Source organism: Eretmochelys imbricata, chromosome 25, assembly GCF_965152235.1.
Source record: "Eretmochelys imbricata isolate rEreImb1 chromosome 25, rEreImb1.hap1, whole genome shotgun sequence".
NCBI lineage: Eukaryota > Metazoa > Chordata > Testudines > Cheloniidae > Eretmochelys > Eretmochelys imbricata.
The window spans coordinates 3,255,612-3,374,368 of NC_135596.1; the positions used below are offsets into that span (position 1 = coordinate 3,255,612).

At 47.5% G+C, this 118,757-nt stretch overlaps 1 protein-coding gene across 1 annotated transcript; it reads left to right on the forward strand.

Annotated features, from left to right (window-relative positions):
* Positions 1-9,603: 9,603 nt before the first annotated feature.
* On the forward strand, positions 9,604-96,519 carry MARCHF2 (membrane associated ring-CH-type finger 2). The gene is made up of 5 exons (XM_077841933.1): positions 9,604-9,755; positions 40,312-40,541; positions 55,288-55,483; positions 86,491-86,700; positions 95,575-96,519. Exons 2-5 carry the CDS (start codon positions 40,366-40,368, stop codon positions 95,731-95,733), a joined length of 741 nt encoding a protein of 246 aa, XP_077698059.1. The 5' UTR covers positions 9,604-9,755; positions 40,312-40,365; the 3' UTR covers positions 95,734-96,519.
* The last annotated feature ends 22,238 nt before the right edge of the window (positions 96,520-118,757 follow it).

Here is a 118,757-nt window from a genome sequence, read left to right on the forward strand (position 1 = left end):
TCTCTGCTCCTGCCCTCTATCCATCCTAATTCCCTAGTAGTTATGCACCACAAACTCCATATCAATTAGCTTTGTCCTTCCAGCCTTCTCATTTGCCCCAGACCATCATCAAGGGTACCCACCCACCCACTCCCATGTCAACTTTGTGTGCATGTACATCCCTGATATCTGACCTGTTGCTCTCCAGCACACCTGTATGCTTCCAGCAGCTGTGAAAATCCTTCACCCCTCTGGGAGGATGGGGGCACTTTCCAGGTTCTTTGTGTACATCTCCCAGATCTGAGATGGTGGTCAGCTTTAACAGGGTTGTGTCTTCAGCCTCCCAGGCCTGGTCACATGCAATGAGGGAAGGGAGCCGCTAGCTTCCTCTTTCTGAAGGTGGCTTTGGCTGTGCTTTCTCCTCCCCTATACGAAATTTCTGTGGGCCCCTGAGGGGGGTGTGCTCTATTAGGCTCAGGCAGTAGCTGTCATAGGCTGGCTCCCTACTCTCAGAGGAAGAGCAGCCAATCAGAGGTGATTCCCCCTAGGCAAGTCTGAAATTTGCATGAAGGGCTGGCGCTCTTTGAGGCACAAGACAGACTGAAATTTCTTAACCATATGCAGAATGACCACAATTTTTGTTAAGTGAAATCTTGTATTAATGAATGTGTAATATGAAAGCTAAAGGTCTGGGGCAGAAGAGAGATTAGCAGTAGCTATAGTAGGATCTTAGTCAGGGTCACAGGAAAAGGGGGGGGGCAGACCAGGGAGCCATGGTCTCATCACTTTTTACCAGCCGTAAGGGAGAGCAATGGAGAGGAGCCAGTGTGGGGGCAGGGCCTCGGGTGGGGGTGGTGCAGGGGGACAGGGCCATGGTTCAGGCACTGGTTACCTCCACGCTTTTAGGGAGCTTCCACAGCTCCTGATCGGAGTTGCATGGCTAGCTAATGTAGCAACAATCAGCCATAGCATCTGAGCTGCCCTGGACTGTTCTAAATTGTAATGGGTGTAGAGCTAAAGCTATATTCAGTTCCAACTGATTTGAACAAGTCTATAAATCCCTACCTTGCCCCTTGTCCTGTACTATAAATGCCCCCTTATGTATCCATCCTATGCCCTGAATGAAGCAGTGGGGTACAGGCTGCGGGGGAAGGGAAGTATGTGATCATGTAAGTGAAGGACTGTATCACAATGATACACACAGGGGCAAAACATATGTAATTTCCTACTTCTCTCCTCCTCATCCCACCCTTCTTTTGAAGGAGAAAAGTAAAATCATGCAATTGTAACAGTCCCCTCCTTCAAGCATATGTGCCTACGGGTGCTCTACCGTAGGCTGCGTGTGTGCCGCTGTGCTCGCAACTGGAGACTGTAAACAGCAGCATCCGTGCTGCTGTAGAGCAGCGCCTTATGCTCCCCCACAAGAACACAGAAGCAGCATGGAGCCACTGCCCCTCCAGTTCCTTCTCCACCAGCTGTGGCTCAAGATGGAGCAATTGCATTGTCTGCTGCTGTGACCCCCCAAAGCACCCCAACACCAGTTGGCACACAGGTGTCATGCTATTACATGCCACCTTTTGGATATATATCACTGGAAAACTAATAACTCACTGATAACTAATGTTCTCTCATGGTGTAAATATGGTAAACTCAAAGGACATAAATATAAGCTGGAAAATGTTATCAAAATGTATTTGGCAAGCAGCCCCCAGGCCATGCCTGTTCCTGACAAAGGAGCGTCATTCCACCTGCTTGAATGTGTTTCTGATATAAATTAAGAAAGGTGTGCCCAAAGAAAAGCACATTTACATGCAAGAGATAGTCAGCAGGAGAGCAAGTAGGGAAAGATGACCACTTAACGATCTCGCTGTGGGATGGAAACTCCACCCCCAGGAAGCCCTCCTGCCCCTTGAAGCAGAGTCAAAGATTTTGGAAAGATACAAGGAGTGAAAAAAAATAATTTTAGCTTTCACCAGAGGAAACAAAGGCACCAATCATTCTGAGCTCTGTGGAGAGTCAGGGCCAGAGTCTAGTCAGCTGGGCTGGAAAAGAGACTTGGTAAGAAACATCTTTGAGCAAGAGATGAGTTTGTTATATCAGGGTGTATCTTAGTGGTGTATTTTTACTTTTGTTTTCTTGTCACCCTTTCTGTCTTCATTCCTTATACCTGGTATCACTTAAACCTCTCACTTTTTGTTTAATAAACTTGTTTTACATCTAAATTCAGTGCTTTGATTAAAAGGATGTGTGTTAATGCCACTTAAGGTAATAAGATGCTAGGTACTGTCTCTTTAAGGGAACAACAAATGAATAACTTCTGTAAGCATTCAGCAAGAGAGCTGGACACATGATTTGGGGGAAATTTGGGACTGCGAGGTTGCAACGTTCCCCTCTGGTGTTATCGGGACTGGTGATCTGTAGGTCACTCCAATCCTTGACTCTGGGAGCCAGCTTTACCCTGCTCTGCTGTGAGAACCCCCACTCCTGGGCTGTTCACACACAGCCTCTGGCATGTAAGCTGCTCCCAGCTACTTGCAAGCAAATGACACTAGCACATGTCTCCAGTCCCAGACACAGCCCTAGAAACCTCCATCTTGCAGTGTCTAGTTATGCCTGCTGGATGCTGCAAGCTTATATGAGTTCATCAACTTAAAGAAATTGATATGTAGCAGGCTTGTTATCCCAAGGGGAGTCTCTGACACACTTCAAACCAAACACATTGCTTCAGGTAGAAGAAACAAACAAATTTATTAACTACAAAGATAGATTTTAAGTGATTATAAGTCAAAGCACAAAAGTCAGATTTGATCAAATGAAATAAAAGCAAAACACATTCTAAGCCGATCTTAACAGTTTCAATGTCCCTACAAACTTAGATGCTTCTCACCACAGGCTGGCTGGTTGCTCTTCAGCCAGGCTCTCCCCTTTGATCTTCCCTTCAGTCGCTTGGTGTGGGGTCTATAGATGTAGGTGGGAAAGAGGAAGAGCATGGCAAACATCCCTCCCTTTTATTATGTCCTTTCTTCCCTCCTGGGTTTGCCGCCCCCTTCAGAGTCAGGTGAGCATTACCTCATCGCAGTCACAAACTGACCAAAGGAAGGGGGTGACTCACTCAAACAGATCCTTTTGTTGCTGCTTAGGCCAGCGACCTTTGTTCCTGTGAGGCTGGGCTGGGTTTGTCTCATACCTGCCCTGATGAGGTGTGAACTGCCTCTCTGCTCTTGGAGAGTTTTTGCCTGGGCTTATTTTAAGCCATGAGGATTCATTTTCAGCCTCATAACTAGATACAGTAATGTTATAGGTTATAATTTCATGTAACAATTACTATAACATTATACCAACAATGTTCAGTGCATCATAAGCCTTCTGAAGACACCCAACATGACAAACTTTGCATTGGATACCACACAATCATTTTACAAGGATGAACATGGGGGTACTGGGTGTTCCCCCAAGGTACAGAGCATCACAGAGGTGCGTTAGGGTCACCTTGCGTGATGTAATTCGGCAGTGGAAGCCAGGGTACGCCCTGCATGCTTGTATGCTAGTTGTTGGTGTCACGGCTGTGCGCAACACCAGCACAGCATTTAAGGCACTCAGAATTGCAGGGCGGGCAGTGACACAACCCCTTACTGGCCTGGATTGAACACCAAAGTGTTACAGCTGCACTGCCTTTTTGTTATTGTTTGGTTCTGTATATATTTAGTTATTTCTAGGGGTTTTTTCCCCCAGTTTTAAACACAAATTGTGCTTGGGGTGTGTGTCCCCCCCTACAAACTTCCTGCTTGAGTGCTTTGGCACTTCCGTGGGTTATGCCTAAAACTACAAGGTTCAAGCCCTGTCACATGCACTCTAGTTGACTCCATTGTCTGAAACACTCACGTCCCATTGAAGTGTAAAGTCTCTGTGGGGTTTAAAGGCAGGTCTCGTAAAGATAGAGAGGTTAGGTTGAAGCTCCTCTTAGTGGAACGCTCCCTAGTTCAGTGGGGTCCACTCACTTGCACCCCTGAACATTGGCCTCAATCTCTCAGGCTACTCTGCTGACTTCTGGAGCCTCAGAGGTGGTTCCAGAGATGAAGACCTCTAAAAGTAAGAAGACCAGAGACTCTAGAAAGAGGGCTAGGTCACCTCATCAAGCTGACTCTTGGGAGACCTCAGATCCCATAATGTGTCCCACTGAGGCTCCAGCTGATGCCAGTACCGAAGCTTTTGTACCACCTAAGAAGTCCTAACCAGAGAAGCCTTCAGCTAAGCAGCACCAAGAAGCCCCTATCTCAGTAGCATCTCACATCTTTTGGCACCAAGATGCATCTAAAACTGGAGACCACCAAGACTGGCACTTGGTTCCCTCCCCAGTACCATCTTCGGAGCATCAATTCTCCAAGCTCAGAGACTTAGTCTCATCAGCATCTCCAGTACCACATGCAGCATTTGCAGCTCTACACTGATCCCCATTCCAGGTTCCTTTACCAACTCAGGCTAGAACTGTAAGCTACGACAGTCCTCCAGCACCCTTCAGATTCTTTTCCCCTGAGGATAGCCTCATCTTGTAGGAACCAGAGTCCTTTCTTCTAAGGAGCACCACAAGGGCTCCTTTCCCAGTTCCACTCTTGGCATCTGACAAGAGAACCCTCCTATATCACATCACCTTCCCCACCCCCCTTTTCAACTCAGTGATGACATTTTCAGACTCTAAGGTCTCCATACAGGGCTCTGTTTTGGCATCATATAACCATATTCCTCTAGGAATCTACACTTCCCAGAGCCCATCAGATGTCCTCGGTCCCTTGTACACTAGTACTATTGGGGACCCTTCCCCTAACCACCTCCTCAGTGGGTTCACTGGAACCCCTGGGCATGTTACAGAGACCAATTTTATAGAGCATTACCCCAGAGGAAATACAATCAGTCAGGACCACAACACTCAGAGGCACAGCAAGATCACCTGCAGTACCATGTGTCCCCTTGCTATCCAATGAGATGCAAGAGGAACAGGAGCCACCAAATGAAGGCCTCCCCCCTTTGGGCAAATCCTTCTCATTCCCTGAAGAGGCAGTAATACTGCCACCATCCACCCACACTGAAGATTTTGGGGCCTTTCAGGACTTAATGAACCATCTAGTGAAATCTCTCCAGATTCCTTTAGAGGAGACCAGAGCCTCAAGATTCCCTGTGTGACAGGTTCCCCCCAGGGTGCCACCTGGAACTGGGGTACCACTGAGTCCCCTGACCAACGTTCCCTCTAATTTTTTCCATCCATGTGTGGAATAAATTTTGTTATGTGCATCAAGGTATGTGCGGATTTGTACCACCAGTAAAAACAAAAAACCTAGATATATATATATTTTTAAAAGTTACCATAGGGATATTACTCCAGCCAGGACCGTTTAGGCATTTTAGAAGTCACTACTCAAAGAATTAAATTTAAGTGTAAGAGAAATAAAAATTATGAAATGCACAGACCAGTCAAAATACTAAAACAACACACTTTGAAAGAATAAAATTACAGAGAATATATGGTTTCAGAGTAATGTATGTACATATATGTATATATTATATGTAATATATGTACATTGCAGGAAGTACCAAGAAATAACAACAACAATAATACAAGTATGTGTTGGGAGAGGAGTGTGAAAGAGAGAGAGAGAGAGAGAGAGAGAGAGTGTATGCGTCAGACAGAGACTATGTGAGCTGGCTGCTTGGGAAATCTCAGAAACAGTGCACTGTCTCTTTAAGAAAGGCAGTCACTCATCCTTCACCACAGCAGCTCCAAGTCTGTATCCCCGTATTACAACACAGGCTGTATCCCCGTTCCCTTGCTCTGTGGAGATGGGGTACAGGGGCAGGGGGACATCCTGACATCAGCACCCTCCCTCCCCCACTCTGCATAGCCAGCAGAAGGGTCCCGGGAGCAGCTGCAGGATGAAGCAATGTGTGGGGAGGGGCACCTGAACACATGCTGCTGGCCAGCTGGGCGGCATTTGAATCTCCCCTGGGCAGCCACACAAGCATGTAGCTTACAGGGAACACAGCCCCTGACCCACTGGCCTGGGCTCCCTCTCACACTGTACTTAATATACTAAATAGATGGGATATGAAAAGCAGATTATTACCCTAAGAGATGATACAAGCAGGCTGCAGATTCTTAAGGGGCAGGCTGCACTTGCTTTACAGCTTGGAATCCCCAGTCAGATTGGAATCCCCCCATTTTTCACACACTAGAAATCCCATTAGCCTGGGTCCAGCACTTCCCACAGTTCAGTCTTTGCTCGTCAGGTGTTTCCCAGAGTCTTCTTATGGGGGGAGTGAAGAACCACAGATAATGTCACTCTCCCCCTTATATAAATTTTTGCATATGGCGGGACGTTTGGTTCCCAGACCAGTTGGGGAAAAATATTGACATGTGGTCTGATCAAATGTCCTTCTGGAATCATATCAGCCATTACTTACAGGCTATTTGGAGCATTCACAGGAACGCTCCCCAGCTGGGAGATAAGCTTCTCCTAAGGCCTACTGTTTTTTCCAAATGGCCCATTGCCCTGAATAGGCCCTTCCCCACCAACTATCCAGTCTGAAAGCATCTTGTCTAGTGGTTGTTACCCAGGTGTTACCCTCTGCATTTGAAATGCAAAGACATAGTCAATATTCATAACTTCAGATATGTACATGCATATAAATAGGATAATCATATTCAGCAAATGATAACCTTTCCAATGACACCTCATAAGAATTATCTTGCATAAAATACATCGTAATTATATCATAATCATATCATATCACTATGAAGAATATGGGGTGCAGGGTCACACCGTGGTGGACATTTTACACACCACCTCCCAAGATAAGATCATCCTACCCAATAATAAGGCACCATTATCGCCTGCATGCGCTTCATGGTAACTGACTGCCACTATTTCGCCCACTTGTAAGTGGGCAAAAAAAAAATTGTTACATTCCAGCCAAGGGAATGGAGTACTACTTTTCCTATCCCAGCCCCAACTACCTGGTTATGGACACAATCAATGAAAGGAATCATCAAGCATGCTCCAGATCCTCTCCATCCAACAGGGAGTCCAGATGCCTAGATCTCCTGGGTAGGAAGAGCTATGTGTTGTTGGCTCTTCAATTTTGAGTCGTAAATTACCAGGCCTTGATAGCAAAATATGATTTTAACAGCTGTTTATCGTTCACTTATTTTATTGAACATTTGCCAGAAGAGCAAAGGAAATATTTTAAACCCCTCATTTTGGAGGGTCCTTTAATTACCAAAACTACCCTACAGGTCGCTCTCAATGCCACCAACATAGTTTCTTGTCCTTAGCCACAACAGTGGTTATGCTGTGAGCATGCTGGCTCTAGAGTTCTGGCCTCCTGAAGGGCCCAAGTTCTTCAGCAGTGCCATGGACTCCTTGCCCCACTCCCTTAAGGTTTCAAGGGCTCCCATTGTGGTTCCTGGGAATATATGTGCTTGCAACAAAGAGAATTTTCAGCAGGTCTCAAACCTGAAAGAGGTACGGTAGTCTGGAAAGGCTCAGAGCTACTGCTCTAAGAGACGATTTTGACAATCTCATCAAGAGCCTCAAACAACCTCTACTGCACAACTCTGCCATCTTCCCCCCTTTTGGAGACCGCCTGTCCCACCTACCTAGGAGTATATCACCTCAGACAAGTGGATCCTGGAGGTGGTTGCTAGGGGATACTCCATTCATTTCCACTATATTCCCCACTCCCAAACCGTCCCTCATCAGCAACTCCTCTCATGAGGATCTCCTAAAGCAGGAAGTCTAGTCCTTCCTGGATTTTGGGGTGATGGAGCTGGTTCCCCCAAAATTTGTCCAAAGAGGGTTCTATTCCAAATGCTTCCTGATTCACAAAAGAAAGAGCAGCTGAAGACTGATTTTTGATCTCAGAAACGTGAACACCTATGTCCTATTGCAGCACTTCAGGATGGTAACGCTAGCCACCATAGTGTCATCCTTAGATCCAGGGGACTGGTTTGTCTCCTTTGACCTCCAAGACATCGACCTCCATACTGCTAGTTTCCTCTCCCATGAGCAATTTCTATGGTTTGTCACAGGCTCAGAATATTACTGATATCGTGTCCTCCCCTTTGGGCTCTCTGTGGTGAGGGTTTTCATGAAGGTCCTCTCAGGAGTAGTGGCTCACTTGCATCAGCAGGGCACTGCAGTCTTTCCCTATCTGGATGACTCACTCCTATGGGGCTGCACCACCCAAGAGACTCAGTCAGCAACCACCAAGGCCCTAGCCCTATTTTAGTTCCTGGGCTTTCCCATCAATCTAAGGAAGTTTACACTAATCCCAATCCAGTGGATAGACTTCATCAGAGCCACACTAGACTCCCCATCCACCAGGCTTATTTCCCCAAGGAAAGCTTCTTCACTATGACCAGCCTGATCTCTACTCTAAAGCACAGCCCCCAAACAACTGCAAGGGCCTGCCTACAACTCCTGGGCCACATGCTGTCATCCACATTTGTTACACCGCAGGTGAGGCTGCACCTCAGATGTCTTCAGGCTGGGGTAAGAACTATATAGACCCCAAATAGACAGGGTCTTTCCGAACTAATCACAGAGCCTCAGCTGGCACTAGACTCTCTCCGGGGGTGGAAAGACCCACTGACGGTCTGCGTGGCAGCCCATTCTCACATCCTCCACGTTTCCATCAGGCCCAGGAGCGGAGTTCGGGGACTGTCTTCCAGAGCATGGACCAAGCCCGGGCCTCACCCGGACAGACTCTAGGCACCAGGAGCCAGCGAAGACGGTTCCGCTGACGTGCGGCCAGTTCTCCGCTCCGGGAGGGGAGAGGCAGCCGCTCCCCGGAGACGTTCTGCCAAGGCGCTGGCCCCGCTGGGCGCCGACCCACGAGGCCTCTGCTCGCCACACCTGTGCTCAGGCCGAGGCAAGGGGCGGCGAGCGGTAACCGGGCAGCGCCCGGACGGGCGAGACCGGCGCAGCCGCTGGGGGTCCCTCGCCTCCGTGTGGCGGCGCTTCTCAGTCGGCCCGGCCCGGCCCCCTCAAGCAGCCCAGGGCGGCTCCCCGGGGCGCCCGGGCACCGAGTCAAACATGCGGCGCCTTCTCCGGTCCGGCCGGAAGGTTGCCACTGTGGGGAAGCTTTGCGAGCCCGCCGCGCCCACGGGTCTGGGTTTGGGGGCCGCGGAGGAGGCGACAGCTCAGCCGCAGCCGGACCGCCTTGCCTGGGGCTCGAGCCCGGCCCGGCGCAGCCCGAGGGCCCAGGCGCGGGCCGAGCCGGGCCGAGCCGAGCCAGGCCCCAGGCGGGCCCCGCTCCGGCCCCTCGCGCCCTGGCCCCTCGCGCGCGCCCCGCGACGGCCCCCGGAGGCAGCCCCTCCCCCGCGCTGAGGGGCGGGGGGAGAAGGAGGCGTGGAGGCCCCGCCCCTGCTCGAGGCCCCGCCCCTCGGCATCCCGGGCCGGGCTGGATTACGCTCTTCCCCAGACTGCTCGTAGCTCGAGCCATCCAGGTAATGCCATGACGTCTAGAGTCAGGTCTGGCAGACGATTGGGCGAGATGTCTATCCTTCTGTGTAGTCCCGTGCGCTGATTGGCTGTATGGGTGGGGCGGGGTTATCCTCGGCCGCCGTGACAGCAGGAGGGAGGCAGTAGGCGGCGTCCGGCGGCCGCTGGAGCCGGGGTGTGGGGCGGCCCAGGCCCCGCTGAGACTCCGCCCGGGGCACCGGGACCGGCCGGTGGTCGTGCCCGACGGGCGTCGTGCGATAGGCCCTGGGTGCCCCTGGGACGGTGAGGCGGCCCCTACAGGCGGCGGGCGCGTGACTGGGCGGGGGGAGGGAGCTGGGGCGACCCGGGGCGGGGGTCGGGGCGACCCGGGGCGGGGGGAGGGAGCTGGGGCGACCCCGGGGCGGGGGCCGGCGCTGCAGCAGGGCTGGCGTTGGTGGGGAGCGGAGGGGACCCTGCGGGGAGGGCACTCTGCGGGCAGGGGAGGAGTGACAGGGCTCTGCGGGCAGCGAGGGCGGAGTCCTCCCGGGCAGAACGGGGGGATGTGAGGGTTGGGGGTTTAGGGAGATAACAGCCGCCCTCGTGGGGCGGGGGCTTGCCTCGGCTTGCGACCGTCTTCCCTGCGTAGCCGCGGAATGCTGGGGGCAAGGGCTAGCTGGAGGAGGGCTGGTTGGGGGGCTCTGGAGCCCCACACTGGGGCTGGAGAAGCTGCTCCCATTCCCCACATCGCCCGAGGTGCTGCGCTGGCCCAGGGCAGCTGGCAGGGGCAGCGTCAAGTCAGTTCGCGTGGAAGCTAGATACTTCCTGCCCTGGACTCCCCGAGGCTGAGGCAGGTTCTCTGGGGCAAGGGACAAGAGCTGGTTGTGCCAGCATTTCCCTGGGGCTACTAGGCTGTCAGTCTGCCTAGTTGCCCAGTGAAATTTGGGATTCCTATCTGCCTGTTGGAGTGTTTGTTGCTTTCTAGCTGTAGTTGTTCCCCTGTCCATTTCAGGTTCTGGTCTTTCGTCTTTAGTGCTGGCAATGGTACTTGGTCTGAATTTTAACATGCCCACCGTTGCCATGCTGGATAAGCTTTCACACCTCTCCTCTTCCAAGCATCTACAAAGTAAATAGTGTGATGTCTTAAGTATATTTTGTTCTATGATTAAAATATGCAATATAATAATGCTTAGCTCTTACATTTCCTTTTTTCGTTAGATCTCAAAGCATTTCACAGTCCTTAACGTATTGCTCCTCCCAATACTCCTGTGAGGTAGGGAAGTAAAAGCCATAGGTTTCTCCAAGCTTCACATTTAGATTAGGGCTCTGGTATCCAGTATTGTGTTGTCTTTCTGTTGTTGTTGCTTTTTTATTGTAGGACACTTCCGGGGGTAGGACCTTGTTTTCTTAGCACTCTGCAAACTCCAGCATAGTCAGAATTCAATTGAGTGCTCTCTCAAACTTCTCTGGGGTTCTGTCACCAAATACAGCAAGATTCATCTTGAGTTCTCCATAGTGGACTCTGCTCTTCAGCTCTAGCCTGGGGTCAGTGTGAGCAAGCCTCCCTTTGTCCAGGTGTTTGATTTCACATAGGCAGAGTGACACCTGGTGGTGTCCAGTCAATAAAGTTTGCTGAGGAGATACAAGACTGGGTGGTGTTGGTATGTTTTTGGCAATTGAGCCTACGTTATCTTGCAACTTATCCGTGAGTTCTCATATTAAAGGGAAAAGAGGCAGGGGCAGCAGTGATTTCTGCGGATCTGTGCATGTGAATGCTCTTGGGGATGGGGAGCAGCTACGCTCTGGGGCCAGTTCAGGAGAAATTATTGCAGCAATGACAATGCTGCACCATCTGCTCAGGATAGGTCTTGTAAGGTCAGTAGCACCTTGTAATTGACTGCCTTGAACATTGCAAAGAGACTGAATAGTATCAGTGTTGAGGTTTGTTCTCTTTCAGTTCCCATAAAGAGGTTGTTGACTAACTTTTAGGGCTTGTCTCTGTGTCACATAGAATCATAGAATATCATGGTTGAGAAGGGACCTCAGGAGGTCATCTAGTCCAACCCCTTGCTCAAAGCAGGACCAATCCCCAATTTTTGCCCCAGATCCCTAAATGGTCCCCTCAAGGATTGAACTCACAACTCTGGGTTTAGCAGGCCAATGCTCAAACCACTGAGCTGTCCCTCCCCCCAGTCATGGATTGAAACCTGACTGTGGAGAGTCCATGTCAGCATGGCTAAATGGGGAAGGTTGGAGACAGGGCACTAGTAGGAAGTGTGTGTTGGTACCAAGGATTGGCTTTTTAAGACGTGGTAGACTGTTGCATTCTCCAGGGGCCTGGTAGGTTGCCTTCTCTGAAGGAGTTGTAATTTCCATTGTATGGCTCTATTGTTGTTCACTGGCTTTCCCTACTTAGAATAGGCAAGGATCTGTTTCAGAAGTAGTGTCCAGATGTGTTTCAGAGCAATCTAAGGTGTGTATATGTGTGGTGGTACTGTGTTCATTCAGAGTTGTCAGGATGGATATTGCTCTCTATTATGGTCCGATCCTCTTATCTTGTCCTCCAAAAGTTCAGATTTTAAAAATCCAAACCCCTGAACGATGTAGTTAAGACTTTGTCTACACTACCACTTCTGTCAGCAAAACTTTTGTCGGTCAAGGGTGTGAAAAAACACATCCCTGACCGACAAAAACGCTGGTGTGGATAGCAAGTTTCCAGTTTAGAACTAGCCCTTGTGCCACAAGGGGGTGGCATTTAGAAGATACCATCCTACTTTTCCACCCCCAATCAAGAAGGAACTAAATCAAAGGGGCCAGCAAAGCGCATGGGCGTGTTGAAGCCTGACCAAAGAAGAACCCAGTTTAAGGAGTCCAGGGAAGCTCAGAGAGTAGCACAGTCATATTTTAGTATTTGCTCACTTTATACTGAGTGGTTTCTTATTCTGGCATCTCACATGGGCAGAGCTTGGAAGAAGACTGCCACACTTTAACTTATCTTGCTCAGGGGTGTGGAATTCTTACTCCCCTGAGAGACAAAGCTAAGCCATTGTAACTTTTCAGTGTAGCCCACCCCTTTTCTAAAATAAAATCTGAGATTCTGGAGGACAATTTAATATTGGGGGGGCATAACAGTTGTCAAGTATATAAAAGGTTGTTACAAGGAGGAGGGTGAAAAAAATTTCCCCTTAACCTCTGAGGATAGGACAGGAAGCAGTGGTCTTAAATTGCGGCAAGGGTGATTTAAGTTGGATGGTAGGAAAAACTTCTCAACTGTCAGGGTAGTTAAGCCCTGGAACAAATGGTCGAGGGAGGTTGTGGAATCTCCATCATGGGAGGCTTTTAAGATCAGGTTAGACGAACTCCTGTCAGGAATGGTCTAGTTATTACTTAGTTCTGCCTTGAGTGTAGGGGGCTGGATTAGATGATTGGTTGAGGTCCCTTCCAGTCCTACACTTCTATGATTCTATGCTTGTTGTAATGAGCATTTTACTGAAAACAAACATTGGGACCTCTTATGTTGTAGACCATGTGCTAGAAGACTTATCTGCTAGAAAAGACAGTTGAGCCTGCAGTGGTGTGTAGTCTAGCAATCTGAACAGAGAGCTGGAAATCGTGGGGTTCTGTAACTGATTTAGCCCGCTGTGGCTCAGTCTTCTCGTCTGCATAAAAGGGTCATCTTCCTCTTGGGCTGTTCAGAGACTTAATGTTTGTGGTCTTCAGAAAAGTGATACAAGTGCAAAGTATTGTGACTGATGATAATCTACTACTGTTAGTATAACTGTGTAGTCAGGCAATCTCAGAGCTTTAACAATGAATCAAGTGGACTCTTTTTCCACCCCAAATCTTTCATGTAAACATCCTTCAGAAAGGTTTCAGAGTAGCAGCCGTGTTAGTCTGAATCTGCAAAAAGAAAAGGAGGACTTGTGGCACCTTAGAGACTAACAAATTTATTTGAGCATAAACTTTCATGAGCTACAGCTCACTTCATTGGATGCCTACGGCTGCTACTCTGAAACTTTCAGAAAGAGGCACTTATGACCTAATGCTGATAGCCTCTTTTAGGGAAATGGAGATTACGTATTTTTGTTCAAAATGTAGCTTTCCCAGAATTAACATAATTCTAACAATTTCTAGCCCCTCCCAGGAATTTTTATGTTACACTTCTTCAGCAGAGTATGAACTCTTAAAATGTGGGCCATCATACACACCACGTTTAACACCCGGTTAATTAGCTTAATTTTTGAAAACAAGAATCAAACATTTTTTATCCTACACTATATTTTTAAGCAGATCTAGGGCCTAATCCTTAAAAGTGTTGAGAACCTTCAACTCCCATTAAAGTCAATGGGAGTTGAGGGTGCTCATCTCTTTCCAGGAGGCTTTCAGCACATTACACAAGTAGGCTCTTAATGATTTAATGTTGATACTATATGTAACAAAGGTTTTGGAAGATAATATAACATCCTCCTCTTCTCTTTCAGCCTTTTTCAGTCTTGCATCATACTCATTTCTTGAACAAAGAAAGAACTTGGAAACTCATACTTTGTTCTTTAATTTATGCAGACATAAATATTATGTTTGTATTTGAAAGGATTTTTCTTATAATTGGTTTTGTATGCCTGTTGTATCCTCTTGTCTTTGTGGACTCATACTGAATCTCATTTGTCAGACTGTGTTGCTGTTGGCATACAAAGAATTGTCTGGCATAATTGGTCAAGCTTACGAAAGTACAGAAATGCAGGTGCTTGTTTGTAGAACTACCTGTCATGGCTCAGTTTCACCTTCCTCTGCAACATAGGACACAGATCACTTGCAGGTTTAGACTAGTGTAAATGGCAGATTTTCTGTAGCTTGAAATCTTTAAACCATGATTTGAGGACTTTAGTAACTCAGCCAGAGGTTATGGGTCTATTACAGGAGTGGGTGGGTGAGGTTCTGTGCCTTGCAATGTGCAGGAGGTCAGACTAGATGATCATGATGGTCCCTTCTGACCTTAAAGTCTGAGTACAGTTGCACCTATGTTCCCCCTCTTGTGGTCCCTTAAGGGCTCCCAGCTTCTTGGCCATCACCTCTCTTGGGCAGAGACATATCTCTCTTTTCTCTCCTGACTAAAGTATTTCCAGGCTGCACAGTTCCCTGCCTAGACTGTAATTTCCCCAGCAAGCCAGACTGCTTAAACAGCCCAGCATCTGTGCCTTGCTTTCTATCTGAAGGCTATGATCAGCTGTAGCCACCAGCATCACAAGTTACCACACAGCTCTTTCTAAGCAAGCACATTTATTCTTAAGATGAAAGCATTACAGTGAAAACCTACTAAAAACAATAAAAGAACCTACACAGATGTCCATAAATTTACCAGAGATTATCCCCCAACTAGTACCAGGACTGTAAGCTGAGCCTGGCTGGGGCTGACTGTTTGGTTTCCTCTTCATTTTTCTTTTTCCCTATCTGCGACCAGAAGCGGAGAGAAGCAGTGGTAGGAAGTGACTCAGGGAGGGTAACTTAGAGGGTATTCCCAGAGGTTGAATGCTGCCGACCCTCTTAGGGCCCTGGTTTGGAGTCCAGTGGAGTGGGTGGGCCTGGGCTCCCCTACCACTGCCCCACAACTGAGTGGACGCTAACCACTAGGCCTCCCAACCGACTGACAATCCTATTACAAGCTCCTGCAAAGGGCTTTTTCTGTGGTCACAAGTTCATAACAGCCCTAGCTCAGAACCAGCACAATCATGAATAGTTAAGTCTTCCCTTTATACAGCTGATTGTTCATACACTCGGAATCTGTAAATCCATGTTGTAAGATTAGCAGGTACCCCATCCCAAGAGAACTTGTTTAGTATTGCTCTCCATCACCACTGTCCTCTGCTCCCTCTCCTCTTCTGTGTCCCTTGCTCCAATGACAAACTTGTGGCTGGATGGTGGGTTTGTGACATTAGAGGCACTTCTTCCTCACAGGACAGTTGATGATGTCATATGAACATGGTTATTGGGTGGGGAGACTGTGACATAAGAGGGCAACGCTTTTTTGAGGCCTGTATATCTGAACAGCTCTCCAACAACTCTTATTATACACTTACGGGTTATGGACTTTCTAATGACTACTAGAGCAGAAGACCACTTTACCAGGATTTTATTAATTCAGACACACGTGACATGCAGACTCTACAGCAGGGGTCAGCAACCTTTCAGAAGTGGTGTGCCGAGTCTTCATTTATTCACTTTAATTTAAGGTTTTGCATGCCAATGCTACATTTTAACATTTTTTAGAAGGTCTCTCTCTATGTCTATATATTATATAACTAAACTATTGTCATATGTAAACAAGGTTTTCAAAATGTTTAAGAAGCTTCATTTAAAATTAAATTTAAATGCTGATCTTACACCGCCGGCTCGCTCAGCCCACTGCCGGCCTGGGGTTCCGTTCACCTAGGCTGGCAGCAGGCTGAGCGGGGCCTGTGGCCGGGACCCCGGGCCGGCAGCGGGCTGAGCGGGGCCGGCAGCCGGGACCCCGGACCAGCAGGTCGCTGAGTGGCTCAGCCCACTGCTGGGCTGGGGTTCCATCCGCTGGTCCCTGCCAGCCAGGGTCCCAGCTGCCGGCCCCGCTCAGCCCGCTGCCGGTCTGGGGTCTCGGCCCTGTCCACATAGAGTAGGTACCTACTTTCTCCCTGGTTCTGGCCCATTCTCTTCCTCTCTCTGCACTGAGATGAGGGTGGCAGTGCACTGAGAACAGGGCTGGGGGCGAAGGAGCAGGCTGGGGGTTGGGGTGCAGGGTCTGGCCAGGAGCTAGAATGAGGGAGGGGGCTTAGGGTTCTGGCAGGAGGTTTGGGTGTGGAGTGCTTACCTGGGCAGCTCCCATTTGGTGCGAGGGGTGCAGGTGGGAATATGTGTGTGTGTGTGTGTGTGTGTGTGTGTGTGTGTGTGTGTGCACGCGCGCGTGCAGGAGCTCCCGTTTGGTGCGAGGGGTGGGGGTGGGGATGTGGGGGGTGCAGGAGTCAGGGCAGGGGTTGTGGGGGGGTTCAGGGGTCAGGGCGTGGGGCTGGGTGTGTGTGAGGAGGGTTCAGGGGTCAGGGCAGAGGGCTGGGGGTGTGTGAGGGGGTGCAGGGGTCAGGGCAGAGGGTTGGGGGGGTGTGGGCTGGGGGGGTGGGGGTGCTCCCAGCCCCCTGCCCTGAGCGGCTCATGGCAGGGGGCTGGAGGGGATATGCCGATTCCACCCCCTTCCCCAAGGTCCTCGGAGCAGAGAGCGCACTGCGGCTCCGTTTTTCCTTCTCCCCCTCGGTAGCAAGGGCCATCAGCTGATCAGCCGCAGGGAGGGAGAAAAGGAGGGGCAGGAACCCCGCACGCTGGGGGAAGAGGTGGGAGGAGGGGGAAGCTTGCCTGCCCTGCAAGGAGAGAGCGGTGGGCGGAGAAGAGTGGGCCGAGCAGGATTTTTATTTGCACGCTGCTGTCCCCGGCAGACAGCAGAGTGCCATTAAAAATTGGCACGCGTGCCATAGGTTGCCGACCCCTGCTCTACAGTATAGAACCATAGTAGAGATGTGATGGAATCTTCTCCCCTAGACTCTTCTGATATTGGACACAGTGCACTGAACTGGAATAACCCAGGAGAGATGGGGTTGTGGATGTTGAAGGGAGCCACAGCAGGTACGAAAGATGAAAGGAGTCTGTGATTCCTGTAAGTGCAGGAGATGGCTAAGCCATCTTTAGGATACGTACCATGTATGTGTATCCTAATCCAGACTTCACAGCATGCATGCTTGGGTAACTGTCTGTGTGGCTAAGCTTTTTTTAAAAAAGAAGTATACTTGAGGGGCTTTCCTTTTTTGTAAGATATCAGTACGCTTCTTGGCTGAACAAGCTCAGAGAATGAGGTTGGCTGTTACCCAGTTTACGGGAGCACCCTCAGGTTAATTAAATGCAAAACAAACCTTTTAATGAACACTAGTGTTGCACAGTTCAGAACTTATTTCGGGAAGTGCTAATGTTAAGGTTGAACACGAAACTGTAGCTCTCTGTTGCACATGTGCGTGGAAACAATCTTCAGTTGCATGATCTCATGTTCTATCTTTATAGTATCATACATGTGTGTCTAAGTTTGTAGAAAAGATGCCACAGATCAAATCGGGTTCCCCTTGCTGGCAGCCCTCCAGATTGCTGTGAAGGGATCCACCATTGAATACGCATGTGTCTTTAGCATCTGGACTCTGAACAGAGCCCAGGCACTGTCCCTGTCTTGGGTCTCGGGGCACACACTTGGGATGCAGAGCCCCTGTCTAGCCCCCCCCATTCTGAGAGTGTAGACCATGTGGTTCCTCTGCCCAGTCCCTGGAACCAGTGCTGATGCCTTAAACGTCTCCTGTAGCTTAAACACAGTCTCTCCCAGAACACCACCCAAGGTGTGAGCCTTCTGTCTCTCCTCTTCGGGGGCGCTGGTGGTAAGAATAACACTTAACACGCACAGAATTCTGTATAAAAGAGTCTAACACCATTGTTCTTTAGTTAACAAATAAAGCATAAGAGAGTACAGATCATTTAGAAAACTTAAAACATCCTACATGCAGTGCCCCTGGCTAGCTCACCTTTCCCTTGGAGTCCTTGGGGGTTCTCTTTATTCAGAGGAGCAGGCTTCCCCTTTGGGCCCTACATGCAGCTCCTCTCTTCAGCCATTTTCACCAGCTAAAGCTGAAGGAGCAAAGAGGTCTTTCCTTTTTTAACCTTCCAGGCCCTTTGTCAGGTGACCACCTGGTCAGTCCCAATAGGTGATCTCATTGCTAGCTGTGGTGGGGTGTACAAACCCCACACTGGGCAACACAGAGTTAACAAGCTAATGTGAGCTCAGGGCATGGGCAGGAGGAATAATAGGCCAGGGGAGGCTAAGCCTCTCCTAAGCCAAGCCCTGGCCCTGCCCACACTGCGCCCTGTTCCCAAAGCTGGTGCCAGCTCAGCTCCAGCCATATGCCAGCAGGTGGCTGGGGCCAGCGAGCGGCCTGGCACTGGGGCCAGCCAGCGGACCAGGGCTGTTCAGCCGTGACTCCTCCAACTGTGCACTCAGGGCTCTGGCAGGCATTGGAGGGGTGGAATCTGGCTCGGGTGGAAGGGGCGAGGCCTCATGGCTAGCCTCCCCGAAGCAGGGGCTCATGCACCGTCCATGGCTACAGGTGCCCTGCCCTGTCAGTGCACCTGTGAGAAATGTCAGAATTTGAAGGAAGAGCTTAAAAGCCCAGTCCAGTCAGTGGCACACTTCTGAGAAGAGAAGGTCTCCAATATTCAGCTCCTGGAGCAAGGGCTGACTAAAGATTAAAAACTGCTCAGTTGATCACTGCCTGGTGACCCCTCCCCGGAGGGAGGAAGGGCGGACCTGTTGTGGATCCACTTGTGATGCCTTTACACTAGCCAGTGAGCCTAGTTGGGCCCCCAGCTTTACAGAGGAGAACTTTACCACATCTGAGAGGCAATTGGTTTGTGTTTAGTGACAAGCCCTGGAAGGGGTGGACTATCTGGGGCTCAGGCCTCCGCCTGAGCCTCTTGAGACTGGGCAGGTGTACAGGAACAGCCACATACCCGAGAGAAGAATGCTGGTTTACAGCCCTGGGGATGCCCTGGCAAAGGGACCTTGTACTGTAGAATATGGTCCACTGGCTACTGATTTAAAAGTCATTGGCATGTTCTTAAGAGGACAGATGTAAATAAATTGAAAACTAAATTCTTTCCAAAAAAGTTCTGACATAAAATTGTTTTCCTTTGGTTACTATATTAAATAGTAGTTGTATAAAGACAGATGTGTTAATGAAAGATGATTGGTACATGGCTTATGAAAAGTGTTAATACTGTAAGTTAATGGTAATTTCCTGTGTATGCTAACACTTAATATTGTTTGCTGCTTCTTATACAGCAGATGAAGCGTGACTTATGTTTTTCTGTGTACTCATCATTTTAAATTACCTTCAGTCAATCTGGCATACATGGGGAGTACAAGATGCTATACAAGTGTATTTAAAGAAAATATTGAATCTGAGAACTAATATGTGATCATGCAGTTTGTATCGTGATACACGCACAAAATGGAACTGAGGTAAGGTTTGTATGGACAGCCTTAATATTGACTCTTTAAGACATAAATTTGTTACGCACTGTTAAGGTTGCAGGGTTAGAGTGTGTGTGGATGTATAGTTACATTATAAAGATAAGGTTGAACTAAGTTTTTTGCATTTAATATCAGTGATTCAACTTCTTTATGTGTGAAAAATACGTATAACCGTCCCAAGCTCATAACACTTACTCTTGGAGTAATGAGTGAATTTCCATTAAGGAGCTCCACATGGCCCTACTGGCTCCCAAAAAATCTGCCACAAGTTGGCTTCCTGCTACTACCCTGCTCCCAAAGTTTCACACCATGATTCCAAATCCACCTCTCAGCTTTGAATCCCTGTGGACTTTCTGAAGATCACCGGACCTGCTGTAGACATTAGTGCAGCACACACAATCAAATATGGATATTGTAAGATCCAGAGCAGCTCCTGTGGCCCCTTTAAAAATCTGAAGGGAGGGCGATCTGGTGTGGGAGGTAGGAAGTAGGCGGCAGATAATTAGGAAAACTGGCTTTGACTCATAGACATGGGCAGGCATCAAGGTCTGTGTGGCCTTGGAAAGTCATGCAGGAGCTCTGAAAGCACCCCCCGGAAGCAGTGGCAGTCAGGCCACTTGATGCATTGTGCAATTGATTGTACACATATTGGCACATGGTAATGGAGCTCCAAGTTGGGTTCCGTGATTCTGCATCACTTACCTCTCCTCCTCACTTGGATCAAAGCAGTTCTGTTATCTGGGGGAAGATGCCACCACATTTTGTTCTGTGTTTGTACAGAGCTTAGCACTCTGGGCCCTGGTCCAAGACTGGTGCTCCTGGTTCTACTGCAACACAGATAATACATATGCCTCCAGTGGGTGTGATGATTATGCCACTTTCCTCTGGGTGGGGTGAGGTGTGGAATTGGAGATGAAAGTTCTGATATCTGCATGAGAAGATCCTTCTGCTGCATGGGTGAGCCAGGTAGCATGCAGAAGCTTATACCACCATGGATTATAAACTCTCTGGGGCAGGGACAATCTGTCACTGTATGTTTGTACAGCATCTGGCACAATAGGGTCCTGACCTTTGTTGGGACTTTTAAGTGCTACCATATTACAAATAATAAACTGAAACATGATTTTCTTCTACAGACGGGTCTGGGCAGTTTCAGATGCTCTTAAGAAAAGCTGAATGACTGTCACAGCAATGAGTTCTCTGGCAAAAAAACGTGGCCTATATTTTCAAAATTGACTAGCGATTATGGGTGCTTCAGTGTTGGGGGGGGCATCCAAAATCACTACTCACTTCTATCAATATAGGCATCTGACTCTTATGGTTTTGTTATAAAAAGTGCTGACCCTTGTTACCCCATCCAGCTTACTGCTGGGCAAGATGCCTCTATTAGTCTACAGCTTTCACCCAGTATCGTCTGAGGTAGTGCATAGGATTTTTAATAGTTTTTACTCATAAAGATTATGAAAGTGGTTTAAACTACATTTTTTGTAAAATATTAATCATGTTTATTACAGTAGTGCCTACGGACCAACCAAGAATGGCTCCCATTGTGCAAGGCACAGTACCAAGAAAGCAATAGACAGTTTCTACCCCGAAGACGTGACAATCTAAACAGACCAGAGAGAGACAGGGTGGGGACCAGCAGAGGGACCAACATGAGGGCATGAAATGGCATGTTAGTTCCACATTTTACGGGGGATGGATTTAGTTAGGAAGAGATCAGCTAAATGGGAAGGGGAGAGAGATGAGCGGGGTTAGGGGAGGAGAGGGTCAGAGGAGCAGGGGTGGAGTGAAGCTGAGGTGAAGGGACTGTGAGGGAGGGGAAGGCTCGGAGCAAACAGCCTGTCAGCACAGGGCAGTAGAAAGTTCTTTACCGCCGAAATGTCCCTGCTGTGGCAGCTTCTGCTCCTTCCTGATGGAGCCTCTGGCTGGTTGGTTTCTCTCTGCAGTTTTTCCCCCAACTAAGGACCACCTAGGTCCTAGTGCCTCCAGAGTATGACAGGTTTCAGAGTAGCAGCCATGTTAGTCTGTATTCGCAAAAAGAAAAGGAGGACTTGTGGCACCTTAGAGACTAACAAATTTATTTGAGCGTAACCTTTTGTGAGCTACAGCCCACTTCATCGGATGCTTATGCTCAAATAAATTTGTTAGTCTCTAAGGTGCCATAAGTCCTCCTTTTCATTCAGAGTATGACAGTCTCCCCTGTACAGTTGTGGGTCAGAGGAAGAGTGATCCTGTGTAGGCTCCATTTTGCCCTCCTCTCCTCTCTCCACCCCAGTGCAACAGTCCCTGGTTTGGTTGCTTCTGTAGCTGCTCCTATTGACTGGAGTCTCATGAATAAATGACTTTCTTCAAAAAGAAAAGGAGTACTTGTGGCACCTTAGAGACTAACCAATTTATTTGAGCATGAGCTTTCGTGAGCTACAGCTCGAAAGCTCATGCTCAAATAAATTGGTTAGTCTCTAAGGTGCCACAAGTACTCCTTTTCTTTTTGCGAATACAGACTAACACGGCTGTTACTCTGAAACCTGACTTTCTTCAGAATTTTCCACGGACAACAATATAAAATTAAAATACGGTTGAGCCATGCCTTCCCCATTTTTCACTAACACATGACTCTATTTTTCCTGTGACAAAACAGCGACACTTCCAGTTTTTTTTTGTCCTGGGCAAACAAGCAGCTTTGTTCATAATTGGTATTTTAACTTTTGCAACACATGGACCGTTTTCACACATGGAAAGGCCGTGTGTGAGACAAATTTCAGGTGCAAATATGGCTCAGTCATAGTCAAACAATTGTTATGACTTTTGGACAGTAGGAAGAACAACATTTTTTTTAATATAATGTCTCAAAATGACACAGAAATTTCCAAAAACATTTTAATTTGGGGAAGATTCCAAGCATGGAAAAACTTGACCCAAAAGCTGCGAGTTTCAGAAAACTAGAATGATCAGATACAGGTAATGGGGCTATATGGGAAATTGTCTTGCATTTTGACCTCTAACACTTGCTACCTGTGGCTGTTCAGAATTCTGAACTTTTTATTCACTTTTTAAGGGAAACTATTCATTTTTTTAAAAAAGAACAAACTTTTTCAGCAATTTGACAGGTAAATTAAAATTATTTTAGACCCCCCCCTTAACTTGCTGCCCCCAAACTTTTCCCTTATCTCTGTTGTTCCCTCCATGCAAATCAGCAAGGCTTTTATCCCCAGAATACATGGCATTTCCAGTTAATCAAATATATTACAAATAGAACAGGGAGAGAGAGAATGAGATTTCCAATTGTGATTATAATGTTGGAGAGGAGAGGCTTGGCTTCCTGGCCAATAGGGAGGGAACGTGTGTGAGAGAGGGGAAAATAAGTCAAAATGTAGTAGTCTCAAAAGCCCATTTGCCTCTGTGACATAGGACCCTAAATCTCATTGTAAGTAAATGAGGACAGTTAACAATAGAACTGCATGTACGTTTTAGAGCTCTCCAGTTGCTGGGCAAGTGAAGCTAAGCGTGTGTGTTTGGTGGAAAATGGTTTCAAAATACATTCAGTGCAGAAAGACTTGTATATTCAAAATTAATCGTATAGTTATTTTTGTACTTTAATTATGTAAATTGCATTCAGATTAATAATAGTAGGCAGCAGTTTAGGAAAACACATACTAGATGGCAGTGGTTCTCAACCTATTTACCATTGTGGCCACGAGCTGCAGTTTCAGAACCTATATGGCTACTGAGAAATAACCATGCGTCAATTATGTAAATGGCACGCCCACAGCCAATAGGAGTGCAGGAACGTGTATAAATGAGAGCTGTAGTTCTACATTAGCAAGTGTCCAGGACACCTTTGTTGTGGATGAGGATTCCAGTTTAGTTCATTTTATAGTTTGTCTCCAAGTGAACCTTACTATTCATCTCCCAAGTTGGTGTTCTCTAATTGATCACTAAGGGAGCAGGCGGCTGTCTGTCTCTCTTTTCAGTTGCTTTCTTGTAAAGTTTGGCTGAATTTGGTTCCAGTTTACCTGGGAACCCTCTCCTAATGCTGTAGTTCTTCATTCCAGGTGTTGGTGATTACCATATAATATGCTACTATAGTAAAGAAAGAGCAGAGAACTCTCCTCAATTATGATGTTGTAGCAGATGGCCCTTCTGAGACATTATCAGAATTAAACATGCGTCTAACTTTGGCACTTCCATCAGGCATGGTCTAATCTCTTTCAAATATAAGTCATAATGATAACTCACCCATTTAGTCAGATCATCAGTTTACTTTTCAATTAGGTGTTGATCTTCCAGTGTTAGAAGTTTGAAACTCATCTTGTCTAGGGACCGAATGGGTAGGCAGCAGTTCTACAGAAAAAGACCTAGGGGTTACAGTGGACGAGAAGCTGGATATAAGTCAACAGTTTGCCCTTGTTGCCAAGAAGGCCAATGGCATTTTGGGCTGTATAAGTAGGGGCATTGCCAGCAGATCAAGGGATGTGATCGTTCCCCTCTATTTGACATTGGTGAGGCCTCATCTGGAGTACTGTGTCCAATTTTGGACCCCACACTACAAGAAGGATGTGGAAAAATTGGAAAGAGTCCAGCGGAGGGCAACAAAAATGATTAGGGGACTGGAACACATGACTTATGAGGAGAGGCTGAGGAAACTGGGATTGTTTAGTGGAAGCGAAGAATGAGGGGGGATTTGATAGCTGCTTTCAACTACCTGAAAGGGGGTTCCAAAGAGGGTGGATCTAGACTGTTCTCAGTGGAAGCAGATGACAGAACGAGGAGTAAGGTCTCAAGTTGCAGTGGGGGAGGTTTAGGTTGGATATTGGGGAAAACTTTCTCACTAGGAGGGTGGTGAAACACTGGAATGCGTTACCTAGGGAGGTGGTGGAATCTCCTTTGTTAGAGGTTTTTAAGGTCAGGCTTGACAAAGCCCTGGCTGGGATGATTTAGTTGGGGATTGGCCCTGCTTTGAGCAGGGGGTTGGACTAGATGACCTCCTGAGGTCCCTTCCAACCCTGATATTCTATTATTCTATGATTGTCATATACCGAAAAAATCACTTGTTTACTTGGTCTCTGACACGTAGGGAGTCCTTACAGCATAGAAACATTTTTCCTTATTTCCTCATCTTACTGATAGAAACCACCACAGGGATGAATGTTAGGGCAGTGTGAATCCTGCAGGGTTTGGTTCATAAACTCATTCCAGTTTTCATAGGGACTGGAAGCGAACCAGCCCTTAGAAGTTTTCTTGGAAGCTAGAGTTCAGACTTCAAGGAGAAACCCACCAATTTCCTTCTCCCTGGCTCACCCCCCTTCTCTGGCACTTTGCCTTTGGGTCTTCATCTCCAGGCTTGGCCCAGGCCTCCCTGGGCAGGCAGATTCTCTGGTTTCTCAGGTGAACTGACTTCATACCATGTTCAGACATCTCAGACACAAAGCTTATTTTTGAGTTTTGATGCAAATATTTAATCCATTTCTAATGAATATAGAAATATAATTTCTATGGCTTCTGTGAGTGCACAGCAGCAGCAAACTACATATCCCATGGTCCCTAGCAGTCCATTAAGGAGATTGTATGATAGAAAGAGGAAGTTGAGGGGGAGTTAGGCCTGGCCTACACTAGAAATTTCTAATGTCAAAACTTGCAATCTGCTGGCACAGCCTGGATTAATTTTGTGTCCTACTATAAAATCCTCCACCTTCTCAGCATAGTTATGTTGCTAGGTGAAGGGGAATAAGCCCTCTTCTGGTATAGATCTGTTGGCATAGGTACAACTAGAGAAGAACATCCATACTGGGTCAGACCAATGGTCCGTCTAGCCCAATATCTTGTCTTCCACCAGTGGCCAATGCCAGGTGTTTCAGAGGGAATGAACAGAACTGTCAATCAAGTGATCCATCCCCTGTCATCCACTCCCAGTTTCTAGGAAACAGAGGCTGGGACATTCGGAGCCTGGTGTTGCATTCCTGACCATCCTGGCTAATTGCCATTGATGGACCTATCCTCCATGAGCTTATCTAGTTCTTTTTGGAACCCTGTTATAGTTTTGGCCTTCAAAGATCCCCTGGCAATGAGTTTCCACAGGCTGAATGTGCATTGTGTGAAGAAGTACTTCCTTTTGTTTATTTTAAACCTGCTGCCTTTTAATTTCATTGTGTGACCCCTAGTTCTTGTGTTATGTGAAGGAGTAAATAACATTTCCTTATTAACTTTCTCCACACCTGTTGTGATTTTATAGGTCTCTATCATATCCCCTCTTCGGCCTGGTCTACGCTAGGGGGGATCGATATAAGTTACGCAACTTCAGCTACGTGAATAACGTAGCTGAAGTCGACGTACTTAGATCTACTTACCGCAGTGTCTTCACTGCGATAGGTAGATTGCTGATGCTCCCCGGGGACTCCGCCTACGCTTCTCGCTCAGGTGGAGTACCGGAGTCGACGGGAGAGTGCTCAGCCGTCGATTTATTGCATCTTCACTAGATGCGATAAATCGACCCCCGCTGAATTGATCGCTCCGGAGGTAAATGTAGACATGCCCTGAGTCATCTCTTTTCCAAGCTGAACAGTCCCAAACTTTTTAATCTCGCCTCATACAGAAGCTGGTCCATACCCCTAATAATGTTTGTTGCCCTTCTCTGTACCTTTTCCAATTCTAATATATCTTTTTTGAGATGTGGTGACCAGATCTGCACTCAGTATTCAAGATGTGGGCATACCATGGATTTATATGGAGGCGTTATGATATTTTCTGTCTTCTTATCTGTCCCTTTGCTAATGGTTCCTAACATTCTGTATATCTAGCTACGAACAGTAATAGATGAATGTGTGTTGCTATGTTGGGAAAGTATAAACATATTAACTACGTGTGTGAACGTGATTGGACAACTGAACAGTACTCTGCTCATGTTTTATGAAGATGAAGGCCTATCAGCATCTAAATAACAAAGAGAAGACAATAGGTCTGGTTCACTTAAAATACTTAGTTAACTGTAACTGTTTTGAAATTATTATGGAACCATAGTAATGTCTGCATAGTTCTTCTAGCGAGACAGTTTCCATTTGGTGCAGTTTTAATTAGTAAATGTAAGTATTTATCAATTTGGACTGCACCCCAAAACACTGATCCAGGGAGAGGGTTGTGCTATAGCCACCAATATAAATATAAGGTGATTTCAAGAAAATCTCTTCCCTCTATGGAATAAGCGTACACTGTGTGAATACCCAGTAGGCTCCAAACTGAAGAGCAAAAGAGAGTGCTGTGTGTAAATATGCACTACAAGCTCTGTGACAGTGCAGTGGTAAAATACACTGCAACCTGCAGGCAGCTGCTAGTTTCCAGAAACAAAGACAATTGAAATCAAGTAAATGAAATAGACTGAAATAAAGTAATTTGGAAAAAATCTCTAAATGTAGTTTTCAAACTGTTTGGTAACAAAATGTATTGATTATAAATGATCAATATTGCCCATAAAAACTGAAATACAAGGCAAATAAAATCCTGCCAAGCCTTGAGCTTGACAAGTTAGTTTTTCTAATCTTTTTAAGAGTGTACTCTCTTTGGAAGACTGTCTTCATCTGTGTTTGGAAAACAAGCTCATTTGAAGCCTGACCAGAATTTAAATAAACCAAGTCTTCAAACATTCTCTGGAACATATCTCTACAGTGGCCTCTCTAGGAACTACAGGTTGTAGTCATCTGTCCCCACTGCAAGATAGGCAGGCCTAATTTTATTACTATTGAACACTAACAGTGTGGCAGCTCTTAGAAGCCAGCCAGGCCAGATTGCTAGGGGATATACAAACACCTAGAAAGTGACAGTTCCTGCCCTAAAGTGCTTGCTATCTCTTCAGAAGGTCATGAAGCTGATTTTGGAGTAATTTGTTATGACTATTTGAAATTTCACTCCATGAGTGAGGCAAATAGCCCTTGCTGAAAAAATATAGTAGCTTATGGCATTAAGTCTGCCTCTGGAGCCTGCAAGGAGTGCTGGCACAGCCTCTTCCTTCGCTAAGGCTTGATAAAAAGTGTACTGAGTCAGTGGGACATTTGTTCCCTTGGCTTTAGTGAGCTTTGGATCAGCTCTATCCTTCTGTGATTTACTGCTATGAAGCAGTGCCTGAAGAAGTGAGTTAATGATGGGAATCTTAACTCTGTGAAGGTCTTGATTCTTGTGCAATTAGATTCTCAACCTTAATGTTGCATTAAATAAACACAAGCCAGGAAATCCAGAAGTGGCCTGGTGAGTGATTACCCCATGGATGTGCTCTACAGAACTTGAAAAATACTTTGAGATCCTTCAGGCTGAGAGCTTGCTTTACAAATGTAAGTTATTGTCCTGAGCTTTGATGACTTGATTGATGTCATAAAGCACTATAGAACTATTATCTTCATACTGAAAGGGCTCTCCTCAATTGCACGCTCATTCCGGGTCCATACTATTCTTATGACTTACAAGTTTGAGCTAACCAGTGTCTGGAGACCTGAAAATTCCTGGTGTATTTTCCTGCAACTTCCATTTTTGTTTCACTGTAGTAATCTCCTGATGGTGATCCCTCCTTTGTGTGTGTTACTGAGTACATGTTTGTAACAACGTTTAAAAGACGTATTAAAATTATTTATGTATAAATGTGTGTGGAGCCCGGCCAGCTATCTCTTCAAATGCTTTCAGAGTATGACGTGGTGGGCTAAGCCAGATGAGTCATGTTGATGAACAGTTTTTTGAAGCTATGCCCCTGAATCATTAATCACAGCCACAAAACTCTCTGCAGCAGTTTGGGACCAGTGTTTGTAGTTGGGTTAAACCAGTTCTGAAGCTTTGTGACCATAGGACTGTCTGGAAACGCACACATGTGCACATGCTGGAATAAGGGGGAGGAATGAACCAAAACCACCTCCACCCCAGAATGCAAATAGCAACCGGGTGCTATAGGAATCTGCAGAAACATGGTTTTGTGAGAACCTGTCTGGATCTACCCCAGCTCCATCAGTTGCACAGGGTGGGAAGTGGTGATGACCATTTCAAAACAGCCTTCCCCTCTTCAGAAACCCAAAATCACAGGGATCTGTGGAAGACTCTCCAGAATTTGACTTTCGCCAGGGTCTGATTTTATCTTCTGTAGCCTCTGTGTGTATGTATGTAGTACTCTTACTGTTACACTGCAGCAAAGAATGCAGCCCTTTCTAGTGTATTCTTGAATAAAACCATGTTAAGATGGAGTTTAAGGTTGAGAGCAGAGATTTATGAAATTACCAGTATTTTAGGGTAAAAAAAAAAAATCACAGTTTAGTTGTAATTATTCCAAAAAACAAGCATCAGGAAATCCAGTTATGGTTTAACTTAAAAGCAATCCAAGCATATTGAGGTAGGGAAGTGCACAATTAAGGTACTTGACTCTGCTCTATAGTGATACCATGCAGTAACTACATGATTATGATTAAGGCACTCAGTGTCTGCAGTCTCAGGTTAGATTAAACTGATTTTTGGAACCATTTGACACCACCCCACCTCCATCCCTGGTGTCAATTGTAATTTGGATTAAAAAAAGTCAAATTTCAAGTGAAGGTTCCAGTGGCAATGTTAACTTGGACATGCTGCACACAATGTATATTACAGGTTTCAGAGTAGCAGCCGTGTTAGTCTGTATTCGCAAAAAGATAAGGTGCCACTAGTACTCCTTTTCTTAATGTATTTTACGTTGCACACAGAAACGCTGTACTGCACGTATGTAACGTGGGTGAGTTAATGTTACTGGAACGTAAACATTTCCCGACTTTATTGTATTCAGGTGTCAAATCTTGCTCACTTTATTCACACAAATGGGACTGCTCAAGTGAGTAAGGCAAGGGGGATTTGGCCGCTAATCACCACTGTAACATTGCCTGAACGTAAAGTTTGTTTCTAGTATTGATACACTAAGGTAGCAACCCCCTTTTCCACTCCCAAAATACAGAAGAACTTCATCCAGGTAAAATGGGTTGGAACCAATGCAATTTATCCCGCTTTGAAACCGGAGTAAGCTACACCAATATAAGTGCTATACTATATCGCTGCAGTGCATCTGCCATAGTGTAGATGTGCCAGATATCTCTGTTTGTGCACTGCACAGCGTGTCCACACCAAGCTCCTTTCTCATGTACCTAAAGAATTCCTCATTGCTGGAAGATGCTTCCAGCCTTAGCATTTCATTTCCTGACTCTTCTAATCCTGGTTCTGGCTTTGCTTTCTGTGACTTTGAGCAGGTCACTTATCCTCTGTTCTGCAATTTCACCATTTAGGTGTAATAACTGTCTACTTCATAAGGCTCTTGTAAAGCCTAAAAGTTCCTATGCAAATATTAAGGCTAGTCAGTGATGGGAATAGAACTCAGGATGTCTTGGCTCCTTGCCCTCTGCTCCCTCCTGTGTAGGTCATGGAGCCTTCTGGTGGAGGGAACAGTAGTCTTTGAAAGATTTGCCTGGCTTGTCCAATCCATAGACCAGGGGTGACCAAACTTACTGACCCTCTGAGCCGCATACAACAATCTTCAGAAGTTCGAGAGCCGGGGCACACCTGCCAGGGCTCGGGGCTTCAGCCCTGCTCCTGCTGAAGCCCCGAGCCCAGCAGGTGCACCGTGCAGGGCTGAAGCCCTGAAACATCTCCTCCCCGCCCCCTTCCCACTGCTCAGAAACCCCTACCTCACCACCCTGGTGCAAGGCAGAGGTCCAGAGCTCTTCCCGCCCCCTTTCTGGTAGATGGAGAATGGTGGGAGACCTGGGGGTTCCACGAGCCACACTTAAACAGTAAAAGAGCCACATGTGGCTCATGAGCCACAGTTTGGCCACCCCTGCCATAGACATTCAGTCACAGAGCTTGGCTGTTTGTAACCACTCCTCCCACTGCACCAGGTCAGTCACAAAGTGAGAACCAGATCCATTGTTCTGACTCCAGCAACTGAAGATTTATATTGGGGTGGGGATAGGGGGAGGAGTATTACTTGTGGTTTATTCACAGTGGCTCTTACTGTGTGCTGGGTGATGTACAAAGGGAAGCTCAGTCCCTGCCCCAAACAGCTTTACAATAAAATGAATAAACAAAAAGTGCTTATATGAGAACCACCTAATCTTGCTGTATGTGTGTGAGAATTCTGAAATCCTAGACGTAACTCGCACTGCTGAGCTGAATTTCTAACACACGTGGTTTAGCCCTTTTAAAATCTGAGGGAGCTCTACAAGCCAAGTCCATTTTTGCTGCAGATCTGTTTAGGTGTTGAGTATGCGAAACTCCCATCTGTAACATTGTGGAGACCTTTATTCACCTTCACAGAACTCAAAGTGCTGAGGTGATCTTATTTTGTAAACTTAAAAAAAAAAATCTCTGGGCAGATATTGAGCATGGAAAATTTCAGCTGCAAAGGGCTGTTAGAGAAAGCTATGGGTGACTGAAAAGAAGGGTGTGTTTTTGAAAACAGCACTTGTCACTCACTCCTGGCTCTTGCTCCTTGGTGTTCCCATGATAGGACTGGGTTTGTGTATGATGAGCTGTGGAAATTCTTGAGGTGAGTGAGTGTGTAGAGGAGGTTGAGATCCTGAGGAAGTCAGGAAAGGGATAAACTTGGCTTTGCATGCAACTTGTTCACCTGGGTTTGGAATTGGAGTGCACTGGAGATGTTATCTTTGGATTTCAGTTATTTCCCCACTAACTGTAACTGTGAAATACTAACTGCTATTCCTTCGCATTTATTGGATGGCATTCGTCAGATACATATTAAAGCAGTGACTTCACACTACACCCTGCCATGACCATGCCGAGAAAATCCCAAATAATTTGTGACAGACCACTCATTTCCTGGCAGACAGTAATGTGTGTCAATTCCCCTGCAGCACTGAATAGAGGCAGAGAGGTGGGGAAGATTCTGTGCTGCATGTATTTCAGCAAGATGCAGGACATGAAGAAATGCAGTGTTAAATATCCTCAGGATGTGAGGAGGGAGTAAAGGGTCTTGTGCAAATGCACAAAGGGGCATTTTTCTCCTGATTTGAAACAAAGAAAGAAATGTTTTGGCTGAGCAACTCTAACTGACCTTTCCAGTAAAAGCATATATTTTTCACCCATTTAGGTAAAATAGATTTTAAAAACTTAAGAGTGCATTTTTATTATTTGCAAAATAGCTAGTTTGATAATCATGCAAATGACATTATCTGTGATGGGATTTCCTTTTTGCTTCTTTAGACTCTGGGAGATCCTGTGTCTCATTTTTAAAAGGAAAAAAAAAAAAAGAGAGAGAATGTTACAAACATGTACTTCTAGTCCCAGATGCAGTCAGCCAAGAGGTAGAGGTGAGTTGAATCAAAGCCAAATAGCCAAATCCAGTTCACATTAAAGTCAATGAAAAGGCTCCTGTTGAATTCAGTGGGAACTGGTTTGGGCAGTGGGTCGGGAAGATTCCTGTGAGGATGTGGAGGAAAGGTCTCTAGATAGCTGTCCAAAAATAGTTTTGCTAAACAATTCAAATCAGAAACATTAGAAAACTGCTCATGAGTTCCCTACTGAGGGCCTTTAGTGTCTGACATTTTCCAGTAACCCTCAAATGAGATTCTTGTGGAGTGATCAGTAAACCAGAGGTGTGTGTGTTTATGGGGACAGGGGGTACAGTGAGTAAATGAATTATTTATAAATTACTCAGAATATGATTAGCACATAAGACTTTCTGTGAATTGAGGGAGCCGTTTGCTAAAGGTTGTTGCCTACCAAAGGGAAGTCAGGTAGAGATGCGGATTCGCTCCTGGATCTATTCAAAGGCAACACAGACATTCTGAAAGATACAGTTTTCCACTATGCAAGACTCACTAAAGTTGTTGTAAATTCCTGAAAAGGAAAGTTCATCCAAACAAGTTCTTCTATTTTTAATCTTCTGAATAAGTCTTCTTAGAATCTCCTTAATAGTCGTGCTGTCATCTTTTCTCTGCATGTCCAGCCAAGCATGTAACCAGGGAACAGCCTTTCTGTTGTTTTCTTTGTCTGTTTTAGTCTGATTTAGGCCCACCTATGACTGATAAACTGTGCTGGTTCATGGTCATGGCTGACTTCCATAGTGCAGAGATTTGAAAACAAAACAATTTCACTTCAGTGTAATCGGTTATTTCAGGATCTCCCATAGGTCCAGAGCCCTCTCTGGGTATGCTAGTCAGCTGCCAAACACTGACTTGTCCCAGCAACCACCCACCCACCCCTTTGAGTAAGCTCTCATCTACACCAGCCATGCCTGACACATTCCGTGCTATTCTGTGTCCTAACCTGCCAGTGCTTGGGGCAGGGTTTATTGACCGAAAGCTTATGGTTATAAGTAATTTATTTGCATGTATGGAAATTAGTTTATTAATCTGCATACAATGACACACATGGAACAGAACAAAACTTGACAGCTGTGGAGGAAACTGAAGGAGTGCAGGGGTGTGGAGATCCAGGGGTGTGTGTGGAAGGCAGACTGAAAAGGAGCAGAATACGACTTAGGAGGTGCAGAGGAGGAGGGGTGACAGATGGAAAATGTGAGAGATGCAATATTGTAAAGGGAACGGGAGTGACAATGTGGGGGCAGGTAAATCTAGACTGGAGGCGGGACACTGTCAGGGAGCCCGGAGTCGGATATGAGTAAAGGAGGAGACTGGGTGAGCTGGAGAGGAAGGCAGGAAGGGGGATGGAGTAGTGATAAAGGAGAGATAGGGAGAGTGATAGAATGGCAGCTCCCCCTTTTCAGGGATTAGCAGAGGCGAAGGAGTGCCCTCTAAGAACCCAGAGGGGTAAGATGTTTTTGCCCATGTATGTCACCTTGAGTTTTGACCCTGAAATGTTCACACACTGAGGGGGTGGGGGGAGGTGCTGCAGCACAGGTGGACCAAAGGACCAAACCAGAAGGCAAAACTGGAAAAAAATATGGGTGGATATGAATCATTAATTTTGGTACCTGGATCCTTGACGGAATGATTGGGGTTGACAGTACCTTCAGACAGCCTCTTTGCAGGCTCTCAGGAAAGGAGTTAATGTAACTCTACCAAGCATTTTATTTCTTCTAAACAGCCAGCTTGTTTTGGAATTGTTGTTCATTTTTGTCTGTCAGCTTTGGATGAGCTGCTGTTTCTTCTCCAGCCAGGAAGAATCCCCCTTGGTCTGTGAGAATGATATTTAGTTAATATAATAAGCTAGTGATTGAAGTCACCAATGTTCTTCTGCACAATTTCCCGTGTTGTCATTGAGGCTGTTTCTAAAAGCCTTGCCTCTCTTTATTTCCACCTTTCATTTCTCATGCTCTCTTTGTGGGAAGACTGAATACCACAGAGATGACAAGGAGCACATGAACACAGGCCAAAGTTGGGCAGGTCACCATTAAATGATGATTTTGGTCAAGTGGCACCAAAAGTCTGGAAGACTGCCTTAGAATGAGTGGGGGGGACATACCCAGCGCTGCACCATCTGTTGAAAGCCAGTTTACTGTGATCATATCAGATCTCACAAGCAAAACGGGGTCAAATCAAGCTGGGCAAGTGCTTAGATGGAAGACCTCTCAGGAACCACCTAGGTGCTGCAGGAAGTGGTATTGACTAACAGATTTATTTGGGCATAAGCTTTTGTGGGTAAAAAATTTCGTGGGATGCATCTGAAGAAGTGGGTTTTTTACCCACGAAAGCTTTATGCCCAAATAAATCTGTTAATCTTTAAGGTGCCACCGGACTCCTTGTTATTTTTTGTGGATACAGACTAACACAGCTACCCCCTGATATTTGAAGTTTTGGTGATTCAGTAGGGGATCCTGTTCTCTCTAAATTTCCATCAAGTCAGTGCCCAAGAAGAATGCTTGGCAGAGTGGCTGGAGGTGCTGAGTCAGACTGTAGATGAGCAGTAGAGTGAACTATTTGATTCAGTTATTTGTTTGTTGCCCTACATATGAGAGAGAGAGGGCATGGCTACACTTGCAGATGTGAGTTAAACCCGCCTTCTTACAGCGCAGTAGGGAAAGCTCAGCAGTCTGTCCACACTGACAGCTGCAAGCGCACTGGCGTGGCCATATTTGCAGCAGTTGCAGCGGCATTGGGAGCGGTGCATTGTGGGCAGCTATCTCACAGAGCACCTCTTCCCATTCTGGCGCCGTGGCTTGTGGGAAGGGGATGGGGAGTGAAGGGCATTCTGGGTCCTCTCCCAATGCCCCGTGATGCATCGGTTCACATCCCAGCATTCCCTTTGTTTCCGTCCACATTTGGCGCCATCTTTCAACATTTTTTGTACTGCGTGCTCTGTCTTCCCTTTTTCTCTGCGGGAATAGAGCCCAAACTGCTGAGGAATATGCTGACGAGTCTCGCCAACGCATCACTTTTGGCAGTCGAGTTATTCCTTAAGATCCAAAGTGACAGTGAGGACTCTGACAATGATATTGACTGGAGTAACACAAACGACACGAGTTTGCTTGTGGCATTCACGGACATGCTCACCACTGTGGAATGCCGCTTTTGGGCTCAGGAAACAAGCACTGAGTGGTAGAATCACATCGTCATGCAAGTCTGGGATGATGAGCAGTGGCTGCAGAACTTTCGGATGAGAAAAACCACTTTCATGGGACTCTGTGAGGAGATTGAGAGCTGCCCTGACGGTGGAGAAGTAGGTGGCTATTGCAGTCTGGAAGCTGGCAACTCCAGACAGCTACTGATAGTTTGCTAACCAGTTTGGAGTGGGGAAGTCGACTGTTGGAATCGTGTTGATGCAAGTTTGCAGGGCCATTAATCACATCCTGCTCAGAAGAACCGTGACTCCGGGTAACATGCATGGCATTGTGGCAGGCTTTGCACAAATGGGTTTCCCTAACTGCGGAGGGGTGATAGATGGGACGCATATTCCAATTCTGGCACCAATCCACCTAGCCTCCGAGTATGTTAATCGGAAGGGCTATTTCTCTATGGTTTTCCAGGCACTTGTGGATCACCGTGGGCGTTTCATTGACATTAATGCAGGCTGGCCCGGAAAGGTGCATGACGCACGCGTCTTTCGTAACACTGGCCTTTTCAGGAAGCTGCAGCTTTTCAGGAAGCTGGGACTTTTTTTTTCCAGACCAGAAGATCACCATAGGGGAAGTCGAAATGCACATTGTGATCCTTGGAGACCCTGCTTACCCTTTGATGCCGTGGCTCATGAAACCCTACATGGGGAGCCTTGACAGCAGCTAGGAGCAGTTCATCAACAGGCTGAGCTGGTGCAGAATGACTGTGGAGTGTGCTTTTGGCCGTTTAAAGGGTTGCTGGCGCTCTCTGTATGGAAAGCTGGACCTGGCTGATAACAGCATCCCCGTGCTTATATCCGCATGCTGTACCCTCCATAACATTTGTGAAGGGAAGGGTGAAAGATTCACTCAGGTATGGAACTCAGAGGTTCAACACCTGAAGGCTGAATTTGAACAGCCAGAGAGCAGGGCTATTAGAGGGGCCCAACGTGGGGCTGCAAGGATTAGGGATGCCTTGAGGGAGCAATTTGAGGCTGAAAGCCAACAGTAGCGTCTGGTGTGGTGCCCTGCACAGGAGTGAAGTGCGGTAGGAATCTGTGTTTGCTACGTATGATACGCTGACTTGCAGTGCCTGTTGGTTTCCTGGGCTACGGTTTCTTTTATGTTCTGCAATAATAAAGAATGTTTTCAAAGCCAAAAAATCCATATATTGAAAAGAAACACAACACAACTGCTTGGGAAACACAAAGGGCAAGGGGGTGGGATGGGGTGGGGAACGGTACAATCACAGATTTGCATATGTAATGTGTGGAGTGCTGTGCGATGCATGCTGCGCTTCAGGATGACTACACTGCACGGTGATGGGGGTTGAGTGCAGTGGGTCAGGGTCGTAGTTTTCAGGGCTGGGTGGTGAAGGTGTTGGAGGCAGCGGGTGGTGGCAAGAACCTGGATGTTGGGGAAAGTGGTTCGGAGGTGACATGGGAGCACAAGGGAAAGAGTTTGGGGACAAGGGCTGCGGGGGCAGAGGAGGCGGATACAGTAGTGCTCCGCCTGCATGGCTACGAGCGCCTGGATCAAGTCCGCTTGGCACTTCATGATGCTTGTCAGCCACTCTGTGCTTTGGTGCCAGCGATCCGCATTCTGCTGGCGGACCCTCCTTTCACTCTCCCGCCACTCCTGCACTTTTTTATTTTCATTAGTTGAATGCTGTGTGATTTTATGCAGCATGTCCTCTTTGGTTCTACTTGGCCTCTTCCTGATTCTTTGCAGCCTCTTGGCCATTGATAACACGGATGGCTGAGATCTCAAGGTTGCATCTGTAAAGGCAAAATGCAACACTTAACAGAGGCAGCATTGTTCACACCAGACAGAGCAATGATTCCCCTGTACTCAAGGGCAAGCACAGTCTACGTAATAGCATAATTTGCCCGTCCCAAAGTGAGCGCACATAACCCACAGGAGCCCCAAAATGGTGAGTAAGCACAGGGTCAAGAGTGACTGGTAGTTTCACGGCTGTAATTCCCTCTGGGTTTCATAGAATCATAGACTTTAAGGTCAGAAGGGACCATTATGATCGTCTAGTCTGACCTTCTGCACAATGCAGGCCATGGAATCTCACCCACCAACTCCTGTAACAAACCCCTAACTTATGTCTGAGCTACTGAAGTCCTCAACTCGTGGTTTAAAGACTTCAAGGTGCAGAGAATCCTCCAGCAAGTGACCTATGCCACAGGCTGCAGAGGAAGGTGAAAAACCCCCAGGGCCTCTTCCAATCTGCCCTGGGGGAAAATTCCTTCCCGACCACAAATATGGCGATAAGCTAAACCCTGAGCATGTGCCTTGGGGAAAGCCAGCAGCCGCAGGGGGCCCCTATACTGAACACTGTCCCCTCATTTTCCACAGTAGTTCGTCCTGAAAGAGATCTTGCTGCTGAGGGTGACCTGGGAAGCAAGGGAGGGTTTTCTGTTATAATGCAGCTTCTGCCCTGGCCCATATGCAGCTTGCCTGTGTGCAGCAATGGTCCCCTTGCCCCTCACGGCACAGTGGCACGGACAAGTTAGCCTGACTGGGACAAGGACCACAGTGGCTCTCCCGAAAAACCTGCGCAAGCACATCGCCCAAGTTGTGGCTGAGACCTTTGAAGAAATCACTGAGGCCGATTACCGCTATGTGAGAGAGCACATCAACGCCCTATTCCGCATCTAGGCATGCATGCAGCCCTAACCCTCCTCGCCCCAAGAGCCCGCACCGAATAACTTCCTTCCCAAAACAAAAGCCGCTTACTGGGAACCTCCTCTAGTGTTTGTCCTTCCCCAAGCACCGGCCGCCGCGACTGGCTACCCTCTTCCTGGCTTGAGAACAGCTCCTGGTTGCATGCATCTAGGGATGCTGGGGTGTCTTCCTCCGCCGGAGCACTCTCGCTCCCGCTTTGCTGCTGCTGCTCCTCCTCCTCCTCCTGCCTTGTTGCATTGGCCTCTTAGGTGTCCATGGTGGTACTCGGCGTGGAGGTGGGGTGGCCCCCAAGTATCGCGTCCAGCTCTTTGTAAAAACAGCAGGTCACAGGGGCAGCACCAGAGCAGCAGTTTGCCTGTCGGGCTTTGCAGTAGGCATTCCGCAGCTCCTGCAGTGCGTCCTGGTCATGGCCCCTTTCCAGCATGGCCCTTGATATCTACCCGAAAATATCATAATTTCTGTGGCTGGAGCGCAGCTGGGACTGGACAGCTTCCTCCCCACAAACACTGATGAGGTCCAGCACCTCGCCGTTGCTCCATAGTGGGGTTCGCCTGGCCCGTGGAGGCATGGTCACCTGGGAAGATGCGCTGAGAGCACTCCACGCCTGGCTGAGCAAACAGGAAGGGGATTTTCAAAATCCCCAGAGAATTTAAAGGGTGGGTCTGATGGTTGGTCACCTGAGGGCAGGGCAGTAGAGCTCAAAGTGATGACCAGCGTGGCTAGATCAGTCATTGTGGGACACTTCTGGAGGCCGATCACAGCGCACTATAGGACCAGGGCGTCCACACTGGTGCCGCAGCGCTCTAGTGGGGGCGCAGCAAACGTTGTTCCACTCGCTGAGGTGGAGTACCAGCAGCACTGTAGCTGCGGAGACAGGGCGCTCTACATGCCTTGCCAGTGTGGACGGGTAGTGATATAGCGCGCCTGGGGCTCCTTTAATGCGCTGTAACTCGCAAGTGTAGCCAAGCCCAAAGAAGCTATGTTTGGCTTGGTTTTTAAGCAGCAAAGCTGGTATAGTGAGAGCAGGAGAAGAATTTGAGGAAACAGTGAACAAAATCTCATAAAATTCAGGGGTCTGATCCTGGGGTGGTTATTAAAGGGAGTTTCAATTATTACACCATATTTTAACCCACCAAGCTTTTCAAGAAAAGCTCTGCAAGCTAGCCACAGACTTATTTTGTCTAGGAAGCGCTGGGTATATTTATAGCACCATTTGAGTCATCAATAATAATGACCTATGTACTGTTGAGACAGGTCACTGGGACAATGAAGTTAAGTGTATGGACACAAAGAAATGGAAACAGAAATTAGAGTGGGAAAAGACTTGTTGGGTCACCTTATTTGTCCAGGACCTGTACAGAGTGGCTGAAAGAAGAATCCCCTAGGATTTAGGACAAAAACTACGGGTAAAAGTCACAAAGCTCTGTGTATGCAGAGTTTGGAAAAGCTGGCACAGACTCAGGAAAAGCCTGTTTAAAAAGGGTTAGGAGTGAAGATCTTAAAACACTTTATGGGATGATGGGAGAAGGGCAGAGACTTGGAAACTCTTTGCACTTCAGGACTGGAACGAAATGGGGAGAATGTAAGTGGAACTTTCACTTGCAAAAGTTGTGTGATTCTCCTCTGAGGTCACAGAGAGAAAATTAGCAGAGGGGAAAGGTGTGGTTCCTCCCTGGAAATTGACTCTTTAAAGGTTTGTTTAGACTCAAATGTAAAGGTGTGGTGTTAGCTAACATGATTCAAAAGGCAAGTGTAGACCAGCCATGCTGCCTTTAAATGTTCTAACCTGGTCCACTTAAAGCCTGGGGGTAGACTGGGAGGGGGAGTTTTAATTAAACAATAATGTATCTTAGTGTGCCTTGTCTACGTTAGACTTTTCAAATATGTTAGCTAACACATTCTAGCATCACACCTCTAAATCTTAGTCTAGACAAGGCCAAAATGGCCCCATGGGGCTCTCTGGTTAATGTCCCATCATTTCCACATTCAGTGTGCTCAGTTTTACAAGCTAGGATGGCTATTCTAATTGCGGGTACTGTGAACTCTCCCTGGAGGAGCAAAATACATAACATCCTCCCCAAAATGGATGAAAAGGCCACTTCATTTGGAACCTCAATTTTATGTTAAGGCAGCCTCACAAAATTCTACGTCTACACTTCAAGGACAAGTACAGCCTGGTAAAATATCATTAATGGCTTTTCTTTATCACAAGGGTGGACAAGTCAGTTTTGTGCCTAGGCCAGTAAGGACAAGTGTGCAAGGCTTTGTTTAGGGTTCCAGTCCCATGTATGTAGGAGGACAAGGTAACAATAGCACAGTTAGTGATGTTGAGGCCAGAGCAGGATCCTAAATGACTTGGAGTCAGGCTTCCCCTCTCCCGTTGCCCACTGACTGCAGGTAGCTGATTCTGTGTGACAGACTTGCAGAGCAGTGTAAGAAACAGCACACTGGGGGAAGGCGAGTCTGATGGCATGGGTGCTGTGTGCCTCAGGAGAAGCAGGAGAGGCTGGTTGTGAGAGAACCTAGCTGGAGCTTGAAGGAGGAGTAAAATGGCTTAGAAACCTCTTCATTGGCTTTGTCTCGTTTTGTTCCAGGCCTATCATGACTGTGAGATTCAGTCTCTGAAGGAGTAGGTGCTCTTTGTTGCCATGACGACAGGCGACTGCTGCCACCTACCTGGCTCACTGTGTGACTGTCCAGGAAGCGCTGCTTTGTCTAAGTCAGTGGAGGACTCCGACATCGGGCGACCACAGTATGTCACCCAAGTGACTGCAAAAGATGGCCGGCTGCTCTCGACAGTGATCAAAGCACTGGGAGCACAAAGGTAAAGGAACGTTGCTCACTGCTTGCGCTGGGCTGCATCAGCCTTTTGCTCTTAGCTATTACTATATCCCAGCCCATTTGCCCAGGAGCTTCATGGTAAACTAATATGGGGGATGATATCTGTGTAGCCAGACCTGTCCAGGGAAATAGACCCTAAAATGGAACCTAATACTAAGCAAATACATACAGTTAATTAGGCTCTCAAATGTCCATTGCATCCTAACCAGACTACCTAGCACTGACCAAGCCTGGGCCCTGTGTGCTACTACTGGCATCAGCTGGGGCTGCAGCAAAGGTGAGACATCCACCACTAAAAAAGCCAGGGACTAGGCTAACTGTCATGATTATTTAAGCACCAAAGACTTAAGACAAAATGCAATCCTTGCTCCAACAAGCTTATGACGTAAAAAGTGCACATGCAGACTGTACAATGCCCTTTCTCCCCAGCATACTGGAACAGCAAGGCACTTATATCTGAAGAAATCATGATGTCCAAATGTAACTAGTGTGGGATTCTTGTATATTTGAATATCCCAGCCACTCACAAAAACAGGCAGACAGAACAGAGGGTCGGTATGATGTGCCTGGGAGTCATAGAGGGTGATGTGTGTCAGCTGAGTCCATTCATGTGTCTGATAGAATCTAACCAAGCTAATAAAATTTAAAGCTGTATCTTCATAGAGCATTTGCCAATTTTTTTTCCACATCTGACTTCCAGTTTTGTCCTCTGCAGACCAGACTGTGTCTTAGTAGGCCTCCGGGATTGTTGATTCAACAAGCAAATGGCAGCGAAATGTGCTGAAACTTTTTTGGTTAAAAAAAGTGCAGATAAGCTGGGCAGTCTCCCTCTGCAGAGAACACAGACCTCACATTCAACTCAGCTAGTGAGTTGGTCAGAGATCTTATTTTCAAATCCTACCTGAGTGTCAGTTATTCTATTCCATTTCAAATCTCTCCACAAACTACAGATAAAGAATTGATGAAGTGTGGAAAATGGTGACTCTATGAATATGTGGAAGGAAAAGCTAGACGCAGACATTGACAAAGGCAAAACTGAATTCTTTGTCTAACAAACCTGGAGCAGAATGGTGGAAGTGAGACTTGAACTTCTTTTCTTGGGGACTGCAATGGGAGTTCACGTTCCTCTCTGCAAACAGACCATCTGGGTTTTATGGGCCGGGATGTAGGAAGTCTGGCCTAGTAGTCAGAGAAGGAATAAGCTCTAGTGAGCCAAGCAGGCATCCAGGGTGGGGAAGGAAGTCAAAGGTCAACATCAGTTTTAACTGCCAGTTACCAGAGTCATGGGTCAAGCCAGAATCAGGAATCGAAGGTGAGGATCAGAGCCAAGGTCAGCTGCCAAATGCCAGACCCTAGGGTCAAGCTGGAGTTGGAGCCAGGACTGGTCAATGAGGATTGGAGGTGAGGCAGGGAGGAGCCAGGAACAGGAAGAGAGGTAAGAATCAAGTGTGGAGCAGAAGCACAGTAGGAACAGGAGCGAAGGTTGGGTAAAGCAGGAGCAGAGCAGGAATAGGATTGGGTGCAGGAAGCAGGCACAAGCAGGGTTCAGTGCAACTACAACAGGAAACTTCTTTGTTGGTTGGACAAACTTCGTGTTCCTCCTCCTTGTTTAAATAGCATAATTGGATCAATCAGTGGAGCCAGGCAGTCTTTCAATCAGAGCTCCCATGGGTGGTGCCTTGACTGGGGCTATCGCCCTAGTAGCTTCTCAACCCACCTAGTTTCACTAGCTATTGGGTGGAGGCCAGGATGTGACAGTTGTCTGGGGGCTCCCAGGCCTGGGTTCAAGATCTGGGAGATCACATCACCCCCCTTCCTATCGCAGCAATAGGATGGGCTTTTCAAGATGGTTCTTGTGGAATGTTTTTACAAATTTGGGGGTATGGACATTTTCAGCAGGCTCCCAGGAATGCCCCTCAGGCCTGTAACCCTCCCAATCAATCAAATGCCAAAGCTTACCCTACTTGGTTTTAGAATCGAGCACTTCATGGCCGATATACTCTTCATGGTCCTGTACCCACGTTGGAATGGGGGATGGCTGGATCCGGTGGGGAAAAGAGTTAGCCACATATGGCTTCAATAGGGATGCATGAAATGCTGGGTGGATTTTGAAGGAACGAGGCAGGTAGAGTTTGAAGGTGACAAGGTATCAACCCTGTTAGTGGATTCGATACGGGCCAATGAATTGGTGATTGAATTTATGGGATGGTTTGTTGCTATGGAGGAGCTCTGCTGAGTGCCATACTTTATGGCCTACAGTGAAATTGGGGCCTTTTTGTTGCCATTGGTCCTCATATCGCTTGTAGTCCTGTTTGGCTTCCTCAGCCGGGTTTTTAGCTCCCCATGGGTACGATGGATCAGTTGTACCCCATCTGAAGTGGCTGGAATAGGGGAGGTTGGGGGTAGTTAAGGATGGAATTGGGGATGGAACACGTAGTTTGCAATAAAAGGGCTTTGTCCTGTGTAGGCGTGTTCAGTGTTGTTATATGTGAACTCCGCATAGGATAGCGGTGAGGACCAGTCATTCTGATGGTGGTTGCTGTAGCTCTGGAGATACTGCTCCAGGATTTGGTTCACCCTTTCTGTCTGGCTATTCATTTACGGGTGATAAGATGAAGAAAGACAAGCGTGTACTCCAACTAATTGGAGGACCTTCCGCTAGAAGCAAGCAACGAACTGAGCACCATGGTCAGAAATAATGCGCTCAGGGAGTCCAGGAAGGCAGATGATCTGGTTTCCCTGTAGCTGGGCAGTCTTCTCGAAGGAGGGTAACTGGGTGCAGGGCACAAAGTGGGCCATCTTCCTGAGGGTGTGTGATAAATGAAGGGGGGTGGGGGGAGTACCTCCCTGTTATGGACATCCAGCTAGCCAGTTAGCTATAAAATCCCTCTTAATAGCTGTTCTCTACTTGCTTTACCTGTAAAGGGTTAAAAAGTCTTACTGCTATGCATAAGTAAAAGGAAGTGAGTGGGCCCCTGACTAAAAGAGCCAATGGGAAGGCTAGAACTTTTTAAAATTGAGAAAAAACTTCCCTTTGTCTGTGGTTGTTCTCCTGGGGAGAAGGGGACAGAACAGTAATGCTGAAAGAAGCTTTGGGCCAGGTATGAAAAATCATTTGTATCACACCTAAAAACAACGTATTTAAAACCCCAGATATGTAAGTAGATCAGGAAATGTCTAGGAAGATGCGATTAGGTTTATCTTTTTTATTTCTTTTTGGCTTGTGGATTCCTCTGTGCTAACCCCAGGTGCTTTTGTTTTGCTTGTAACCTTTAAGATGCACCTCAAGAAAGCTATTCTTGTTGCTTAATTCTTGTATTTGCTCTTTTTAAATCTAGCAGTAGCCTGAGTTTTCCAATGTATTTTCTTTTTTTCTTTAAGAACAGGATTGGAGTTCTGTGTCTTAAGAGGTTTGTGCACGTGTAGTTTTTGTTTGTTTGTTTGTTTTTAATAAGCTGGTGGCAACAGCTCATTTCCTTTGTTTTTTTTTTTTTTCTCAGCTCTTCCCCAGAAGTCGGGGTGAAAGGGCTTGAGGGTACCCCACAGGAAGGAATTCCCAAGGGCGCCTTCCTGGGTTCTCAAAGGGGTTTTGCACTTGGGCGGAGGCAGCATCTACTGATCCAAGATCAGAGAAAAGCTGGAACTTTAAAAGTTTAATACAAGCCTGGAGTGGCCAGTATTACTTTTTAGAATTCTTGCAGCTCCCACCTTCTGCACTCGAAGTGCCAGAGTGGGGAATCAGCCTTGACAAGGTGATTGAGAATAGTTAAGATGGCTATATACCTATTGTACTCAGGTAGCTCCATGATTAAGTCTAGTGAGATGGTCGAGGGTTGGGCAAGCTCTCAAGGTTTGTTATGTGGCACCTTAGTGCAGACACGCAAGTCACAGGAGGCTACATATGCCTGTGAGGCTACCAAAAGAAATAGGAGGCCAGGTGCTAGGTTTTGGAACAGCCAAAATGCCCCAAACGGGGGAATCGTGGCACATCCGCAGGGCTGCCACATGGGGGCTGCCAGGGGGAACATATATGCATCCCTTCACAAGGTCAGTCTGTCTTGGGTCTCATGCACTTCCTGGTCGATGGCTTCTTGATCATCGAGGGAAGTCCTCTTGGCAGAGGCTGAGCAGATTAGGACAAACTAGAAACTCAAGTTGCAGTGGGGGAGGTTTAGATTGGATATTAGGAAAAACTTTTTCACTAAGAGGGTGGTGAGACACTGGAATGCGTTACCTAGGGAGGTGGTAGAATCTCCTTCCTTAGAGGTTTTTAAGGTCAGGCTTGACAAAGCCCTGGCTGGGATGATTTAACTGGGAATTGGTCCTGCTTCGAGCAGGGGGTTGGACTAGATGACCTTCAGGGGTCCCTTCCAACCCTGATATTCTATGATTCTATGAAACTGGTCCGGGAGCATTGACACAGTGAGGAAATTATTGGACTTTAGGATGTAGGAGATCTCTTGGTTGGGTTTCTGCTGGTCAGCATAATACTCCACATTTCAGGTCAGGGCATCTGCTTTGCCATTCCTACCACTTGCATGATAGGAGATTGTAAAATTAAAATGGGAGAAGAACAGGACCCATCGGAGCTGTCTGTGATTGAGGGCTTTGACTTTCTATAAATATTCCAAATGCTTATAGTCTGTGTATACTTGGACCGGCTGTTGGGCCCTTTTAAGGTAGTGTTGCCACTCCTTGAAGGCTGGCTTGATAGCCATGAGTTCATTTCATAATTTTGCTTGGCAGGAGTGAGCTTTCTAGACTAAACGGCATGCGGATGCATCACTTGCTGGCACCCATGCCTCTGGGAGAACACTGCTCCAGTTGCTACATTAGAGGAGTCTCCTTCCACAATGAAGGCTCGTGTAGTATCAGGGTGGGCTAGTAAATGCAAGTTTTATGTAGTAAAGCGGTCAGAGGGGCAATCTGCTCGAAGGCACATTGGGCCTCCAGAGTCCAACTGAACTGGATGTTCTTATGGCATAAAGCGGTCAGAGGGGCAATCTGCTCTGAGAATTTCAAGATGAACCAGCGGTAGAAATTCATGAAGTCCAGGAAACGCTGAGCTTTGTGGATGTTCCAAGGTACTGCCCAATTTCAGACCGCTTTTATCTTTTTTGGATCCATTTTAATTCCTTCCAGGGACAGGATGAATCCCAAGAAGTCAGTAGAAACACAGTTGAAGGCACATTTTTCCAACTTGGCATACAATCAATCCATCTTGGCAAAGCCTCTCCAAGACAGTGTGAACATGAGTTGTATGTTGTTTGGAGCGGTCTGAAAAAATAAGTATATCATCAAGGTACATTACTACGTATTGATCTAGGATGTCCCAGAATACATCATGAAGTACAGTATTGGAATGTAGTGGGGGCATTTGTAGTGGGGGCATTTGTCAGCCCGAATGGCATAACCAAATATTCAAAATGGCCATAGCGGATCCAAAAGATAGTAATCTCCGTGCCTAATGCACACAAGAATATATGCGCCCCAAAGGTCTAGTTTTGTGAATATTCGAGCAGCCCCTACTTTGTCCAACAGCTCTGGGATTAGGGGCAGCAGGTACCGATTTCTCACTATTATCTGGTTCAAGGCCTGGTGGTCTACACAGAAATGGAGGCTTCATGAAGAGAAAAGGTACTCCAGCAGATGAGGTGGATTTACAGATGAAACCCGTGGCCAAATTCTCCTGGAGGTATGCATATAAGGTAGCTAGCTCAGGTTCAGACATGTCATAAAGCTGGCTGAATGGGACTGTTGCTCCAGGCTGTAAGTTTATAGGACAATTGTAGTCCCAATGGGGAGGTAGGGAGTCCGCATACATCAGCAAAATCACTGTATTTGGTGGGGAGTTAATTGAGGATTCCACCTCCCATATCTGTTAGGCCAATCACTACTTCCCCTGGGGCCTGGGTGTCTTCTGGGTGTTTCCCATCCATCAGATCCCAGCAGTGCTGTTGACAGAACTTTGAGGAAAAGGAGACTCATGACTCCTGCAAGTGAATGAGGGGATTGTGATGGGTTAGCCAGGAGATACCCAGAATCAGGGGGAAATGTGGGAAGCGTATTATATTAAATTGCAGCATCTCTTGCTGCCCCCAGATTGTGACCTCCAGGGGGATGGTTTTAGTGACTACAGGCCCTGAGGATATTGGGGAACCATCAATGGTTTCTATTAGGTCTGGACAGACTTGAACTATAAGGGTCTGGTCTGTTGTCTCATCCATAAAGTTTTCTGCGGTGTCTGAATTGATGAGGGCCTTATGCACAGGGAGTTGCCAAGGCTGGGGCAGGATTCTTAGCCTATCGGGCCCTTGGAGTTGTGGCCCCACCTGGTGGGATTCGGTTCATGATCCTGTCAGAACTCAGCCTTGGGAGTGGGGTTGTATCTTGCCTATGTGCCCAGCTCAGACCAGGACTGGGTTGGCTTGTTCTCCAGACCCTTTTGTGTTAGCTTTCGGGCCAGGCAGGTGGAGACGAAGTGGCCTGGCTGGCTATAATAGAAGCACAGATTAAGGTGTCTATTGGGTGGAGGCCAGGATGTGGTAGCTGTCTGGGGACTCCCAATCCTGGAGGTTTCTTCAGGGTTAAGTTGCCAGCAGGCAGAATCCATCTGCATCTGCTTGGCATGCTAAATAGTGTGGTAGTTGTGGCAGGCGCATGCATGGGAAGTGGAAACTCTCACTTCTCTTCTCTCTAACCAGGCTCAACAGATAGTGATCGATGGCTCCATGTCTAGTTGGCAGCTGGTATCAAGCGGAGTGCCCCAAGCATCGGTCCTGGGGCCAGTTTTGTTCAATATCTTCATTAATGATCTGGAGGATGGCGTGGATTGCACCCTCAGCAAGTTTGTAGATGACACTAAACTGGGAGGAGTGGTAGATACGCTGGAGGGCAGGGATAGGATACAGAGGGACCTAGACAACTTAGAGGATTGGGCCAAAAGAAATCTGATGAGGTTCAACAAGGACAAGTGCAGAGTCATAGAATCATAGAATATCAGCGTTGGAAGGGACCCCAGAAGGTCATCTAGTCCAACCCCCTGCTTGAAGCAGGACCAATTCCCAGTTAAATCATCCCAGCCAGGGCTTTGTCAAGCCTGACCTTAAAAACCTCTAAGGAAGGAGATTCTACCACCTCCCTAGGTAATGCATTCCAGTGTTTCACCACCCTCTTAGTGAAAAAGTTTTTCCTAATATCCAATCTAAACCTCCCCCACTGCAACTTGAGACCATTACTCCTCGTTCTGTCATCTGCTACCATTGAGAACAGTCTAGAGCCATCCTCTTTGGAACCCCCTTTCAGGTAGTTGAAAGCAGCTATCAAATCCCCCCTCATTCTTCTCTTCTGCAGGCTAAACAATCCCAGCTCCCTCAGCCTCTCCTCATAAGTCATGTGTTCCAGACCCCTAATCATTTTTGTTGCCCTTCGCTGGACTCTCTCCAATTTATCCACATCCTTCTTATAGTGTGGGGCCCAAAACTGGACACAGTACTCCAGATGAGGCCTCACCAATGTCAAATAGAGGGGAACGATCACGTCCCTCGATCTGCTCGCTATGCCCCTACTTATACATCCCAAAATGCCATTGGCCTTCTTGGCAACAAGGGCACACTGCTGACTCATATTCAGCTTCTCGTCCACTGTCACCCCTAGGTCCTTTTCCGCAGAACTGCTGCCTAGCCATTCGGTCCCTAGTCTGTAGCTGTGCATTGGGTTCTTCCGTCCTAAGTGCAGGACCCTGCACTTATCCTTATTGTACCTCATCAGATTTCTTTTGGCCCAATCCTCCAATTTGTCTAGGTCCTTCTGTATCCTATCCCTCTCCTCCAGCGTATCTACCACTCCTCCCAGTTTAGTATCATCTGCAAATTTGCTGAGAGTGCAATCCACACCATCCTCCAGATCATTTATGAAGATATTGAACAAAACCGGCCCCAGGACCGACCCTTGGGGCACTCCACTTGATACCGGCTGCCAACTAGATATGGAGCCATTGATCACTACCCGTTGAGCCCGACAATCTAGTCCTGCACTTAGGGTGGAAGAATCCCATGCACTGCTACGGACTAGGGACCGAGTGGCTAGGCAGCAGTTCTGCAGAAAAGAAACTAGGGGTTACAGTAGATGAGAGGCTGGATATGAGTCAGCAGTGTGCCCTTGTTGCCAAAAAAGCTAACGGCATTTTGGGCTGTATAAGTAGGAGCATTGCCAGCAGATCAAGAGATGTGATCAGTCCCCTTTATTAGGCATTGGTAAGGCCTCATCTGGAGTACTGAGTCCAGTTTTGGGCCCCACACTACAAGAAGGATGTGAAAAAATTGGAAAACGTCCAGCAGAGGGCAACAAAAATGATTAGGGGACTGGAACGTATGACTTATGAGGAGAGGCTGGGGGAACTGGGATTATTTAGTCTGCAGAAGAGAGAGCTGCTTTCAACTACCTGAAAGGGGGTTCCAAAGAGGATGGATCTAGACTGTTCTCAGTGGTAGCAAATGATAGAACAAGGAGGGATGGTTTCAAGTTGCAGTGGGGGAGGCCTAGGTTGGATATTAGAAAAAACTTGTTCACTAAGAGGCTGGTGAAGCACTGGAATGTGTTACCTAGGGAGGTGGTGGAATCTCTTTCCTTATAGGTTTTTAAGGTCAGGCTTGACAAAAGCCCTGGCTGGGATGATTTAATTGGGGATTGGTCCTGCTTTGAGCAGGGGGTTGGACTAGATGACCTTCAGAGGTCCCTTCCAACCCTGTTATTCTATGATTCTTCTCACGCCTTTCCCACAACTGGTTGTCAAGTTGTATAGTCAGCTCTATAAAGGTGTCCAGGCCCGCTAGGGTTTCCACTGGGGCCGGAGCATCCTTGAGCTCCTCACTCAGACCCCATTGGAAGTGGAATAGGTGGGGCACCTCATTCCACTCTGTGTCTGGTGCCAGTCGGCAAAAGTGGGCTGCATATGCAGCAGAAGTACCCTGCCTCTGCTGGGCAGCCTCAGCCATTAGAGCATGGTGGGGGTCAACAGTGCCTGTAGGAAGGTGTCCGAACTGGTTAGTACTGGATGAATGCCCTCTAATAGTGGGGAGTCCAGTCTAGTGCCTCCCCCGTTAGCAGGCTGACTACCAGGCCTACCTTGGCCTGGTTGGAGGAGTACATTTGCGGCTAATGTCAGAACTGGAGGCGACACTGATTTATAAACCCTTTCCATGGTGCCTATTGAAATGTTCTGGCAATGGAGTCACAGGCCCTTGTGCGAAGGGTGCACTGGTCCCTCTAAGCTGTGCGCGTGCACAGGGATCCGAAACACCGTGTGCACAAAAATTTGCACAGAAGCACAAATTGCATAGAAGAAATTTTTTGCGCACACAGCCTGTCAAAAATTAGAGGGAACATTGACCCAGAGGTCAGTGTTCTCGGCATGGAGTTGAAGAGCCTGTTGGTGTAGTGCCTGATTCTCCTCAGTAAACTGAGAAAGATGGGCCTGTGTTGCCTGGTAGTCTGCCTGGAGGTGGGGTACCCACTCAGTTCTCTAGTTCCCTTTGTGAAGAAAGAGTGAGCCTTGCTGATTCCATTCTGCTGAGCCCTCCCTAAGAAGCAGTATGAGCAAGCTGTTATGGACAGGGATTCAGGCAGTGTGCCTAGTAGAGCAGGAGTCAGGTCCAATGGGTGGAGCAGACATACAGGGTGGGGCAGGAAGCTAAGCAGCACCAGAGTCAACTGCAAGTTACTAGAGCCAGGAGTCAAGCCAGAATCAGAACCAGGAATCGAAGCTGAAGGTCAGAGCAGAGGTCAGATGCTAAGTGCCAGAGCCAAGGGTCAAACAGGACGGGAGTCAGGGTCAGAAGTTGGAGGCCAGGCTGGAGCCAGGACTGGATTGGAGGTGAGACATAAGGGCAGGAGGAGAGGCAAGGATCAAGCACAGAGCAGGAGCACAGTGGGAACAGGAGTGAAGGTGGAGGTAAGACAGGAGCCAGGAGCAGAGCAGGAACAGGGTTGGGTGCAGGAAGCAAGCACAAGCAGGGTCCAATAGAGCCACAACAGGAAACCACCTTGTTGCTGGGACAAACTTAGTGTTCCTCCTTCTGGTTTAAATAGCGTAGTTGGACCAATTGGTGGAGCTAGTCAATCCTCCAATCAGAGCTCTCGTGGCTAGTGCCTTGGCTGGGGCTATAGCCCTAGCTTCTGAGCCCATCCAGTTTCAGTAGCCATTGGGTGGAGGCCAGGATGTGGCAGCTGTCTGGGGACTCCCAATCCTGGATTCAAGACTTGGGACATCCCACTGGGTGGGAAACAGCTCATGCCTTTAAATTAGGTGGGGGAATGAGGATCAGTTAAGCAAACTCTGTCTGGAATTCCAGAGCATAAAAATGCAATCGTATCTGTAAATTGTGCTGCTTTAGGGCTCCTGGTGTGAGGGTGTCTATATGGCTGTAATGGAATCCTACTCAGCCATTGCTATTTCAAATCTCTGCATTTTCACAACTACTTAAGGTGTTGGTGAAGTCAAACAGAGCCATGTGGCTGAATCTGATTGTGAACATGGCCAAACCAAGAGCTAAGTAACTGCAGAACAAAGTGAAATACAGTAGAACCTCAAAGATACCAACATCAGAGTTACAGACCAACAGGTCAAGTAGACACCATGGGGAACCGGAAGTAAGCTATCAGGCAGCAACGGAGACCAAACCCCTCTCCCTCCCCAAACCCCACAAATAAACCAGCAAATACAGTACTATACCATGCCTGTATTGCATCTTAAAGGTAGGCACATCTGAACTGCCTGTCCCCGTCCCCACTCCCTACTAACCATGGGTTGGGGCAGCCACTTACAGGTAGGAGGTGGTGAATGCTGTTTTCCCCTTTCCCTCCCCCCTGGCTGGGAGGGGAACAAGCTTGCAAGCTCAGAGTCCGGGAAAGAGACTTTCTGAGCTGCTACTGAAACGTGTCGTGGAGTGTAAGCTGCTGGAGCCAGAACTCCTGCCTGCATGCTGCACTCTGGAGGAGCAGCTCTGTTGTAAAGGACCACAGCCTGCACTGTTTGCCCACTGACACTGCAGTCTCCCAGAGTGCCTCTCCCATTAACTTTGCAGCCAGGGGGCTAGAACCAGTCCTCACCCCCACTCACCAGGCAGCCACTGCAGAACTCTGAGCCCTTGCTCTGAGCAGTCCACCCTGAGGAGCGTTCCATAACAGCTTGTTCAGAGTTATGAACAACCTCCATTCCCGAGGTGTCCGTAACTCTGAGGTTCTACTGTACTGAGTGCTGCTGCTGCGTTTATTTGGCTCAGATAAGTATGTGAAATGGAAGAGTTATTGAAAGCAAAATAGGAAGAGATGGAAGGAACCACACTACTGATAACGTAAACTCCGTCCTGCCACAGTAACTGACCTCAAGATCTCATGAAACCAAACAATGCCAGGAACAGCGTGACCGATCTTAAAACCGTGAGAGAGAGAGACGGAGCTAGGTCAGGGTTGCAATCTCTCCACAAAATGGAGTCACATTTGAAATATTTCCTTTGTAGTGCCAGCAAAATTTTGCCTTTTTATTTTGAAAGCTTTTCAGATGTTATCCACTGGATTGCTTATTGGTAGCCAAGGTTATATTAGGACACTGGAAATCTGAGATTTCTCAAACAGGAAGAGCGTAGATAAAATATCTCACAGATGCAGTTCTTAGCAAATAATACAAAAGCATGAGAGTATTTGAGATTTGGGATGGTTGTTTTTTTGTTTTGTTTTGTTTTTTTTTGTTTTTATTATAAACTACCTCAGTTGTTAATGCTGCTTATACCTTATCTGAGCCATATTTATATAGCACCATAACTGGATTTGGTGCTTGACTGAAATAAGACGCTGCCCCATGCCCTGAAGAATTGCACTGTGGATCAAAAGAAAGAGGCAGAAGTAGGGAGAGCCAAGATACTTTTATGTTTTGCGTGAGGCTTCTAAGCTATAGTGTTTTGTTTTTTTCATCCAAGTCCTGGCTAGGGCAAGCAGAGAGGAGTAGGAGGCCCAGGAATGGAGTCAAGCAGTGTCAAGTGGGATTTGAAAGCAAGCGAGGGTTTGTGGCACGTTGGCAGAGGGTTCCAGGAGCCGGAGGCAGAAGGAGGTGGGAGTAGATGGAGCAAGGAGAATGGGCAGAATACAATGGGGGATGTGTATATTATGGAATGTTCAGTGCCCTGGTGAGCTCTGAACTTGACATGGAAGGTGACAGGTTGGTGAAGTGATGCCAAGGTGTGGCAACGTGGTCAGAGTAGCAGAAAAGCGCTTTGACCACGTCACCCCACCCTGATATCACTTCATCAGTCCCCTGCCACTTTCCACATTGAGTTCAGAACTCCCCGGGGCATTGCACATGACTGTTGCTTGTCGTGAAGGCTGGATAGTCACTGAGGCCCGAGAGGAGCAGTTGATGGAAGTCCAAGTGAGTGAACTGTGGCATGAGCCAGGTTTAGCAGTATGGGGGAAGGAAGACGTCCTTCAGTGCTAGCACAGACTGGGTAGGACAGAGCTGCACCTCCGTAGTTCTACCCACTGGCAGCAGTGGGAGAGGGGTGCTGACTCTCCCCAATCCCTGCAAGTGTCAACCAAAGGCCCTGACCTACCCTTTCTCTAGCAGAGAAGCTGGGTGCAGGTGACACCTGCTGCTTCCTGCTCTCCCCACTCCCTGTCCTCACATACCTCCCAAATGCTGACTCCAACAGGAGGTGAGAGGAGGTCATTAAACCCAAACTTAGCCTTGGAACAAGCAGACAAAGAAAGTTATTAGCCAGGCACAAGGCCTTCTATGTACAGTCTGTGTTGGAGCACTGCCAAGAAATCATACAGCAGTAGAGGGCTAAGAGCCTTCACAGCAGCACAACAGGCTAAAACGTGGCTTACAACCCTGCCACCCCCACGCCCCCCATAAAGGAGTTATTAATTTGGGCCATTTATATGAAACTTACTAAGCACCCAGCTGGAATTGGGAACAGTTTTGTGGGATTGTGTCTCAGATTACCTCCCCTTCTTTCCAAGAAGAGGATTTTCCTGAATGGGACTTTCCTGGCATGTTACCCCGCCTTCTGCTCCTTGGCATTTCCTCCAACATGACCTTTCTGTTGCAGTTTCACTGCAATGTTTTCCTGATGCTGTGGAGAGGTGCCTGGGGGGATTCCAAGACAACTTTTTCTGTTTCTGGCATCCTGTGATCTCTAAAACGCTTCTTATATTTACATTAAATTTAAACCCTCGGCAATGTAACAATTAACAATGAAATGTAAGACCAGATCCACGAGAGGGATAAAGAGCAATGTAGCCAGGAAGTCAGCATGACCAGGCCAGACTCCTTGAAGACAGATTATTTGCATTCATTTCACTTCCATGCAATTTAATTTTATGTGTTGCATTGATTCATCACTGAAAATGCAAATTCCACCTAAACTGATATGAATCTATGAGGCAGAAATTCTCCCTCATTTTGCCAGAGTTCTCTGTAGATTTTGTTGTTTCAACCCATTCTTTTGTGCTTCTCTGTCTCTTTCTTTCTGTAATTGTAAATGCTCTTATGAGCTACTTGGACAATGCTCCTGTGGTGAGCAGCTTTGGACTGTGCTATTCCAGAAGGACCCAGGGAAAGGTACCCTCAGGACTATATGGACAAACTGAACTATTTTCATTTCGATCAACAACCCAGGACCATTGCTTGGAAAACTTAAAAGGCCCTGAAAGTATTTGCACTAGTCTTCCAAAGCTTTTCTAGTCCTGACAGGTCAGAAGATACTTGACCTTTAAAATCAAATCTCTCTGATTACTGTGTTGGCTTCCTCCACACTTGATTCCAATATGTCTGTCTTTGGTGATATTTCAAACCACAAGGGGAATGATTAATGCATTGTATTATTACTAAAGTGTAGTCTGTGTGCTAGGCCTGGCCTCTGTAGATATGTAGGAAGAAATAGCCCCCTAACCCTGCAGAGCTGATACTATATATGGACAGTGTACAAATGGAGGGTGGAGTTGGTTGCAGTGTAGTGGACAGAGAAGCTTAGTATGCCACTAATTTTGCTGGGTGGTCTTTTATTTATTAGCACATGGTATGCCTTTTGAGAGCATGGCTCCTGATCCGTTTTTATTTCAAATGCAACCTTGTCTTTAGTTCTTGCTGGGTTTGAGACAGCAGCTGCCAAAATGTGAGTAGGTGGGAGGGGGAAAGCAAGTGATAGTCTCAATTATCTGATTTTTAACATTGTGATTTCATGACTTGAATATTCATGATTGCTGTGTATGCTGTAGAGCTGAGACCCTAAGCTCTTTAGGGAGATATTTCTGTTTACAGCGTATGCTTGAAAATGAAGACTCTGAATCGGTCCATAGCATCTTAATCTGGTGCTTTTCAGAAGCCTCCCCAGCAGTACAGGTAGCCATTGTGGACCCTGGTCCACTGTAATTTTTGCTCCCTCATTACATACTAACATAGGCTAAGATGTAACTTTTAGTAATGCTCATGCAGTTACTGACATGGTCCACATGCTGTCATTTACTGTGTATCTTTTTGAAGCTATTTCTGCTGCTGCCACAGCAGTTTGCTTTGAAGATTCCCCCAATCTCCAGCACAATGCAGCACCTTGTCTAGCATTATAGCATGCCCTTGCAGGGAATGGCGGGGTGTCTCAATGTTCCCTGGGCATGGCTGTGCCATTCTGCCCAGTCTGACAACAATTTCATCCCATTATTTGCCTCTTCTTTAGTGATGGTCCCATCTGTCGAATCTGCCATGAAGGTGGAAATGGGGAGGGGCTGCTTTCTCCCTGCGACTGCACAGGAACACTGGGGACCGTGCACAAGAGCTGCCTGGAAAAATGGCTCTCCTCCTCCAACACTAGTTACTGTGAGCTCTGCCATACTGAGTTTGTCGTAGAGAGAAGACCAAGGCCCCTCACAGAGGTACCACTTTCCTCCTGCTTGGCTTTTCATATGTTATTTTTCTTTACCTTTGAAGGAAAATGACTGATTTAACAGTATTTAATTCAGTACTCTGGATACCGTTAGGTCCCTTGGGCCCTAGATTCACCCTGTCTGTTAAGCTGTGGGGAGGGATAGCTCAGTGGTTTGAGCTTTGGCCTGCTAAACCCAGGGTTGTGAGTTCAATCCTTGAGGGGGCTATTTAGGGATATGGGGCAAAAATTGGGGATTGGTCCTGCTTTTGAGCAGGGGGTTGGACTAGATGACCTCCTGAGGTCCCTTCCAACCCTGAGATTCTATGATTCTGTGTATTTAGTAAAACATGAATCATCTCCTTCCTTCAGTGTTTTTTAAAAATCGAACCTGCATAGTTTATTTTTAAAAGTTGCGTAACTTAGTGTAGGCCCTACATATAGATGAAACAGTCTCCCAGTCACATGGTGGATCATTCTCAACCAGAGGTTTGTTTTGGACATAGACAATTTTGATCATGTCTTTTTAATGCACTATAACCAGCATTGAGTAAAAAAATTACTGAGAAATAGTCATTTTTCCTCAATTTTAATAAAACTAATATAATGTGAGGAGAATATATGACACATTATAAAAATGGCCTGACATAGTAACTTGAGCTGTAAGAAATCTGTGGAAGAGCAGAGTTCATGCCTTTAGTCTGACTGGGAGTTGGCTGAGAGACAGGTGTATGCCCTAGAGGAGGGTTGGAGAATGGGGGTGAGGTTAGGATATTTGTTGTTTAGCCTCCTTATAGGCAGACACAATTGGGTGAATGAGGAGGCCAGAGAACTATAAATTTGCCTTTATGATTGAGACTGCAAACAAAAACACTGTGGAAATGCAGAATTGTTGTTTTCATTTGCCCTGTTGTCCATACATATGTAGAATTCTGTCTTCTTCTATGTGGTGTCCCCTTTATTAAGTTAATATTCATGTTAATGGCTTTGAGAAGTCATTTTTTGTTCCCTATCCTCCTCAATATTTTGGCATCTAATATCTCAATGTTGCATTAACGTAGTTCTCTTGCATTTAATTTCCTTGGTGTATCTTGTCCATAAATATGATGCATGGTACACTTTTGATGTTGTATGTCATGGACCAGTCCTTAGTGAGTGACCCTGACATACATGAAACCATTTGGTTTGTAGGTCAGAAAGTTCGGTTCCTTCCCCTCTTTAGATAGGTTTGCTCTGGCTGGTTGTAATGTCACATCTCCTGCTCATTGTAGGGGTCATTCCATACAGGAGAGGAAGATATCTTAGACCAATTGATCTTTCAGACTTATCAAATTACTGTGCAGCTACTATACTATACCTGCTGAAGAGCTTGGGACTGACTCCTGCTTAGGGTGAGCATATCTAAAACATCACTGAGCTTGCAGATGTGTTTCCCCTGGGATGAATAAATAAATTGTGAATTACAGTGCAAGGGGGCAGCAGCTGAGTTAGTCAGAAAACATGATTTTACTAAATAGACCTGATGAGGTTTCAAAGCTAAATAGATTTGAAACTTGTTAGAATCATAGGGGTAGAAGAGACCACAAGGGTCATCTAGTCTAACCCCCTGTCAAGATGCAGGATTTGTTGTGTCTAAACCATCCCAGACAAATGGCTATCCAGCCTCCTTTTGAAACCCTCCAGCAAAATACCTTCCACAATGTCCCTAGGCAGTCTGTTTCATTGTCCTAACAGTTAGGAAGTTTTTCCTGAGATTTAATCTAAATCTGCTATGCTGAAGTTTGAATCCAGTGCCTCTTGTCCTGCCCTCTGTGACAAGAGAGAACAACTTTGCTCCATCTTTTTTATGGCAGCCTTTCAAGTATTTGAAGAAGGGAGACTGTCCCCCCTCAATCTCTTCTTTTCCAAACTAAACATATCCACTTCCTTCAGCCTTTGCTCATATGGCTTGCATTCCATCCCTTTGATCATCTTTGTTGCTCACCTCTGGATCCTTTCCAATTTCTCCACATGCTTTCTACACATTGGTGACCAAAATTGGACACATACTCCAGCTGAAGCCTAACCAGCACCGAGTAGAGCAGTACTCTCACTTCCCGTGACTTGCATGCTATGCCTCTGTTAGTGCAACCTAAAATTGCATTTGCTTTTTTTTTTTTTTTTTTTTTTTTTTTTTTGCAACAGCATCTCATTCTGACTCATGTTGAGGCTGTGATCCACCACAATTCCCAGATTCTTCTCAACCGTGCTGCTGCCAAGCCAGTTATCCCCCACTTTGTATTTGTGCATTTGTTTTTTCTTCTCTGTGTAGCACCTTACATTTGTCTTTGTTGAATTTCATTGTGTTGTCTTTAGCCCAGTTCTCTCAATTTATCAAGATCCATCTGTATCTTAGCTCTATCCTCCGAAGTGTTGGCAGCCCCCCTATCTTTGTGTCATCTGCAAATCTGATCAGTGTGCTCTCTGTTCCTTCATCCAGGTCATTAATACAGACTTTAAACAGCACCGGAACCAGAACAAACCCCTGTGAAACCCCACATGAAACCTCCCTCCAATCTGACATAATTCCATTAATGGTTACTCTTTGTAGTTTTTTAACCAATTATGTATCCACCTAATGGTAGTTCTGCCAAGCTCTCATTTCTCCAGCTTACCTATCAGAATGTCATGTGGGACTGTGTCTAAAGCCGTACTGAAGTCCAGATATATTATGTCCACTGCATTCCCCTTATCCACCAACCCAGTTATCCTGTCAGAAAAGTAAATCAAGCTGGTTTGGCATGATTTGTTCTTGGTGAATCCATGCTGACTGCTTGTGTTACCCCCTTCATCCTTCAGGTATTCGCAAATTGAATGTTTATACATTGCTGTAGTAGCTTCCCTATCAAAAGTTAGGCTGACTGGTCTATAGTTCCTTGGCTCCTCCTTTCCCCCCTTTTAAAAATGGGCACTACATTAGCCCTTCTCCAGTCTTCTGGGACCTCCATTGTCGTCCATGCATTTGCAAATATTATTGCCAGTGGCTCTGAGATTTCTTCAGCTAATTCTTTCAGTACCCTCGGGTGAATAGCTTCTGGCCCCACAGATCTGAATTCATTCAAATTGGTCTGAAGATCTCTGACATGTTCTTTGCTTATCTGATCTTCATCCCTTCCCCTTTATTGTCTATGGTAACTCCACTAGTCGTCCGGTCACATGTTATTTTCTGTGAGAAGACTGAAGCTTAGTAAGCATTGAGCAGCTCTGCCTTCCTATCATCTTCCATTACCAGCTCACCTTCTCCATTAGCAGCAGATCCACACCATCCTGGATCTTTCTTTTTTTTTTTTCTGACATTTGAAGAACCCCTTCTTGTTATCTCTAACATTCCTTGCCAGCTCTAACTCATTGTTTGCCTGGGCTTTTCTGATTTTTGTCCCTACACGCTCGTACTATTCCCATGTATACTTCCTGGGTGAAATGCCTGTCCTTCCATTTCCTGTATGTATCCATTTTGGTTTTTAGATTGTTAAAAAGCTCCTTGTGCAGCCATGTTGGCCTCCTCTGGGTCATCTTACCTTTTCTCACACTGGAATAGCTTGATGTTGAGCCTCTAGTATTACATCTTTTAGGAGCTGCCAGCCCCCTTCGGCTCCTTTTCTTCCTAATTGGTCTTTCCATGAGATGGTGCCTACTATTTCCCTGAAATGGTTGAAATCCATGTTTCTGAAGTCCAGTGTCCTTGTTTTGCTGTTCTCATGTCCTCCTTTCCATAGGATCTTGAATTCATCAGAGCATGATCACTTCTTCCCAAGTTCCTGACCACCTTCACATTTTCAACTAATTCCTCCCTGTTCGTCAAAACCAGATCCAAACTGGATGACCCTCTACTTGTTTCGAAAGTTGTCACCTACACATGTTCAGAATTTTCAGTTTTGCTGTAATAGTTTTCCAACAGATGTAAGGGAAGTTAAAATCCCCCATTGATACTTGCTCATGTGTGTTAGCTAATCTTGTTACCTGCTTGTAGAATGACTCATCCACTTCCTCTTCCTGATTTGGTGGACTTGTCAAACACTAGTCAAACAGACGGTCACAGCAGACAGATACTCAGATATTCACCCCACCAGCTCACAACACAGCCCCCCAATACAGCACCTACCTCAAGAGCACTCACTGTAGCTCCTCTCGGATGGTTCCCAGGCAAACTCCCTCTGTTTGCTTCTCCTCTGTTCACTAATCGCTAGGTTCGCAGCTGGCTGCCTTTTTATAAGACTACAAAAGGTTTTCTCCCTCCCCCCTCCGCCCCCCCGCTGGTAATAGCTCATCTTAAGTGATCACTCTCCTTACAGTGTGCATGATAAACACCCATTTTTTCATGTTCTGTGTGTATATAAATCTCCTCACTGTATTTTCCACTGAATGCATCCGATGACGTGATCTGTAGCTCACGAAAGCTTATGCTCAAATAAATTAGTTAGTCTCTAAGGTGCCACAAGTCCTCCTTTTCTTTTTATAAGACTGCTGGCTTGAAGCAGCTACCCCAGCTCAAAGCCTCTCCTGGTTCACACTTCAATCAATCACTCAAGGCCTACCTGGAACAAAGCACTCCCAGTTCACACTTTTCAAACAAACACACACACACAAATCAGTACGTGACTAGGTGGTAGTCTGATAATGCCTGTTGTTACTAGTTATGATGGCAACAACAAAGAAATGTCATATTGCTAAATCACCAGACAAGACTTGCTTAGCTTGGAGAGCCATTGGCTGAGAGTCCTTTAAAAGAGTCTGCTGAACACTCACCTTTAGTGGATCTCACTGATCCAGCTACTCTTCTATCCCATCACCTACGGAAATTCCTCGTAAACTTCTCCCCCCACTATTCACTTCATATTGGGGTTGGGCAGCTTGGAGAAGGAGTGGATGGGGCCTTTATCAGGACTATTTGTGCAGCTGGCATGGAGGTTTACTTTCTTATTGTCTTTTGTTTTTGTAAACTTAAGAAAGTCTCCCCTCGGGGGTTCCCCCAGATCTGTTGGTGACTACTCTGCCAGAAGGAAAACTCCATAATAGAAGAATTAGGAAACCTAGTTCAGGTGCCCACAGTTCCCATAATCTTCCCCCTTGTGTGTGCTCCCATTCCCATCAGGCAATTTCATTGTGATCTTGCTCCACCCAGGCAGGGCTATAGAATGGGATACAGTAAAGATGTAAAAAGAACAGGAGGACTTGTGGCACCTTAGAGACTAACACATTTATTTGAGCATAAGCTTTCGTGAGCTGCAATAAATAAAATGTATTTGTCCCAAGGATTCTGCTACATAGCCTGGTGGTTTAGAGCTCACGAGATCTTATAGTCTGTAACATTTACTAGGGCAGGGCCTGTATCTCAGCTGTGAAGATACATACTACTGATATGCCCAGCAGCACTTGGGTTATTTAACCTTACACAGGGCCTAATTTTCCATATCAGGTACCTAAATAGGACATCCAAATCCTGCACTTAAGTGCTAGTAAAAGCATCCAATGCATAAAACAGAAACATATGTGTTGATGTGAGCTAAGTGCAGCATTTGGACATCCTGTTTAGGCACCTTCTGTCTGAGAGCCATCTATCTTTAGTGACATTTTCAGGTTTGTGATTGGTACAGGTTCTGGGGAGACATAAAATAGCTTTGTAAAATCTAATGGTGTGGAAACTCATTGCCAATTTTGGTATTTATTCAAGTCAACATTCAGAGAGGCCTGCATTTGGGGGTGGATCTCAACAGAGCCATTGCTTGACCATGCAGGCACTTCTAATGGCCATTGGTAAGAGGCCAGAGCATGTGAAAGATAATAAGTTTAAATTCCAAGGTGGATGAATTAACGGCCAAAGATGATGGCTTCAAGGAATACTCTGCCCAAATGGATTCTGCAGCTATGATGACATAGTATGGATACATTCTGAAAACACAGAGGCAGTGCACTGAAAGAAAACAAAGTTTTGAGTTTACAACTAAAAATGGTCAAATCCAAATGAGACACAAATGTCAGTTGTGGTCACCAGGAGGTGAAGAAGTCCTCCTTTATTCTAGATGTGACACTCAGCTTGTTGCCCTGTCAAAGAAAGCTAGTAGGTTGGTTTGATGTGATTTGTTCTTGACAAATCCATGCTGTTACTTATCACCTTATTATCTTCTAGGTGTCTGCAAATTGATTGATTATTTGCTCCATTATCGTTACGGGTACAGAAGTTAAACTGACTGGTCTGTAATTCCCCAGGTTGTCCTTATTTCCCTTTTTATAGATTGGCACTATATTTGCCCTTTTCCAATCCTCTGGAATCTCCTGTCTTCCATGACTTTTCAAAGATAATCGCTAATGGCTCAGATATCTCCTTGGTTAGCTCCTTGAATATTCTAGGATGCATTTCATCAGGCCCTGGTGACCTGAAGACTTCTAACTTGTCTAAATAATTTTTAACTTGTTCTTTCCCTATTTTAGCCTCTGATCCTGCCTCATTTTCACTGGCATTCACTATGAGATATCCAATCACTACTAACCTTTTTGGTGAAAACCAAAACAAAAAGGTCATTTAGCACTACCATTTCCACATTTTCTATTATTGTCCGCCTCTTCCCCCCCCTCCCCCCCCAATTGAGTAACAGTCCTATCCTATCCGTGGTCTTCCTCTTGCTTCTAACGTATTTGTAGAATGTTTGCTTGTTACCCTTTATGTCTCTAGCTAGTTTAATCTTGATTTGTGCCTTGGCCTTTCTAATTTTATCCCTAAATACTTGTGGTATTTGTTTATGTTCATCCTTTGTAATTTGATCTAGTTTTCACTTTTTTTGTAGGACTCTTTTTCTGAGTTTCAGATCATTGAAGATCTGGTTAAACGAGGGTGGTCTCTTGCCATACTTCCCCATCTTTCCTGTGCAGTGGGATAGTTTGCTCTCGTGCCCTTAATAATGTCTCTTTGAAAAACTGCCAACTCGCTTGTACTGTTTTTCCCCTTAGACTTGCTTTCCATGGGATCTTACCTACCAACTCCCTGAGTTTGCTAAAGTCTGCCCCCTTGAAATCCATAATCTTTATTGTGCTGTTTTTCCTCTTACCATTATGATTTAGTCTTTAATTACATGATCACAGACTGTTTTTTTCCACATGCCCCACCTCACTGAGTGCACAGGAAGGACTTGCTCTGCTAAGTGAATCAGGGTTGGACAGTGAAGGAGCCTGTTGTCTTTGTATAAGTCCCTCTACCTTGTTTATTTGTTGCAGAAGTTGGAAGATGTTGCTATTTGCAGAAGTGGGACAGGCAGGAGACCTGCCCAAAGCTAAAAGCCTACCCCTCAAAGAGGGAGGAACTACTAAGCCCAGGCCACAGCTGAGCATTGGAAGGTGTGCAGTGAATGAGGCAGAGGAAGAGAAAAGATGGTCTCGTGATTTACACAGTCGAATGCTGCCCTGGAGAAATGGATTCTATCCCTGCCTCTGTCACAGAGTTCCTGTGTGATGCTGGGCAAGTCATTTCAATCAGATTTTTCGCAAGTGGATCACGAATTGTGTTCCTCATTTTCTGGGTGCCTGACTTGGAACCCTGTAGTCTGATTTGCTGAAGTGCTGAGTGCTCACAGCTGCAACTGAAATCAATGGGAGCTGGGCTTTCATAGAATCGCAGAATATCAGGGTTGGAAGGGACCTCAGGAGGTCATCTAGTCCAACCCCCTGCTCAAAGCAGGACCAATCCCCAACTAAATCATCCCAGCCAGGGCTTTGTCAAGCCTGACCTTAAAAACCTCTAACAAAGGAGATTCCACCACCTCTCTAGGTATCGCATTCCAGTGCTTCACCACCCTCCTAGTGACAAAGCTTTTTCTAATATCCAACCTAAACCTCCCCCACTGCAACTTGAGACCATTATTCCTTGTTCTCTCATCTGGTACCACAGAGAACAATCTAGATCCATCCTCTTTGGAACCCCCTTTCAGGTAGTTGAAAGCAGCTATCAAATCCCCCCTCATTCTTCTCTTCTGCAAACTAAATAATCCCAGTTCCCGCAGCCTCTCCTCATATGTCATGTGCTCCAGCCTCCTAATCATTTTTGTTGCCCTCCGCTGGACTCTTTCCACATCCTTCTTGTAGTGTGGAGCCCAAAACTGGACACAGTACTCCAGATGAGGCCTCACCAGTGCCGAATAGAGGGGAATGATCACGTCCCTCGATCTGCTGGCAGTGCTCCTACTTATACAGCCCAAAATGCCATTAGTCTTCTTGGCAACAAGGGCACACGGTTGACTCATATCCACTGTAACCCCTAGGTCCTTTTCTGCAGAACTGCTGCCTAGCCACTCGGTCCCTACTCTGTAGCAGTGCATGGGATTCTTCCATCCTAAGTGCAGGACTCTCTGCACTTGTCCTTGTTGAACCTCGTCAGATTTCTTTTGGCCCAATCCTCTAATTTGTCTAGGGCCCTCTGTATCCTATCCCTACCCTCCAGCATATCTACCACTCCTCCCAGTTTAGTGTCATCTACAAACTTGCTGAGGGTGCAATCCATGCCATCCTCCAGATCATTAATGAACCTATTTAAAAAAACTGGCCCTAGGACCGACCCTTGGTGCACTGTGCTTGATACCAGCTGCCAACTAGACATCGAGCCATTGATCACTACCCGTTGAGCCCGGCAATCTAGCCAGCTTTCTATCCACCTTATAGACCATTCATCCAGCCCATACTTCTTTAACTTGTTGGCATGTACAGTGCTGTACGATGCTAAGAACTATGAAGAATTGGGTTCTAAGCATCTCAAATTGGACACCCAAAACTTTTCATCTCTCTGTGCCTCAGTTCATCTGTAAAATGGAGATAATATCCAGTCATCTCCCAGGAGTGTTGTGAAGGTAACTAGATTTATATTTGTGAATCCCTCAGATACTGTAGTGATGAGCACCATGAAAAAGTTCGTGAGAAAATTAATAATTCTCTGTTCAGAGCAGGATTTGAATAGTGTACAGATAGATGCCCTGGAGTCTCACACTGAACAATGATGATAAAACAATACAAAATATTGAATACCTTCTCGTTAAGTGAGTGCCATCTGGCCTATTCCCTAAATGAGGCAGGGGTTCTGTGGAGGAAAGATTTAAATTATATGATCACACACTATATCTTAATGCGGGAGTGAATTAAGGTTGTAGGGGCAATCTTAATTCTGGCATTTCCTAATGTTTGCTTGCCATTGCTACATGGATGATCTTTAAACATAGTTTTTTGTATGATTGTAGTTGTGATCTGAACACACTGGTTTCCAGCCAGTATTGTTCTAGCTCTTTCAGTCTTTAAAGCCTTTAAGAAGAGACTCCTGACTATAAGAACTCAAAGTGCATAGAATTACTTTGAACCAGATGTTTCTACTTTAGTAAAACCACGTCAAGTGCAAACAAAAGGCATAATTACTCTATAAAAAGAAAAGGAGGACTTGTGGCACCTTAGAGACTAACCAATTTATTTGAGCATAAGCTTTCGTGAGCTACAGCTCACTTCATCAGATGCATACTGTGGAAAGTATAGAAGATCTTTTTATACACACAAAGTATGAAAAAATGGGTGTTTACCACTACAAAAGGTTTTCTCTCCTCCCACCCCACTCTCCTGCTGGTAGTAGCTTATCTGAAGTGATCAGTCTCCTTACAATGTGCATGATAATCAAGGTGGGCCATTTCCAGCACAAATCCAGGGTTTAACAAGAACGTCTGAGGAGGGGATTACTCTAATAATTACTCTATAGGATTCATCTTAGAAAACACATCTCGTATTTCAGGTGTTCAGAGAGGTTTTGCAATAACTAGGAAACTCCTTCATTCCAGAGGTTTGCTGCTTATGAACAAAAGAAGTCTTTGCTCTGATCAATTGTAGTAGCCCAGTACATCAGTTAGTCTGTTTGTATATCTGCTGCCCGTGGAGTCCATTTGCTCTTATGGGATGCACTGTAACAACTGTATAAGCTCTCTCTTTTAGGCCTTCAGGCAGAACTATGTGAGCTGAGTCATTCATTGCTGAGTCTATGCCTCCTTTCTCCCTAGGGGCCATTCTTCAAGATGCTGCTGGGTCTTTGTTTATATTGACATGGGCAGCCTTTTCTGGGAAAATATCACTGTTCTGCATGGACTTCATTAATCTCTCTGGCTGCTGCTTACTGCCGAAGCACTGAGTGGTCTGTTAAAGGCTTTGGTACTTCCCTCTGCATTCACCCCTCCCTGTGTCTCTCTCCCCTTCCCTGGCTGGGGAGAGGGGGGGACAAGGGGGAAAGGATCCACCAAAATACTTTGATACGTATGTTTCTTTTTTTGTAAATGGTTTTAAGCTTTATCTATTTTCCCCATTTGTGCCTGAGCCTTGTCTGTTTGCCCTTCCTGTCTCTCAGATTGTCAGTGAGTGCGTAACCGTCTGTGATTTCTTTCGTGTTTGGAGTAGGCATGTAAAATAGTAAGTGGTTAACCAGTTAACTGGTAAGCATTAGTCTTGCCAATTAACCTGCCCTAATGGTTAAACCCAGGCTTGCCAGAGCAGCCCCAGCCCTAGCAGTTCACCAGTTAAACTAAAGGATTAAAATTATATAAACGGCTAACTTTTTAAAATAATATTTACATCCCTAGTTTGGAGCCCTTTGCTGGTTTCCTGTTGGAGGCTATTTATAGTGCTAATTCGCTCCTCTTTATTTTAACTATTAATTTAAACATTTAAAATAATTTTAACCGTTTCCTGACCTCTGCTGCAGTGTTGTAAATGGGCTAACTAGAAACTTTGCCTAGCTACCTGCTATTAATAGGACTTGCCACCCAGTCCATACCTGAGTCAGTGAGAGACTGCCATTGGCTGCCAGCATACTGATCCAGGAATGGATGATTTCCAGTCTCCTTTGCTACAAGCTGCAGCTCCAGAAGCTCCCAGCAGTTACAAGTGCTGCCTAAATATAATAACTCACTCCTGTCATTAGGAAGCTCATGCTCCTCATAATGCTGACGTGCACTGAGTAATCAAGGTTTCCGGGGGAACAAAACAGGTGTCTGAACTGATTTCCTATTCTCGTTCCTGGGTTAGGCAGATGCACTGTTGACTTCGCAGCAGCAGCTGTTAACAAGCCCAATGACAGATCAGTCCAACTGAAAGAGGAGCACACTTTATCTAAGAACCTAGAGAGAGAAATCCTGTGAAGGTCAGGGCCAGTGAGAGAATGGGCACATACTTTTGTGACTCATGCTGAAGGGCCATAACTTTACTAAAAACAACTACTTAAAGGTATCATGTTTGGGCAATAAAATCCACCCTGAACCATCACTAGTCTATCCCCAGACCAACTAAGGTCTTAGGGTCTTTGTTAAATCCAAATATTTCAGTATGTGTGTTTCAGTAACCATTTTAAGTTCCAAAAATTTTTTCTCTTGCCAGTCACCCTTGGGCCCATAAATATTTTGGCATTCATACCTTGTTCACGTATTTACAACATTGCCAACTGATCTCTTGTAAATCCTTGCTTTGAAATGTATGAAGCGACCCAACAAAGAGCTCTGTTTCTGTATCATCATCATCAGTTTTGTCCTCCAGCTGCATGTCTATTATTGTATGTTCTTGTATTTCACTGCAAAATAATTGTGTTTACTGCTACTCTGAAACCATTCATGACACTGTAACCTTTTGACTAGTCACTTTGCACCATGTTGGAATTGCTTCCATGTTTGTTACATACAAATCTGGGTTTGCAGTTTGTGTACCCTTCCATTCTGTCTTTATGCCATAGCATCCATTTTAAATTAAATGCAATCGGATTTTTTTTACTGCATGCAAACAGTTAGGAAGCACAGTTTTCACACACCCTGCAATTATCTGCTGTACTTTGCAAGAAATTTACTTAACTTTGAAATAACCTTGCTTTGACCTGCTTATCAGTTATACTACAAATAATTCAGTCTCTAATTAGTCTGTTAACTGATCAGATTCACCTAATTTAGTTATTTTATGAAGGTCAGTGGTTTTTGTCTTGCATGAATCTCAGTATTTTTGAAGTTTTTAAATGAGTTTGTCTTGCGGTTTCATTCCCCTTTCTGCTCCAGTTGCAGTATGTTGCATGGGCCTTCCAACGGTGGTAATTTGGGGAATCTCTACAACTGATTAATTGTGTTCAGTGTTGTGGAGTTGTTATGAAATTGCTGTATCGTGGTGTGCCTCTTTCTGTGTGTCCACCACTGCTGACAAGGCTTTAAGCCAGGGGTGGGCAAACTTTATGGCTCAAGGGGCACATCTGGATATGGAAGTTGTATGGTGGGCCATGAATGCTCACGAAATTGGGGGTTGGCATGTGGGAGGACGTGAGGGCTCCGGCTGCGTGTGCGGGCTCTGGGGTTGAGCCAGAAATGAGGTCCAGGGTACGGGAGGGGGCTCTGGGCTGGGGCAGGGGATTGGGCAGTGTGTGTGTGGGGGGGGTGAGGGCTCCAGCTGTGGGTGCAGGCTCTGGGGTGGAGCAGGGTGGGACCGAGAGGTTCAGAGGGCCGGGAAGGGGGATCAGGGCTGGGGCAAGGGGTTGGATGGTAGGAGGGGGTCAGGGGTACAGACTCTGGGCGGCGCTTACCTCAAGCGGCTCCCGGAAGCAGTGGCATGTCCCCACTCCACCTTCTACGTGGAGGTGCGGCCAGGTGCAGTGCCGCCCAGAGGATTCAGGATGCCTGGGGCAAAGCAATTTTGGGGGCCCCTTCCATTAAAAAAGAGTTAGTTTTGCCGCCCCAAGCGGCGAAGAAAAATAAAAATAAAAACTCAAGTCATGCTGCTGAAGAAAGAAGAGGACAGGAGGACCCGCTGTCGAATTGCCACAGAAGACTGAAGCAGAGCGATTGAGCTGCCGCTGACGAGGAAGAGAGGGATTGAAAGACCTGCTGCCGAATTGCCGCTGAAATTGCCCCCGCCCTGTCTGTGGGGCCTGGGGCAAATTGCCCCACTTGGCCCCCACCTCCCCGGGCGGCCCTGACCAGGTGGCTCTGCACGCTGCCCCATCCACAGGCACCACCCTGCAGCTCCCATTGGCCCCGTTTGCTTGCCAGTAGGAGCTGTGGGGGCGGCACTTGGGGTGTGCGGAGCCCCCTGGCTGCCCCTTAACGTAGGAGCTGGAGGAGGGACGTGCCGCTGCTTCTGGGAGCCGCATGGAGCAAGCCCCCAACCCTGCTCCCTGGCAGGAGCTTGAGGGCCAGATTAAAATATCTGAAGGGCCAGATGCGGGCCTCAGGCCGTAGTTTGCCCACCCCTGCTTTAAGCAGTCCGACCTCAGACCAGGCACAGTGGGAGGTCCTTAGAACCCAGCAGCCTCCTATTCAGGGAGAAGCCACTTCCTGCTGCTTGTCTGCTGGGGGCTGACGTCCGTGGTCAGCTCCTAAACAAAGCAGACAGAGGTGACAAAGCAGGGGCTTATAAAGGAATCACAGAGGGAAGACAGAGCCACACAGGGAGTTTTGGGCAGGAGAGAGGAAGGGGACAGATCAGCCAAGGTCAGAGAAGTTGGGCTGGGGAGAGAAGGCAGCATGTTTGAAAACACAAGCCATGCACTGCTGCAGAGGATCCTGGATGCCCCAGACGACTCTGACCCCAGCCCAACAAATGTTCTGGAGTGGCGAGGAAAAGGAGGCGGACAAATGCGTGCAGTTTATTTTTCTACAGATCAGTGTATTTCTCATGTGATTAAAGGACAGTATTAGAATCCTGTGCAGAGTGGCTGTGCATTTGATGCATTACACTGCCATGTGCATTACACCTACCATGAACTGTCTGCCCAGAATACCGACATGGCTGAAATTCTAGAAGACGGTGTGTTTAAACTATATGGGGGGCTCTGAAGGCTCAACTCTGGCCCTGGGGCTGGGCAATGGGCCACTTGGCACATTTCTCAGGAGGGGGTGCTAGAGGTTCTGCGCGTAGGGACCTCAAGAAGGGGCAGTACCTGGACTCTGCTGAGACTCTGAAAGCTTAAAATGCCCAGGGATCCAGCAGCTAAATTCCCTCACACCAGTTTGGGTTACGGCCAAGTGGGAGCGCTGTACTGGAACTGTAACAGGTAGAGGATTTTACATTCTCTTATTTTCTTTTTAATGTCAGTAGCATCCAGTCAGGTTTGGAAACACTGCAGCCTCCTCCTCTGGTTCTCTGCCATGTTTCTTTCCAGTTCTTGCTGACTTCTTCCAAGAGAAAATTAACAAAATACAATGTGACCTTCCCGTCCTACAACTCTGTCATCCTCCACAGATGCCGAAGTTTCTTGTCTGCTGTCCTCTTCTAGCCCCTCCACTTGCCCCAGAGACCTCTCCCATCCCATCCTGATCATCCTTGCACCTATTCTCATCCATTCCCTTACTCTCCTCTCTCTCCTCTGCCTCTTTCCCCTCACAGTACAAGCACGCTTTAGTCTTTTCCAAAAAGCAAAACAAAAATCTTTCCCTTGACCCTATTTGCCTCTCCATCTTCCTTCTCCCTTTCATCTCTAAGCCCTTTGAACACACTTGATAATTGTTGCCTGGTGTTCCTCTTTTCCACTTCCTCTCCAATTTATTTCACTGAAATTGCTCTTACCAAAGTCTCTGATAATCAATTCCAAGCTAAAGTTCAGAACCAGTACTTCATCCTCATCCTCATTCTCCATGACCTGGCTGCTGACTATGACGCCATCAACCATGCTCCTCTTCTTGAAATCTTGTTCTCACATGGCTTAGAATCATAGAATATTAGGGTTGGAAGAGACCTCAGGAGGTCATCTAGTCCAATCTTCTGCTCAAAGCAGGACCAACACTAACTATATCTCGTCAGCCAAGGCTTTGTCAAGTCGGGCCTTAAAAACCTTTAAGGGTGGAGATTCCACCACCTCCCTAGGTAACCCATTCTAGTGCTTCACTACCCTCCTAGCCCTGGTCTACACTAGGAGTTGAGGTCAAATTTAGCAATGTTAAATCGATTTAACCCTGTACCTGTCCACACGACGAAGCCCTTTTTTTTCAACTTAAAGGGCTCTTAAAATCTATTTCTGTACTCCACCCCCGACAAGGGGATTAGCGCTGAAATCGGCCTTGCTGGGTTGAATTTGGGGTACTGTGGATGCAATTAGACAGTATTGGTCTCCGGGAGCTATTCCAGAGTGCTCCATTGTGACCTCTCTGGACAGCGCTCTCAAGTCAGATGCACTGGCCAGGTAGACAGGAAAAAGCCTGCGAACTTTTGAATTTCATTTCCTGTTTGGCCAGCATGGTGAGCTGCAGGTGAGTGCAGAGCTCGTCAGCAGAGGTGACCATGATGGAGTCCCAGAATCGCAAAAGAGCTCCAGCATGGACCGAACGGGAGGTACGGGATCTGATCGCTGTACGGGGACAGGAATCCATGCTCTATGATGAGCTGCATGCCATTTTAGGGGGTTCAGCCACCACTACCCCAACCATGTTGTTTGACTCCTTCAATGGAGATGAAGGCAACACAGAAGCAGATTTTGAGGATGAGGAAGATGATGATGAGGTTGTAGAGCTCACAGCAAGCAAGCAGAGAAACCGGTTTTCCCGACAGCCAGGAACTGTTTCTCACCCTGGGCCTGGAGCCAGTACCCCCCAAACCCACCCAAGGCTGCCTTCCGGACCCGCCAGGTGGAGAAGGGACCTCTGGTGAGTGTACCTTTTAAAATATTATACATGGTTTAAAAGCAAGCATGTTTAATGATTAATTTGCCCTGGCATTCGCGGCTCCACTTTACCACTCCAGGCCAGTAGCATGTACTCGGGAATCATTGTAGAACAGAGCATTGCAGTGTATGTTTGCTGGCGTTCAAACAACATCCTCTCTTTATCTCTCTGTGCTCTCCTCAGGAGAGTGATATCATTCATGGTCACCTGGTTGAAATAGGGTGCTTTTCTTAAGGGGACATTCAGAGGTGCCCATTCCTGCTGGGCTGTTTGCCTGTGACTGAACAGAAATGTTCCCTGCTGTTAGCCACGTGGAGTTGCTAGCCACGTGGAGGGGCTAGCCACGTGCTGTGGGGAAGCAAAATGCGATCTTGGAACGAAAGCACATGTGCTATGTATGTAATGTTAACAGCAAGGTTTACCGTGAAAGAGTGTATCCATTGTTGTATAAAATGTCTTTTTAAATACCACTGTCCCTTTTTTTCTCTCCACCAGCTGCATGTGTTTCAAGTATCACAGGATCTTCTCCTTCCCAGAGGCTAGCGAAGATCAGAAGGCAAAAAAAATGCACTCACGATGAAATGTTCTCTGAGCTCATGCTGTCCTCCCACACAGACAAAGCACAGACGAATGCGTGGAGGGAGACAATGTCAGAGTGCAGGAAAGCACAAAATGACCAGGAGGAGAGGTAGCGGGCTGAAGAGAGGGCTGAAGCTGAAAGTGGCGGCAGCATGATGAGAGGAGGCAGAATTCAATGCTGAGGCTGCTGGAAGATCAAACTAATATGCTCCAGCATATGGTTGAGCTGCAGGAAAGGCAGCAGGAGCACAGACCGCTGCTACAGCCCCTGTGTAACCAACCACCCTCCTCCCCAAGTTCCATAGCCGCCTCACCCAGACGCCCAAGAACGTGGTGGGGGGGCCTCCAGCCACCCAGCCACTCCACCCTAGAGGATTGCCCAAGCAACAGAAGGCTGGCATTCAATAAGTTTTAAACTTTTAAAGTGCTGTGTGGCCTTGTCCTTCCCTCCTCCACCACCCCTCCTGGGCTACCTTAATAGTTATCCCCCTATTTGTGTGATGAATGAATAAAGAATGCATGAATGTGAAGCAACAATGACTTTATTGCCTCTGCAAACGGTGATCAAAGGGAGGAGGGGAGGGTGGTTAGCTTACAGGGAAGTAGAGTGAACCAAGGGGTGGGGGGTTTCATCAAGGAGAAACAAACAGAACTTTCACACTGTAGCCTGGCCAGTCATGAAACTGGTTTTCAAAGCTTCTCTGATGCGTACCGCGCCCTCCTGTGGTCTTCTAACTGCCCTGGTGTCTGGCTGTGCGTAACCAGCAGCCTGGCGATTTGCCTCAACCTCCCACCCTGCCATAAACGTCTCCCCCTTACTCTCACAGATATTGTGGAGCGCACAGCAAGCAGTAATAACAGTGGGAATATTGGTTTTGCTGAGGTCTAACCGAGTCAGTAAACTGTGCCAGCGTGCTTTTAAACGTCCAGATGCACATTCTACCACCATTCTGCACTTGCTCAGCCTGTAGTTGAACAGCCCCTGACTACTGTCCAGGCTGCCTGTGTATGGCTTCATGAGCCATGCCATTAAGGGGTAGGCTGGGTCCCCAAGGATAACTATAGGCATTTCAACATGCCCAACAGTTATTTTCTGGTCTGGGAATAAAGTCCCTTGCTGCAGCTTTTGAAACAGACCACAGTTCCTGAAGATGCGAGCGTCATGTACCTTTCCCGGCCATCCCACGTTGATGTTGGTGAAACGTCCCTTGTGATCCACCAGAGCTTGCAGCACTATTGAAAAGTACCCATAGCAGTTTATGTACTCGGCGGCTTGGTGCTCCGGTGCCAAGATAGGGATATGGGTTCAGTCTATGGCCCCACCACAGTTAGGGAATCCCATTGCAGCAAAGCCATCCACTATGACCTACACATTTCCCAGAGTCACTACCCTTGATAGCAGATCTTTGATTGCGTTGGCTACTTGCATCACAGCAGCCCCCACAGTAGATTTGCCCACTCCAAATTGATTCCCGACTGACCGGTAGCTGACTGGCGTTGCAAGCTTCCACAGGGCTATTGCCACTTGCTTCTCAACTGTAAGGGCTGCTCTCATCTTGGTATTCTTGCGCCTCAGGGCAGGGGAAAGCAAGTCACAAAGTTCCATGAAAGTGCCCTTACGCATGCAAAAGTTTCGCAGCCACTGGGAATCGTCCCAGACCCGCAACACTATGCGGTCCCACCAGTCTGTGCTTGTTTCCCGAGCCCAGAATCGGCGTTCCACAGCATGAACCTGCCCCATTAGCACCATGATGCCCACATTGCCAGGGCCCGTGCTTTGAGAGAAGTCTGTGTCCATGTCCTCATCACTCTCGTCACCGCGCTGACGTCGCCTACTCGCCCGGTTTCGCTTTGCCAGGTTCTGGTACTGCATATACTGCTGGATAATGCGTGTGGTGTTTAATGTGCTCCTAATTGCTAAAGTGACCTGAGTGGGCTCCAGGCTTGCCGTGGTATGGCGTCTGCACAGAAAAAAGACGCGGAACAATTGTCCCCCATTGCCCTGACGGAGAATTCAAATGGGCGGCGGAGACTGTGGGAACTGTGGGATAGCTACCCACAGTGCAACCCTCCGGAAGTAGACGGTTGCCTCGGTATTGTGGACACACTCCGCCGACTACATGCACTTAGAGCATTTGTGTGGGGACACACAATCAACTGCATAAAAACGCTTTCTAGAAAACCGACTTCTATAAATTCGACCTAATTTCGTAGTGTAGACATACCCCTAGTGAAATACTGTTTCCTAATGTCCAACCTAGACCTCCCCCACTGCAACTTGAGATCATTACTACTTGTTCTGTCATCTGCCACCACTGAGAACAGCCTACCTTCATCCTCTTTGGAACCCCCTTTCAGGTAATTGAAGGCTGCTATCCAATCCCCCCTCACTCTTCTCTTCTGCAGATTAAATAACCACAGTTCCCTCAGCCTCTCCCCGTAAGTCATGTGCCCCAGCCCCCTAATAATTTTCGTTGCCCTCCGCTGGATTCTCTCCAATTTGTCCACATCCCTTCTGTACTGGGGGGACCAAGCCTGGATGCAATACTCCAGGTGTGGCCTCACCAGTGTCGAATAGAGAGGAATAATCACATCCCTCGATCTGCTGGCAATGCTCCTACTAATACAGCCCAATATGCCATTGCCTTCTTGGCAACAAGGGCACACAGCTGACTCATATCCAGCTTCATATCCCCAGGTCCTTTTCTGCAGAACTGCTTAGCCAGCCTGTAGCAGTGCATGGGATTCTTCCTTCCTAAGTGCAGAACTCTTTACTTGTCCTTGTTGCACCTCATCAGATTTCTTTTGGCCCAATTCTCCAATTTGTCTAGGTCACTGTGGACCTTATCCCTACTCTCCAGCGTATCTACCTCTAGCCCCATCTTAGTGTCATCTGCAAACTTCCTGAGGGTTCAATTAATCCCATCATCCAGATCATTAATAAAGGTGTTGGACAAAACCAGCCCCAGGACCGACCCCGGAGCACTCCGCTTGATACCAGCTGCCAACTAGACATCGAGCCATTGATCACTACCCGTTGAGCCCAACAATTTAGCTGGCTTTCTATCCACCTTTTAGTCCATTCATCCAATCCATACTACTTTAACTTGCTGGCAAGAATACTGTGGGAGACCATATCAAAAGCTTTGCTAAAATCAAGATACATCACATCCAGCGCTTCTGTGACTCTGTCCTCTCCTAGTTCTCCTGCCTCTCACTGCTCCTTTGGTATGTCCTTTGAAAGATCCTTTTAAGGATTTTTAACAGAGTAATTAACCATTGGAACAACCTGTCAAAGATCATGGTGGATCCTCCATTACTGCCAATTTTTAAATCAAGATTGTATGTTTTTCTTAAAGATCTTCTCTAGGGATTATTTTGGGGAAGTTCTCTGGCCTGTGCTATATAAGAGGTTAGACTAGATGATCATAATGGTCCCTTCTGGCCTTGCAATCTGTGACTCTCCTCATCTCCTCCTCACCATCAACAACAATTTTCTGTGGGGGGATTCCATGGGGCTCTGTCCTTGGTCCCCTTCTCTTCTCTCGACACCTTATCTCTGGACAAACTATGATGAGATAACTGGTTCTGTGGATGAAGGGAAAGCAGTGGACGTGTTATTCCTCGACTTTAGCAAAGCTTTTGACATGGTCTCCCACAATATTCTTGTCAGCAAGTTAAAGAAGTATGGGCTGGATGAATGGACTATATGGTGGATAGAAAGTTGGCTAGATTGTCGGGCTCAATGGGTAGTGATCAATGGCTCCATGTCTAGTTGGCAGCCGGTATCAAGTAGAGTGCCCCAAGGGTTGGTCCTGGGGCCGGTTTTGTTCAATATCTTCATTAATGATCTGGAGGATGGTGTGTCATCAGCAAGTTTGCGGATGACACTAAACTGGGAGGAGTGGTAGATACGCTGGAGGGTAGGGATAGGATACAGAGGGCCCTAGACAAATTGGAGGATTGGGCCAAAAGAAATCTGATGAGGTTCAACAAGGACAAGTGCAGAGTCTTGCACTTAGGACGGAAGAATCCAATGCACCGCTACAGACTAGGGACCGAATGGCTAGGCAGCAGTTCTGCAGAGAAGGACGTAGGGATGACAGTGGACGAGAAGCTGGATATGAATCAATAGTGTGCCCTTGTTGCCAAGAAGGCCAATGGCATTTTGGGATCTGTATAAGTAGGGGCATTGCCAGCAGATCGAGGGATGTGATCATTCCCCTCTATTCGACATTGGTGAGGCCTCATCTGGAGTACTGTGTCCAGTTTTGGGCCCCACACTACAAGAAGGATGTGGATAAATTGGAGAGAGTCCAGCGAAGGGCAACAAAAATGATTAGGGGTCTGGAACACATGACTTATGAGGAGAGGCTGAGGGAACTGGGATTGTTTAGTCTGCGGAAGAGAAGGACGAGGGTGGATTTGATAGCTGCTTTTAACTACCTGAAAGGTGGATCCAAAGAGGATGGATCTAGACTATTCTCAGTGATAGCAGATGACAGGACAAGGAGTCTCAGGTTGCAGTGGGGGAGATTTAGGTTGGATATTAGGTAAAACTTTTTCACTAGGAGGGTGGTGAAGCACTGGAATGCGTTACCTGGGGAGGTGGTGGAATCCCCTTCCTTAGAAGTGTTTAAGGTCAGGCTTTGGTCCTGCTCTGGGCAGGGGGTTGGACTAGATGGCCTCCAGAGGTCCCTTCCAACTCTGTTATTCTATGATTCTGTGATTCTAATCTCAACCACCAATACAAATTCAGTTACCATCTCTATGCTGATGACATGCAAATCTACCTCTCTACATGAGGCCTGTCTCCTTCTGTCCAAACTCAAATCTCAGTCTGTCTCACCGATATCTCCTGGATGTCTAGCCATCATTCAAGCTCAACATGACTAAAACAGAGCTTCTAATCTCCTCACCACTCCCCAGTATCTCCTTTCTGTCATTCCTGCCTGTCACTCAGACCTCTAACCAGGATGTCATCTTCAACTCAGACCTCTCTCTAGATCCTCACATCCAGATTACATCTAAACCTTGCTGATTCTTTCTTCATAAAATCTCTAAGATACAGCCTTCCCCAAGGGCGGCAGGGCCTTCCCAAAAGCAGGGGGACCAGGGGGGTCATCCCCCGAAGTCCCACCCCTGCCCCTGGCCAAGCTGGAAGCCGAAGAGGGGACGAGGCGCCCGCCCAGGGTGGGGCCGAAAGCAGCCCCCTGTTCCCACCCCTCAGGCTCCATGCCCAGGGCAGGTGCAAGGACCCAGGCTCCCCACAGCTGCCCCTGTGGCAGCTCTTACCCCGACCCAGCTCTGGCCTCGGAGCCACAGCCCAGCCATGGTAAGAGCCACGCGGGCAGCTATAGAGGGCCGCCGTGTGGACCCTCCATCTGCCCAGAGTGGGGAACCCAGGGGGTGGGGACATGGGCTGGGAGGGGCTGCTCAGGCCCCCCGCACCATAGGCAGGTGGAGGGTCTGCCACAGCTCCCCACACCTGTGGGCAATTGGCGTGTGGACCCTCCACCTCCACCTGCCCTAGGATGAGCAGGGGGCTGATTTAGACTCTACCCCACAACTCCCACAACTGCCCAGGCTGGCCTCCACTAGCTGCTGGCCTGGCCAGGGGATGTGGCCTTTGGGGGAAGAGGAGGGGAAGGAGGCGACCTCCGCCCTGGCAAAAAGTGGATGGGCCATGCTCCTCCCTTTCCAGCTCCCACCTTGTGCCAGTGGCCTTTCCCCTTCATCCACAAAGCTAAAACTCTGACCCAAACTCTCATGGTCTAGGAGGGGGGACTGAAGCCCAGCCCCACCCCACCCCACCCCACCCCAGCCACCGCCCTGGGTGCGGGAAGGGGCCAAAGCTAAAGCCCAAGGGCTTCTGCTCTGGGCAGGGGGAATGTAACCTTAGCCCCTCTTCCCAGAGCTAAAGCCCTCAGGCCATTCGGCTTTGGCCCCAGGCCCCAGCAAGTCTAACACCAGCCTTGGCGACCCCATTAAAATGGGATCTTGACCTACTTTGGGTTCCTGACCCACAGTTTGAGAAACCCTGTACTAGAGCAATGTATAAAACATTCAATTTTCGAATACCTGGAGGATGAAGGGGTAATCACTAGCACCAGTATGGATTTACCAAGAACAAATCATGCCAAACCAGCTTGATTTCCTTCCTTGACAGGGTAACTAGTTTGGAGAATGGGGGAATGCGGACTTCATCACGGCTTTTGACGCAGTCCCACATGACATTCTGATAAGTAAGCTGGAGAAATGCGAGCTTGGCAGACCTACCATTAAATGGATACATAACTGGTTAAAAAACTGCAAACAGAGTAACTATTAATGGAATAAGAAAAGGAGGACTTGTGGTACCTTAGAGACTAACAAATTTATTTGAGCATAAGCTTTTGTGCATCCGACAGACTAACACGGCTGCTACTCTGAAACCTGTATTAATGGAATGATGTCAGATTGGAGGGAGGTCTGAAGTGCGGTTCTACAGGGATCTGTTTTGGGTCTGGTGTTATTTAACATCTTTATTAATGACCTGGAGGTAGGAATAGAGAGCAGACTGATCAAGTTTGCAGATGACACAAATCTGGGTGGGGCTGCCAACACTTTGGAGGATAGAGCTAAGATACCGAGGGTTCTTGATAAATTGGAGAACTGGGCTATAGACAACACAATGAAATTCAACAAAGACAAATATAAGGTGCTACACCGAGAAAAAAAACCAAATGCACAAATACAGAGTGGGGGACAACTGGCTTGGCAGCAGCACTGTTGAGAAGGATCTGGGAGTTGTGGTGAATCACAACCTCAACATGAATCAGCAGTTCGATGCTGTTGCAAGAAAAAAAAAAAGGCAAATGCAATTTTAGGTTGCATTAACAGAGGCGTAGCATGCAAGTCACGGGAAGTGAGAGTACTGCTCTACTCGGTGCTGGTTAGGCTTCAGCTGGAATACGGTGTCTAATTTTGGTCACCAATGTATAGAAAGTATGTGGAGAAATTGGAAAGGATCCAGAGGTGAACAACAATGATGATCAAAGGGATGGAATGCAAGCCATACGAGCAAAGGCTGAAGGAAGTTGGTACGTTTAGTTTGGAAAAGAGGAAATTGAGGGGGGACATGGTAGCAGTCTTCAAATACTTGAAAGGCTGTGTCATGGAGTCCCCGGCCGATGCTCTGGAACTGCTCCCTACGAAGCCAGTCAGGACTCTGGAGAAGTCTCCTTTCTGTGAGCAGACTGTCTTCAGGACACACAGCTCACACAACTTCCACCTTCCTGGGTCTGACCTCAGAGCATTCAGCATCCTCTGCCCCTTCGTGTGCTTCCCACAGCAACTCCACCCAGGCGGGGTCCTGGGGAAGCCAGAGGGTCCTGCCCCCCAACTTCGCAGTCAGACGTGACTCTCAGCCAGCCAGTAAAACATAGGTTTATTAGACGACAGGAACATGGTCTAAAACGGAACTTGGAGGTGCAGAGAACAGGATCCCTCAGCCAGGTCCATTTTGGGGGGCAGTGAGCCAGACAATCCCATCTCCATGTCCCCAGCCAGCCCCAAAATGAAACTCTCTCCAGCCCCTCCTACTCTGGGCTTTGTACCTTTCCCGGGCCAGGAGGTCACCTGATTCCTTTGTTCTCCAACCCTTTAGCTCTCACCTTGCAGGGGGGAAGGGCCAGGCCATCAGTTGCCAGGAAACAGGATGTTGGCCATTCTCTGGGTCCAGACCCCTGCACACACCTGCCCTCTAGGGCTCTGCAACAATCATACACCCTTATCCCACCGCCTAGATACTTAAGAACTGCATAGGGGAAACTGAGGCACCCCTACAATATTCAGAGGAAACATTAGGAACAGTCCCGCTTTGTCACAGGCTGCCATAAAAAAGATGGAGAAATGTTCTCTTTTGCCACACAGGGCAGGACAAGAGGCAACAGGTTCAAACTACAGCCCAGCAGATTCAGATTAAATCTCAGGGAATCTCAGTCGCTGGCTTTTCTCTGCTGTATAGACATGTCCTGTGAACTCGACTATTGCAACATCTTTTTCTCTGGCCTTGACAAATGCAATCTTGCCTCATTCACATCTATTCAGAATGCTGCTGCAAAGATCATTCTCCTAGACTGTTGCTTTGGCTGTGTCTCCCCTCCTTTTGCATCCGTCAATTGGCTTCCCCTTCTCTATCACATCAAACATAAACTGCTTGTCTTCACATTCAATGCCCTTCACAGCCTATCCCCACCCTACCTATTATCTCTAGTGTAACCTCTGTTTCCCATGGGAGCTCCTTCTGCAATGGATTCCTGGGTACCCACTGCTGCAGAGGCAGACTGAGCCGACAGGGCAGTGGTTAAGCACCCCACGTGTACAGGTTGAGGACATTGCAAACAGGGCTGGTGATTTGCTAAGAGAAGGGGAAATGAGAGTGGAATAAATACAAAAGAGCCACTTAAACTGACAGCTGCTTAGAGAAGTGGTTTGCACTAATCCATTTATGTCTCCCTGTTCTTCAGAAGTGGTTTAAGAGGATTATGGCTCAATAGCCCACTTCTCACCCAGTCCATCACCACCACCCTGCAAGCCATCAGACCTCCATGTGCTGCCGAGTTAGGAGCATGCAGGTCCTTGCTGGTTGGACGGGTCCGGGCATGTCTCTTGGGCACTGGCATCGGTCAGAGAGGGGAGCCCCAGAATCAGGCCTTTTCTTGCTCTGCCCTCTTGGTGCAGCTGTGCCGCGGCTCCGGGCCATGCGATAGCAGTGAGCTGCAGCTCTCTGTCCCCTGCCTCTCTCTGCTGGAGTACTCGGCCTGCAGCAAAGCTGCTTCCTCCTCCTCGGCACTGCTTGGCCAGGCTCCGGCAGTGACGCTCTCACTCTTCCCTCTTCTTGGGGTATTTTGTTGCTCACCGCGCTACACAAGGTGGGATCCTGCTCATTGCCCTCCCCCTTTGAAGTGTGCTTCACTGGGCCATACTGCAGCCACTGGCTTCCTTCAATACGTTTCTTCACTGAGTGGCACCAAGCAATGTTACAAGCCCAATTCCTGTCATGTGGAGCTGGGTGTTCCACGAGAGGAGACTGCAGTTTTGTTTCAGTTCCAGCTGAAGGCATTTCCGCCTACTGGGGAGGGAGTAGCTTTGCTCCAGGCCGAGACCTCCAGCAGAGAGAGGCAGGGGACAGAGAGCTGCAGCTCACCGCTATCGCATGGCCCGGAGCCGCGGCACAGCTGCACCAAGAGGGCAGAGCAAGAAAAGGCCTGCTTCTGGGGCTCCCCTCTCTGACCGATGCCAGTGCCCAAGAGACGTGCCAGGACCCCTCAGACTGCACGCTCCTAACACAGCAGCACATGGAGGTCCGATGGCTTGCAGGGTGGTGGTGATGGACTGGGTGAGACGTGGGCTATTTGAGCCATAATCCTCTTAAACTACTTCTGTAGAACAGGGAGACATAAATGGATTAGTGCAAACCACTTCTCTAAGCAGCTGTTGATTTAAGTGGCTCTTTTGTATTTATTCCACTCTCATTTCCCCTTCTCTTAGCAGATCACCAGCCCAGTTTGCAATGTCCTCAACCTGTACACGTGGGGTGCCTAACCACTGCCCTGTCGGCTCAGTCTGCCTCTGCAGCAGTGGGTACCCAGGAATCCATTGCAGAAGGCGCTCCCTCTGGAGTCAGAGGTTACGTTAGCTTAAACTGCCCTTACCCTGCACTGAATGTTTAATTATAGCGTCACCTACAGCATAACTGCTTTTTGCGACTCTCTTATTCCCAGTGACCCTACCATAGAACTCACCCCACTGCAATCCCCTCTGTTACAGTTCTTATGCCTGGATGGCCACTGGCTCTCTTGGGGTGTCTTCCCTTCCCAGTACTGTGACTCTCTCTCTGGTGCTCTGTCGGTTGGTTTGGTCTCTTGTTTTGCTGTTCGTTTTAATAATTTTTGAATGAGAAGAAACCCAACAGTTCTGGAGCATGGACCTGTTATACCAATAAAATAAAAACCAGCAGGATCTTATTAAAGGGGAAAAGGCAAAATGCCACATTTATTGTGAATACAGAAAGAATCATAGTAAGCAGTTAGTTATAGCTCTAACATTCCATTCAATTTCATATTTATTCACACATTCATTCATACACACACACACACACAGGTTCTGCAAGGTTGTTATCATAGTTACCAGCTTTAGAGTTGCTCATGCCAAGCCACTGGCCAGGTGGCCTGGACATGAGGCGGGAGCAGGGCCTTATTAGATGCTCCTCTGATGCTCCTGGAAGTTGGTTTGCAGAATCAGACCCCAAAGTTCTCACTTTCTAGAGTCCATTTTTATAGGAATTTCTTCCTATGCCAGTCTATGGGAATTGCTTCATCATGCTGTTGCTGAATCTATCAGCAGATGGCACATTTCTGACGGCTCCATGCTGCCAGATGTTATCTTGTTCTTTGGTTCTCCCATTCTTGAGGCTGTTGCGTGGATTCCAGTCTGCCCTCCGGGTGTCCTCTGGTTATTTCCACTTGACGCCTTCTTCAGCTGATGGACACTGGATTCTTAGGCTGGCAGCTCCCTGATCATTCAGTTATTATCCACACCAAGCATCCATCCACATACATCCTCTATCTCTATTTTAATCACAATTGTTAAAGCGAGATGAATACAACAAAAGGGTGGGGAGTCTCTGGGTGCTGTTTCTGTTGTTACAGAGTATTGCTTTGAGTCTCTCTCTGTGTGAGTAGTTGTTGTTACAAGGAATTGCTTTGAGAACAGACTCTGTCTTAGAACGTACTAACACAATTAGCAGCTTGCAAGTTTCACACATAGAGGGAGAGAATCATAGAATCATAGAATATCAGGGTTGGAAGGGACCTCAGGAGGTCATCTAGTCCAACCCCCTGCTCAAAGTAGGACCAATCCCCAATTAAATCATCCCAGCCAGGGCTTCATCAAGCCTGAGCTTAAAAACTTCTAAGGAAAGAGATTCTACCACCTCCCTAGGTAACGCATTCCAGTGTTTCACCACCCTCCTAGTGAAAAAGTTTTTCCTAATATCCAACCTAAACCTTCCCCACTGCAACTTGAGACCATTACTCCTTGTCCTGTCCTCTTCTACCACTGAGAATAGTCTAGAACCATCCTCTCTGGAACCATCTCTCAGGTAGTTGAAAGCAGCTATCAAATCCCCCCTCATTCTTCTCTTCTGCAGACTAAACAATCCCAGTTCCCTCAGCCTCTCCTCTTAAGTCATGTGTTCCAGAACCCTAATCATTTTTGTTGCCCTTCGCTGGACTCTCTCCAATTTATCCACATCCTTCTTGTAGTGTGGAGCCCAAAACTGGACACAGTACTCCAGATGAGACCTCACCAATGTCAAATAGAGGGGAACGATCACGTCCCTCAATCTGCTCACTATGCCCCTACTTATATATCCCAAAATGCCATTGGCCTTCTTGGCAACAAGGGCACACTGCTGACTCATATTCAGCTTCTCGTCCACTGTCACCCCTAGGTCCTTTTCCGCAGAACTGCTGCCTAGCCATTCGGTCCCTAGTCTGTAGCTGTGCATTGAGTTCTTCCGTCCTAAGTGCAGGACCCTGCACTTGTCCTTATTGAACCTCATCAGATTTCTTTAGGCCCAATCCTCCAATTTGTCTAGGTCCCTCTGTATCCTATCCCTGCCCTCCAATGTATCTACCACTTCTCCCAGTTTAGTATCATCCGCAAATTTGCTGAGAGTGCAATCCACACCATCCTCCAGATCATTAATGAAGATATTGAACAAAACCGGCCCCAGGACCGACCCCTGGGGCACTCCACTTGACACCGGCTGCCAACTAGACATGGAGCCATTGATCACTACCCGTTGAGCCCGACAATCTAGCCAACCTTCTACCCACCTTATAGTGCATTCATCCAGCCCATACTTCTTTAACTTGCTGACAAGAATACTGTGGGAGACCGTGTCAAAAGCTTTGCTAAAGTCAAGAAACAATACATCCACTGCTTTCCCTTCATCTACAGAACCAGTAATCTCATCATAGAAGGCTATTAGATTCGTCAGGCATGACCTTCCCTTGGTGAATCCATGCTGACTGTTCCTGATCACTTTCCTCTCATTTAAGTGCTTCAGGATTGATTCTTTGAGGACCTGCTCCATGATTTTTCCGGGGACTGAGGTGAGGCTGACTGGCCTGTAGTTCCCAGGATCCTCCTTCTTCCCTTTTTTAAAGATTGGCACTACATTAGCCTTTTTCCAGTCATCCTGGACTTCCCCAGTTCTCCACGAGTTTTCAAAGATAATGGCCAATGGCTCTGCAATCACAGCTGCCAATTCCTTTAGCACTCTCGGATGCAACTCGTCCGGCCCCATGGACTTGTGCACGTCCAGCTTTTCTAAATAGTCCCTAACTACCTCTTTCTCCACAGAGGGCTGGCCATCTATTCCCCATGTTGTGATGCCCAGCGCAGCAGTCTGGGAGCTGACCTTGTTCGTGAAGACAGAGGCAAAAAAAGCATTGAGTACATTAGCTTTTTCCACATCCTCTGTCACTAGGTTGCCTCCCTCATTCATTAAGGGGCCCACACTTTCCCACTGTTAATGAAACAGTACCAAAAACCAAGAGACCTCTTAATTAGTAATACCCTGGAATTTAAACTATGGGGAATCAAACTCATTTGTGATTCTAATACAGAACTTCTTTAATATGATCCAACAGACCAAGCGGGAATCCAAAAGCTTGGTCTGCATTACACCTCACCATAGAAACCTTAGGTATGGCTAGCACCTACAGATTCCTTCCTTCTTTTCTTTTCTTTTTCTTTATGGAAGGCTAAATATAATATAATCCTCAGAGGAGAGCAACTCCTGTTGTAAAAGTTGGTGTCCAGCATAAAAATTAAGCAGCACTTTTACTAAATCAAGACCATTCTGCAAGAAACAAATAATGAGGTATCAGTATCCTCTGTCTGGAGGGAGAGAAAGAGCTGGGTTCTTACTAAAACAGCTTCCTACCTTCTGATTGGTACACTAGAAAGAGAACATTTACACAGGCTCACCCTCGTAACACAGAACAAGGGTTCATTGTGATGGAAATCACTGCATCACCAAATGCACAGAGGGAGAAAGTGAGCAAGTCTGTAAAGAAGGGAGAGTGTCCTGGCAAAGAGCATCTGTCTGGTGAGTGTCTCGCGGCCCGGAGCCCTTGCTTTGACTGGTGTCTTCGGGACTGTTGTGCAATGCGGCTGCCAATGGCTCTTCACACAATGGAAATGACATTGACTTTGAGCTTTGTCAGCGTGAAACAAAGGTTTCAGCTCCTTTGCCCACAAGTTTATTTGTGGAAATAGCAAAATCCCTTCCCCGGCCAATGTGGCTGGGCTGAGATGGGGGAAAGAGCAGTTGAGTCCCTTGTGGGAGGCTTTCCCTAGTACATGGGGTCATTTTACAGCTGAGTCAGAGCTTTTGACCCAGGGTGCGCTATAAGAGAAGGTGGGTTTGAGTCGCCTTCCCCTGACTGTACTTGGTTTTCCAACGCTCAGCAGCCAGCCTGCCCTGTTCAGGCAAGAGGCTTTCAGTCCACATCCTGCATGGTGGGGTTTTTTCTCATCCTGGTTTCCTACTTAGTTAATTCAGCAGGGATTATTCCGCCCAAGTTTGCTGCCTCTGAGGTGATGACAGCATCGAGAATATCTTATTTGGAGTTAATCATCCCCTAGACAGAAGGGTCTGGGTAAGCATCGGTAGAGTCACTGGACTGCAGGGCCTAGGAGAGGCCCAAGGTGAAGCAAAATCATGGAGATCTCTCAATTTTAAAGCTGGCAGAGAAAGGCAATTCCATTTAATGGAGGATTTTAAAATTTGGCTTAATTAGGAACAAAACCCAAAAATGTTTAGAGTCTTCAGATGGGAATGGCATCCCACCTCCAGGCAGTCCGCCTGGTGGGCTTTGGACCTGGGAGCCCAGGGTCCCCAACAGCCTACCAGGCAGGCTGCTGACGACCCAGGTAGGCAAGCTGGTGGAAAACCAGGTAGGTTTCCATCAGAGCCCTGACTGAATTCCATCAGACCTTCAGCAAAATCAAACTGAGTCCGTGGTTTAGTCAGAAATTTTCTAACCAGCTCACTCTGTTTTGACTGTTGTGGCATGTTTAATATCACTCAGATTCAGCACCTTTGGAGGATGTGTTTGCTCTCTCTAATTCAGTGAAAGAAATGTCTCCTGCTGGCAAAGTGAACAGGAACTCCTGCTTCCTCTCAGCTCCCTGCCCAGGTCCCAGAGCCAGCTTGATTGGATTGCAGGCCTAAAACAAAACCTCTCAATACAAGAGATGAATCCTCACTGCTAAAGCAATGAATCCTGCATGAAGTGTTGGGCAAGAAGATGCTGGCTCATTTGCATTGTAAGATTACAGTAAGCATCACCTAGAAAGAGCTGCACTCAACTTCTAAGGTGCCTTGTCTGCCAGCAGCAGCCTGCCCTTTGCTGCTGTTTGGAGAGCAGCACTCTGCTTTGAGTGCTCTTAGTCAGGTGTTCCCCTCTGCACATGCAGATGTGTTAACACCTCCCGTATGCTTGGTTAGTGTTTAAAAACATGCTCTGCATTTTTAACCAGTTTTTATGAGGCCTTGTGCGTTGTTATTGTTATAAAGCACCAGGTGCATTTATAGGATGCAAATAATGAGAAGCAAACACACTATAGCTCCTATTTCGCTCTCACACGTGCGTATGTATTAGCTCTTGTGTGTCACTGCCTAATCACCTCTTTCCTCTTCTTCGTGTAGTGGCTGAAGGATCCTGGCCCTCGTAATGAGAAGAGGACCCTCTTCTGTGACATGGTGTGTTTTCTGTTCATTACTCCCCTGGCAGCAATCTCGGGCTGGCTGTGTCTTCGTGGTGCCCAGGATCACTTGCAGTTCAACAGCCGGCTGGAAGCCATTGGACTGATAGCACTTACTATTGCACTTTTTACTATCTACGTCCTTTGGACACTGGTGAGTGAACAGTGAAATGTAACAGTTGCCAAGTGCCACCCAGTACCTGAGCCCAGGGCCCTGTTACATTTAAAGTGGTTTCTCAGTTACGGGAATTGAAAGCAGAGCATCCCAGGAGGATAGTTTGTTTTCCCAGAGCTCAGTCATGGATGTGTCTGCAGTTCCTCCGTAGCTGCCCAGTCCTTAGTCCATACCAAGAGGCAAATCTTTGGCTGTTCCCATTAAATACAAATAAATGAAATTTTAAAATGTAACGTGCTGAGGTCAATGACACTTGGAAATGAGTTTCTGCCAGTGCATGCTAACTCACTGCATATCATCAGGAACATCTACAGATGGACATTAGGGCAACAGCCCTTTTGGTGTAGTGTGGGATGTAGACGTGGACAGACCAAGCCTGACATTAGCATGGGGACCGGTTTGGTTAGCAAGAATGGGGAGAGGAGTAAGAAGCCCTACTGTTCTTTGTCTTCCTGTTTTCAAATAAAAATCCCAGGATCTTGGCACTCCGGTAAAAACAATACTGTGGATAAGAACACAGGAATCTGCACTCCTGTCAGCCTGGTCAAAGGCTCTATTAAATATATCAGTGAGGTATAGTCAGGCTCTGTCCAAGAGCAGCACTGTCATGGCGAAGAGGGGAAAGGAGCACTAGTCTATAGAATGGTTTGTGGGACTCCTCTTGGAGATCAGCTGGGGTCACTGAAATTCCAGTAGGAAGCTACCAAAAGGATTTCTTAAAAGCTCTGAGAAAATGCACAGGGGCCACAAAGTGGTTTGTTTAAAAGTCAGACTCCAGCCAAGCTGGAGGAGACCTGCCCTCTTCTTCTCACTTGAGAAATTGTACCTGTAAGTCTCTTGTAGCAGAGCAGTCCTTTCTTCTTTGAGTGATTGCTCATGTCCATTCCATTGTAGGTGTGTGTGCTCGCCTCATAGATTCATAGATATCAAGGTCAGAAGAGACCATTATGATCATCCAGTCTGACCTCCTGCACAACGCAGGCCACAGAACCTCACTCATCCACTCCTGCGATAAACCTCTCACCTATGTCTGAGCTATTGAAGTCCTCAAATCATGGTTTAAAGACTTCAAGCTGCAAAGAATCCTCCAGCAAGTGACCCGTGCCCCACACTACAGAGGAAGGCGAAAAACCCCCAGGGCCTCTTCCAATCTGCCCTGGAAGAAAATTCCTTCCCGACCCCAAATATGGCAATCACTGATCAGCAAGATTCACCAGCCAGATACCCAGGAAAGAATTCTCTGTAGTAACTCAGATCCCACCCCATCTAACATCCCATCACAGGCCATTGGGCCTATTTACCACCAATATTTAAAGATCAATTAATTGCCAAAATCATGTTATCCCATCTTACCATCTCCTCCATAAACTTATCGAGTTTAATCTTGAAGCCAGATAGGTCTTTTGCCCCCACTGCTTCCCTTGGAAGGCTATTCCAGAACTTCACTCCTCTGATGGTTAGAAACCTTCATCTAATTTCAAGTCTAAACTTCCCTATGGCCAGTTTATATCCATTTGTTGTTGTGTCCACATTGGTACTGAGCTTAAATAATTCCTCTCCCTCTCCGGTATTTATCCCTCTGATATATTTATAGAGAGCAATCATATCTCCTCTCAGCCTTCTTTTGGTTAGGCTAAACAAGCCAAGCTCCTTGAGTCTTCTTTCATAAGACAGGTTTTCCGTTCCTTGGATCATCCTAGTAGCCCTTCTCTGTACCTGTTCCAGTTTGAATTCATCCTTCTTAAACATGGGAGACCAGAATTGCACACAGTATTCCAGGTGAGGTCTCACCAATGCCTTGTATAACGCGACTAACACCTCCTTATCTCGACTGGAAATACCTCGCCTGATGCATCCCAAGACCTCATTAGCTTTTTTCACGGCCATATCACATTGGCAGCTCATAGTCATCCTGTGATCAACCAATACACCAAGGTCCTTCTCCTCCTCCGTTACTTCTAATTGATGCGTCCCCAGCTTATAACTAAAATTCTTGTTATTAATCCCTAAATGCATGACCTTACACTTCTCACTATTAAATTTCATCCTATTACTATTACTCCAGTTTATAAGGTCATCCAGATCCTCCTGTATGATATCCCAGTCCTTCTCTAAATTGGCAATACCTCCCAGCTTTGTATCATCCGCAAACTTTATTAGCACACTCCCACTTTTTGTGCCGAGGTCAGTAATAAAATGATTAAATAAGATTGGTCCCAAAACCGATCCCTGAGGAACTCCACTGGTAACCTCCCTCCAGCCTGACAGTTCAACTTTCAGTATGACCCGCTGTAGTCTCCCTTTTAACCAATTCCTTATTCACCTTTCAGTTTTCATATTGATCCCCATCTTTTCCAATTTAATTAATAATTCTCCATGTGGCACCGTATCAAACGTCTTAGTGAAATCTAGGTAAATTAGATCCACTGCGTTTCCTTTGTCTAAAAATGTTACTTTCTCAAAGAAGGAGATCAGGTTGGTTTGGCACGATCTACCTTTTGTAAAACTATTTTGTCCCATTTACCATTGACCTCAATGTCCTTAACTACTTTCTCCTTCAAAATTTTTTCCAAGACCTTGCATACTACAGATGTCAAACTAACAGGCCTGTAGTTACCCGGATCACCTTTTTCTCCTTTCTTAAAAATAGGAACTATGTTAGCAATTCTCCAGTCATACGGTACAACCTCTGAGTTTACAGATTCATTAAAAAGTCTTGCTAATGGGCTTGCAATTTCATGTGCCAATTCCTTTCATATTCTTGGATGAAGATTATCTGGGCCCCCCGATTTAGTCCCATTAAGCTGTTCGAGTTTTGCTTCTACCTCAGATATGGTAATATCTACCTCTGTATCCTCAGTCCCATTTGTCATGCTACCATTATCCCTAAGAGCCTCATTAGCTGTATTAAAGACTGAGGCAAAGTATTTGTTCAGAGATTGGGCTGGATATTGGGCTGTAAGTTTTTTCCTCAGTGGTATCCATAGGGGACCGGCTCTGGCGCCCTCTAGAGTGGCGCACGTATGTGCTGATATAAGGGGCACTGCCAGCCCTGTCCCTCCCTCAGTTCCTTCTTACTGCCAATGTCAATGGTAGAATGCTCCCCTTGCTCTATCAGGTGGTTCTCTTTCAGGGTTCTTTGAACTTTTATTGTGTAAACAGTTGTAGACAGTTATCAGTTTCCTTATAGTGTTAGTGTATTTAGTTATTCATAGTCTCCTGAGGGACTTAGCCCAGGGACGGGGCATGCCCCGCTCCCCGGGTTTCAAGCTGTGCAATCACTGTAAGAAACCCATGCCAAGCAAAGATCCACATCTTAGTTGTTTGAAGTGTCTGGGTGAGTCCCACATTCGTGAAAAGTGCCATATTTGCAAAGGATTCAAGCCCTGGACTAGAAAGGAGAGAGACATCAGGCACCACGCTCTCCTCATGAAGTCTGCTCTTGCACCAGCCTCAGAGCCAGCACATTCGGACTCGGTGCGAGTACTTCGGCATCGACAAGAAGTGTGTCCTCACCACTGGCTGCCTCCTGACGCCGGTCCTTGTCACCGGTACCAGCCAAAAGGCACAAGAAGCACACCAGGAGGGGACACTCCCGAGAGTCCCATAAGGACAAGGGAGAAGAGGAGCCTGGACCGAGTCGGGCCATTTCGCTGTCACTGGAGAATAGCCAGGTGGCATCCTCGCCTATTGGGCCTAGTCCATCCCGTGACCTGCCTCCTACCCCAGGGAGCGGTAGAGGCATGTGATACCTCATGGTGCTGTCCACCCTAGAACCCTTTCAAGTGGCAAAAGACATCTTCTCCCTCCTGGTGCCGCCTGCTCCTCGGAAAGAGAGGCTTAAGGACCCCTCCTACCCACCCGTTTCTGAGGGAAAGCCCTCAATGGCACCCCTGCAGAAGTCACTCCCATGGCACTATACCCCAGCCCACTTGCCAGGACCAAAGCTGCATCCCAAATCGCAGACCCACGGCTACTCAGCAGGTTCCTAGCAATCCACACATCAGTCACTGAGTCCGTCACCCAAAAGTTGCCACTTCCTGGTTCACAGGCGCTGCTCACCAGAGCCTTGGCGCTCCCCGCCCAGAGTCACAACACCGCTCTTCGGAGCAACGCCAGTTGCCGGAGCCCCGGGGACAATCACCGGAGCCCTGTCACCAGAGCCAGGTCGCTGGCCACCGGAATCCAGACATCGGTTGCTGGAGCGTTGTAGACAATCTCCATGCTCCCGGTCACCAGAGCCTGCGCACCATTCCCGAAGCAGGTGGCATCGTTCTCCAGATTATTACCGGGCATATGAGCAGCACCGCTGATTGTCGGATACGCGACATGGCTCAGCAGGGTCCCGATACCACTACCCGATTGGCAGGCACAAGACCGCCAGACATAGTGGGGAAACCTACCCTACGGTGACGCCACCATGGTCACCAGAGGAAGATTGTTCCTCCTTGGGCTCTAAGAGCAAGGAGTCAATGGCCTCCAGGGATCAACTGCCACCTGCACGGCAAACAGGTTCTTCCCAGAGCCAAGCTGCAGGCATGTGGCCGCAGGGTCAGTGGCCTGGGCCCTGGCAAGTCTATAACCCACGGGCAATTCCCCAGGCTGGGGCACCTCAGTCTCAGCCCTCAGTCTCAGGGGCATTGGAAAAACCTTCGGCCTTAGTGTCTCAACCGCTCCTGGGCTCAGACATCATGTCGGTTCAAGGGGCCCAAGAACTACTTCCTCCAGTGGACGTGGTTCCCTAGGCAGGGGACATAGAACCCGCCTCTCTTCCTGGGCTGGCCGCCACCACCTCATTCCCTGATGAGGCAGTAGCTGACCTGTTGCAGACTGTGCCTCAGGATGATGTCAGAGCCCACCAGGAGCTGCTTAAACGGGTGGCAACCAACCTGGGACTGCAGGCGGAGGAGATGTCCGAACCCACGGATTCCCTATTTGATGTCTTTCGGCTGCAGCCCTGGCAAAGGTGGCTCTACCCATGCACAATGGGGTAGTAAAGATTGTAAAAGCCCTGTGGCAGACCCCATCATCCCTGCCACCCATGTCTAAGTGGGCAGAGTGCAAATACTATGTTTCTGCAAAGGGTTTTGAGTACTTATATACATAGCCCTCTCCCGGGTCTCTGGTGGTCGCGGCTGCCAACTAGCACAAAAGGCAGGGGCAGTCCTGCTCAACCCCCAAAAAATTAAGATGCCAAACGACTTGATCTGTAGGGCAGGAAAATTTATTCTAAAGCAAGCCTACAGCTTTACATCGCAAACCACCAGGCTCTGCTCGGCAGGTATCACTTCAATGTATGGCAGTCCACAGCCAAGTTTCACTAATTCACTCCCGGAGGACGCCAAACGGAAGTTCGATGCCACACTAGAGGAAGGCAGGGCAGTTGAAAGAGTCTCCCTCCAGGCTGCCTCAAACATGGCAGACTCTGCAGTGGCCATGAGAAGGACATCATGTCTTCAATCATCTAGTCTGTTGGCAGAGGTCCAACAGTCTATTCAGGACCTCCCATGCGACGGCTTGGCCCTGTTTTCTGAACAAACAGACAGCAGATTACACGGCCTAAAAGACTCAAAGGCCACTCTTTGCTCACTGGGCCTGTACACTCCAGCCCATGCTAGAAAGAGATTTAAACCTCAGCAAATGCAGAGGTTGATGGGCCAGACCAGAGTGGAATCGTACTGCAGAAAGAGATGGGGATATAGGCATCACCAAGGCCAATTGCCTGTGGTGGGGGCTCATTTGGGCTCGAGCCGTGCCCGTCCCAAAAACAAGCCGTCATTTTGAGGGGACGCTCGAGGACAACCTCCCAGCCTGCAACCAGGATCTGTCTCACCCTTTATTTTCCCACCATTTGCTACCTTTCCTCCTGGCTTGGACCACCATGACTACGGACAGCTGGGTCCTCAATACAGTGGCAGCATGGTATATCCTCCAATTTTGTTCTATCCCCCCTTCCTACACCCTTCCCCATCTCTCCTCAGGGACCCTTCTCATGAGCAATTGCTCGCCCAGAAAGTGCAAGCCCTCCTGTGGCTGGTAGCCGTGAAGGAAGTGCCAGCAGAATGAATTGGGAAAGGTTTTTACTTCTGGTACTTTCTGATTCCGAAGGCCAAAGGGGCGCTACAGCCATCCTGGACCTACAAGACCTCAAAAAGTATCTCGAGAAGTTGAAGTTCTGCATGGACTCCCTGGCCTCCATCATCCCCTCCCTGGATCCTGGAGACTGATATGCTGCCCTCGACCTAAAAGAAGTTTACTTTCATATCTCAATATTTCCCGGCCACAGGAGATTTCTACGTTTTGTGGTCGGTCAGACACATTACCAGTTCTACAAGGACAAGGTGCAGCTGCGGCCCTATCTTGCCTTCCTGCCAAAGGTGGTGTCGCACTTCCATGTCAGTCAGGATATCTTCCTCGGAGTGTTCTTTCCCAAGCCTCACACGACCAATGAGGATAGATTTGGAGTTCATCCAGCCCTTCTGCAGATCAGCTCAGCTCTTTATTGCAATAGCTGACAGGATGAAGGGTCTTCCGGTGTCCCTGCAGAGGATTTCAGACTGGATCACCACCTGCATCCGCACTTGTTACAAGTTGGCACAGGCTGTACCTCCACAGATAGTGAAGGCCCACTCACCTAGGGATCAGGCATCTTCAGCTGCCTTCTTGGCACATGTTCCTATCCAGGACATCTGCAGGGTTGCCACATGGTCTCCGGTACACACATTCACCACGCGTACCCCCTTACCCAGCAGGCCAGAGATGACGCTGGATTTGGCAAAGCTGTGTTAAAATCGGCACAGCCTGACCGCCTCCAGAGGTACTACTTGGGAGTCACCTACAATGGAGTAGGCCTGAGCAATCACTTGAAAAACGGTTGCTAATCTTTTGCAACTGTTCTTCGAGATGTATTGCTCATGGCCATTCCATGACCCACCCTCCTTCCCCGCTGTCAGAGTTCTGGCTAGAAGGAACTGAGGGAGGGAGGGGGCTGGCAGAACCCTTATACCAGCGCCTACGCGCGTCACTCCAGAGGGCACCAGAGCCGGTCCCCTACGGAGACCACTGAGGCAAAAACTACCGGCACCAGAGCCCGTGGCGAGCACACACACCTACAATGGCATGGACACGAGCAGCACATCTCAAGAACAACGGTTACGAAAGGCTAGTAACCGTTTTTTCTTACCCACAGTATGCAGAGTTCTCTATTGTAGCAGAGCAGCCCAGCAATACAGCCTTAAAATTGCCTGTCACTGCCTTGGAGTTAACAAGTTACCATAGACTACTGGGAATCTGTGACTGACATTGTTTCTGGGCTCTCTGCCCCAGCTGTGCATGGGATGCTAAGGGCATTGTTACTGGGAACAGGTTCTTCCTGCGCGCTCCCCACTTGCCCACCTCCAGGGCATGTTGAATCTGTCAGTCAGGAGCACATGGCCTGAGAGAGGGGGAAATCAGTCTGAATTTGACATCTAAAGGCAGTGTCGTGTCATGTTGTATCTGTGTGCCCACCCCCACCCCCACTTTCTGAAACACAAAGAACTGACCAAAGTCTGGGGGATAGTTCCCAGCCTTCTGTTGTTGGAGCCTTCCCCTCCCCACATAGATTGTTGCCCCCTTTCTTCAGCGTTATGCCCCTCACTCCGTTTTCTGTTCAGTTTCTCTGTGGGTTTGTGAATGTGACTCTTTATTTTGTTTTTGTTCTCTCTCTCCATCCCTTTTCCACTCCCCAAACACACACACACACGCTCTCTGCTGCCATATGGCCAGGAAGGGAGAACATTGGAGGTGGGGAGCAAAGAGGGAGTTGATGGTTCACAACTCTGTGGGCAGGCCATGACAAGTGTGTTCCCCTCCCCTTCAACTTTGGGAATCCCAGGTCTGGTGTGAAAACTTAGCCCAAATCGCGCTGCAGCGTCCTGATTTGAAACCGTTTGTGGAGTCCCATGTCCATCATCCCAGCCTGCTTCTGGGCTCCTGTTCCATCCAGCCATAGGGCCTGACAAACTTCAGTTGCATCACTTCTGGGTTCAGGCTGAGTCCTGGGCTCAGCTGTGGGAGGAAATGCGGGTCCCTCTGGCAGCAGGAATGTTTTCAGAAGGAAATGAGGAAAGGCTGAAGCGCAACCAAAGTGTAGTCACTGCAGGCAGGAAAACAAGTTACTGCAAGAACTTCAAAAAACAGAGTATAGGGCCAAGCTCCCCCACCGCCTGCCACTTGCAGGGATTTGACCATATGAGATTCACTCACCCTCCTGATCCTGCTATAGACCTGCCTTGCTGAATGTTCCCTCGCAGAATGCCTGGTGGGACATTCATTCTAATCCCAGATCTGGCACTCTGGTTAACTCGTGCACAGGAATAAGATTCCTGTTGCAGTCCCTTACAGGGACACCCTGTACTTCCATGGTATCTCCATAGATCCTCTCCAGAGGGCACTGGGACTGGTGTAAACCAAATCAAGCAAACGCTGGCCCAGGAATGTGTGCTCTCAGCAAATCCAGCTGGTCTGTGTTACTAGTTAGGAACAATTTCTTAAAATAAAAAACAACCAAAAACAAGATCTTGAGTTTGCAAACAATCAGTGAAATTCCTCAGCAAAGGCTTGAAGCTCAAGGCTTGAAGAGATGTCTTCCAGCCACTTCAGGCACAGCTTTGTCTCCCTTGGCTTCAGTGGGCTGTGGAAAGAGTGCAGGAACACATTTTGCTGGGCTCAGGAAGGCAGCTAATGCTACCATTATATCTCACTAGCTGTTCCCAGCATTGTCCGCTCCTGGGCACAGACATTCAGCTCCCATCCATTCCCTGGCAGGCCCAGGCAGCTCAGTAATCAGACCAAAACTTTGTTGTCCATCAGGTTTCATTCCGTTATCATTGCCAGCTGTATTCGGAGTGGAGAAGGACCAATCAGAAAGTCCGCTTAATGATTCCGGACTCCAAGAGCCCTTATCCTCTCCAGCATTCCCTGCTCTCCACCAAGCTCATGAAGAAGAATGCAGATGAAACAACTGTGTGAGTTATCCCATGCCAGATATCCTCCGAATAGGGCAGCTGTGAGCAAGGCGAGGACGAGAGCGGCTTTGCAGGAATGTCGGCAGAGAAGCGGATTGAATCTTTTTCTGCGGACAAGGTGTGTGACAGCTGCAGCGACCTGGCAAAACAATCATCCCAACCAAAGGGACTTTGCACTCAGCAAGTACTTTAGTTTGAGGCAAACAAACAGATGATAAACATTTGGCTGTGTGAAATGGCCCCAAAGGGCTCTGAATCCACAGAGACAGAAAGCCAGATGTGTTTATCTGCCAGAATTCTTTCTTAAAACTAAATACATTAAGTGGAAAAAAATCCCTCTATATAGCTATATATAAATATTATTTTTAATGGCTATGAATATTGTGTTTCAGTCCTTTTGTGTTGATATAGACATTTTTCTAAGCTTCAGTATAGAAGCTGGCAGCCTGATCTCATTCAGAGGTTGAATCTGTGCCATTTCTCAAAATGAGCATATAAAGAACACTTCTCATTGGACATTGCTAAAAGTTCCTGTCTCCTTTGCACTAAATGTATTTTGAGATCATTGCAGCAGGTTTTCTCCTTTGTTTTCTGTAGTGGTGGTATTGTCCTTTTGGCAAGGTTGTGTGTGCTTTTAATAATTATTATAATCCCAGAAGGAGTAAAATGACATAATACTGAATGGAGATATTTTGTATTGTAAAATACTGTAATCTTGCAAATTTCACAATGTTTCAGAATATGAAAACTCTCACTTGAAGCTGTGAGCTCATAAAATATGAAATTATCACTTTATCCCTAGGACTCTGCTGTGTTCAGCTGTTGGTATACTATTACTCCTGCTAAACATAACACAGTGACTGACTCCAGGTGCTAAGACGATATGATCCTAAAAATCACTGCATGGGCCAGAGACAGCCCATTCAAGAGACCCTTATGTGCTTAAAACCATCTAAAGGCTAAGAGAGGAGCTGTCGCCACCCCCAAAAGAGCCGAGTTGGGTTCTCAGTGGCTAATGTATTCTGTTCATGTTCCCTAAGATCAACATGTGCCCTGCTAGAAGTCTGAGATACACTACCATTAGCTCCTGCGTGGATCTCACTGGACATATTCATGTTCTGCATCCCAAGCAGCAGGGAGGGAAACCCTCAGGACTCCCTGCGTAGTGATCTTCCATGCACACAGCCCCTGGGGCTGCTATTTGGAGAGTCACTGGAATTGCTGCCTGGACAATCAATGGCCCTAACTCAGGTATTTTCATGGGTTTTCAGGGCTGAATGGACTCCCAGGTCACTCTCTAGTCCACGGCACGGGTTCCTCTTCTTGCCACCCAGTGCATCCAGTTGCCTCTGCAATAAGCTTAGCAAATAGCCCTTGACACCTTGCAGTGGAAGATCTGCCAAGGGATTTCCAGCAACTCTTCGTTCATAGCTAGTGTCAATGTTCCTCTTCCTGGCTTTGGCCTTCAGTCCTTGCCTCATCCTCTTCCACCTCCCACTTCTGTGAGCCTCAAACAATCCCTCCTCTATTTAATATTCTACTGTACACAGTGCCAGTCTGCAGGTGTTCGGTAACCATGGTCCAAGCAAATGCAGTCTGGCAAGTGCTCTGATTATAGAGAGCTATTTCGGAGAGCAATATTCTGAGATCCAAATACTGCAACTATTAAGGGAAATAGCAAAGAGTAGGCAGGTTTGAATTATCGAGCTGTACTTGCATCCATGCATCATGATTCTGAGACTCGAGTTGCTGAACTCAGAGGTGGAATTTAGCTTGGATAGCACAGTTCTGAGCCTTAGTCCCATAGTTCCCAAATTGCTGGATTCTAAATCCAACCTGCCCTTTTCCGTTCTCTCTCCTGCCTGGCTGAGCTGGATCCTTTTGCCAGAGCGGCCCCTCTCCCCTCCCTGGCTTTCGGTTTGGATCAAATTAAAAAAATCCTTGATGGGCAATGCTTGCCTAACTGATCATGTGAAATGCTCAGCTCTCTCTCCTGGGGTCGATGGTTCCATGTGGCCAGGGCTTTGCTGTGTGGCTGGCTTCCCTCCTGTGTCTGCCTTGCACTATTCATTGGTGATTGGGTGGTAGGTTACTGTGGGACATCTTTCACTCTTTTCTCCCAGGGTTTGGTGCGGGTTTGTGCATGTTCCCATCACTGATTGAGGGAAAGTCTCTTCTCTCGTCTGATAGCTCCTTAGTACCTGGGACAATAGTTCTCTCCTTTGTCACATCCGCGCAGTACAGAGGCTTTGCTCCCCTCTTCCCACTGCTGCCTTTCTCCCCAGCTTCCTGGGAAGGCCCTTGTCTCTTCCCTTCTGCTGGTTATCCTTCAGTCTAGACTCTCCAAGGAGGCTGGCATACCCTGTTGAATTCCTTACAGCCCTGGTGAGACGTGAAAGGCTCCTTCAGCAGAGGTGCAATCTGAGGGGCTTGTGGGTGGCTTCACAATAGTAATCAAAATCCTGTTAGCGTTTGTGCGAAATCACGAGGAGCCCATTCAGACTCCTAGCAGCTCCTAAATGCAGCTGCAGGCTGCTCCACAGGTTTGGCCAGGTCTCTCTAGTGCTTTCCAAGAGCCACGTGAACTCACTGACACTGACTGCTCGGTTATTGGAAAAGCACAGCCACACTTCCAGGCTTAACTGCTCTTAAGTAGTAGCTGCCTCCCACTCCTTGCAGTTTTCTGCATTAGTGTGTTGCACATGCTCCCCCGGGGTGTGAGATCTGGTTACAGCCATTCACTGTGCAGACACCTGTGTCTTGGGTGCATTTTTCTCCAAATGTGTTCCCTTTTATTTGACCTCCCCAGATCCAACCAGCCCCTGGGAGGTGGTTCCTTTGACACATCTAGCACAGACGTAAGTCTCAAAATTCAGCTCACAGTCACATGTGCATTCATGATAATAGTAAATAAATAGCAAATAAATTGGTTAGTCTCTAAGGTGCCACAAGTACTCCTTTTCTTTTTGCGAATACAGACTAACACGGCTGCTACTCTGAAACATGATAATAGTAATGACTCTAATGTAACCAGTCTTTCAAATAGAAACCCAGCGTTGATACAAATCTGCAACTGCGAAACCTGGGAGTCCCTCTCTTGGGTGATGGGGGTGGCTGATCCTCTCCCATGGCAGTGTAGCTTTATTTTCTCTCTGCAGCCTTGTATTTATAGTACTTTCCAAGTAATCTGAGTTGTTGCATGTGCCCCTGTAAAATGGTGATACCCACTTTTGAATCCTCTAGGGCCTCCTCCTTCCCAGCGGAGACATTTAGCTCTTGTGGAGTCTGGAAAATCAGCGTCTCTGCTCTCGCACGTTTTAGTGTCCCGGAGGAAATACACCGTGTGATTATGTAAATAAAAGTGAAACAACTTTTGTGGTTGTTGTGTTGTTATTGGAAGAGGCAGGATGTGCTCAGTGACAAATGCTTGCTGGAAAGATTAAATTAAATGCCTTGCAGGAGTCTAAGTATATTATTATACTTCCAGTCTCACTTACCAGGCCATGATTTAGAGCACTGTGAAGACTGTCGCAGCCCTGCTTCTGTAAAGCTCCAGAGTTTCGAAACCTATGCTGCTAGGTTGCAGCTGAAAGCTGCCTTCTGGCTAAAGGCACCACACACAAGCCCCTTCCTCGGCTTCAGAGTCCAGAACAACTCAACGGAGGAAGAAGGCCATACTGGTTAAAAAACCAACCTGGTTTAGAAGGGAAGTGTTGGCAACTCTAAAAAAAATGACGTAACAAATGGAAGAAAGGGGAAGTTGATAGTAATGAATATAAATCAGAAGTTAGGACTGAAAAGGGACATAAAGAGAAATCTGTGGCCAGCAGAGTTAAGGATAATAAGGAGGAGTTTTTAAAATATATTAGGAACAAAAAGAAACCTGGCAATGATATTGGTCTATTACTAGATGGAAATGGTAGAATTATCAATAATGCAGAAAAGGCAGACGTGTTCAATAAATATTTCTGTTCTGTATTTGGGGGGAAAACATGATACAGTCTCATCATATGGTGGTAACACTCTTTCCCTTGCACTAGTATCTCTGGAGGATGTTAAACAGCAGTTACTGATGTTAGATATTTTTAAATCACCGGGCCTAGATAACTTGCACCCAGGAGTTTTAAAAGAGCTGGCGGAGGAGCTTGCTGGATTGTTAATGTTAATTTTCAGTAAGTCTTAGAGCACTGGGGAAGTTCCAGAAGTCTGGAAGAAAGCTAATGTTGTGCCAGGTTTTAAAAAGGGTAACCAGGATGACCTGGGTAGGTGTAGGCCTTTCAACCTGTCGTCAATTCCAGGCAGGATAGTGGAGCAGCTGATGCGGAACTCAATAAAGAAGTAAAGTAGGCTAATGTAATTAATGCAAATCAGCATGGGTTTATAGTAAATAGATCCTGTCATACTAACTTAATACTTTTTTATGAGATTATAAAGTTTAGTTGATAAAGGTAATAGTGTTGACATAATATACTTAGACTCCTACAAGGCATTTAATTTGGGGCTGCTCAATATTTTGGTTAAAAAACGAGAGTGATATGAAATTAACATGGCACATACTACATGGATTAAAAACTGGCTAAGTGATAGGTTTCAAAATGTATTTGTAAATTAGGAGTCCTCATCGAGAGGCTATTTCTCCAATGGAGCCCTGCAGCAATCAGTTCTTGGCTGTATGCTATGCCACTAGCAACAACCTGGAAGGAAATAAAATCATCACTGATAAAGTTTGCTGACGACACAAAAATTGGGGGAGTGGCAAATAATAGCGAGCAAGTCACTGATTCAGAGCGATCTGGATTGCTTGGAAATTGGGTGCAACCAAATAATACGGGTTTTACTATGGCTAAATGTGAATGTGTAGAATCGTAGGACTGAAAGGGACCTCAAGAGGTCATCTAGTCCAGTCCCTTCCACTTAAGTCAGGACTAAGTATTATCTAAGGGCATGTCTACACTACAAAGTTAGGTCGAATTTATAGAAGTCAATTTTTTAGAAAGCAATTTTATACAGTCGATTGTGTGTGTCCCCACTTAAGACCATTAAGTCGGTGGAGTGTGTCCACAGTACTGAGGCTAGTGTCGACTTCTGGACAATTGCACTGTGGATAGCTATCCCACAGTCTCTGCCGCCCATTGGAGTTCTGGGTTGAGATCCCAATGCCTGATGGGGCAAAAAACATTGTCACGGGTGGTTCTGGGTACATGGCATCAGGCCCTCCCATCCCTCCCTCCCTCCCTGAAAGCAACAGCAGACAATCGTTTCGCGCCTTTTTTCCTGGGTTACCCGTGCAGACGCCATACCACCGCAAGCATGGAGCCCACTCAGCTCACCGTCACCGTATGTGTCCTGAGTGCTGGCAGACGTGGGACTGCATTGCTACACAGCAGCAGCTCATTGCCTTGTGGCAGCAGACGGTGCAGTACAACTGGTATCTGTCCTGGTCGTCTTCTGGGTGCTCTTGGCCGGCCTCGGTGAGGTTGGTCGTGGTGCCTGGGAAGATATGGATGCTCCTGACAGATCTCGGTAAGGTCTATTGGGGCGCCTGGGCAGATATGGGTGCTCCTGGCAGACCTCAGTGAGGGGTGCCTGGACATAAATGACTCAGGTCATTCTCTTCGTTAAGTTTTGTCTAATGGAGATTCAGTCCTGCCTGGAATATTGGCAGAGGGATAGCTCAGTGGTTTGAGCATTAGCCTGCTAAACCCAGGGCTGTGAGTTCAATCCTTGAGGGGGGCCATTCTGCTTCAGGCTGCTTTCCCAGCCAGCAGCACTATGAGCACCCAGGAGCTGACGACGGCTAGCAGTCGTATTGCACCATCTGCTGCCAGCCTACCCCTTGCTCCCCTCTCCCTCCATGAAAGGCATGGCTGACAATAATTTCGTGCCTTTTTCCGTGCGGGTGCCATATTGCTGTCAGCATCGTCATCCACCCGTCACTTCCGCTGCCCCTCTGCTCTCCTGCTCACGCCATACCACGGCAAGCTTGGAGCCCGCTCAGATCATCACGGCAGTTATGACCACTCTAAACACCACGTGCATTATCCAGCACTATATGCAGAACCAGAACCAGAACCTGCAAAAGCAGGAGAGTAGGTGACGGCAGCGTGGTGAGGAGGGTGATGAGGACATGGACACAGCCCTCTCTCAAAGCACAGGCCCCGGCAATTTGGCCATCCTGGTGGCAATGGGACAGGCTCATGCTGTGGAACACTAATTCTGGGCCCAGGAAACAAGCACAGACTGGTGGGACCGCATAGTGCTGCAGGTCTGGGACGATTCCCAATGGCTGCGAAACTTTCGCATGCGTAAGGGCACTTTCATGGAACTTTGTGACTTGCTTTCCCATGCCCTGAAGCACCAGAATACCGAGATGAGAGCAGCCCTCACAGTTCACAAGCAAGTGGCGATAGCCCTCTGGAAGCTGCAATGCCAGACAGCTACCGGTCAGTCGGGAATCAATTTGGAGTGGGCAAATCTACTGTGGGGGCTGCTGTGATCCAAGTAGCTGCTGAGCTGATCACTGAACTGCCGCTATCAAGGGTAGTGACCCTGGGAAATGTGCAGGTCATAGTGGATGGCTTTGCTGCCATGGGATTCCCTAACTGTGGTGGGGCGACAGACGGAAGGCATATCCCTATCTTGGGACCGGACCACCAAGGCAGCCAGTACATAAACCAAAAGGGGTACTTTTCAATGGTGCTGCAAGCACTGGTGGATCACAAGGGACGTTTCACCAATATCAACGTGGGATGGCCGGGAAAGGTACATGACGCTCGCATCTTCAGGAACTGTGGTCTGTGGGGATGGCTGCAGCAAGGGACTTACTTTCCAGACCAGAAAATAACCATTGGGGATGTTGAAATGCCTATAGTTATCCTTGGGGACCCAGCCTACCCCTTAATGCCATGGCTCATGAAGCCATACACAGGCACCCTGGACAGTAATAAGGAGCTGTTCAACTACAGGCTGAACAAGTGCAGAATGGTGGTAGAATGTGCATTTGGACGTTTAAAAGCACACTGGTGTAGTTTACTGACTCGCTTAGACCTCAGCGAAACCAATATTCCCATTGTTATTACTGCTTGCTGTGCGCTCCGCAATATCTGTGAGAGTAAGGGGGAGATGTTTATGGCGGGGTGGGAGGTTGAGGCAAATCGTCTGGCCACTGATTACGCGCAGCCAGACACCAGGGCGGTTAGAAGAGCACAGCAGGGTGCGCTGCGCATCAGAGAAGCTTTGAAAACCAGTTTCATGACTGGCCAGGCTACAGTGTGAAAGTTCTGTTTGTTTCTCCTTGATGAAAACCCACCCCCTTTGTTCACTCTTCTTCCCTGTAAGCCGATTGCCCTCCCCTCCCCCCTTTGATCACCACTTGCAGAGGCAATAAAGTCATTGTTGTTTCAAATTCATGCATTCTTTATTAATTTGTCATACAAGTGGGGGGATAACTGCCAAGGTAGCCCAGGAGGGGTGGCGTAGGAGGGAAGCACCGGGTGGGGTAGTGGAGGAGGGGAGGATGGAAGTACCATCCCTGACAGGTGTTTTTCTAACCAGCTCTTAAAAATCTCTAATGACAGAGATTCCACAACTTCCTAGGAAATTTATTCCAGTGCTTAACTACCCTGACAACAAGTTTTTCTGAATGACCAACCTAAACTGCCTTTGCTGCAATTTAAGCCCATTACTTCTTGTCCTATCCTTAGAGGTTAAGAAGAACAATTTTTCTCCATCGTCCTTGTAACAACTTTTTATATACAGTACTTGAAAACTGTTATCATGTCCCCACTCTGTCTTCTCCAGACTAAACAAACCTAATTTTTTCAATCTTCCCTCATAGGTCATGTTTTCTAGATCTTTAATAATTTTTGTTTCTCTTCTCTGGACCTTCTCCAATTTGTCCACATCCTTCCTGAAATATGGCGCCCAGAACTGGACACTGTATGTGTGCAACTGATTGTTCCTTACTAAGTGGAGTACTTTGCATTTGTTATTATTGAATTTCATCTTATTTACTTCAGACCATTTCTCCAGTTTGTCCAGATCATTTTGAATTTTAATCATATCCTCCAAAGCACTTGCAACCCCTCCCAGCTTGGTATCATCCGCATACTTTATAAGTGTACTCTCTGTGCCATTAGCTAAATTATTAATGAAGATATTGAACAGAACTGGACCCAGAACTGATCCCTGGAGGACCCCACTTGATATGTCCTTCCAGCTTGACTGTGAACAACTGATAACTACTCTCTGGCAACAGTTTTCCAACCAGTTCTGCACTCACCTTATAGTAGCTACATCTAGGTTGTATTTCCCTATGTTGTTTATGAGACGGTCATGCGAGACAGTTTCAGAAGCCTTACTAAAGTCAAGATATATCACATCTACCACTTTTCCCCTTCCACAAGGCTTGTTACCCTGTCAAAAAAACCTAGTAGGTTGGTATGACAGGATTTGTTCTTCACAAATCCATTCTGACTGTTATTTATCACCTTATTATCTTCTTGGTGTTTGCAAATTGATTGCTTAATTATTTGCTCCATTATCTTTCCAGGTACAGAAGTTAAACTGACAGGTCTGTAATTCCCCAAGTTGTCCTTATTTCCCTTTTTATAGATTGGCACTATATTTGCCCTTTTCCAGTCTTCTGGAATCTCTCACATCTTCCATGACTTTTCAGAGATAATCACTAATGGCTCAGATATCTCCTCAGTCCACTCCTTGAGTATTCTAGCATGTATTTCATCAGGCCCTGGTGACTTGAAGACATCTAACTTGTCTAAATTATTTTTAACTTGTTCTTTCCATATTTTAGCCTCTGATCCTACCTCATTTTCACTGCCATTCATTATGTTAGACGTCCAATTGCTACTAACCTTTGTGGTGAAAAGCAAACCAAAAAAGTCATTTAGCACATCTCCCATTTCCACATTTTCTGTTATTGTTTCCCCCCCACCCCCATTGAATAACAGGCCTACCCTATCCTTTATCTTCCTCTTGCCTCTAATGTATTTGTAGAATGTTTTCTTGTAATCTCGTTTTGTGCCTTGGCCTTTCTAATTCTGTCCCTACATACTTGTGTTGTTTGTTTATATTCATCTTTTGTAATTTGACCTAGTTTCCACTTTTTTGTAGGACTCTCTTTTGAGTTTCAGGTAATTGAAGATCTCCTGCTTAAGCCAGGGTGGTCTCTTGCCATACTTCCTATCTTTCCTATGTAGTGGGATAGTTTGCTCTTGTGTCCTTAATAATGTCTCTTTGAAAAACGGTCAACTCTCTTGAACTGTTTTTCCCCTTAGACTTGCTTCCCATGGGGTCTTACCTACCAACTCCCTGAGTTTGCTAAAGTCTGCCAACTTCCTGGTGCAAGTGCTGGAAGAACCAACTAGGGGCCATGCTCCTCTTGACCTGCTGCTCACAAACAGGGAGGAATTAGTAGGGGAAGTAGAAGTGGGTAGCAACCTGGGCAGTAGTGACCATGAGATGGTCAAGTTCAGGATCCTGACAAAAGGAAGAAAGGAGCAAAATATGGACCCTGGACTTCAGAAAAGCAGGCTTTGATTCCCTCAGGGAACTTATGGGCAGGATCCCCTGGGAATATGAGGGGGAAAGGAGTCCAGGAGAGCTGGCTGTATTTTAAAGAAGCCTTACTGAGGGTACAGGAACAAACCATCTCAATGTGCAGAAAGAATAGCAAATATGACAGGCGACCAGCTTGGCTTAACAGTGAAATCTGTGGTGAGCTTAAACACAAAAAGGAAGCTTACAGAAAGTGGAAACTTGGTCAGATGACTAGGGCGGAGTATAAAGATATTGCTCGAGCACGCAGGAGTGTAATCAGGAAGGCCAAGGCACAACTGGAGTTGCAGCTAGCAAAGGATGTGAAGGGTAACAAGAAGGGTTTCTACAGGTATGTTAGCAACAAGAAGAAGGTCAGGGAAAGTGTGGGATCCTTAGTGAATGGGGGAGGCCACCTAGTGACAGATGATGTGGAAAAAGCTGAAGTACTCAATGTTTTTTTTGCCTCGGTCTTCACAGACAAGGTCAGCTCCCAGACTGCTGCACTGGACAACACAGTATGGGGAGGAGGTGAGCAGCTCTCAGTGGTGAAAGAACAGGTTAAGGACTATTTAGAAAAGTGGGACATGCACTAGTCCATGGGGCCAGATGCAATGCATCCAAGGGTGCTGAGGGAGTTGGCTGATATGATTGCAGAGCCATTGGCCATTATCTTTGAAAACTCGTGGTGATTGGGGGAGGTCCTGGACGATTAGAGAAGGGCAAATATAGTGCCCATCTTTACAAGAGGGAAGAAGGAGAACCTGGGGAACTACAGACTCCTCAGTCCCTGGCAAAATCATGGAGCAGGTCCTCAAGGAATCCATTTTGAAGCACTTGGAGGAGGGGAAGGTGATCAGGAACAGTAAACATGGATTCACTAAGGGCAAGTCATGCCTGACCAACCTGATGGCCTTCTATGATAAGATAATTGGCTCTGTGGATTGGATAAATGGACTATAAGGAGGATAGAAAGCTGGCTAGATTGTTGGGCTTGATGTCTAGTTGTCAGCTGACATCAAGCGGAGTGCCCTAGGGGTTGGTCCTGGGGCTGGTTTTGTTCAACATCTTCATTAATGATCTGGATGATGGGATGGATTACACCCTCAGCAAGTTTGTGGATGACACTAAGGTGGAGGGAGAGGTAGATACGTTGGAGGGTAGGGATAGGGTCCAGAGTGACCTAGACAAAGTGAAGGATTGGGCCAAAAGAAATCTGATGAAATTCAACAAGGACAAGTGCAGAGTCCTGCACTTAGGATGGAAGAATCCCGTGCAATGCTCCAGGGTGGGGACTGACTGGCTAAGCAGTTCTTCAGAAAAGGACCTAGGGATTACAGTGGACAAGAAACTGGATATGAGTCAACGGTGTGCTCCTGTTGCCAAGAAGGCTAACTACATATTGGGCTGCAATAGTAGGAGCATTGCCAGAAGATCGAGGGAAGTGATTATTCCCCTCTATTCGGCACTGGTGAGGCCACATCTGGAGTATTTCACCCAGTTTTGGGCCCCCCACTACAAGAAGGATGTGGAAAAGTTGGAAAGAGTCCAGCGGAGTGCAACAAAAATTATTAGGGGGCTGGAGCACATGACTTATGAGGTGAGGTTGAGGGAACTGGGCTTATTTAGTCTGCAGAAGAGAAGCGTGAGGGGGGCTTTGATAGCAGCTTTCAACTACCCGAAGAGGGGTTCCATAGAGGATAGAGCTAGGCTGTTCTCAGTGCTGGCAGATGACAGAACGAGGAGTAATGGTCTCAAGTTGCAGTGGGGGAGGTCTAGGTTGGATATTAGGAAAAACTATTTCACTAAGAGGGTGGTGAAGCACTGGAATGGGTTACCTAGGGAGGTGGTGGAATCTCCGTCCTTAAAGGTTTTTAAAGCCTGGCTTGACAAAGCCCTGGCCGGGATAATTTAGTTGGTGTTGGTCCTTCTTTGAGCAGGAGGTTGGACTAGATGACCTCCTGAGGTCTCTTCCAACCCTAATCTTCTATGATTCTGTGATTCCTTGAAATCCATTATCTTTATTTTGCTGTTCTCCCTCCTACCATTTCATGATCACTTTCACCCAAACTGCCTTCCTCCTTCAAAATCTCAACCAGTTCCTCCCCATTTGTCAAAATCAAATCTAGAACAGCCTCTCCCATAGTAGCTTTCTCCACCTGAAATAAAAAATGATCTCCAATACATTCCAGTAACTTGTTGGAACTGCTCCTGTAGCTCAAGCAGTAGATGTGTGCGCTCGGCTTCTGCGGGGCCTGGGTTCAAATCCTGCTGACAAACCATGGGGTTGGGGGGAGGGACAGCTCAGTGGTTTGAGCATTGGCCTGCTAAACCCAGGGTTGACAGTTCAATCCTTGAGGGGGCCATTTAGGGATCTGGGGCAAAAATTGGGGATTAGGTTCTGCTTTGAGCAGAGGGTTGGAGGTCCCTCCGGAGGTCCCTTCCAACCCTGATATTCTGTGATTATCTGTTCCCTTCTCTGTTGTTTTCCCAACAGATGTGTGGGTAGTCCCCCCTCACCATCAAATGCTGTAGTTTGGATGATTTTGTTAGTTGTTTAAAAAAAGCTTGATCCACCTCTTCTTCCTGGTTAAATGGTCTGTAGTACACCTTTCTATGACATCACCCTTGTCTTTTACCCCTTCTGTCCTTACCCAGATACTTTCAACACGTCTTTCTCTTATTTCTATCTCAACCTCAATCCAAGTGTATACATTTTTGATATACAAGGCAATATCTAGGAACAAAGAATGTAGACCATGCTTACAGGATGGGGGACTCTGTCCTAGGAAGCAGAGACTCTGAAAAAGATTTGGGGGTCATGGTGGATAATCAGCTGAACGTGAGCTCCCAATGCAATGCTGTGGCCAAAAAAGCTAATGTGATCCTGGGATGCATAAATGGGAAACTTGAGTCGGAGTAGAGAGGTTGTTTTACCTCTGTATTTGATACTGGTACAACTGCCTACGGAATACTGAGTCCTGGTTTGGCGTCCAAAATTCCAGAAGGATGTTGATAAATTGAAGAGGGTTCAGAGAAGAGCCATGGGAATGATTAAAGGATTAGAAAACCTGTCTTATAGTGATAGACTCAAAGAGCTTAGTCTGTTTAGCTTCACAATGGCTGGAAGTTGAAGCTAGACAAATCCAGACTGGAAATAAGGTATAGATTTAACAGTGAGGGCAATTAGCCACTGGAACAATTTACCAAATGGCATAGTGGATTATCCATCATGGGCAATTTTTAAATCAAGACTGGATGTTTTTCTAAATGATCTGCTCTAGGAATTATTTTGGGGCAGTTCTCTGGCCTCTTCTGTACACAAGGTCAGCCTAGATGATCACAGTGATCCCTTGTGGCCTTGAAATCTGAGTCTCCTCAGCGCAATGCCAGGAGCTGTCTGACAGGAACAGTTTCCTCTTTTGTTCCAGACTCTCCCTGTTAGCTCTGCTTACACCTTTACACCTCAGTAAAGGTTTCAGAAGTTTCTACGCTTGGCTTAAAACCATGATAGCAACCCTCTGGTCTCTGTTCAAGCAACACATTTACTTGGTGTCCATGCACCCCAGGCATGGGACAAGCGTTTGTTGTACTGAGTGGCCAGAGGGCCTGTGGCCCTGTTTGCACCACAGCTCCAACAGAACCCTGCTCTGCATTGGCCCTACGGGGGAGGGGAAGGGACCAGCATCGTAGCTGCACCACTTCATATGTTCTCCTTATTCCTAGTTCCCCAGCGACTGGGATCCCATAATGCATGCCTCCGTATTTACAAAGGGAGTCCTGTATCAGGGACTCCTCCTTCCCCCAGTGCTACTCGTTTTGTGGCACTTCTGCCTGGGGTAAGGGGTCATCCCTTACTGGGGACCGTGTCTAATGCCCAGCACTTGCTGCCCCCTCACCCTCCTGTGCCATCACGCAGCTAATGGGGGATAAGGACACGCTCTTGTGTTAGCTAGCCCTGGCATCCGGTTATCCTGCTAAATCCTTGGGTGAGCTGCCAGTTGGTCCAAGTCTAAAGGCAGGGTCCTGATTGGAACTGGGAAAATTAAGACCATCCAGCTGCAGCTTGCCAGTGAAGTACAGCTACCTCTGGGGTGGAACATGGCAGCTGTTTTGCAGGTCACAGCAACAATACCCAGCAGTTTATGACAAGGAGCAGCAAAGAAAGTCCCCAGGTTCAAGGTAGGAAATTCCCCAGGGAGTGCAGGTGGGACACTGGGTTGTTCCCCAGTGCTGGAGTAGGTGATTGGAACTGCTCATGGCTACATGGGGATCTGGGCTGGAAAACAGCACATGAGCATCCTGCAGGGGCATTGTTGCTGTTCTCTGCGCATCCCCTCCTGATTCCCGTCGCCCCTTCCTGCATTCCTGTGGCCCTGCTGAGCTGCCACAGCTAATGGCAGCTCAGTCCAAGGCAAATGGAGACGTGTTTGCTTTATAACCCCTCTCGCTGCGCTGCTAGGCTCCCTTCAACCTCCTGTAACGCAGGGGCCCACGTGCTTTTCACACAGGTTCCCTCTCTCCCACGCCCTCCACCCCTGGCAGCTCCACGCAGACTCACTATCACGTCCCATCTCCCTGCCAGCATGGGAACAGCCTGACCCATCCCACACTGCCCATGCCCACACCATCAGTATCAATGATCAGCCCCTCCCCCCATAACCCAGTCTCCTGCCCCCAGGCTCTTCTCACAAATCTCTCCCTCCAGCTGGGGACAGGGCCCCCCACTCAGAACTGATTTCCCCCTTGCTCTGTCAGTTCCTGGTCTGCCCAAGTCAGTCCAGGTTCCTCAGTCGCCCCTCATTAGCTGAATCCCACCAATACACATTGTCCCCACACACCCAATTGCCCCTTCTTCCAGCTCCCTCCTTGCACCTTCCTGCCTGCTTTCCCCACCACCCTCCTCCAGGCTCTTGATCCAGCCACCCCCTTTTCTGCTCTCCCATCTTTTTCCCCTTGGGCCAAAGTCTTCCCCCACCCCCAGCCATGCACTACCCCCACTCCTGCTTTGCCCCCCAGTCTCTCTGCTCTCTCAGCCTGGCTTCCCCTGAACTGACCGTTTGGCCTGGATCCCACACTGGCAGCACCGTAGGGGCCCTCAGTGGGGACTCCTGGAGGGGCATTGCTGCCCATGGGGCGTTTCCCCAGTGGGTGTTTAGTGTGTTATTTTCAGCTGCCTCTCTGGTCACAGGCTTATAGCAGTGTTGCAAAATAAGTACTCTTGGCCCACTGAGCCAGACAGAAGGAAAGAGGAGGAGGATGGGGAAGGGGGAAAGTGAGGTGTAGGGAAGGAATTGAATACATTCAGCGAGATGGAGAGGACAAAATCTCACATCCCAAGTGGTGATGGGGATTTAGCCAGAGCTGGTAGTTTCGTTTAGGTCCCTCTCTCTCGTCCCATCTGGACAGGACATCTCTCGGATTAAGGCAGGAGAAGGCAAAATTGTGTCATGCTGGATGGGTCTCAGGATGGTGGGAATGGCAGCCCCGATGGCGACGCTCACTCCTTTCCCTTCTTTCAGTCAGATGTTGTTAGTGTTGTTCAGTTTCTCCCCCACCCCAGTCTCTTTTTGAGGACCCCCAAGGGCAGCAGTGGGCAGAAAAGCCCATCCCCTCACTATTTTGTCCCCTAATTAAACCTAATTTCCAACTCACCAATTTTGTTCCATTGATTTGCTCTCCTACACGTCTCATGTTTACCAGGCATGATTTTTACAGTTACCTCAGAGGTCTGTTTGTTTAGACAAATTCCATTTCCAGCTCCCTTTTGCACATTTTCCCATTAACATTTGTTACTGTAGGTTATTGTGACACTCTGCATTTCCACTCTTTGCACAGTTAAGGTCACAATTAGGTTTGCTAGGCATCTAGTTTTCAACTGGAAAGTCCAGTCGGAAAAGGGACCCTGGAGGCTCAAGTCAGCACAGCTGACCAGGCCACTAGAAGGCTGGTAGGCTGCAGTGGCCAGCTCCGCACGGCTCCTGGAAGCAGCTGGCATGTCCCCCCGGCTCCTAGGCACGGGGCGGCCGCAGGGGCTCTGCGGTGCAGGCACTGCCCTGAGTGCCGGCCCCGTGCCTAGGAGCTGGAGGGACATGCTTCCTGGGAGCCACCTGAGGTAAGTGCTGCCTGGAGCCCGAACCCCCTCCCCCAGCCCTGAGCCTCCTCCTGCACTCTGAACTCGTCAGCCCCAGCCTAGAGCCCCCTCCTGTACCCCAAACCCCTCATCCCCAGTTAGAGCCCAACCCCTGCCCCAGCCCAGTGAAAATGAGCAAATGTGGGGGAGAGTGAGTGACGAAGTGAGCCGGGGGGGTTGGGGGGGCGGGGTGCACGCCCTCGGGGAAGGAGTGTTCGGTTTTCTGCAGTTAAAAAGTTGACAGCCCTACTCACGGCTAGGGCAGGGTTGTAGGCCCAGTTGTTCCAATACGCCTGCCCTTGTGTCTGTAGCAGGTTGGAGCTGTGCCTGGCAAATGCAGCAGAGTCACAATCACCAGCAGCTGCATAGATCTGGCTTAAGCTGGGAGCGTTACCTCAAGAGCCCAGAGCAGGCCCAGGGCTGGGGGAGGTGGAGCTTGTAGCTCTGGATTAGCCTTGCCCCCCCACATTGCATCTCCCAGGAAGAGCTGGAGAGGAAAGGACACTGTAAAAAGCCAAACAGGTGCATTTCCTGCCTGTCCCCACTTAGGCCTGATGCCTCTGGGGCCAAGCTGCAGCTTGGCTCATCCTGGCGGTAGAACAGCATCATACACTGCAGCGGGGCCAGCTCCGCCATCTCACAGCCCCAGGTGGGAGAATCAGGCCCAAGGCTCCTCTGCCGTCAGGCTGCGGCACCATTTCAGACTGCCGGGGAGGGCAACTTTTGTTGTTATTCGAGGGGGTACTTAGGCACCTGAAAACTCCAAGTTTTTTGCAGCTAACTTAGAAATTAGCTCACCGGAGCACTGTATCTAATTCCTTTATAAAGGAAGGAAAAAATATACTAGCACCAATTAAAGCCATATTTTAAGTTAGGTAAGTTTCAAACTATGAGGCGATAATACAGCAAGATATTCCCAATCCCAAGCCTCGAGGACTCAGCTTTAACGCAGATATCAGAGACACACGTTTGATACTTTGTATGTTATTAGGGTGACCCTATGTCCTGTTGTGGCCAGGACAATCCCCTTTGTAAGCCCTGTCCTGGACATCCCGACATTTAACAAAAATGGGCATTTGGCTCGTTTGCTCTTGGTGACTAAAGAGTTGGCAAATGCAGACAAACAAATGCCCAGTTTACCAAAAAAAGTTGGGTGCACCCCCCTAAGGGGCACGGAGGAATGTTGGAGGGGGTGGCACTGTGAGGTGCTGGGCAGTGGGGCTCAGGGGATTAGCCCCAGCTGGAGCAGGACTCGGGGTGGGGTGGAAGTGCAGCTCTGGCGAGCCCTGTGCAGGGTGGGGATGCTGGTGTGTGGCTTGGGAGTCCCAGACGTCCCAAATATAGTCCCCTATACGTTATCTTTAGTAGCGATACGCACACTGCCCTGTCGTTAACCTCAGCCAGCTCTGCCATGGAGAGCCTTGTCCCTGTAGGGGGAGACGCACCCGAGGGCACATGGCACCCGCCCATGTTAAGGTACCAAAAAACCAAAACAAAAACCACGCAACCTGGACAGCTGGCAGCATGCACTTCCATTCGGTGGACAGCATCCAAGGCCAGAAGGGACTATGGTGATCATTAATCTGACCTGCATAGCAGAGGACAGAGACCTGAGCACAGATCTGTTAGAAAAACATCCCGTCTTGATTTTAAAATTGCCAGTGACAGATAATCCACCATGCCACTTGGTAAATTGTTCTGATCGTTAACAGTGAGGGTAATAAAACATTTCCACCTTGTTTCCAGTCTGAATTGGTCTAGTTTCAACTTTCAGCCATTGGATCATGTTAGACCGCTCCCTGCTGGATTGCAGAGCCCATTATTAAATATTTGTTCCCCAGGTAGGTGTAATCAAGTCAGCCCTGAACCATCTTTTCGTTAAGCTAAATAAATTGAGCTGTTTAAAGGGTTCAAAAACCTACCTTGCAGTGATAGACACAATCACTCCCATGGCTCTTCTCTGAACCCTCCCCAATTTAGCAACATCCTTCTTGAATTGTGAGCACCAGAACGGGACACACTATCCAGCAGCAGTAGCATCAGTGCCAAGTGGTAAAATAATCTCTCTACTCTGGCTGGAGATTCCCCTGTTTATGCATTTCAATGGAGCACACGTACCACCAGGGCACCTCTTCATGGCTGGGTCTGAGGATTAGCTCTCACCTGGTCCAGTGACTCTTCTGGCTGTTCACACCCTGACCCCTCTCTCATTCATGACCCAGTTTTCCAGGCAAGTCACTGTATAGTCTTCCTCTTTTGGTAGCACTATATGGGATATTGAAGTCTCTCTGGATCAGCTATCCAGTTGGTGTCTCCAGCCATCCTGTGCCACTTCCTAGTGGCTGGTAGGGAAACCCAGACCCACTCTCTACACTGGGTTCCAACCCAGTGGCCCTTTAACAAGCAGCCAGAAAGTCTGCACAGTTCTGTTAGGGGGCTTATTCCTTCACCCACTTACTTCCCTGGTCCTTCTCGCATGAACAGAGAGCAACAATACCCGAAGTCCAAAGGTGCAAACAATTCGATGTTTATTGGGGTGAACTTCCAGCAAGCATGATTCCAGTTTCCTTCCTTAGTATCCTCCTTCCCAGCTCTGACACCACAGAGCCTTACACCTGTGTCCCTGTTCCCATTCCTACCCTTAGCTAAACATGATTCCAACTTCCTTACTCCCATTCCCTGTTCCCATTTCCCCCTTTAGCAAAACATGATTCCAATTTTCTTACCCCCATTCCCTGTTCCCATCTCACACACCCACATGCCCACCCCCACCCACACCCAGTCACTTCCTCATTGACTACAGATTATATAGTAAAACTTGAGTTCTGCTTAGCTATACCTTAACCAATCATTTTCCTGAAATTTAACTAACCAATCCTAACATATTGTAACATGATTATGTAACCAATTATATCCCACCACCTCAATTAGTTTACACCCAGCAAAATTAATTATACAGCAGACAGGAACAATCACAGAACCAGACAGAGATTATACAGACAAACAACAGCAAAGTGGGAACTATAATGACAAAACAATACAGAAGTGAGGATTTCACATCCCAGCTATTGATAAGTGAGTTCTTGCCAGACAGGATGCTATCAAACTAAGTTTCCTTTTACATTTTCTAGGCACTTCCCTTTCTCTGGAGGCGATAGGCATTATCAGGACAGGATTGTATCCTAACAGCCCAATAGCACCTTATTTCAATGTGACTAGTTTGGAATGTGAGGATGTGACCGGTCGCTTCCCAGCTTATGGCAGCCTCTGCTGCTTAGCCAAAGGCCTGAGCCTAAGCACAGGGCCACAAACTGTCACAGTAAGAGAAGGCCCTTACACTGGCAGACAGTGGTTTTGATTCTTTCTTTTATACCTCTATCACTAGCCAAGTGATAAGAATACACCTAAATTCTTAGAGTATAGGCCTTTACAGACAGGCCTGAATATCTATATCCTAACAAGTTCTCTTGCTTGCTGCTGTTTTCCTGGCCTTCTTCCTACCCACCACACTGTGACCAGCCCTCTCCCTGCAACCCCCTTCTGCTGTAAACTTCCTGGCTTTCTACAAGCTGCGCCCAGTGGCAACAGTTAGCCTTTAGCAGGCCCTGGCTCTCCCCCAGGTGCAGCCTCTATGATTAATTGGCCCCTTCAGGGCCAAGGTGTGGTGAACCTCTCCCCACCTGCATCCAAAGGTCACATTAGCCTTTGTGGTCACAGCATTGCACTGGGCACACACATTCAGCCAGTTATCCACCCCAACCCCCAAATGTTTTTCAAAGTCAAGCCCTCTTACAGATTTCCTGCGACAACAGCCTCAAACAAGGGGTGATCCTGGGAAAACCTGGCCAGGTGGTAACTTTATGGTAAGAGCCTACATAGTGCAGAGAAGCTGGTGGGCAGGGGACGTGAATCTCAGCCAGGGAGAATATCTGAGCCCTGCAAGCTGTTCATTCTGCTCTCCGCTGGCTGGATCTACTTGCACTTGGCCCATTGCCAGGACAAGCAGCTTCCATTAGTTTGCAGTGGCTATTTGTCCTGGGGATACAGTCGAGTCCTGCCCCCTGCAGGTGTGTGTCAGCACTGAGGGGAGGGAGCTTGCACACTGCAGAGGCTCAGCTGGAGACCAGGCCCTGTCATGCTGCTGCTTCTCAGTTCCCTTTTCTGACAAGCTTCTGTTGCTGGCCTCAGTGAGAAGCTACAAGGTCTGCCCTCCTCCAGGACCATCCATGCAGGGACCTTGCAGCCCTTTGCAAACATGAACAAAGAGCATTGTGAGGTGGGGAGGTAGCATCATCCCCATTACACAAGTGGGGAAACTGAGGCACAGAGACGGGGAAGGGTCACCCATCAAGTCACTGGCAGAGCTGGGAATAGACCTATGCTCCTGATTCCCAGTCTTGAGCTCTATCCACTGGACCAAGTTTCCTCTCTCCTCCCTCCCAAACTGATCCACTTCCTTGTGGCAAACACTGACATCCTTAAAAAGAACAGGAGTCCTTGTGGCACCTTAGAGGCTAATAAATTTATTAGAGCATAATACCTACCTGCTGAAGTGAAGAAACAGATTGACAGAGCCAGAAGAGTACCCAGAAGTCACCTACTACAGGACAGGCCCAACAAAGAAAATAACAGAACGCCACTAGCCATCACCTTCAGCCCCCAACTAAAACCTCTCCAATGCATCATCAAGGATCTACAACCTATCCTGAAGGATAACCCATTACTCTCACAGATCTTGGGAGACAGGCCAGTCCTCGCTTACAGACAGCCCCCCAACCTGAAGCAAATACTCACTAGCAACCACACACCACACAACAGAACCACTAACCCAGGAACCTATCCTTGCAACAAAGCCCGTTGCCAGCTGTGTCCACATATCTATTCAGGGGACACCATCATAGGGCCTAATCACATCAGCCACACTATCAGGGGCTCGTTCACCTGCACATCCACCAATGTGATATATGCCATCATGTGCCAGCAATGCCCCTCTGCCATGTATGCTGACCAAACTGGACGGTCTCTACTCAAAAGAATAAATAGACACAAATCTGACATCAGGAATCATAACATTCAAAAACCGGTAGGAGAACACTTCAACCTCTCCAGCCACTCAGTAAAAGACTTAAGGGTGGCAATTTTGCAACAGAAAAGCTTCAAAAACAGACTCTAGCGAGAAACTGCTGAGCTTGAATTAATATGCAAACTAGATACCATTAACTTGGGCTTGAATAGAGACAGGCAGTGGCCGGGTCATTACACACACTGAATCTATTTCCCCATGTTAAGTATCCTCACGCCTTCTTGTCAACTGTCTAAATGGGCCATCCTGATTATCACGACAAAAGTTTTTTTTTCTCCTGCTTATAATAGCTCATCTTAATTAATTAGCCTCTTACTCCACCTTTTCATGTTATTTTCTTACTATATGTTCCATTCTATGCATCCGACGAAGTGGGCTGTAGCCCACGAAAGCTCATGCTCTAATAAATTGGTTAGTCTCTAAGGTGCCACAAGTACTCCTTTTCTTTTTGCAGATACAGACTAATATGGCTGCTACTCTGAAAACTGACCTCCTTGTACATTTCACCTAATGCTTGTCAATTCTGTCCCTTGCCAGGAGGACTGGGCCTGCTCCCACCAGCACCCGCCTCACCCTCGAGAGCAGCATGGTTGTGGGGCTAGTGCTGGTTCGGAACGTAGGAGCTGCCAGGCTGGATCAGACCCCGAGTGCAGTGTCCTGTCTCTGTGGCTGACACCAGACAATCCAGGGGAAGATGCGGGTCTCATCTGGCCCCTAGTAGTTAGAGCCTGGCTTAAGCAAGAGTTGGACACTCTCTTGCCAAGCTCTGTGTTTTAGTGTCACCCATTATAACACTGGTGGAGCCTGTTCTTCCCCTAAATGTCCAGACCCTCTGATGCTAGGTATGTTCTTGGCAACATTTTATGCTTGCAGCCCCCCTCCCTCCAAGGTTTCAAAAGGCTTTATGAGGAGGGATGGGCCATTGCCCCACTTCCACAGAAGGAAACCACAGTCCAGGGAGGGGGACTAGCCCACAGGTCTCCTGACTCCCAGGCCTTTCCTTTAACCACTGGGCAACACTGTTCTATGATGGCAGTGTAGGGACGGCCTGTGATGCACACAACATCCTGTTTTGGCAGCTGAACAGAGTGGAGTGAACGCACCCCATAAAGCTGGCCCTTCTCTACAATTGAGAGTTTACAGCAGGGAATCCAGCACCCTCCACGAAAACCTTGCACAGGAACAAACAAGAAAAGCCAGTTTCTTGGTGGCGCCAGATACCGAGGTGCCAGGTGGATCCAAGCAGCAGCAAGGCCCAGCAACCTACGGCACAGAGAGAAACTGCCCTTTGGCTGGCAGAGCAGAGGTTACAGGAGCAAGCAGCAGTGAGGTGCCGCTGACTGGGCCTTTCAGCCCTGCGGCATCTGGCTGACCCCACAGAGGGGCAGAGACCCTCTGTGGAGCATCCCATTCTGGTCACACCTAGTAACAATCACACCTGGTGATGGAGCACCAAACGCAGAGGGACGGGCTGGCAGCTGGGGGCAGCTCTGGGTGTGTTTGCCCAGAGGGGCAGCTCCTGGGCTCAGAGCTATTCGTCAGTCTTTCCATGCTGAGAGTATCCCGGTGTCACCCAGTGCTTTCCACCTGGGGTCCCTGGAGGCCCCTCCTGACTCACCAACACCTAGCTGGGACCCCTCCCCCCATTTATAATGTGAAAGGCGGGGGGGGTCTCACATCTTTGGCACCCTTGTCTCCCCACCCCAAAGCGCCCGCAGCGGTGCCCCACCCTGTCCTGCTGTAGGCAATGCCTAGAGCAAGGCTCATGAGGATGGGACCCTCCCTCAGGGTACCCTCCCCATCACAGGGCCGGCGTAGCCTGCCGCCAGGACCGTTACACTGGCCCATCCTAGGCGTATGCACTGGGGCTAGGATGGCCGGAGGGAGGGCTGCGTGTGGCGGTCACAGTTTGTCCAAGCAGCTGCAACGGCATCGTCTGCCAGCCCAGGCACGGGGGGTGCGTCTCCCCTAGGCCAGACAACACAGCAGTCAAAGCTCCTGCCCCCACTGTGGGCACTCACACCCCAGGCAGCTTTAGCTAGTGCAGGTGCAGCTAGAGAGAGATGGGGCTCTTCACAGTACGGCAGCTGGGTAACAAAACGCCCTGGGAGCTCCCTGCAGTACCCTCTGTGACTAGCTACCTCAGGCAGGTTGGGGACGTGGCCTGCGGTTCCACCAGTGCCGGGACAGCCCCAGAGGTGGGAGCGAGTGAGGGCCGAGCGCAGCCTGGAACAGCGGCTACTGTGGTGCCTGTCTA

What these genes read in the sequence shown, in the direction of transcription:
- MARCHF2 (XM_077841933.1), top strand. Translation starts at nt 40,366, where the DNA reads ATGACGACAGGCGACTGCTGCCACCTACCTGGCTCACTGTGTGACTGT. An exon ending in AAAGCACTGGGAGCACAAAG is followed by an intron (nt 40,542 to 55,287) that starts GTAAAGGAACGT and finishes CCTCTTCTTTAG; the next exon opens with TGATGGTCCCATCTGTCGAA. An exon ending in GACCAAGGCCCCTCACAGAG is followed by an intron (nt 55,484 to 86,490) that starts GTACCACTTTCC and finishes TTCTTCGTGTAG; the next exon opens with TGGCTGAAGGATCCTGGCCC.